Genomic DNA, 143697 nt, shown 5'->3' on the forward strand with positions numbered 1-143697 from the left:
GGGTTACAGTGAAAAAATGGGAAAACCCTCCGTTACAATCGCAGTCTGGGACGCCAGTCTTCTTGAACAACGGGGACTCGGGCGTCTGTGTTCACGCGCTGCTTGACTTTGGGCACTGTCTATAGCTGTACAGTGGGCATAATAAAGCCACGGCACAGAGCTGCTGTAAGGCAAAAATGATATGCATACGGAAGAGCAATAGAAATGGTTACTTTTTGTCTGGCTTGTTCATCCACGTGTTTATTTTTGTCGGAGATACTGGAAACGCACTGGAATTACAGAAAAATCCTAACACTTTTCTGGAAAACTGCAGGGGAAATGATAGGGAGTGGTGGCGGTGAGAGGTCAGGGTAAGAGGCAGCCAAGGTTGGAAGCAGCGCCCTCCCTCGTAAGGCAACCTCTCAGAAAGACGCCCGCCCGCCGACTCATTCACACCCGGGCCTCGACGCTCCGCGGGGCTCCCGGCCGGAGGGAAGGCGATGGGAACGAAGGATCCACGGCGCTGATTGGCTGCCTGTGAGCACGGGGCGGGATACACGGAGGCTCCCGAGGTTGCGCGAGCGGAAGGCCGCGGGCGCGCACTTCCGGTCTTTGTGGCTGGCCGCTTGGAGTCGGCGGCTTGCTCCCTGGCCGCTGCTGGGCTTCGTGGTGAGGGACGCGGGCCCCGAGCGGAGGGAGGGCGGGGATGGGGTGGGCCCGCCGCCCGGGCGGCGGGCGCAAGGTGAACGAGCCCTGCTCCCCGGCCTGTTCGTCCCGGGTCGCGACCCCTTGTCCGGGCGGCTTTTCTGAGCGTCCTGGGGACCAGAGGAGGCCACCTTAGGCCCTTGCTTTCCAGCAGAGAGGGCAGTTACTCCCCCACCCCGTGACTTCGCCAGTGCTGAAGTTGAACCGGGATACAAACATATACAGGCTAATGCGGCTGGGCTGGCTTAATAAACCTAAATGTTAGCCTAAATACTTCTAATCTCTAAAGTTACTTGTACTGTTCGGATCAAATTGTAATTGATTTGTCCTGCTGTTTCAAGGGCATACCCTCCTATGGATATTCACCCATCCCTAGAATCAGGTCATGTGTGACCTCTATCACAAAATTTAATACATAATTATCTGTTCCCGTATTTTTCTCTCAATGTTTTCTCTCGTATATTCTAAGTTTTAGAACGGAGATTGACATTTTTGCTGATTTTGTGTCTCCGTGACAATTGATATCTTTTTGAACACACAGTAAACGTTTTAACAAACACTTCTTGGTTAATTCCTCTGTAGATTCATTTACTCAACAAGCAAAAACCTTTGTATTCTTAAGCCTGGCTAACGACAGAGCCCATGGTAAGTGCCTCTGTGTTTGTTGAAGAAATGCATTGAAAACCAAATTTGATCAAATGGCAGTTACCAGAAAGTGTTTTTATTTAAATCAACTTCTGTTCAATATGATTTTTTAAAATGTTGTTACTACCGCAAATGAAAATATTATTTGCCATAGCTAGAGGGTAACTAAAAATAAAATTTTAAAAACCAGTATTATTAAATCCTAGGTAGATACAGTTACCCTTGGAAGTCTGAGGCTTAAAAAGGGAATTCTGCAAGTTTTACAGACAAAGATTTTTTTTCCTATACCATCAGGATTGAAAGAAAATTGAAAAGGAAATTTCTCAGTTTGTGATTCATGTTAATATTGCATTCTTTTGCTTCTAAAATAATTTCTTAGGGCATTAGTGGTAGAAATTCCACTATGGAAGACAAATGGGATGAGTGACTTTTAGTTTGTTGCTTGATTGTTTAGTTATAGTCTCAAACTTCTTCCCTTTCAATGTATTACTGGCATGACTGATATTTATTATAAATCTTAGAGTTTTGTTTTTTTTTTCCACTGCTAAGTTAACAGTGCTTTTGTATCTTTCAGGCAAGAAGAAATTACTCAAAGAAACTGTGAAGTACAGTACTCAGTTGTGCTGAGCTTTTGGCTAAGCTGTTCAAGCCAAAATGGCTGTGGAATCTAGAGCAGTTTCAACCCTGGTACCTCAGAATCCTCAGGAACAAGAACTAATACTAGTGAAAGTAGAAGAAAGCTTTTCCTGGGGTCAGAAGTTTAAGCAGAGTGCAAGTACCCGATCCTGCCAAGAATTGTTTCGCCAGCAATTCAGGAAGTTTTGCTACCAGGAGACACCTGGACCCCGGGAAGCTCTGGGCAGACTCCAGGAGCTTTGTTATCAGTGGCTCATGCCAGAGTTGCACACGAAGGAGCAGATCTTGGAACTGCTGGTGCTGGAGCAGTTCCTGAGCATCCTGCCTGAGGAGCTGCAGATCTGGGTTCAGCAACATAGCCCAACAAGCGGCGAGGAAGCTGTGACCCTATTGGAAGATTTGGAGAGGGAATTTGATGATCCAGGGCAGCAGGTGGGAACAGGGAGATGTGGTATGTTGTGGGAAGAGAAATTTACAGACTGATGCATGTAGCATCCTCATAGCAGTGGGATGAAAATTTGTCTCTACTGAACCATACCTTGAAGTGACTACTGTGCCCATACCTATCCCTGTCCTTAAATAGGTCTTTTTTTTTCCCCTGTTGCGCATCCCTGGGGATGTCATTGACCTCTTTCAGATTTTTACTAAGCATTTTCCCTAGGGAGTTTCTCACAAAATTAACCATGTTTTAACTGATTTCAGGGACCAGCAGTGCCATGGAAGGATCTGACATGTCTTGGAACATCCCAAGAGTTAACAAACATCCCACTCCAACCTTTAAAGACACAGCTGAAACCCTGGGAACCTTGCCTTTCCCCCAAAAGTGGTAAGAAAATAGAAACTCACCTGGGAACTATTATCAGGCGTCTGGTTTTGAGGATACAGAATTAATTGGATTTTACAAACATGCCACATGTGAGCCTCCCCTTTATTACTCTGGACCAGAGGTATTCACTTCAGCAGCTTTGTATTTACTAACCCTCAGGAAGTGCAGTCAGTCTTTCTTGTGTCAGTTTCCCTGGCATTTATTCATTTACTCCTTGGTTATATAACTTAATAGGGTGCTAATACATGTCTGCTACTGTGGTAGGCACTGGGTCTCTGCCTCAAGGAACTTTTACATCTAGATGGGGTGGACAAGTGAAAAGGCAATTGCAATATAGTATAGTAAATTCTAGAATAAAAGTGGGCTTTAGGTACTGTGGGGGGCACATATGAACACACCTAACCCAACCTTAGAGGTTCAAGGAGTACTTCTCAGAGGAGGAGACATCTGAGCTAAGATTTGAACAATGAGTAAGGAGAAAACTAGGTAAATAGGGTGGGAGTTTTTCCCATCCTAAAGGGAAAAACTTTTTCTACTCGCACACTTCTGACACTGGATGTGTGGGGGTTTTCCTTCACATTAAGCAACACTAATTCTGACACACCAGAATTAGGGCTGACCCCACAGGTTAAAGTTTCAGTCCCACAAGGCTGCCTCCCTTCCTCCCCGCCGCCACCTCCGCTTGTAATGAATCCCCAGGTTACTCACCCTTCTTTCCGATTTGGCTGCAATTCAGACATCACATGACCACCTCCTCGGGTTTCATAATTTGCGGTAATAGCTCACAGAACTCAGGGAAACACCTTGCTTACCATTACCAGTTTATTATAAAGGACACAGGTGAACAGCCATATGAAGAGGTACTTCAGGCAAGATCCAGAAGGGTCCTGAGCACAGGAGCTTCTGTCCCTGGGGAGTTAGAGGTTCACCACTGTCATGGCACTTGGATGCGTTCATCATCCTGGAAGCTCTCTGAACCGCTTTGTTTAAGGTTTTCATAGAAGTTTCATTACATAGGCATGGTTGATTAGATCATTGGCCATTGGTTAACTGAATGTCCAGCCCCTCTCCCTGGAGGTCAGGAGGCAGAGCTGAAAGTTCCAACCTTCTAATCATATAGTTGGTTCCTTTGGTAGCCAGCCCCTACCCTCCAGGAGTTACCTCACTAGCATAAACTATAGGGGCTTATTATGGGTAACAAAAGACACTCTTCTCACCTCTACCACTTAGGAAAGAAGTTGCAAGGGTTATTAAAGCTCTGTGCCAGGAGCTGAGGATGAAGACCAAATATATATTTCCTATATTATAATATCACACAAGCAAAGGCCACAAAGTCCTGAAGGTGGGAAAATACAACCCATTCTGGGAATTGCAGGTGATTCACTTTAACTTGAGAGAATTCATAGGGGAGAAATGGTGAGACATAATCAGAGAGAAAAAGGAGACCCAGGTTGTGAAAACTTGTGGGACATCTTAAGTACTTGGAAGGAGTGCACTGGAGCACAGTTGAAAGGTTTTGAACAAGGGAGTAGTTGATTGGATTTGTGTTTTAGAATCTAGCTGCAAAGTGGAGAATGGATTAGAGGAAGGCGAGAGTGGAGTCCTGTTAGAAACTGTTGTAATCTAAATGGCCACAGTGAATAAATTAAGATGTATTACAGTGAGAGATGGGGACAATCAAAGCTGTCTCTTGACCAGCATTTTAAGTTGCATTGCAGTAGCTGGTCATGGTTAAAAGTGGAGAATGTGGGAAAGGAGTTGAGGATGATACTCAGGTTTTAGTCTTGAACAGCTTGGTTAATGATGGTGCTATTCATGTAAATGTGAAAATATAAGGGAAAAAAATATACCTGATGATGTGTTTAGCCATTTGGGGGCTTGTGAGATATTCACAAGTAATATCCCAGTTAACACTGGATATGATAGTCTAGAGTTTAATAGGGAGAACTGGGATAGAACTGGGGACCTGGGGAGACATTAGCTTATAACATAAGTAGTGATGAAACCTGGGTGGTAGACAGTTCGTAGAGCAAGGACACATGAGAACCCAGAACAGCACCTGAAGGACCTTGTGTTTGAGTGATTGACCTTGAATCTAAGGAACAGCCCCCAGAAATCAGGCTAACATAACCGGAAGAGAAATGTCTCTAGAGGAAGGTGTGGTCCCAGTGTCAGTGCTACAGGGAAGCCAACTAAATAAGATCCAGAAAGTATTTACTGGATTATTCATCTATGACGTTGGTGACCTTGATGAGAGTAGCATGGTGGGGAGGGGGTGCACAGGTGAGGCAGAAACCAGATTGCAGAAGAGAGATGAGTAAGGCTAACTCTTTCAAGAAGCTTTACTCTGTGGGCACCTGGGTCGCTCAGTTGGCTGGGCATCCAACTCTTGATTTCGGCTCAGGTCATGATCTTGCAGTTCATGAGATTGAGCCCTGCATGGGGCTCTGCTCTGAACGTGGAGGCTGCCTGGGATTCTCTCTCTCCCTCTCCCACTGCCTCTCCCCTGCTCATGCGCATGTGTGTGCAAGTGCTCCCTCTCTTGCTGTCTCTGTCTTTTTAAATAAAAAGAAGCAGCATCAGCTTTACACCGAATGGAAGTGAGGTTGCATGAAGGATGTGTAGGCAAGGAGCTTGATTTGAAAAAGATGAGAGGGGCGCCTGGGTGGCTCAGTCGGTTAAGCGTCCGACTTCAGCTCAGGTCACGATCTCGCATTCTGTGAGTTCGAGCCCCACGTCGGGCTCTGGGCTGATGGCTCAGAGCCTGGAGCCTGCTTCCGATTCTGTGTCTCCCTCTCTCTCTGCCCCTCCCCCGCTCATGCTCTGTCTCTCTGTCTCAAAAATAAATAAAAAACGTTAAAAAAAATTTTTTTTTAAAAAAGAAAAAGATGAGAAATTTGGGCTTGTTTAAATGGTGATGAATGGGAGTCAGCAGATAAAGAGGTTGAAAATAATAGGAAAGGAATAGTAGGTAATTGATCAATTGAAGTTTCAGAGGAAGTAGGAAAGAATAAACTTCAAAGTGTAGATATAGGCGTTACTCGAAAGGAGGAGGGAGGGACCCTAGTATGGCCCGTTAAAGAAAGATATATGTGGACAGTGACCTCTTTTGTAAGGAGAAGCCTGTATTTCCTCTCACATGGAAAGTAGGTATTGAGAGTGACTGGAGAAATAAAACAGTCTGTTTTTTGCTATTATCATTTCAGATTGTGAGAACAGTGAAACAGCAACAAAGGAGGACATTTCAGGAGAAAAGTCACAAGGACTTCCCCAGGAACCTTCATCTGGAGGAATTAGTGAACCTGAAAGCAATTTAGAGTGGCAACAAGGAAATGCTACAGGGGAGAAGTTAAGAAGATCCCCTTCCCAAGGGGACAGCTTTAGTCAAGTAATCTTCACACACAAATCTCTGGGAAAGAGAGACCATCATGAGCCTCAAAGCAGCTTGATTCTAAGTACAAACTCTATAACTTATCAGAAAGTTCCTACAGAAGAGAGACCTTATAGATGTGATGTATGTGGGCACAGCTTCAAGCAGCATTCCTCTCTAACACAACATCAGAGAATCCATACTGGAGAAAAGCCCTATAAATGTAACCAGTGTGGAAAGGCTTTTAGTTTGAGGTCATATCTTATTATTCACCAGAGAATTCACAGTGGTGAGAAGGCATATGAATGTAGTGAATGTGGGAAAGCCTTCAATCAGAGCTCAGCCCTCATTAGACATCGCAAAATTCATACTGGTGAGAAAGCCTGTAAATGTAACGAATGTGGCAAAGCATTCAGTCAAAGTTCATATCTCATTATACATCAAAGAATTCACACTGGCGAGAAACCCTATGAGTGTAATGAGTGTGGGAAAACCTTTAGCCAAAGCTCAAAGCTTATTAGACACCAGCGAATTCATACAGGAGAGAGACCTTATGAATGTAATGAATGTGGAAAAGCTTTCAGGCAGAGTTCAGAACTGATAACCCATCAGAGAATACATAGTGGGGAGAAACCCTATGAATGTAATGAGTGTGGAAAAGCTTTCAGTCTGAGCTCAAACCTCATCAGACATCAGAGAATTCATAGTGGAGAGGAACCTTATCAGTGTAATGAATGTGGCAAAACTTTCAAAAGGAGCTCAGCCCTTGTTCAGCATCAGAGAATCCATTCTGGGGATGAAGCTTATATATGTAATGAATGTGGGAAGGCTTTCAGGCACAGATCAGTCCTCATGCGCCATCAGAGAGTCCACACTGTAAAGTAACTTGTGAATACAAGGAATGTTGTAAATATTTTGGTCAGATTTACATCTTTGTTAGTTGAAAGGGTTTACTTTGGAACAAGACTCCAGACTGGTAAACTACCAGATCTTGAGTCATTCTGACTTAAAGCAGCACTTCTCAATGCTACTGCAAATTGTCCTTTGAAAGCTTTTCCTGTGACTAATCAGAACAGCAGATGGAAGAATCACTGCTTCCAGCTTTTCTCTTACTATTAGGAATACTCAGGAGATAAGAAAAATGGGAATATAACATTGAAACCTCATTTTCCACGAGAATGTCACAAAGAGGGTACAGCAACCCAGGCTGTGTCACTGCACCTGATTGTCCACATACCAGGTTTGGGATATGGTGTGGACAGTATGAGGGACGTTTTGTCTCAGGAATACAAAAAATTTACTGACCAATTAAGAACAATGACAGGGCAGCAAGACAGATGGGGAAATAGTTCATCAGTGACTTACTGAGCCTGTGACAGCCCAGAGATGAGGTAGTGAAAGAATCCAAACTAATGTATCCAACAGCTATTTTTTGAGGGCCTGCTTTGTGCCAGGCACTAGGAATACAGTGGGAAAGAAGATAGTCTGTACAGTTTAATGGACAAGGAAGACAGGCAGTGATACGGTATAATCGCTGCTGTGGGGCATTAGGAGCACCTGACTCAACCTTGGATCAGGGAAAATTTCTGAGAAAAACGATGAAGGATGAGTAGAACTTAGCCAGGAAAGTAGGCAGGCAGGCCAGGGAACAATATGCCCAGTAGAGGGAACAATAGACGAAGGTCAGGAAGAATGTCTGGCATATCTGAGAAATGAAAAGGCTGTTTTGTGTGGAGCATTGCTGTTGAGTTCCTTTTGGGGTGGAGTCATGTCTGTTAAGCATGGATGTAGCCAGAACCTGGTGAGCAGTGCTGGTAGTAAAACAGGAGCCAGGGGAGAAGCTTCTGTTACTGGACAAAACCTGGAGTTCTTGGACCACAGGGTAGAGGGAGCTGTCTTGGGCTTGTGTGAGCTGGGGGAAAGGGTTAATAACTATAGTTTCCTGGCCTGTAGGTTAAGCTAGACCTTGGGGGTGGGTGGGGTCAGAAAGAGCCTAGCCTAGTGGTTAAGAGGTTAAGCATCTGTTAGGAGTCCTGAATCTTCCCTTTCCTAAACAGAGGACTCCTGGTTCTTAAGACTGTCAGAGCTGCTGTCTGCATCCTGCTAACTCCCAAGGCTCTGTCAGAAGCTGCTATGGCTACCACGTTTATTTCTGGGGCTACACCCCCACATTTCTAGTGTACTCCCTTGGCTCAGGTGCTAGAAAACGTCAGTCACCGAGTGACTGACCCCTCACCGGCACCTCACACATGTTCAGTTTTGTCTTATATTAGCAGTATTTCAGCCTTGTGAATTTTGTTAAGGACAATGGTAAAGGGAAGTAGACATAACAGTCATGGTCCATCCAGAGACCACCTCTGACAACCCATCAGGAAACGTATCCCTTGACTGGTGCTTCTCAGTGCAATGCAGAAAGGTGTCTAAGTTAGCAACAGAAAGTCATGGTCAGAATACCTAACAGGTAAGAGTTCTAACACACCTTACCAAAAACAGAAATCTGTGGGAATCTGGAATCCTGTGCATAAGAAAATAATTTTCACGAGGGTAAGTAGACAGCACTCCTCTTGGGGCATATGTAGATGAGCAGGTAATAACCAGGAAGAATGGCAGGTGGACTAAATGCCCATGCTTGGAGAGAGAATGTGAAGACAAAGGGATAGGATAACAAAGTAACATGGTAAAAGCTATTCATATTCAACTCTTAGGTTTCCTCTCAAGATGAGGACTCAAACAAACTGAAAAGGGTAGGATAATTATTAAGTAGGAATTGATAAAACATATTACAAAAGGGAGAGATTGTTTATAAAGAGAGTTCTTAACATTTATCAGTAAGAAACATAATAGGTACTTTGCTGAGGGCTTTGTATGTATGTATCTTTCTCCAACAGCTCATATCTTGCAGATGAGGAAGTGAAGGCTTAAGATCATGGGTTAGTCAGTATCCTATCGCTAAAAAGTGGTGAGGTCAGACTTTGAACCCAGGCAATAGGAATCCAGAACCTTTCTGTGGAGCCACTTACCTCTAGAATCTCCCCATGAAAAAGTCCCAGTAGAAAAGATTGTACTTAAGTAAGCAAATCACAAAAGAACAAATGCCAACGGATGACAAATGGTCAGCCTTGCAAGATGTGTGTTAAAGCAAGAGTTGAGATGGCACTTTTTTCCCCCTCATCAAATGAGAATTCAGGGAACCTGGGAGTTCAGTGCTGCTGGTGAGATGTGACTAGATACTGTCTCTGGCAATCAATACCAGAAGCCTTAAGCATTGCCTTGTGACTTTAAAATTCTACCTGTAAATGTATGCTTCAGAAAACATCATGAATGTATACAAAGTCTTAAAAGCTGTTAAAATGATGTTGATTGATGTCAAAAGAAATGGCAGCATATCTTGGGTAAAAATATGTACACTATGACTCCATGTAAAAATATATTTATGCATTAAAAATACTGGAAATAATCTCAGACTGCTATACCGGCTAGCTGGTGATAAAATTACAGATGATTTAATTTTTTTCTTGTGATTTTCTGTGTCTTCCAAACTCTTCTACAATAAATACTTTTAAACTTAGAAAAAAAAAAAGGTTAAAAGGAATGAAAGCCCAGGATAGTCAAGAAATACTAAGAAAAGTACATGCTTTCTGTGGCATCTGTGTCCCTCCCAAGTCCTGGGAGGTTAACTTGTTAACTCCCACATGATGTCCTCATTAAGTGACAGTGGCAGACACACCCATCTCACACTAGTGTACCAACAAAAGCCATCTGTAAATTATAAATCTCTGTTCAAATACAAGTTATTTGTATGAAGGTTATCTGTAGTTGAGAAAAGCAGTAACCGTGAAATGGAGCCTCTTGTTCACATTAGTGCTTCTTGAATTCTGCAGCCATGGGCAAGTCACCTCACAACTTGACCCTCGGTTTAAAGGAGCTGGGGTAGGGGTGCCTGGGTGGCTCAGTTGGTTAAGCGTCTAACTTTGGCTCAGGTCATGATGTCACAGTTTGTGAGTTCAAGCCCCGTATCAGGCTCTGTGCTGACAGCTCAGAGCCTGGAGCCTACTTCACATTCTGTGCCTCTCTGTCCCCACCCCCCCCCCCCCCCCCCGCTCACAATCTGTCTCCCTCCTTCAAAAAATAAACATTAATATATATATATATGTATGTATATATATATATATTTTTTAAAGGAAGTGGAGTAGATGATCTATAGTTAAAGCTTCAACATTCTGTGTTTATGAAAGAGGAGGCACCAATATAGATTTTCTTCTCCAGCCTTCCCAGAAAAGAGTAAATAAATTGTGCTCAGGGCCCTCTTATATATTTTGGCATAGAGGCTATCCAGGGGAGTAATGTTTACCTTAAATGGGTCTTGCAGATACACAGATTTTAAAAGATGTGCAATTTAGGCAAGATGCTTAGTTTCCTACCTTTCGCCTTCTCCCTCATTTCCATAGACTGCAATTAACTGTCCAGCTGAGGATTGGAAATTTAAGCAAATCTGACCTTGGTCTCTCCAAGCTCCCCCATGAATCTTTGTTTCTCTTGCCCCATTGAATGAATCCTCAAAGTAAGGGAGATTGCCGATTAGAATTATTTCCCATGCAGAAGAAACTGACCTGGAGAGCATTTCTGCTAAAAGAAAGGGTGAGCTCAATGGGCAGACCTCACTGATACCCACCCACCCACCCCTTGCTTTCTGATGGGTCAGACATTGCTACTCAGTAACCCTATCCTCAGCAGCTGTCTTGTTGGCTGGTGCTAATGATCACAAATCTAAAGGGTCATGGGGTTTTTCTGCACAGGTTTCTTCTCAGGACCTGCTGAGAGAGGAGGGGAAGCTCTGGGCAGTCTCCCAGACTCCTGTTCCTTAAGTGATTCTGGTGGACGCAATGTGTATGTGTGTTTAAAGAGGCTACTTGCTCTGGTTCCCAAAGTTTTTCAACCAGCTGTCCCCTAACTTTTGTGGCTTCACCTGCTGAAGTGCAGCCCCAGGGAATACCTATCAGTTTCCAGACACCTTTTGGCCCAGGAAAGAAGAGTTAAGAAGCCAATTCCTTGACTTCTTGCCACAACCCCCTCACCCAGCACACCTCCATTCATGTTACCATGCTCCCTATTCCAGAACAAATCATTTCAAAGCAGGGCTTAAAATTCAAATTTTATTACAATACATCTTGCATTACATTCTAACACTAAACAGTTTAAGTATATACTCAAAAGTATAAACGTTAAAATCAATTACTAAAAATGATTTACCAAGCAAGATTTTTACCAATACTAGAGTTGGGGGAAGACAACTAGAAAGTACTCCAAAATGTTAATGTTTCTGTAGGTGGTGGGATTGAAGGTGATTTCTACTTTCTCATTTTCTGTATTACCAACATTTATAATTAATTCACAACCCAGGGGAAAAAAACTATTAAATAAAATTAACATGAAATCATCTGATTGTCACCTATAGGAAAGGGCAACTTCATCCACTTTAAGGGTCTCTCTAGACTTCTGATTGACCTCATTCAATGACAATCCCCCAACCTGTGGACATAAAGACTGTCCCCCTCCCCCAACTTCACCTCCCCTATTACCCATAACAGATTTGATCACCAGTCTTCAGAAGTAACAGTATCTGGAAGGGAAATCAGGACATCTTAAAAGAGAAATCAAACTTTCTCTTACATAGGAATTGCCTTCAGCAATTAATGGTGGGTTAATTAAAACTGCCAAAATAAAAACAGAGAAGTAGAGTTTTGAGGAATCTAAGGGGGTAATTCAATAAGGATTCATTGCCTTCAAGTAACTTAGTATCTTCTAGCTGGTGATAAGGGGAGGGGACAGGAAATGAGGAATAGTAGACCTTGGGAAGGCAGACCTCTCACTCCTATGCTTCTGTGAGCTTCCCATTTCCTGAGCCCTAGGGGCACAGAACACCAACACTGTCCCTCTAGCCTCCAATATGTCTTCTTTCCGTGGTGTATACATACATGCCTTTTTCCATACGATGTGCCAAAGTCTACCATCACACTGACTGTTCTGAGTACCTCAAGGTCTCTTAGGTCACTCTGGGTCTGGGATAGGCTACCCAAATCTGTGATTATAAACAGAAAGAGAGAAATCAACACATGTCCTCTGAACCAGGGTCTACGAGAAGAAATTCCTGCTTGAAAGGAATCCTGATGAAGAGACCTCTATATAGATCCTCCCTCCATACCTTTGTATGTGCTATAACCTTTGCCTATAATGTTCTCTTCCCTCTTGCCTTGATCTGCCTAATTTGTACACGCCCTTTATTCCTCAACAGAGATTTCATCACCTCCAGGAAGCTTAAGTGACTCCTAAACCAGGTTAGGTGCCCCCCTTGTATTTTGACAGAATCCAAGATTTATCCTACCAAAGAACTTATCACACTTTACTGTAATTACCTGTTTAATAAATATATATGTATCCCATTAGCCCTTAACTCTGGGAGGGCAATGGCCATGTCTGCCCCTGATGGCTGGCACATAGCAGGTGCTCAATAAATAAACAAACCTCAACTGACCTCTGGAAGCACAGGGCTGAGGAGAGAACTGGCAAGGGGGCAGAATGAGCTATACACTGATTCAGGACAGAATTCAACATTTCACAACCTCACAATTCAACACCTCAGAGTACCGAATGACTCTCAGCACATGCCTCCAACTGCCAAATGCACGATGTTCTTGCTGGGCAGAGATCCTTGCCATTGAAAGCACCACCTTTCAGTCCATCATGTAAGAAGCTCTTTCAGGATCTCTGCCCCAATCTTGGCCTTACTGTGTAAGTGCTCATTCAACACGTCAACAACCATATTTGTGTGGATCTGCTCGTACAGTAAGTACTGACTCAGACAGGAAGGACAGAAACTCTGCTCTTAGGAAACGTCTAACTTTCGTGCAGTCTCACCCCAAAGCGAATCCCTAGTATGACACAAGTATACAACTCTTACCCAAGACTTAAACTCTGGTGTGAGTTCTCTGGTGCTGCATAAGGCCTGACCTATGCCTAAATGTTTTCCTACATTCATTACATTCGTAAGGCTTCTCCCCAGTATGGATTCTCTGGTGCTGCGTGAGGGCTGAGCTCTGATTGAAGGATTTTCCACATTCATTACATTCATAAGGTTTTTCTCCAGTATGAATTCTTTGATGTTCAATAAGGATAGAGCTTCTACCAAAAGCCTTACCACATTCAGTACATTCATAACCTTTGTCTCCAGTGTGAATTTTCTTATGCTGAATGAGGGCTGAGCTCCGGCTGAAGGCTTTCCCACATTCACCACATTCATAAGGCTTCTCTCCAGTGTGAATTCTCCGATGCCTAATGAGCTCTGAGCTGCCCCTGAAAGCTTTTCCACATTCACAGCATTCATAGGGTTTTTCACCACTATGAATTCTCTGATGTCTAACAAGGTCTGAACTCAAACTAAAAGCTTTACCACACTCTTTACACGCATAAGGCCTCTCCCCAGTATGAATTCTCTGATGTCTAATCAGCTTTGAGCTCTGGCAAAAGGCTTTCCCACAGTCCAAGCACTCGTAGACCTTTCCCCCAGCGTGAACTCTCTGTCGTGTTACAACATTTGAGTTCACACTCAGAGTCCTTTCACTTTCGTTACGTCCAAGGACACTCTCTTCTGTGGAGACTTTCTTGTTGAAGACCGCTAGACTAAGATGTCTTTCCTGAGAAGGGAGCTGACTCATTTTGTTCCTTGCAACTGTTCCTTTTGGCTTCTCAAAGATGTGCAGGCCTCCCAAAGCTTCTTCAACTATCTGTCCTGAAGGAGTTTCCCCAGGGAGTCTTCCTGGGGATATCATGGCTGCTGATGCTACACATTCAAAAATTTCTTGCTTTGTTGTTAATACTTCATCACCCACCAGCTTGCCATCTAAATATGTGAAGAGACAAATACTAGTGTCATTTGATCCCCATGTCAAAAGAAAGGAATCTATTATAACCAGAATAGAAAATAACCAAACAAAATAGGTATTTACCTATTAGGAGGAAAACTCTTAAGAACTAGCTTCCCAATCCAGAATTTTGAGAAGTGGCCTGGGGTAGTGAGAGGTGGCACCCTCAGAAAGCAAGGGGGACAAAAAAGAGTCAGCACTGGAGAGGGACGGTGAGCAGGGAAACACATCAGAGGAGACAGTGATACATAGGAGTAGCAGTGAGAAACCAGGAAGCTAGGAGACAATCCTGGGTTAGAAGAGAAGATGCATTTTTTTGGTAATGAGGGAAAGGAAAAGAGGTGATAGGGAGTGCTCCGGAAGAAGAGAGAGGTCTAAGACTCTTAAATAAATGGTGCTCCTAGAAAAACAGGAGAGCAGGATATACGATTAGGAAATGCATTCAGGGTTAGAACTGAGCAGAGGTAGATGAGCAGGAACTAGAATGCGTTAAGTTAATTGCAGGTTCTGGTAGGTTCTAAGTAGATCAAACGATTATAAGCAAATAGAATAAGACATACAGAGCATGAGAAAAGGAATACTCTAGGATCAGGTAGAAGTCTTGTATGTTCACTTTTTCATGTGTAAATGGTCAAAGGTACATGGAAACAAGAGACAGCTGTGATTTCCTGGAGCCAAACTTTCAGCTCTCACACAACAAGCCCCTCTCATTTTGAGATTTCTAGTAGCCCAGAAGGAGACTACTAGATAATGGCTGAGGCAACTTGAATTATTTTGAGGGTGAAAATCTAAAAAACTGCTCAGTTACTTTCATCCTCCCAAAAGTCCTCTAACCTCTGGGGTGCCTGGGTGGCTCAGTCGGTTAAGCATCCAACTTCGGCTCAGGTCAAGATTTCATGGATCGTGAGTTCGAGCCCTGCCTCAGGCTCGAGCCTGAGCCTGCTTCAAATTCTCTGTCTCCCTCTCTCTCTCTGCCCCTCCCTTGCTCTCTGTCTCTCTCTCTCAAAAATAAATAAACGCTTAAAAAGTAGACAAAGGACACAGAGAAAAAAATACAAATGGCCAATCAACAAATTAAATGATAATTCACTAATAAATAGCTATAAACCAAAAGTCTTCTAACCTTAAATACAGTTTACAGACCAGGAAACTAAGGCTCAGAGAGGCAACATAACCTATGTGAGGCCACAGAATTCATAATTTAAGAGCCAGATTCAAAGACGCTCAACATCAAGGCTTGCCGTTTTCCCCTAAGTCCCTTCTGCTATTTCCCTACCTGTTCAGTGTGGCCTATGTGGTCTAAAAGCCTTTTAACTAGGGATGTGGTCTTTAATTGCACATTGACAAACATGCTTTTAGCTTTCATGTTATGTAGATGATGCTCCACTGCCCACCCAGACCCGCTTTACTTATAGGGTGCCTCCTTGCCCAGCTGCTGTTGAGTGTTGGCTCCTAACCACCCAGTTGCCCTCTTCTCTGGAAAGTCGCCCTGGCTGATGAGAACCACCTGGCCCAGGATGTTATTTCCACCCTCACTGCCCCACACCCACCGCCTTAAGAAGGGACAGCTCAGCACTGCAGTTATGCTGGAGGAGGGGAGGGTACCCCAAACCCCCAGAGATTAAGCCAAGGCTAGGTTTTACCCAAGACCACATCATAACCCTGCTTCTCTCACTCCATTACAGATTTCTCCTGAAGAGCAAACCCTCCTTTAAATCACATGTACCCAAATCTCCACATCTCAGGCTCTTCTTCTGGCAAGACATACTGTTAGGCTTGTGAAGAACCTATGGAAAGATTACAACCAAGGTTGTAAGGTCATAAAGCTTCAACAGTAGAGTTTGAGATGGCAGGACACTGGAGAAGGAAGGGGCTTTTCTTCCTGGTGCTGTTGTGCTCTGTTTGTTCCTGCAGCACCTGCTCACCACCAATTAGTCCCAGAGGCGCCATCCCTCTGGGTGGCTTCCCAGCAAGTCTGGTGTCACGGCACCTCTCCACAAGGGTTCTCGGCACCCCAGAGGGTGGCTACCACAGCACACACACCCTCTCCCTGCACCTCATGAATGGCTTCCCTTGGTACCCTAAAGTGCAGCTTCCCAGAAAGTTCTGGCAGCACAGCACTTCATTGAACATGTCCATCCAGCCATCCAGTGGACCACAGCTGTGTCCTCTCCAATAAGATCTGGATCTCAGCTCTAACAGGGCAGGAGGAAGATGTGGTATTCTCTCACAGATTTGTTCCTTCCTTGGATGCTGTGCCTCAGCCCTAAAGATTCCCTATATGTGTTATTCCCGTATTATTTAGACTTTTTTTTTTTACCACTTAGTAATTAACCCCATTATAGTCAATAATTCTTTTTTTTAACTTTTTTAAGTTTATTTATTTATTTTGAGAGAGAGAGTGTGTGCAAAGGAGGGGCAGAGAGAGATAGAGAATCCCAAGCAGGCTCGACACTGTCAGCACAGAGCCCAATGTGGGGCTCGAACTCTCGGACAGTGAGATCATGACCAGAGCTGAAGTCAAGAGTTGGATGCTTAACCAATGAGCCACTCAGGCACCCCTATAGTCAATAATTCTTAACATTCAACTTTCCCTGTTCAAGCTACTATGTAGTTTCTATTACTGATACACTATTCATCTCCACCTTAGAGACTGCCTTGCCAGTGGATCATTAAAAAAAAAAAAAAAAAAAGAGTATATTGGTCTTTGAATGTTACGGGTGTTAGAGAATTTTATTAGAGACCTTAATTCTTCACCAAAAGTTAGAAATTATATTGGAATTTCAGATTCTAGGCAGAGCCAATGGAAGAATATTTCAAGGCACAGAGGGGACCTTTCTACTAGACTTAATGAAGCCACAAATGAATGTCATTAAGAAAATGCACTATGCCACAGATGATAGCCCCACCATCATCCTCAGCCCCAATGGACTGTGACTCCTCACCTCCCTCGTGGGAAGCCTGGGACTCTTGAGTCTCACTCTTGCACTGGTTCTCCAAGGGCTGGAGCTGTATACTCAGAGACTTCAGTGCTCCTATGGATGTCATTTCCTTCCAGATCATTCCTTGGCCATGAGCCGTGTCCTAGGAGTAATCAAGTACCAGCACTATGATTCTGAGGATACAGAAGAAAAAACAAAACAACAACCAAAAAAAACCCCTAGAACAAAGGGACAAGGCAGCTGGAGTCAGAAACTCATCCAGATGATTAGAAAGAAAACAACAGGACTAAAAGCCCTGGTGCCTTGGCCCCAGTAGACAAATAATAACCCAAAGACAAAAAGTTTGTAACTTTCTGATAGCCACGTCAAGGCCACTCATAACTTATGTAACTATTAACTTATAAAAGGTAAAACTAACAAACAAAAACACCTACTTCTTACCTGTTTCCTTGGTTCGTCAAGTTCTTTCTCCAGCTCCTCCAGCATAGTCACGGCTTGCTCTCCGTTCTCGGGCCGGTGCTCTCGCAGCCAGGCCTGCAGCTCCTCAGGCAGGATGGCCAGGAACTGCTCCAGCACCAGCAGCTCCAGGATCTGCTCCTTGGAGTTCACCTCGGGCCTCAGCCACTGATGGCAAAGCTCCCGGAGCCGGTTCAGAGCCTCCCGGGGCCCAGAGGAGTCAGAGTAACCAAAGTGCCTGAACTGCTGGCGGAAGGTCTCCAGGCCACAGGTGTCTCCCTGAAGGCCAAAGTCCTGCCCACAAACATAATTCTCTTCTTCAACCTTCACAACTATAAGTCCTTCTTGTTCTTTCGAAGCATGGTAGGCCAAGGCTGCAGTTTTTCCTGACATTCTTGGCAGAGACAGTTTGAAAATGCTGCTCAGTTGAGGCAGGGAGGGAATGAAAGTCTGTGTCTAAGAATTCTGATTCTTCAGGTAGCTCCTGAGATGGACAATGTGGAAAAAATGTGTTTAGAATACAAATACAGGATTTTGAAGACCAGTTGCCAGACAGCGTAGTAATGAAAAGTGACTATAAGGGAGTTTCCATATAAACAATACAGGGATGCCTGGCTGGTTCAGTTAGTAGAGCGTGCAACTCTTGATCTCAGGGTCATGAGTTGGAATACCATGTTGGACATGGAGCCTACTTAAAACATAAAAATAAAATAAATAATACAAATAAATAAACAATACATTAATGGTGATTCAGGATTTTTTCAAGACATGAAATAGAAAATTTAAGAATCACCAAAATCAACTCAGCCTTTGGAAATAATGCTAGGGTTAACATTGGGGATAATAGTCCTCTTAGATCATGGAAAGCAGGAAAAACACTGTGGTATATTATTACTTCTTAGAATAATAATCACCATTTTATTGAGTACTTACTAGATGCCAAACATTAGCTGGGTATTTAACATAAATTTATTTAATTTCCCTAATAATTCTATTAAGGACAATCATGTGCTCATTTCTAAATGAGGCTACTGAGAAGCATAAGCTGACCAAAAAGACAGGTAGCCCGTAAGCAAGAGAACCAGATTCTCCAACAAGAGTATTGAGCTCTATTAGCCGTGGGGTCTCCCCCAAAGAAGGGAATTTGCACTTAATAAACACCTACTGGGGCACCTGGGTGGGTCATTCGATTAAGCAATTAAGTGTCTGACTTCGGCTCAGGTCATGATCTCACAGTTTGTAGGGTTGAGCTGTGTTGACAGCTGTGCTGACAGCTCAGAACCTGGAGCCTGCTTCAGATTCTGTGTCTCCCTCTTCTCTCTGCCCCTCTCCTGCTCGTGCTCTGTCGGTCTCATTCTCTCTTAAAAATAAATAAACATTAAAAAATTAAAAAAAAAATAGGGGCACCTGGGTGGCTCAGTCGGTTAAGCTTCTGACTCTTGACTTTGGCTCAGGTCATGATCTCACAGTTCGTGAGTTCCAGCCCTGCATCAAGCTCTGAGCTGAAAGCACAGAGCCTGCTTGGGATTTCTCTCTCCCTCTCCCTCTGCCCACCCCCCTTCCCCCAGCTTGCGCTCTCTCTCTCTCTCTCTCTCAAAAAATAAATAAACATTTTTAAAAATCCACCTTTCATGGGCGGGGCACTTTACAGATACTATTTTATTGGGGTTTAACAATAATACTATGTGATAAGTATTATCATCCCCATTTTACTGATGAGGAAACAGATTTTTAAAAGTTAAGCAATTTAGGAGCGACTGGGTGGCTCAGTTGGTTGAGTATTCAACTCTTGATTTCGGCTTGGGTCATGATCCCAGGGTCTTGGGATCAAGCCCTGCATCAGGCTCCACACTGAGCACAGGGCCTGCTTAAGATTCTCTCTCTCTCTCTCTCTCTCTCTCTCTCCTTGTGCCCCTCTCCCCTGCTCTCTCTCTCTCTCCCTCTCTGTCAAATAAAATAAAGAAATAAAAGTTAAGTAATATGCCCAAGGCCCCAACCTGGTACATAGCAAAGTCAAGCTATGAACTTAGGATTGCCCAACTCTAAAGTACTTGTTTTTTCATTACAGATAGGGGTTAACCCAAGACAATCATGGTTGGTACTATTTAAGTGATTTAAAAAATGTTAGGAAAGGGCCATGGAGAATGGCCAGAGTGAACGTACAAACAAGGAAAAATTCTTGACTTTAAGTCACAGGTTCTAAGACAGTACAAAGAAAAGAGGAATGAATTCCTTCATCCATTATTTCGACAAATACTTGAGCTGTGTGCTAGGCAGTGTAGTGAACAGGATTCTCAGGAGTAAAAGGTGTGTCCTCAAAGACTCCATAGTGTGGGAGAGCAACAGGGAAACCAGGAAATACAGTGTGGAAAATCCAAGGATAGAGGGAAGCAGGCAAGGTAGCACAGAGAAAGACAACTAAGACCAGGAAGACCTGCCTGCCTGGGAGAGACATGTCAGCAGTCTGATAAGAGTAAGCCAGGTGAAAATGTAAAGTAAGGTCATTCAGGCAAAGACAACAGTCAGTAGAAGATATGGCCCACTGAGGAAACTGCAGGTGTTTTAGGAAGGCCAGACTAGTGGTTGTCTCCTCTGGCTCAGAATCAGCCATGGAGCATGGACCCCACAACAGACTTCCTGAGTCAGAATCTCTGTGGGTAAGGTTTCAATAAGTGCCCCCACTTATTGAAACAAAACAAAAACAAAACACAAAAACAAAAACAAAAACAAAAACATAGCCAGAAAGCCTGGGGCATAGTTAAGAAATAGTGAGAAAGGAGATACCTATGGTCTGACAGGTTGCATTGCAGAGTTTGAATTTGATCCCCACAGCCATGGGGATGGCTGGAGCAGTCTGTCTGCCCACTCGAGAAGGAGTACAGAGAAGAGACAGAAAGGGGTCTGTTGCCACCACTTGGGCAAGGAGGGCCCAAGCTATGGGAGCCAAAGGTAAAGACAGATTTGACAGGAATTAGACACACACTGGATAAGGGTTTGGAAGAGAAAGGAGTCAAGAACTTGGATTTTTGGCTGGTGCTGGTGACTGAAATGATGGTAGTATCATCATTTCTTGAGCTATTTATGACAAAATTCAGTCTGAGATACCTACAAAGCAGCGTTCCTAAACTGTGTTTTTTCCATATACACCTTAACAGAGAAACTCAGGAATATTTTTCCTGTTAATTTTTTTAGTATTTGAAAAATACTAAACACATTTGTTTAGTTCTTATCATGTGACGACTGACATTTAAAAAATCCCCTAGCAATGCATCATCAGATCTGTGCATCACTGTGTACATAGCATTTACCAAGGGTTGCATCCTTTACTTAATGACCAGTGGTCTAAGTCATGGATCTTGCCCCTTAATTTCAATATGTTTGTGATACTATTAAATTTCGGTTATAAATATTATGCTCCTCTACACAGAGTTCCATAGGTTAGCCCTTAAGTCTACCACTGTTTTCACTGTCTCCCAGGCATCTCTACTCTGGATCTCTCAGCTGAGCACCAGCCCTATTTATTCAGTTTCTCACTCCCATAATGCCTCTTGAATTTCTCAAAAGGACCTCAGACAGCACATTCATGACCAATTGATGATTCCTCCCACTCCAAATCTGCTCCTCTCCCAGTGGCCCCCTCTCAGGAAGTAGGAACATCCACCTGGCTGCACTTCTAGAAACCTGAAAGCATCCCTAACACCTCCTTCCCGTATTTAATGCAAATTAAGCCCTCTTGATTTTATTGCCTATCTCCAGAATCTGCCCCTCCCCATCTCTGCCACCACGATCTTCATGCCAACAACCATCCTCTCACACTATACAGTAACACACAGTATGCTTATACTGTAACCAGACAACCTTTTCAAATTGCAAATCTGATCCTGTTTCTCTGACCAGTTTTTTTAAAAAGCAAAAACAGAAACAAAAACAAAACCTTTAGCCAATCTCTTTGATTATACTCATCTCATTTACAGATGCCCGAGATGGACCCCCAGCCTGAGTCAGAACCTCCTACGTGGGCTTTATATTTGTAAAACATTCTGCAAGTAATTCAGATGTGCAGGCAGGGTTGGGTTAGTCAAGGAGGCATAAGAGATACAGTTAAAGAGAATTTTGATCCTTTCCCTCAGAGCACTTCTCTCATTTTGTCAATTTATATGCTTTAGTGGGACTATTGGGTTAATGCCTATCTTCTCCACGATTAAAACTGTAAGTTACATCAACATTTTTGCTCACCATTTTATCACTATCACTCAATCCAATGCACAGTACAGAATATGTATATGTATATATATCCATATATATTCATACATATCCATATATATTCATGTATATCCATATATATCTGTATATATTAATATATATTCATATATACGAATATATTTATATATATGAATATATATACATATATATGAATATATATACTCATATATATACTCATGTATATACTCATATATATATTCATATATATATATATATAAATGACTACTATTGTAAAAAAAAAAAAGTTTCAAAGAGGCAGTGGTCAACATTGTCAAATGCCCAACAAGGACTGAAAAATGTTTCCATGGCACTTCTCATAGTGCAGGGAGATGACAGCTCACAGGAAAAACACCAGCTTTGGAGTCAAGTGACACAACAGTTTGGAATCACAGCACAGCCTCTTACTAGTTGTGTGACAGCAGTCACCAACCAAACCTTTCTAAGATTCCATTTTCTCTCCTAAAAATGGAGTTAATAATACTTTCATTGCAGTGTTACTATAAGAATTGGAAGTAACAGACATCTAGAGTAGTGCTTGATGTATTAAGCGTATCTTTTTATTCTGGCGTTTTGACATCTGGGCCTTGCTTTCACTGGAAGGACTGTCCTTCCCAGAGCTCACAGATTCCTAGAGATAATAAACTCACCTACAGGGTGCTTTTCATATGCAAACCAACCCAGAGCCCACACCCCACCACCTCCTGTACTGGGATTTCTCATCCAGGGCCACCATTCCCCTGCCCTAATCACCCAGGGTCAGATGCCAGAAAATCAGGCACAAGCCCTATGCTTCAGAGCACACTGAAACTATTCAAACTAGCCAATCCCAAACCTGTTTACCCTGCCTCACCCATTCCTTCCCACAGAAACCACGATACAGGCTCCTGCCCACTTTCCCCTCACCTGGCCTCCTGACTGACCCTGTGATTTCACCATGTGTGACCATGTGGGGCGTGGCATGACCCCTCCTCTTGGAAACCATGAGTAACACACTATCTTTGCAATGGCAATCATCTCCAGATCTGTTGGCCTCACCATGTCTAAATAATAATAAAACTTAAATTTTAAAACACTTGGCCCATAGCAGGTTCTCAATGCATGGTAGATATGGCACAAGGGAAAGGCAAATTCCACATCACAAGGCGTGGGATATAGAATAGGTTTTATTGGGGAAACTTACCAGCTAGGGGGTCAGTAAAATGAGCACAGGTCCTGTGATTCTTCCATCATCCCACAAAAGGGAATTCTGGAGAGAGGTGCTGCTGTTTCAGGGAAGAGCTCCTTCTAACTTCTCAGTGTCAATGTTAAGAAAACAGCCTTGTCATTGGGGGCCATAGGTCCACTGTTTGGTTGACCTATGTTTATTAAGTGCCAGTGTTGACACAGTTGTCTAGGGAACCCCTATGGAGAGGGCTGGAAGCTTAGATAGGGCCCTTCCCTCTGGGAGGAGAGATCCTGGTCCAAGCTAGCTCTTAGTCCAAGCAACTCAAGGACCTCCAGGGCACTTTTGGACAAAACTGCTTGTTACAGCATGGCTGTTACTATAATGTATCTGCATTGTTTGCTTACTATATGGTAACAGAAAACACTGAATTTTTATTGTAGAATCAAGCACTGTCTACCTGTTCATTTCATCTTCACAGCCCTTTATGGTCTAGATTCTACTGTTTAACTGAACAGAAACTGATGTTACTTAATTTGTCTCAGGTCACATGGTTTGGAAGTGATGAAATCTGGACTGTTCTGAAACAAAACGGTCTGACTCCAGAGTCCATACTCTTAGATATGTACTCTGTTGAACTGCCTTTTCACATCTGCCTTCTCCACCAAACCAACGGCCCCTTCCAGGAGGTCTGTGTTTTCCCACACATTTCTTCAACAATACAGAATGCTTACTTTGTGCAGGCACTGCGCTAGGCACTGAGCAAAGAATTATAAATAAGACCGTGTCCTTGCCATTACAGAACTTAAAATTTTAGTAGGGAAGCAGACGTTAAACAGAAAGGACGCATAATTACGTGATAAGAATTACAAAGGGGAAAGTAGAAAGGGCTCTGAAGGTGACTGACAAAGAATCTATCTAACCTAGACTGGGGAAGTCAAGACGGTCAGCTGAGATCTGACTCAAGAGCGAGCTCTGGCCGCATGAGAAGTGGGAGGAAAGATTCCATCAGTTTATCTCCGACTCCTCAACCCGTGGCCTGGCACACGGCGGAGCACGGTAAGTGCTTCTGAAGTCAAAGGGCACTAGGGCGGGTGGATGGGCAGGCAAACGAACAAATGCGTGAAGAAATGGCCCGACTGACGGATGCGCGGACGGACGGAAGCGTCGAGGTGGGGCGGCCATCTGGTACGGCCGCAGGCTCTGCCTGTGTCACGGCCAGGCTGAGGCAAAGCGGCGGAGAGGGCAGAGGCCGGACGGGGGCGGTTTGGGAAGCACCCGGGGCCGCGCTGCCGGACCGCCTCACTCACCCTTCGCTCGGCGGGCTGCGGGACAGACCCCAAGGCGGGAGCAGAACGGCCTCGGGCGGCGCGCGCCGGAAGTGGGATTGGGCGCACCCCTCTAGGAAGCCGGGAGGACTGCATGTTTGCAGCTCGGTGGCGGGCGCGCCGCGCTGAGGCTTGGGAAGAGGGGTGCGAGGCCGGGAGGAGTGCGTCTCTGCGGGGGACCTGGTCCCCCACAGCCCCGCTTCAAAATGGTTGACAGGCGACGGAGAGAAGAAAAATACAGGAAGAGAGAGAGCTTTATCTCCAAGGATATAAAAGTAGAACCTTCCATCTGTACATTTAGGGAAGAGGAAGACGCGACCACATTCGTACACCACAAACGCCTGCCTTCAGTGCCAGTTCTGGACAGTTCGGGGTGGAGTGCGTGGGGACGGAGGGGAAGGGCTCAGCCCAGGCTTGGCGAGGGTGCAAAGCGGAGAATCGACCCTGCCGTCGTGGGCAAGGGCGTGCAGGGCCATCACGGAGCAGAAGAGTGAGAATAATTTTCTCATAGAAGGCGTTACTCAAGCTGAGTCTTGTCTAACGACTAAAATGTTGACTTAGAGGAGTGGCCAGAGGCAGAGTACCGCAATGGGAAGTTCAGGGCATGCTGGGGAATTAGCCCAGCATCTTAGTTGGCTGGAACCTAGGCTGAAGGATACAGTGGTGTCACGTTTCGAGAGTGCCACTCGGGAATTTGGAATGCATTTAGTAATCAGTGCAAGCCGTTTACACGTGACAAGGCCTGAATTATACTTTGGGGAGGTATCTTACGTAGTAGAGTGGATTAAAGGGCAAAACAGGTAAGAAAAAGAAAACAGACAGGCATTTGGAAACATGAACTTAGCAGGATTTGCTAGTATCTGAAAATATGATTGAAGATAGAGAAGGGGATGACATCGCCAAGGGAGATCTTACGGGAAAATAAACAGGGAATGATAAAATACCAGTGTGTGGGGGTGGGAAGAGCAAGAACATATAGAGAAGAGGAGCTTCTCAGAAGAGGAGAGCCCAGATGGTTCAAACATCATAAAAGTCAAGCGAGAGTTTCAGGAGAGAGAACAGGTTACTACCAGATGGGGCAGAGAGCTGGAGGAGGTGAGAATTCAGGTGATGTTGGTTTTCGTTTTTTTTTTTTAAGCAATGTGGTTTTTTTGTTTTTTTAACATTTTATTTATTTTTGAGAGACAGAGACAGAGCAGGAGCAGAGGAGGGTCAGAGAGAGAGGGAGACACAGAATCCAAACCAGGCTCCAGACTCAGAGCCTGTCAGCACAGAGCCGGATGTGGGGCTTTAACTCACAAACCATGAAATCATGACCTGAGCCTAAGTCGGGCGCTTAACCGACTGAGCCACCCAGGCACCCCAGGTGATGGTGTTATTAAGGGGAGGGGCAGAAGAAGGGCTGGAGAGAGATTACCTGTGGAATGTACTTGCCAGGGGTTAAGAAGTGTATGATAAGACACTGAAAATAGGTAATAGTTTCTTTGAGAAATGTGGTCGTGCACGAAGGGACAAGAAAGGACACTTGGTTGGACTAGACAACAAGATTGAAAGATGTCTGTTTTTTAAAGATACTAGAGATCTAATTTGTCGAAAAAGGGTAAAATGTGAGTAGGAAGAAAAATTGAAGATAGAAGAAAAGAGAGATACATAGCTGATGGGGAGAGAATGATACCAGATAGGTAGGTGGAGTTGTCTCAGAAAATAAGATGAAGCATTATAATAAAAAATGGTGCATTTTGGTCTTTGTTTTTTGATGCTCTGAATGCAGAACAGCCAAACAGTATTGGTTAGTAATGCTGATTTTATAAGTAAGTAAGTGTACATACAGTTTGTTGAATTTTCACAAACGGAACCTCCTCCTGTTCCAGCACTCAGCAAAGAAACAATATTATCCGTCTTCAGAAGTACCCCCTGTGCTCTCAAGTCCCCACCCTCCTCTAGCCCTGAAAGATAGCCACTACACTGAACTCTGAACATGATAGGTTGGTTTTGCCTCTTCTTCTACTGTATATAAATGGAATTCAATATGTACTTTTTAAAGTCAGTCTTCTTTCAACATTGTGAAATCCATTCATATTGTTCTGTGCAGATGTATGCCATACATTTTTATTTCTAATAATATCGTAGGATTATACCAATATCCATTCATTCTATTATTGATGAACATTATTGAAAGTGAGGTATTTAAATCTCTATATAATTTTTGCATGTTAAACCAACCTACTAGGTTGGTTTACACTGGTACACACTGAATCGCAGTGTATAATTCTTTTTTATGTATTAATGAAGTTAATTTGCTAATGTTTTATTGAGGACTTTGTGTCCATATTGTTAGAGATATTGGTCTGTTTTCTTTTCCAGATCACTTTCTTTTCCTGTGATATCTTTGTCTGCTTTGACATCAGAGTAATTACTGGCCCTCTCTATTTTCTGGGAGAGATTGTGAAAGACTGGTATTCTTTAAATGTTTGATAGAATTTACTGGACCTTTGCTTTTCTTTGTTAGAAAGTTTTTTACTATTAACTCAATTTATTTACTTTTCATACATTTATTCACATCTTCTATTTCTTTCTCAGTTTTAGTAATTTGTATATTTCAAGTAATTTGTCCATGACACTTATGTTGTGTAATATGTTGGCATGAAGTTATTCATAGTATTCCCTTATATTCTTTTAAATTATTACAGAGTTGGTAGTGATGTCCCCTCTTCTCTGCTTTTATTAATCTCTCTCTTTTTTTCTTGGTCAGTCTATTAAAGGTTTGTCAATTTTTGCTTATATTTTCAAAGAACAAAATTTTGGGTTCATTGATATTTCTTTATTATTTTTCTGTTTTCTATTTCAGTAATTACTACTCTAATCATTATTAATTCCTTCCTTCTGCTTTTTTGTTGTTAAGTTTACTGCCTATTTTCAAGTTTCTTAAGGTGGAAACTTAGATTATTGACATGAGATTTTCTTCTTACATAGGCATTTTATTTTAATTTTTTAAAATATTTATTTTTGAAAGAGAGAGAGAGACAGAACATGAGCCAGGGAGGGGCAGAGAGAGAGAGAGAGACACAGAATCCGAAACAGACTCCAGGCTCTGAGCTGTCAGCACAAAGCCAGACGCGTGGCTTGAACTCATGATCCTCAAAATCATAGCTTGAGCAGAAGTCAGACACTTAACCAACTGAGCCATCCAGGCATGCCAACCTAGGCATTTTAAAGCTATAAATTTTTCTCTACATGCTGCTTTGGATGCATCTCATAAAATTTTATATGTTGCATTTCACTTTCATTCAGTTAAAAAATATATATATATTTATATTTACATAAACATTTTAAAGAATGATATATATATATTTATATATTTATCTATATGGATAAATGTATATTTATCTATCTATATATTTTTTAGAGAATGAGAGAGCACACACACACATGTGAGATAGGGGCAGAAGGAGGGAGGGAGAGAGACAGACAGACCCAATCAGGCTCCACACTCAGCATGGAGCCCGTCTTTGGGACTCAGTCCCACAACCCTGAGATCATGACCTGAGCCAAAATCAACTGTTGAATGATCAACCAACTGAGCCACCCACTCAGGCGCCCTGAGTTTAAAATATTTTCTAATTTCCTTTGTGATTTCTTCTTTGAAGCACAGGTTATTTAGATATGGGCTATTTAATTTCCAAATATTTGTAGAGTTTCCAAATTACCCTGTTGCTTGTATGCCCCTTGCGACAATGGAAGCTTCATCAGCCCCTCTCATTTGAGGTGGCTCTGGTCTCTCAGCCCTCAGAAGTGGAACCCCTCACTGGGCACCCCATTTCCTGCATGTAGAATCCTAGAAATCTGACAGGCTTCCTTCATTTTGTCCTGTCTCTGTCTGATTCAGTCCAAGCTGGCAGTATTTCTGGTGATACAACATTCTCAAAAACCATGCTGGTCTTCTGTGGATATCAAGGGGATCCCACAGTTATATGCAGGGGTTCTCCACAGATCCTTTCTGGATAACCCCATTTCTGTTTCTGGTTTCTGTTGAGATAGTTGATTGGAACCATGAGTCACACACCCAGTCCTCTCCACCAAAAGTTTTCTAGCTACATTCATGGCTTTGTCTCCAGAGCAAGGATAGGCTGGGAAATTTTCTAAATTATCAAATACTGATTCCTTTTTTGCTTAACAGTTCCATTCTCAATTTATCTCTTTCCTCTCACATTTTACTATAATCAACAAGGAAAAACCAGAACACATCTTTCATACTTTGCTTGGAAAGCTCCTTGTCTAAAAATCCAAGTTCATCACTTACAAGTTCTATTTTCCACTCAACAGTAGAACATGATTCAGCCAAGTTTCTGCTAACTTTGCAATAAGTATCACCTTTTCTCCAGATTCCAATAATATTCTCTTCATTTTTGTCTGATACCTCATCAGGAGTGTATTGAATATTCAATATTTCTAGCAAAATTCTCTTCATGACAATATATGTATTCTCTAAGACGAAAGAACACTGCTCTACTATCCTTTTCCCTTCCTTCCAAGTCCTTGCCAGAGTCACCTTTAACATCCATATTTCTACCAACAATCTCTTCAAGGCAATGTAGGTCTTTTCTATCATGAGCCTGAAAACTCTTCCAGCTTCTAGTCATTACCCAACTCCAAAGCCACATCAACATTTTTAGGTATTTGTTAAAGCAGCACCTCACTTCTGGTGTAACAGAGTGGCTTAATACCACAGAACTTTATTTTCTCACAGTCTGGAGGTTGTAAATCCAAAATCAACGTGCTGGCAGGACCATGCTCCTTGTGAAGGTTCTAAGGTTCATGCCTATTTCCAAACTTCTGGCAGTTTCTGGCAGTCCTTGGTGCTCTTTGCCTTGTAGATGCATCACTTTAATGTCTGCCTTCACATTCACATGGTCTCTTCTCCCTTCTGTGAGTCTCCTGTGAGTCTGAACTTACCTTTTCTTATAAAGACTCCAGTTGGTGGATTAGGACACACCTTAATCCAGTATGATCTCATCTTAACTTGATTACATCTGCAAAGACCCTATTTATAAATAAAGTCACATTAACAGGTACTAGTGGGGGCGCCTGGGTGGCTCAGTTGTTAAGCGTCTGGCTTCGGCTCAGGTCGTGATCTCGTGGTTTGTGAGTTCAAGCCCCGCGTCGGGCTCTGTGCTGACAGCTCGGAGCCTGGAGCCTGCTTCGGATTCTGTGTCTCCCTCTCTCTCTGCCCCTCCTCCGTTCATGCTCTGTCTCTCAAAAATAAATAAACATTAAAAGAATTAAAAAAAAAAAACAACCAGGTACTAGTGGTTAGGATTTAAACATATCTTTGGAGATGGGGGAACACAATTCAACCCACAACAATGTTAAGTACAAACGAAGAGTCGTTCAAACTTCTGTGACTTGGTTTTTTAGTTGAAGACTTCAAACTGATGCCAGTGACCTCACTGACTGAAAAGAAATGATCTGATTTGAATTCAACTCTAGAGGTCTTGGGGAGTTTTGGTGTTTCTGGTACAAGCCTGTGCATCTCTGTCAAAGTGAACGTTGGAAACTGATTATATTGGCCATTATTTCACTTTCTGAATCTCAGTTTTCAGCATGGGTTCTGTTTTTAAAAAGTCACAGTCAATTGGAATGCATATTAACATTTCAAAGACATTGGATTGTCCATAATTTAGATATATAATTCACAAAACAAACAGGAGCAGTCTACTTGTTAATCTTTATTTGACAAAAAGGAAAGTCAATTTTTTTCATTTGGCTTCACAATTTGGATTTATTTCCCTTGTTTACCTGGACCTAGAGATTAATTTTTAGATTAAAATTAATTCTTTGTGAAGACTGATTATACAGTCTAAAGGAAATTAATTTCTCATACAATATAATACATGATAAGCAAAAGTTCACATGTAGGTCTTAATGTTCAACTTTCTGAAGAAGAGGTCTATAGTTTCTATCATATTCTCAAAGTAGTCATATTATCCAAAAAGGATTAAGAACCACTACTGTAGAACCTATGCCTAAATCAGACATATGTTAGTTTGGCCTAGTTTCCCGCAAGAAGAAATGTAATAAGAAACAGAAATCAGGTAGAATACTGGTGGGTGAGCTATCAGTTCTATTCTTGAGAATCTCATATCATTTCCCATGCCTGCATTATCACTCCTGATCTCTTTGGAAACCTTTGAATTCTTTTAACCTTACTGAGAGGAACCTCTTCAGTGTCAGCTGGTGTGGACCACAACTGGGTCTAGGGTTGTTCTGGCTGACTGATCAAACTGTTAGATTCCAAGCTGGCTTCTTAGCCTCAGAATGCATCTTTGGTAAGACTCCACAAGGCAACAAATCTAGCACAATCTGAAAAAAAAGTTTGATTTCCTTGGTTAAATGCTCACAAAGTCTATGTTCACATGATCATTTCCATGTAAAAAATTAACAAAACCCTTAACTTTGCACATAAGAATTAACCTCTGGTTAACCTCTTTCTCATTCTCTTTTACTAAAAACCTTTCAAAAGCAGTATGTCAACTATGGTATTCTCATATACTGCTGGTGGGAATGAAAAACAACTCAGCCACTCTGACAAACAGTGTAGCACTTTCTTAAAATGTTAAACATACAACTACCATGAAAGAAAAAAGTATATGTCCATGTAAAGTCTTGGACACCAATGTTTGTAGCACCTTTATTTGTAATAGTAAAAAACTGGAAATACCCAATTCCCATCAACTCATGAGTGGATAAATAAATGAGGGGATAAATAAATAACAATGGAATATTATTTAGCAACAAAAAGGAATGGACTACTAATACACACAGTAACATAGATCTCGTAATAATGCTCAGTGAAAGAAGTCTGACCAAAAAAAGAGTGCATTCTGTATAATTCCATTTAAATAAATCTCTAAAACATGCAAACTAATCTATAGTAACACAAAGCAGAACAATGGTTGGGAGCTGTGGGAAGAAAGGGAGGAGATACTAAAGTTAGAAGGAAACTTTTTGGGTTGCTGGTTGTGTTCACTATTTTGACTGTGGTGATGGTTTCACTACTGTATACATATGACAAAACTTATCAAATTGTCTACCCGAAATATTTGATGATTGTTATATGTCTGTTATATCACATAAAACTGGTTTTTTAAAAAAGTATCTACACTCCTTTCTTGGGAGGGCTGGACCTAAACAAGTTATTTACAGGGATATCAGGGCCTCAATTTGTACACCCCTAAGATTTCAGAGATCAGAAGAGGGTCTTGAGCTGGGACAGAAAGACCTCTACTTCTACCTCAACCATCATTTCAGCCAGCCACCACTTTCTCAAATCTGTACCTCTTCTTCCCAACATCTCAACCTAAATCACATGTCTCAATCCTTCTCCTAATCCCCCCTTAGTTCCCAAAATATTTCCAAGGACACAGCAATATTCTTTCCTATCATGATATGCGCCCCACCCCATCCCCCCAAATTTCAGGTCCTTCTTCTCACCCTGATCCTTTAGCCACAATGAGGACTGTACTGGCAAGAAAACTGTTTAGTTTCTAGTTCGTTTATTTCTACTCTAGTCTTTATTATATCCTTCCTTCTACTGGTTTTGATTTTGGTTTGTTCTTTTTTTAGTTCCTGTAGGTGTAAGATTAGGTTATTTGAGACTCTTCTTGCTTCTTGAAGTAGACTTGTATTGCTATAAACTTCCCTCTTAGAACAGCTTTTGCTTCATCCCAAAGATTTTTGGACTATTGTGTTTTCATTTTCATTTGTCTTCACATATTTTTAAATTTCGTCTTAAGTAAGCTGTTTAGAAACAGACCCTGTGGCCTTCCTTGATGGCAAAGTTTATGAAAATCCAGCTTCCCAGCAATTTGGGAATTGCTGAGCATTCATTATTTTTAGGGCAATGGTTCTCAAAGTGTGGTCCCAGAGCCAACAACAAAAGCACCTGAACCTGGGCTCCCACCCCAGACCTACTGAGTGGTAAACTCTGAGGGTGAGGTCCAATAAAAAGTATTTTGACAAGGCTTCCAAATTATTTGGAGGCATGCCACTGTTCTGCGGAAAAAAAAACAGAGAGGACAGGTAGAAAGTTAGAATGGAAGCACACCAGCAAATATGAAAGGAAGGTGGAGTGGGGATTCAAAAAGAATAAGATAATAAGAACTCATTATTATGTAGTCAGAAACCCACCCTGCCCCAGAGAGCTTTCCTGAAAGGTGTTTCGACATTCACGTCAAGAACCGGCAGATAGGCCAGTAAGGTACCTGTCGCTGGCTCACCAGATCGCTAGCTATAGCTCCGCTGAGGTCAGCCTCGCGGAGATTCACGGGTTAACTCTCGGCAAACACCATCCGACCCTCCGCCGTGGCCGCCGCCCCCTTGCGTGTGCTCACGTGCGAGGCTCCGCGCCATAGAGCTGAGCAATCCTCCCAGATTCCTAGAGCGGACGCGGCGATGGCGGGTTCGCAGCCTGTGAGGCTTGACAGTGACCTGGAGAACAAGTCAAGGTATGGGTGGTGTCAGGTCGCGGGGGCCGGGGATCTCGGGTGATCTCGCCTGCTGTGCTACTTTGCAGCGCCACCAGGGAGCCCTGTGTGTTTTCTTGAGTCCTTGGAGAGTCTAGGCCGCCGGGATCGCCCCCAGGCGCCGCTCCTGGGCTCGGTGGTTCCTTGGCCTAGTGTGCTTTGGGTATCCGGTCAGCGCCTCGGCCTTGAGTTCACCTGGATGAACACCAGAAACTTTGGGGGCAAGTGGAAATCAGGAAGGGGATGCATTCACGCAGATCAGACGAGCGTGCCAGGGAAAGAGAAACCTGCACGTGTGAGTGCTGGAAGAAGGGAAAGAGGGAAAGAAAAACATAATGATGAGGGATCAGTAGTCGGTTCGGTATGATAAAGGCACCCAATACAGTGTTAACCGCTGGAACAAAAGTTTTAATTCCCTCCCCTGCCTTATCTTTCCAGGATGCCCTTATTTCAGTAGCATTAACCTCCACTTATGTTGGAAGGTTTTTAGACTTGGAATGGAGTACACATATCCAAAGAATGCCTGACTCTAGGATGATGAGGGAGGAAACTTAGTGAGAAAAGCTCGTGGAGATTAAATGAGATTTTGTTTTCTCCCTCACGTCTTTTACATCTAGGGGATGTTTCTGGTGGTCTAGTCTCAGAAACTTTATCTCCAGTCTCCACCATGATTCCCTTCCAAACCCAGTGGTGCCCAGTTGCCTCCAGGCTTCAGACTCCTATGTGGACAAGAAAAGCTTACTAAGGAAATGGTAATTCTCCAGTTGCTCCCTGAGGTGGTAAGTGGCCCGTTGCAGCCCATGGAGATCCACTTCAATTATGAATCTCAAGAACACCGCCTTCTGTCAGGTGAGAAGCCGTGTGTTATATCTTTCTTAATGGTTTCAGGTGGTGGGGAGGGTTGTTACCGGGGCTGTGTTAGCTTTTTCAAGTGCTATTGGTGTTCTTCACTGCCTACCCCTCACGATATTAGGCAGTACTATCTCTTTAGTGCTGCAAGCACAGTCACATGGCTTTACTGTGAATTTTAGCAATCAAATTCTCATGGAATTCCCTCCTCTCCTTAAATCCCCAGAGTTAGCCATTTTCCCATTCTAACCACCTTATCACCAATCTATCAGTGTTTGATATTTTCCCTTTAAAATCTTCTATGGGGCGCCTGGGTGGTTCCGTCAGTTAAGCGTCCGACTTCAGCTCAGGTCATGATCTCCTGGCTTGTGAGTTCGAGCCCCAAACTGCTGCCAGCTCAGGGCCTGGAGCCTGCTTCCCATTGTGTGGCTCCCTCTCTCTCTGCCCCTCTCTGTCTCTTTCTGAAAAATAAATGAACACTATAAAAAATCTTTTCAAGTCATCCTTTTTATGTGTTGTAGTGGCATAGTTTAAAGTTTGGAAGTCTGATAGCCTGGATTCAAATACTAGCTTTGTCATCATTCTGTTTCCTCATTTTATAAGTATATAATAACTCATACTTTGGAGGTTATTTTGAGGATTGTGTCTACTACCACATAATAAAGAACCTCAAAACTTAGTGACCTAAAACATGAGACATTTTTTTAAATGTTTATTTATTTTTGAGAGAGAGCACATGCATGCGTGCGTGCACACATTCCCCCCCCACCCCCCCGACATGAGAGTGAGGGAGAGGCAGAGAGAGAGAGAGGGACAGAGAATCAGAAGCGGCCTCCGTGGTGATGGCACACAGCCCGAAGCGGGGTTTGAACTCACTAACCGGGAGATCATGACCTGAGCTGAAGTCAGACGCTTAACTGACTGAGCTACCCAGGGGCCCCAAAACATCAGACATTTTTAAACCATGTTTTCTTATGGTTCTGTAGGTCGTCAATTTAGGCGGGGTTCAGCTGGGCAGTTTTTCTCCTGGTTGTCTGGGATCACTCATGCAGTCATCTAGTGGCTCAGCTAGGGCCAGGGTCTGAGTTGGTATCAATCATATATGTCTGGCTATTAGTGTCAGGTATGGCTTGAGTCATGTATCTGCAGCAGGCTAGCCCAGACTTTTTCACAGGGCAGCCAGTCTCCCATACAGAGAGAGGGAAAGCCCTGGGATGCATAAGCACTTTTCTAACCTATTTTTGTGTTATACTGAAGTTATAATGACCAAAGCAAATCACATGACCAGTTCCAGAGTCATTGTGGAAGAGAACTGCGCAAGGGTATGGGCATTTGGAGCGTCTCATTTCCGCATCATATTTTGCTGCTGATTTTGGTCCTCCCGTTGCTGCTCTTTGGCCTGTGAAATTCACCTTCTATTGTCATTTTCTTTTACTCTAGATCTTCTGCCTCTTTATAGTTTTGAAGTATCTCTATTTTACTTTGTTTCTTCTGTGTTTAGTACTTGTCTTTCCTTAAGAATCTATTCTCAGGAAGCTAGCTCTCATTTTTCCTGAGAATCACTGCAGAATTGGTTCTACTTTCAGTTTTACATAAATTAATATACATATTGTATGTGTTTGTGACTTTTAGAGTGCTTTTTTTTTAATATAGAGTAATATAATTATATAAAGTGCATTTATAAAACATAGAAAGGCACAAAACAGAAAAATTAACCTACAACTCCAGCATCTAGAGGTAGTCACTGCTAACGTCAATGTATCTTTCAAATAATTTAACTATTCAACAAATACTTATTGATATATGTTTATTAATCAGATTATAGCTTATTAATTGTTACTAACCATATACTATGATTAGTTATTGAGGGGTTACTCTATGTGGGCACTATTATAAGTGCTGGGCATATAGCAGTGAACTGTAAAGGTAAGTCTTTGCCCTCAAGGAGCTTACATTCTGGTGAGAGAAACAATGAATGAATGAATGAATGAATGAAAGAAAGAAAGAAAGAAAAATAGAGTATAGATAGTGATAATGGTTATGAAGAAAACAAACCAGAATGTATCAGTCTGGATTCTAACGGGAAACAGGTGGTTTAAATGCAAATTCAGCAATTCAGTGTTTCATGAAGAGGATGGGCAGTATTATAGAAATTAACAAGGGATAGAGAACAGCCTTGGGATCAAAAAAAAAAAAAAAAAGAGGAGCAGTTGCTACCTTTAGGCCTAAAGCTACAAAGGGAGAGACTAATTAACCAGATCCTGGAGAGTATACTTGTAAGGTAGAGCTGCCAATAGGAGCCATGGCCTTTGCTCAAAGAAACACATTACTTCCAGCTCCTGGCCCAGCAAGAAGAGACTCTGGATGTAAAGTGAAGAGCTAAATCTCAGTTTCCCTGGGATTTAGCACTGAAAGTCCTATATCCCAAGAACCCCCTTTGTTGTGGACAACCAGGATAGCTGGTCATTCTACAACTCTCCTCCTACTTTGGGCCAACTCTAACTGCAAGCCAGAGGACACAGAACCCCAAGAGCTGCAGTGCATAAACTGGTATCAACCTCTTGGAGCACAGAGCAAAGTAAGCAGTAGATCTAGAGGGTCAAAAGGAGAATATCCCATTACAGTCCACCCCTTTTAATCTATAATATTTACTTTTGTTCCTTGTTTGGGTTATGTTCCCAACTTAGCAGAAAAACAGTCTCTTAAGCTACCGTTTCTTTGCAGGTTGACTTGTAATTAAATTATATTCCCATCAGGGGTGCCTGGGTGGCTCAGTTGGTTAAGCAGCCGACTTCAATTAGGTTATAATCTCATGGTTTGTGGGTTTGAGTCCATGCCGCGTTCTGTGCTGACAGCTCAGAGCCTGGAGCCTGCTTCAGATTTTGTGTCTCCCTCTCTCTCTCTCCCCTCCCCCTGTTCAAGCTCTGTCTCTCTCCCTCTTAAAAATAGTAAACATTAAAAAAATTGTTTTAATTATATTCTCATCTGAAACATAAAAAAAACTTTACTGCCACTGGTGCTTTTCATATTAAGTATTGAGGAAAAGGGAGGGAAAGGCATAATAACCTTAAAATAACTGCTACAGTTTTTGCTATTCACAAAGCCAAAACTGATAATCAAAACTATCTTCTTACATCACCCATTCCATATTGCCTCTACCCTCTGCCAGAATCTTAGTGGCAGAGTTCTTTACCTAGTTTAGTAACAGAAACCTGTTTTCCTGGATGATCTGAGTCCTTGATGATTCTGTCTCTTCCGTATTACTTCAGTGTACCATTGACTGGGCATTTTAGACATGAGAGAACTTGGAAGCACCTCCACTGAATCCCCTGACTCCTAGACCTATTGTTCCTTGCCCTTACTATGTAGCAGCAGCCAGTTCCCCAGTAGCAATTGGTATCTGTCATCCAGGCCAGTAGGGTGACACTTTCTCTCCCTGTTGGTTCAGCCGCATGAGGAGCCCAAAGTGGCCAGGAGGCAGTCTCAGATTCAAATTTAACAAAATCATGACTTTATTCCATGGTAGAAGTATTTCTTCTTTGAGAACCAGAACCCCAAGCCCATCAAACCCAAGATTAGGGGAATAGAAAGTGAAAATAATATAAGTGGGTTATTAGTTATATAGTAAGAAGAGACATTTATTACTACTCCTCTACCCTTAGCTCCTATACCCATATATTCTGGCCATGGAGAAGGCAACACTGTTTATTGTTCTCTGGTTTAAGGCATATATTGCATCCTGTATGACGGTACCCCAAACTTATCCGGGTGTTGTTGCCTGGCTGGTACTGTAACTGAGCCTTCCATAAATCATTCCACGATTACTAAACCCACTTACTTCTGGGTGATGGGACATGTGGTAAGACCCGTGAATTACACGTGTATGAGCTTATTGGTGTACTTCCTTCCCTGTGAAATGACTCATTTGGAGGCAATATTGTATAGAATTACCATGATAATAATACACATTCTCTTAAGTCAATGCTAATTTGTATCTGGGCTGTCTGTTTAGTCCTTTGAAAACAAATTGTTGCTCTCTTTGTGATAGAAGGGGTCAAGTGTGATGAATCTGCCCCCTAGTTGCTGGCTAGCTCCCCTCCAGGGACCTTATTAGGGGCTCAGTGTTGGACCCAGCAGATGGCTACCTGGGTGTATAGCTGTGATGATAGGCATATCAGCCTTGATAAGCAGACATCCATATTATTGAGCCCATGCATAGCCTCCATTCCTGCTGCCATGACCACTTTGTACATAAATCCATTGGGCAAGCATTAGTTAAAAAAAGGCTAATCGACATTCATAACATGAATCACTATGCCCATCTGATTAAGAGGCTTTTTACAGAGAATGCCCTTTGGTGAGTATTTACCCAGGGCACAAATATATTCATTATTTGCCCATTCTAGGAGATCTAGCCTCATAATTTTCTTCCAGAATCCTTATTTCTAGTCTTCCAATCTTATTCTTTGAGGTACCTAACTAATTATATAACCCATTAGTCACTATCCTTGAATCATTATAGGCATGTATCTTAGGCTATATTGCCTTCCATGAAAATGGACAACCAGGTGTATACCTGAAATTGTGCCTACTGGGAAGATTTGCCTTTACCAGTGTGTTTCAGGTCATTCCAGAGTCAGGGAATAAGTGAAAGATGCGTTTTCAGCTAGTGTCCACATGCTGGTCAGGCCCAACTATAAACCAATTCTGTACTTTTTCTTCCTCTGTTAACTGGTAAGAGGGAATTCCCATCAGGCCATGAATGTAGGCTAATGGAGAGGGGTAGTGGAGCAATAGGAAAAGGCACTGTGGCAACCCAGGTCACTAGCACATAGAATTTGTCTTCCAGACTTGGTTTTATACTGGAATGCTGATTTGTATGTCCAGTTTCATGATTTGATGGATCAAATAACTAGTTCACAATGGTCAGTTTGTAATAGTCATTTGGTGCTCCGTGTTCAAGCATTAAGTCTCTATTAGTGCCCAAGTGCAAGCCAGGGTCTGCCTTTCACTAAGGAAATTGTTTTTGACAGAAGAGAGTATGGCCTTACTTCACTATAGTTCTCTTCTAGAGGCTTGCAAGAGGCCTAATACAGCATGCCTGACTGCTGCAGACACTTCTTATACCATTGGTTATCCTGATAAATAAAGTCATGTGACAGGACAACTTGCATTGCAACCTGGACTTCTGCAGAGCCTTTTATTACTCTAGTCTCACTCGAAAATAACAACCTTACAAGTTACTCATATTAGTTATTTCAGCACATTCGACTGTGGTCTTTGTTGCCTCAAAAATGCAGGGCTTACCAAGTATTGTGCCTTTCTGAGGTGATAACAGTTGGTTAGAGACAGAAGTGAAGTAAAAGAACAAGCCCTATGAGGGCTTTCAGGCAGAGGGAATAATAGCAAATGCCAGGGACCTTTTGGTGTAGCAGGAACAGGGTCAGTTTGGAATAGACAGAAAATAGGAGTAGTTGTGGAATGAAATGAGAACAGAGAGAGAAAGGACGAGATGGAACTTTCAAGCCATAGTAAGGACATGGAATTTATTCCTAGTGTAAAAGGAAACCATTCGAGCAATTTATGCATGAAAATAACATATAAAGGTCACTCTGTTGTATGGACAATAGAAGAAAGGTATATTAGTGAGAAGAAAACAAATGTTTCAAGAAGAGAGTAATCAACTATGTCAAAAAAATAAGTAAGACTGAGAATTGGATTTGTCAAGATAGAGCTAGCTTTTAAGAATTCTAGTAAGTGCAGTTTTGATGGAGTTAAGGAGATAAAAGCCTGATTGCATGGGTTAAAAAGAGAATAGACTTGGGGCACCTGGGTGGCTCAGTTGGTTAAGCGTCCGACTTCAGCTCAGGTCATGATCTCATGGTTCATGGGTTCAAGCCCCGCATCAGGCTCTGCTGACAGCTCAGAGCGTGGAGCCTGCTTCAGATTCTGTGTCTCCCTCTCTGTCTCTGCCCCTCCCCAACTCCTGCTTTGTCTCTCTCAAAATTAAATAAACATTAAAAAAAAAGAGAGAGAATAGACTTAATATTGGTTAGAATATAGAGCAGTGTGAACTCATACACTCAACAATGAGACCCCAAAATTCTGATCCTAAGTTTATGTAACCTGGAGAAACACTTGAATATGTGCATCAAGATAAATGTACCAGCAGATTCATATCAGCATTGCTTGAAACAACAAAATGTCACTGTCCATTGAAGGAGAATGGGTAAATAAAATGTGGTATATGTCACACTATAGTAGTGAGCATGAATGGACTACAACTACACACATGAATATGGATGAATCTTCCAAACATAATGTTGAACAAAAAAAGCAAGTTACAGAATATATGTGATACAATTCCTTAAATGTATATAGTTCAAAACATGCTCTATTTGTCTTCTAGAGCTGCCATAACAAAGTGTCACAGACTGGGTGGCTTAAACACATTTATTTACTCACAGGTCTGTGCATTAACTTTGGTCATCTATGCTTTGCTTTCTTCTAGAAGATTTATAGTTTTAGATTTTCTATTTAGGTTTATATTACATTTCTAGTTAATTTTTGTGTATAGCATAAGGAAAGAGGGTTAATTTGTATTCTTGTTCAGTTCTAACACTTTTTGTTGAAACGAGACTGTTCTTTTACCATTGAATTGTCATGGCAACTTTGTTGAGAATCAGTTGTACATATATTTTTGGATCTATTTATGGACTCAGTCTTTTTTTTTTTTTATGTTTATTTATTTATTTATTTTTGAGGCGTGGAGGGGTTAAGAGAGAGGGGGACAGGGGATCCGAAATGGACTACATGCTGATAGCAGAGAGCCTGATGCCACTCAAACTCACAAACCATGAGATCATGATCTGAACTGAAGTCAGACACTTAACCAGCTGAGCCACCCAGGCACCACTATTAATGGACTCAGTCTTATATTAATAGATATGTCTGATCTTATGCACTGCTTTGATTACTGTAGCCTTATAATAAAGTTTGAAATCAGGTAGCATAACTTGTCCAATTTTGTTTTTCCTTTCCAAAATTGTTTAGATTCTTCTGGTCATGAAGTTTATAATCAGTTTGTCAGTTTCTACAAAAAAGCCTGCTGAGGTTTTGATTGGGGTTGCATTGAATCTATAGATCATTTGGGGAATGATTCCATCATCTTAACAATATTAAATCTATCTTTCCATAAGTGATGGCATATATTTCTGTTTATTAGGTCTTCTTTAACTTCTCTCAGCAATGTTTTGCAGTTTTCATTATAAAGATACCACACTTATTTTGTTGAATTCATTTTTAAATATTTCATTTTTGGTGCAGTTAAAAAATGTTTTTAGGGGCACCTGGGTGGCTCAGTTGGTTGAGTGTCTGACTCTTGATCTCAGGGTCATGAACCCAAGCATGTTGGACTCTGTGTTGGGTGCGAAGCCTACTTTAAAAAAAGTTGTTTTTTCTTTTGTTTTTAAAGAGAACACAAGCATTAAAACCACTTGTGTTTAATTTTTTTTTTTTACTGTTTATTTATTTTTGAGAGAGAGAGAGGGAGAGAGAGACACAACATGAGCATGGGGGGCAGAGAGAGAGGGAGACACAGAATCTGAAGCAGGCAGGCTCCAGTCTCTGAGCTGTCAGCACAAAGCCCAATGCAGGGCTTGAACTCCCAAACCGTGAGGTCATGACCTGAGCTGAAGTCGGACGCTCAACCAACTGAGCCACCCAGGCGCCACCTCCCCCCACCACTGCAAAGAAAAGGTTTTTAATTTTAGGCTCTAATTGTTCATATCTAATGTACTGAAATACAGTTGGGTTTTGTATATTGCTCCAATAAACTCATGTACAACATATAACTTTTTTGACACACTTTAGTATTTTCTGTACACATGATTGTGTAGTCTATAAATAAAGACAGTGTGACTTTTTTATTTGTATCTCTCAATTTTTCTTGTCTTGTTGCATTGGCTAGCAATATTGAATAGAGATTGTATAGTGTTGAGTGGTAAGAGAGGTCATCCTTATTTTGCTCCCTTGTTCCCAGGAGAAAAGCATTCAATGTTTAACCATTAAGTATAGTGTTAGCTGTTACTTTTTCTTTCCTTTGTATTGGAATTGTTAATTTACATATCACATAATTGATGTTTGGATTTAAATATACCATATTCTTGGGGCACCTGGGTATCTCAGTTAAGCATTCAGCTCTTGGTTTTAGCTCAGGTCATGATCTCACAGTTTGTGAATTTGAGCCCTGCATTGGGCTCTGCACTGGTGATATGGAGCCTGCTTGGGATTCTCTGTCTCCCTCTCTATCTCTGCCCCTCCCCTGCTTGCTCTCTGTCTCTCTCTCTGAAAAATAAATAAATAAACATTTTTTTAAAAAGGAAAAAATAAATATGTCATCTTATTTGTTTTTATTTATCCCATCTTTTGTTTCTTTTTTTTCTCCTTTTGCCTAATTTTACATTATCAGGTTTTTTTGTTTTTCCATTTTTTTCTCTATTAACTTACTGTTTATACATCCTTTTATTGTATTTAATTGTTACCTCATAGCAGCCTTTTTCAGATGTGATTCTGTGAGAATTAAGCACCAATGCTCTAGGGCATTCATTGTAATCAACGTACTGATGTTTCTCCTGCATATCTATTATGGTACTAGCTGTGAACTTTCTTTGGGAGAATTAAGAAAATGGTCATTCAAATTATTTTCTGTTTTATTCTCTTATGGAACCCTGGTTGAAATAGGCTGCCTTAAACCTATTACAACATATACGTTTGATTTATTACAGTTTATCTTAGTTTACTATTTCTAGGACAATCCAAAAATCTTATAATGTTTTAGTTTTATGGACTTTCCTCCTCTTGTGCTATTTTTGCCATGTATTTTAATTCTCTATATATTGTAAACCCCGTAAGAGGTTCATGTTGCTTAAGTCAGTCAGTACACATTTAGATTTACCCATAAACTTAACTTATTCCAATGCCCTTGCCTCTGGTAAAGGGAAGAAGCCTCTACTTGGAGACCTGAGATTTTTTACTTTCGCCCTTGAAATTAATCTGTGTCGTGTTTTCAGCTCTCTAGACCATTTGCAGTCTGACAACTGTGTGCCTTTTATAGTAAACCCCATTTAACAGTGGACTGATAGTCAAGAATTTCAGTGGAACTCCTGCCGTCACAGACATCTGATATTGTTAAGCCTAGGAATCGCCTCCTCAAAAATCAACTCAGAAGAGATTTTTGATCTTTTCCTGATTCACACACTGTACTTAGGAAGTCTGGTTACTGAATGTGGCTCTTTCTTAGCCACTTCCTTGTAATAATCAGGACAAAAGAGATGAGAGATTATAAAGACCTATTTTTGAAAATTTAAGATTCTGTCCTGACCATTCCTGGACTTCAATAGTTCCTTCTTTCCCCTAGTAGCAGCCTCTGATCTGCCTGGTCGGTGGTCCTCCCAGTGACAGCCAGGCTGCCACTGCCTCCTCCCCCTCTTCTTCCTTCCCCCTCTTCCTCCTTACCCCTCTCCCTCAAGTATTCTTTCACATTGTTTACCTTACTTAATGTTAATAAATTGCTTATGTATTAGCTTTCATTTAGTCAAACTGTCATAATTACTATGACTAGGTTTCAGTATTCCCAGATCTCCTGTGACAGACGTATACAGAACATATCTGGGTGAGACACTTCAATAAATGGTTATTATGGGCCATTACTTATTGATTCTTCCCAATTTCTCTTTCGGAGGGTCATTTTCAGTGTTTTGGAGCACTCCCCTCTTGTGACGGCATCTTATAGGTAAATACAAATCTGTTTCACCTCAAACTTTCTTACACTATGGAGAATACATTCCATTTGGATTTTTTATTGTTCTAGATGGTGAGACTAAGACCAAGATTGGAGAGGTGGCTTCAGAGGAGGAAATTACAACAAAAATTGAACCATTGCCTGAAGAGTCTGGCAACCCCAGAAATGATGTTCTCCAGGATTCTGAATGCAGAGGATTCTGTGAATTTGGAGATACATTAAATGAAAAGGATCAAAATCTCTTTAACAGAAGACAACATAACTGTGATGAATGTGGGCAAAGCTTTGCTTGGAGTGCAGGCCTTATTAGGCATCGAAGAACCCATTGGGAGAAACCCTATGAATGTGATAAGTGTGGAAAGGCCTTTAGTGTGAGCTCAGCTCTGGTTCTGCATCAGAGAATTCATACTGGGGAGAAACCCTATCCGTGTACTTGGTGTATTAAAAGTTTCAGTCGGAGCTCAGACCTTATTAAACATCAAAGGGTCCACACTGGTGAAAAACCTTATAAATGTGATGAATGTGGGAAAGCCTTCAGTCAGAGTTCTGATCTTATTATCCATCAGAGAATCCATACAGGAGAAAAACCCTATCAGTGCAGTCATTGTACTAAAAGCTTTAGCCAGCGCTCAGACCTGGTTAAGCATCAGAGAATCCATACTGGAGAGAAGCCTTACACGTGTAACCAGTGTAACAAACATTTTAGTCAGAGTTCTGATGTTATTAAACATCAAAGAATCCACACTGGAGAGAAACCATATAAATGTGATGTGTGTGGAAAAGCCTTCAGTCAGAGCTCAGATCTTATTCTGCATCAGAGAATCCACACTGGGGAGAAACCATATCCATGTAATCAGTGTAGCAAAAGTTTCAGCCAGAACTCAGACCTTATTAAACATCGAAGGATCCACACTGGAGAAAAACCCTATAAATGTAATGAGTGCGGTAAAGCTTTTAATCAGAGCTCAGTCCTTATTCTGCATCAGAGAATTCACACTGGGGAGAAACCCTATCCATGTAATCAGTGTAGCAAAACCTTCAGTAGACTTTCAGATCTTATGAATCACCAGCGAATTCACACAGGAGAGAAACCTTACCCATGTAGCCAGTGCAGTAAAATGTTTAGCCGAAGATCAGACCTTGTTAAACATCATAGAATTCATACAGGTGAAAAGCCCTATGAATGTGATGAGTGTGGGAAAACCTTTAGTCAGAGCTCAAATCTTATTCTACATCAGAGAATCCACACTGGAGAGAAACCCTATCCATGTAGTGATTGTTCTAAAAGTTTTAGTCGTCGTTCAGACCTTGTTAAACATCAAAGAATACACACTGGAGAGAAGCCGTACGGGTGTAACCAGTGCAGTAAAAGTTTTAGTCAAAGCTCAGACCTCACTAAACATCAGAGAGTGCACTCTGGGGAAAAGCCCTATCATTGTGATCATTGTGAGAAAGCCTTCAGTCAGAGTTCTGACCTTATTCTTCATCAGAGAATTCACACGGGAGAAAAACCGTACCCATGCCCACAGTGCAACAAAAGTTTCAGCCAGAACTCAGACCTCATCAAACATCAGAGAATCCACACTGGGGAGAAACCATATAAATGTCTTGAATGTGGAAAGGCTTTCAGTCAGGGCTCAGCTCTTATCCTACATCAGAGGATCCACACTGGGGAAAAACCATATTCATGTGACCAGTGTGGCAAAAGCTTTAGTCGGCGCTCTGATCTCATTAACCATCAAAAAATCCACGCTAGTGAAAAGCCATATAAATGCGATGCATGTGGGAAAGGCTTCAGCACATGCACTCAACTTACTGAACACCAGGGAATCCACACTGGGGAGAAACCCCACCGGTGTAGTCAGTGCAACAGAAGTTTTAGCCAGCTCTCTGATCTTATTGATCACGAGATAGTCCATTCTGGGGAAGACAGTCTAAATGTGATGAATGTGGGAAAACCTTTGGAGTATACGCCAACTTTACTCGGTACCAGAGACACTACACCAGAAAAAAATCTTAGGAATGCTATTGATGATTATGAAAAAGGTTTTAATCAATGCTCAACTCTTTTGCTACAGTAAGGGGGAAAAAAACCACTGGACAGAAAATAATTTTTACAATGAAAGTTTCACTGAGAGACATAACTAAATTTAAAAATTCTGAGGAGGAATCCTGTAATTGGGAAAAGCTTCAATGTGAACAAAAATGTTACTGAAGGTCAGCAACAATGGAAAGGAATTTCTGTCCGCTAAAATGTAAAAAACAAACAAACAAACAAAAAAAAAACCTTTAGTCTTTTATTCAAATACAGTCCACAAGGGAAGAGTTTTATCATTAAAGAAATGTGTAAGTATTAATGCAGAACCTTATCAGATATTGTAAAAATCAGTGTGATGGGGCGTGCAATCAGAACTCAGAAGTGTACTAGTGTTATAATCTCAAACCTTTAGAGAGCCCTAATTACCTATTGCATATCTGAGAAGTCACCTTAGAGAATGTAGGGAAAACTGAATTCCCTTCCGTATCTTAATTGGCATGTATTCTGATAATCAGCATGCCATTTATCTCCTGACAATGGAAGAGTCCTACCTTATGCTACTGTTAATCATCTGTCATTAAATTCCCTCTGTGTGAACATGCTATTCTATTCTGGTATTAAACTTATTAACTACATAACTCCAGTGCCCCATTTTCTCAGAAAATTTTCTTTGGCCTAGTTTTGGTTTTCCTAATGAATATGACTTTTCAAGTTCCTGCAGTATTCACAGCAAATATGGACTTGTTTTGCTTTCACTAATGTAGCCCATAAACTTGATTGGTTTGAAATCCTTCTTCACTACCATTTAATCACAGCTCCTAAATATGTGAAACAATTTTTTTAAAAAAGAGTTCCATATGTCAGAGTGTGAGGATTTCTCTTCCACTATGTGTATCTTGTCTCTATAGATTGAACAAAAATGAGAACTAAAGTAATATCCAGTATGACTAATTAGTATAGCGTATTCTGTCTAAAAATAAAAAGACATTGATTTTTTTTCAAGTGGCAACGTTTATCAGACTATTTTTTTAATGTTTATTTATTTTAAGAGAGTCTGAGAGCGGGCATGCAGGCAGGGTGTGGGTGGGGGCAGAGAGAGAGAATCCCAAGCAAGTTCCATACTCGGAACCAAGCCCCACGTGGGGCTTGATCCCATGAATCATAAGATGATGACCTGAGCCAAAATCAAGAGTGGGATGCTTAGCCAACTGAGCCACCCAGGTGCTCCTGTTTGTTGATTTCTGACATACATGTTGATAATAGGCTACACACACATACATATATATACATATATGTATGTATATATATATATGTATATATGCAAAGTTTTCAACAGAAAAATAGAAACTTTTTTAAAAATAAAAATCTCAAATTGTTTTTCTAGTATTAACCGCTTGTTAAAATTCCATTATTGTCCTTTACTTTGAATATTCCCCGAAATCACCCAGTTAATATTTCACTTTAACACATTGTTATTTACTACATGCAAGGTATTTTTCTTTCGGTTTTACTATACACGAAGAATATACTGTCCCAACAAAGCATAAGTGACAAAGCCTGATGTATACAGAAAACACATGGCTCAGTGTAATCATAAGGGTAGACAAGATGCTTATAAGAGCTCAGAGGAGGTAAGGTTCAATTATGATTAGAAAGAAAAGGTAAAGTTTATGGAGCCCTTGAAATTTGAGTTTTGAAGGATGGGAGTAGAAGCATAAAGGCAGAAGGAAGTAGTCAACAAAGTAGTCAACAACAAGAAGCAAGCAAGTATGTGAAATGATGTGATGTATGTAGTCATTCATTCATTCAATAAACATTCAGCATCATACTCTACTAAGTGCTGCTGAAGGGGTGAGAAAGAGTTCCTGCCCTTATGATCAACAGTTCATGAAAATAATTACTAAAACATGTACTTAAAAGAGTCAGAATGAGGGGCGCCTGGGCGGCTCAGTCAGTTAGGCGGCCGACTTCTGCTCAGGTCATGATCTCTCAGTCTGTGAGTTCAAGCCCCACGTCGGGCTATGTGCTGACCGCTCAGAGCCTGGAGCCTGTTTCAGATTCTGTGTCTCCGTCTCTCTGACCCTCCCCTGTTCATGCTCTGTCTCTCCCTGTCTCAAAAATAAATAAAAGGTTAAAAAAAAAAAAGAATGAAATGGAAATAAAAAACGAGGTAGGAGAAAAGACTTAAGGAATGTGATGCTAAACAAGCAGGCACTTCAACTTTTTGGCGTTTAGTATCATATGGAAAATAGAAAAGTACTAGTTATGGCTGGGTTAAGTTTCATATTTCTGCATTTTGTTCTCAAGGTACTGGAAAGCCATTGAGGTCTTTGAACGAAGAAATGACATGATCGTCTTACTGCCTTCAGAAGAATAAAAGGGGAAAGAAAGGGGCGCCTGGGTGGCTCAGTCAGTTAAGTGTACCACTCTTGATTTTGGCTCAGGTCATCTCATGGTCATGAGATAGAGCCCTACTTTGGGCTCTGCACTGAGCATGAGCCTGTTTAAGATTCTCTTCCTCTCCCTCTGCCCCACCTCTGCTCACTTGTGTTCACACACGCTCTCTCTCTCAAAAATATAAATAAATAAATAAATAAATAGGGAAGAACAGAAAGAAAACTATTTTGGAAGCCTGGAAATAAAAGCATGAGGGTCACTAGTAGAGGAGCTAAAAGGTATTCACATGATGATAAGTTGTGAAGTCAGTAGGAAAAAAGTGTACAATGAATTATCATCTGTTCCTTTTGGAATTAAAAAAATGAAGAAGAAAATAGGATGATGGAGTTTATATCTGAAGTGTACCCCCCTCTCCTGAGAGTAAATTTTAAGAGCTGTCTGCTTACTACACACTTCTACCTAGTGTCATGAGCTTAACACACACCCGCATGATATCTTCCTTCTGAATTCCCTGTTCTGGTGAACTGCACTGCTGAACACCTTGCCGTACAGATGAAATAACTGGTAGCCATCCTACGCTCCTCACTCTCCCCAGTTCTCTAAATCAACCTGCTCACTAGGTCTTAGAAATGAGTTATAAAAGTAACACTACTTATACAAATCTAATTTAAAAAAATCTGACAGTAACAAGCGTTGACAAGGATGTGGAAAAAACTGGAGCCTTCATGTTGCTGGTGGGGATATAAAATGGTGCAACCACTTGGAAGTTTGGCTGTTTGATTGCTGATGGGTATAGGGTATCTTTTTGGAGTGCTGGGAATGTTTTGGAATTAGTGCCAATTGCTGCATATTTTAGAATTTACTAAAAACCACTGGAGTCAACCCTTTAAAATAGTAAATTATATGGCAGGTGAATTATATGTCAATAAAAAATTAATATGCAAAAAAGCTACCGCGACCAAGAGAAAGAACATATGTTTAGAAATAAAATCACAAGTGATAAAGATATTGGAGTTACCAGACATGGACTTTAAAATGACTATAATTAATATACTCAACAAAATATTAATGAATAAATGTTACCAGAATTTATTAGATAGATTCTAATAGATTCTAATAAATCTATGAAAACTGTTTTATGGAAGTTCTACACCTGAAAAATATAACAACTGCAATTAAGAGCTCAATTGATAGGATTACCAGCAGATTGGATACTTTGAAGTGGAGATTGGTGAACTGAAAGATGTAAATAAACACCAAGGCAGAAGCAGGGAGGGGAAAAAGAAACAAAATGCAGAGGAGAGCATAGGCATCATACCTAATATTGTAAGAAGATCTAACATACAAATAATTTGAGCCTCAAAATGAGATAAGAGATGATGAGAAGAGGCTCTATTTAAAGAAAGAGTGATCGAGAATTTTCCAGTACTCATGAATATCAAGCCATAGATTAAAGGAGCACTACAAACACCGAGCAGAATAAATACAAAGAAAAATACACTTGAGGACATCATAGTACCTAACAAAACCAAAGGAAAAGAAAAAATATATATAAAAAAAGAAAAAAAAAACACATTATATTCAAATAAGCAACAAATAAGACTGAGGGCTAACTTCTCAACATAATGCCAGAAAATCATGTAATATCTTGGAAATATAACTTTTAAAAGCAAAGGCAATATGTATGGTGACATACAGTAGCTACACTTGTGGTGAACATAGTATAACATGTAGAGATGTTGACTCCTATGTTATACACCCGAAACTAGTGTGACATTGTATGTCAGCTATACTCAAAAAAATAAAATTAAATTAAAAAATTTTAAAGGCAACGTAAAGACATTTCCGGATAAACAAAAACAAGAGAATTCTGCCCATAGACTCAAACAAATACTAAAAGGAGTTCTTCAGGAAAAAGGGAAATGATTCCAGACTGAAAAACAAGTTTAAGAAGAAATGAAGAGCCACGGAAAGTGTAAATCTGAGGGCAAATCTAAATGAAGATGGGTTATAAGAAAATATAATAATGCCTCAAATCAGGACCTAAGTACGTTATCAGGGAAATGGTAGAAGTACTAATTTATAATGGATTCTAATAAAACAAGAATGCCTGTTGTAATATCTACAGTGAAAGAGGAGTATAGGGATACTTGGGTGGCTCAGTCAGTTAAGCTGCAGACTCTTGATATTGGCTCAGGTCATAATCTCACGGTCATGAGATCAGGCTCTCCGCTGAGTGTGGAGCCTGCTTGAGATTCTCTCTTTCCCTCTCTCTCTCTTTCAAAGTAAATAAATAAACTTAAAAAAAAGAATATAGTATACATGGATAATATAATTAACAAAATGACCTAATTGACATATAGATAACAGTGCAACCAACGACAGAAAACCTCTTTAAGGTATGCAGAGGGCATTTACCAAAACTTGCCATGTGCTTGCTTGTAAAGCAAGCCTCACCAAATTTCATCAGATTGAAATAATTTAGAGCAGTGCTGTGCAATAGAACTTTTTATGTTCTTGTCAGTATTGTTCACATTTTAAAATGTGGTTAATGTGCCTGATGAACTACATTTTATTTAATTCTAATTAATTTAAATAGCCACCTCTGGTTAGTGGCTACCACATTGGACAGCAAGACTTAGCATATGTTTTCAGACAACAATGAAATTAGCTAGAAATCAGTAACACACACACATACACACTAAAAAAATTCCCAAGTGTTTGGAAATTAAGACCGTTCAAATCACATATGATGGGGCACCTGGGTGACTCAGTTGGTTAATTTTCGATGATCTCGGCCGTTTGTGAGTTTGAGCTTCATGTCGGGAGCCCCACAGCAGGCTGGCAGTGCGAAGCCCGCCTGAGATTCCCTCTCTCTGCCTGTCCCCCACATGCATACACACTCTCTCTCAAAATAAATAAATGAACTTTAAAAAATAAATAAATCACCTATGAATAAAAGAAGCAAGCATAATGGAAATTTTAAAGGTATTTTTCTCAAGACAAAAATAGAAATTATGGAATACAACTAAAGCCCTGATTAAAGAGAAATTTATTTTAAAAACTAAAATTAAAAAAAAAATTATAACATTCAGTGCATGTGTTAGGAAAGAAGGGGCTGCAGTTCAATGATTTAAATATACATTGCAAGAAATTAAAAAAAGAATAGCAAGTAAATCTGAAGAAAGAATGTAGAGAGAAGTTCATACACTGCTGTTCTGGGTTCCCATTGTAACTTAAAGGGAAATTTGCACCATGTCCAGAACGTTTGATGTCCTGCAAATGAGGGAACAATGTCTTCTCAAATTCCTTGCAGCAGGAACCCGCTTAGGGGCAGCAACTTGACTTCTAAATGGAAAAGCACCTCTACAAAAGGAAATGTGATGGCATCTTTATCATAAATCTGAAGAGAACCTAGGAGAAGCTTCTGCTGGCCTCTCATGTCATTGTTGCCACTGAAATGCAACTGATGTCAGTGTCATGGCCTCCAGGAATACTGGCCAGCGAGTTGTGCTGAAGTTTGCTGCTGTCACTGGAGCCACCCCTGTAGCCGCGCACTGAAGAAAATGTTCTCAGACCCTTAGACTGAGCAGACAGGCAGGGCTGCCTCTGCCAGCGAAACAGCAGCAGCAGCCAACTGCACATGGTCTTTATTTTATGTTCATCAGGTATAAACATCAAAGAAGCGTGGGAGGAAAACACAAAGAGCCTCCAGACATCTGGTGTTTACGTGAAAGCATGTAGGGAAGATGTGCAGTTCCAAGGACTGCTAGGCAATTACAATGGGTCTGTCTCCTAACCGGCTCCTGGGAGATGGTGGGGCTCTGTTCTCATAGTGCTATCGCGTCCGACAGCCTTGAAACTGGAACATCGCTGACGTTTCAGCAATTACCCCATTCTCTTTCCCAGGCCTTACAATACACTCTCCAGAAATAACTCCACACACCCCTAATGCTGGCCCCTTTTCTCCCGGAAACTTCACTAACCAGATGCAGACAGCCTTGCAGGAGCCAGGACTTCTGGTGGTTACTCATCCCAGGGCTGACTACCAGCCTCTCACAGAGGTGTCTTATGTTGGCCTGCCTACCACTGCTGTGTGTCAACACGAACTCATCTGCTCTACATGGACATTGCCATCCCGGGCAGCGAGGAGGCTCACTCACTGGGTCTGGTGAGGTGGATGCTGGCCCACAGATGCTGGCCATGAAAAGGCCTGCTGAAAAGGCTATGACCACGAATGACTTTCAGGGTGAATGGACTGCTCCAGTTCCTGGAGTTACTGCTTCTCAACCTGAGCTCCCTGACTGCTCGGAAGGTAGGCAGGTGCCTCTGTGCCTATTCAGCAGATCCCTACTGAAGACCGGAGCGTGCAGCCTGCCATTGAAGACTGGTCTGCAGCTCCCACTGCTCAGGCCACTGAATGGCTAGGAATGACCACTGAGTGGTTTTAAGCTGTTCTTCCACAGACTGTTAAACAGAAAAGGGAAATATGGTTGGCAGAAAATAAACGGTTTCTTTGAAAACAAAACAAGAGTGAAAGGAAAGAGGGGCCCTTGGGGGGCTCAGTCGGTTAAGCGTCTGACTTCGGCTCAGGTCATGATCTCGCAGTCTGTGAGTTCAAGCCCCGCGTCGGGCTCTGTGCTGACAGCTCAGAGCCTGGAGCCTGCTTTGGATTCTGTGTCTCCCTCTCTCTGACCCTCCCCTGTTCATGCTGTCTCTCACTGTCTCAAAAATAAATAAAACGTTAAAAAAAATTGAAAAAAAAGAGTGAAAGAAATAGTAGATCGTGAATTAATGAAATAGAAAACAAATATTTCAGTTCAGTTTTTGAAAAGAATACAAGTGATAATCCCCCAGCAAAACTGGTCAAAAAAAAAAAAAAACGTACCGTTTGTCAGTGTAAGGAATGCCAAAGTGACCATTACTATAGATCTACAGCCATTACAAATATAACATAAAGGATGCCATTAATGACTTTATCAAAAATTCTGAAATTTTATCCAAAATTAACACAAGAAGAAATATAAAATCTGGATAGTTCTGGGTCTATTAAGGAAATTATCTGTAATTTAAAATTTGTCCCATAAATACTCCAAGCCAGATATCACAGTGGGGAATATTTCCAGACATTAAAGGAAGAAATAAACCAATCTTACACAAACTCTTCAGGTAATAGGAAAATATGGTACATTACCCAACTAATTTTATGGAAGCTGTGGATTATGCTCCTTACAGAGGAAGATTTTATTCCTGGAACAAGACCAGGAGGAGCCTGGCTTTCTCCAGGATTTTGACATACGCATCTTTCCACATCTTCCTAAGATATCCTCAGGCCCCTGATCACTCTAGCTTCAGGGAGCTACAGCTGAGCCTCCAGGGCATATTGAAAGGAATCTTCTTTCCAACGGTGGGGATCCAGTTCTATGACAGACTGAAACTATCTACAATATCTTACAATGCATATTTATCACATTACACTTCTCTAGACAAAGTGTTATTTGTTTATAAGTGTGGTTTTGGTTAGATATTTACATTGAATTTCATTTAGTCTGCTAACTCAATGATACAGGTAATTGCACGGGGCCAGTGAAATTCTCAGACCATCAGCTGGTCCAGAGGGCCCCATATGAAGTCCTATAGGAATGAGAACATTTCATGCCTATAAGCCATACTCTAGGGAAAAAAGTATCCATCTAAATTAGGGGCCAGCAAAGTACTACAAGAACGCCAGCCTGCCACCTGTTTTTGTAAAGTTTTAATGGAACCCAGCCATGCCTATTTGTTTGTGTATTATCCATGGCTGCTTTTTGCTATAATGGCAGAGTTGCATAGTCGCAACAGAAACTGTAGGGCCCCAAAGCTGAAAATATTTATTATCTGGCCCTTTACAGAAAACATTTGCTGACCCCTGACCTAAATGAGAATTTACTTTCTTTTTAACATTTTTTGATTTTTTTTTTTTTTGGCTGATTATAAATGTGCTGCTAGCTTATTGTAAAAAGAAAAAAATGGTAATATGTAAAAGAATAAAGATAGAAGTCACTGTCTCTGGAAACCTATTTTGCAAACCTAGAATTTCGGTGTATGCCATTCTACATATATATGTACTTTTTTTTCCAAAAATGATACCAATAATGATAAACTAAATATTGAGACATTTTAAACTAAATATGAACATTTTATATATCCATGAGCATAGCTCTACATCATTTTAAATTATGACTATAATGAATATTTATAATTGCTTTCTCAGTATCCCCTGTACCCTGCCCCTGCCTCAAGCTTTCTCAATAATAGCACCTACCCTGATTTTCCTTTAATAATTCTCCCTCCCCCTTTCTGGGCTATTAAATTTTCTTTAACTTTGACTTTTGACATAATTTCAAACTTCTAGAAAATTGCAAGAAGAGTACAAAGAATTCCTGTATACCCTTCACCCAGATTCCCCAAATGTCAACATTTTATTATAATTTCTTTATAATTCTCTATCTGCCTGTTTTGTTTATCCAGATATCTATCTATCTATCTATCTATCTATCTATGTAGTTTTTTTCTGAATAGTTTAAGAGTAAGTGGCACATGCAGTTCCCCTTTGACATTTAAATAGGGCAAAAAGGAAGGGGATTTTGAGCCAAAGTGATAATCGTCTGACTTAATGATCAGCAGCACTTAAATGATCTGGCTGCTATGCTGAGAACACAGTAAAATACAGCAAGCAGGGAAGCAGCAAGGCCCTTGGCCTGAGCAATAGGAAGGACAAAATCACCACTTTCTAAGATAAAGAAAACTATAAAAAGAACATGTTTGGGCACAAATTAAAGGTTTGATGTTAGGGCGTGTTAGATTTAAGATGCCTAATTAGTCATTGTACCAAACCCAGTTTAAAAACTGCCTCCCATTTGCAGAGTGGGTGTTCTGCTCTGATACTGATAACCCTCTAAGAAGATGGCCTGCACCTCCACCCCTGAGGCTGCAAGCCCACAAGACTGCAGGGACGGACTCCCACTCCTCCCGTGCTGTATTGTCTTAGAGTGTGGCTTCCTAGTGGTGGCTGCTGGAGAGGAGGAATTCATGCCCTTTGATAGAAACTGACCAGAGGGAGGGAGAGTCTGCAGAAAAGTCTTCTTCCTCCCCTACCCCATGGTGAGGTGCGATGAAGTAGTCTATAGCACTTGCGCTCTGAACAGAGTGAGACTAAGCAAACAGCTGTTCTGAAGCTGTGGACAGCTCAGTAACACCCACTTGTATTCTCCTGCCCTTCATCACCTCCCGTTTACCCTCACTTATCCTTTCCTGGGATTGCATCACCCCAATAAAGTATTAACAATAAGGTTTTTTATCTTAGGCTCTGTTTTCTTAGGAACCAAGACTAAAGCAGGCATCAAAGTGGCTATTCCTAGGATACATAAGGCCGCAGTTCAGAGAAGAGGTCTAGGCCGAGATACAGATTTTGCAGTCATAGATGGTATTTAAAGAGATGAGATCACCTAGGAAGAGAATGTAGGTAGAAAAGAAAAGGGATTTGAACACTGAGTCCTCAGGCACTCCAACATATAAAAGTCTAGAGACCCATGAGGAAATAGCACCGTTGAGACTGAGAAGAAATGCCCCACGAAGCAGAGAAAACCCAGGCATGTTGTTCTTGACGCCAAATGAAAATGTCAATTATGCAAAATACTGCGGCTGATGGCTCGAGTAATATAAGTCTAAGAAATGAGTATTGGAATCAGCAATGTGGAGGTTAGCAAACCTTACAAATATTTATGTGGATAAGAATTTGTATAACGGGGATACCTGCATGGTTCAGTCGGTTGAGTGTCACTCTTGATTTCAGCCCAGGTCGTGATTCCAGGGTGGTGGGATTGAGCACCCATTGGGGTTCTGCCCTGAGCATGAGGCTTGCTTAAGATTCTCTCTCTCTGCCTCTCTCCACCACTCGCTCGCTCTCTCAAAAAAAATTTTTTTTAATTATATACGGTAATGTCACACCTCTCATTCCTGATGTAATTTGTATTTTCTTTCTTTCCCCGTGCCCCTGCCCCCTCCATGAGTCTGGCTAGAAGTTTATTAATTTTATTAATCTTTTTTAAAAGTTAGATTTTGGTTTAAAAAGAATATAGAGGGGCACCTGGGTGACTCAGTCGGTTAAGTGTCTGACTTTGGCTTAGGTCGTGATCTCAGTTTGTGGGTTTGAGCCCCACGTCAGGCTCCTCATTGACAGTGAAAAGCCTGTTTGGGATTCTCTCTCTCTCTCTCTCTCTCTCTCTCCCCCTCTCTCTGCCCCACCTTGATTCTTTGCATTCTTTCTCAAAATAAATAAACATATATATGTGTGTGTGTGTGTGTGTGTGTGTGTGTGTGTGTGTTTTTCTCTTATTTTTCTATTTTATTGACTTGTAATCTAATCTTTGCTATTTCTTCTCTTTTCTTTGGGTTTTATTTGTTCTTATTTTGGTTTCTTAAGATTTAAGTTGAGGAAACTGAATTGACTTATTTTTCTAATGTGTTTTATAGCTATAAATTTCCCTATAAGAACTGCATCCCATAGATTATTTTTTCAAATATTTCTCTATCCCTCCTCTCTCTCACCTTTGAGGACTCAAATTACAATTACACATATCAGGGCACTTGAAGTTGTACCACAGCATGTTGATGCGCTATTCATTTTTTCTCAGTTTTTTTTTTTTTCCTGTTTTTCATTTTGGGTAGTTTCTATTGCTATGTCTTATATACTATACTTTTTTCCTTACTTTCTTGTTTTATCCAGTTAAACCCATCTGTGCATTTTTTTTTTTTTTTAATCTCAGACATTGTAGTTTTTGTCTCTAAGAAGCTTAGTTTGGTTGCTTTTTTAGAACTTGCATGTCTCGATGTGTCTCCACTAGCTTCTTGATCATATGGAATAGTTATAATTGTCTTAATGTGCTGGTCTACTAATTCTTTGTCATTTCTGGGCTGATTTGATTGATTTTTCTTATTATGGGTTGTATTTCCCTGCCCCTTTGCAGGATTTATAATTTTCGATTGGATGCCAGACATTATGCATTGTGCCTTGGTGGGTGCTGGATATTTTTTATGTATTGTTTTGTTCTGGAATGTATTTAAATTACTTGGATACAGTTTTATCCTCTCAGATCTTGTTGTTAAGTGTCTTGTAGGGAGTATGAGTGTAGGATTCATTTTTGTCCACTAAGGAAGCAGGACCCTTCCTACTGCTTGAGCCCAGTTTCTCAGCCTCAGCACTACTGATGTTTAGCACTGGGTAACTTATTGTTATGCATTATAGAATGTTTAGCAGCATCTCTAACCTCTACCTACTAGATGCCAGTAGAACCCATCTTCTCTGGTTGTAACAAACAAAAATGTCTCCAGATGTTGCCAAACGTCAGGTGGGGTGGGGTGGGAGGTGCAAAATTGCCTTTGAGCACACCACACTGACGCCTGTGATTGTTAGGTTTTCTACTCAGGTACCCTTTGTGAGTTCCACTGATTTTTCCCTCTAATCCTTTTGGATGGTTCTTCCCCACCTCAGGTAGTTTCCCTACACACACATGTGCTCATCAGTATTCAACTTGAGTAGATTTCCAGTGTTCTGTCTAGTTTTCTCCTCTCTGGTACATTGCCCTGCAAAAGCTAGCCACCTTGGCCTCCCAGGACGCCTTGCTCCATCTTCTCAACTTAGGGAGCCTGCCTGGCTCCGCTTGAGTTCTCCTTCCCCATGCTGTGGCCTAAAAACTCTCTCCAGGTAGTAAACTGAGACAACCCAAGTTTGCTTCATTTGTTTTCCATCTCTCAGGGATCCCCTCTCTCCCAGCCTTTGCAGTATAGATTTTGCAGCATTTGTTCAGGCAGGTTAGACCTGGGATCTTGGCCTAACAGATTTTGTGTGTTTGTGATTTAAAAACAAAACAAAGCATAATAGAAAAATCCAGGAGAGGAAAATCAAGAATGCAAGATGAAGATTGTTGGGAACATGCCTTGAATGAGTAAGTGTGAGAGGACAGCTTAGATCCAGTGGAAGATTCAGGCAGAAGCACAGAGGATCCAAAGTTAAGAGGAAAGAAGGCATTAACAAACCAAATTATAGACACTTTACTCTTTTCTAATTTGTTCTTCCTGTTGCAAATATTGGTGTAATAGGTATAGATGGGGACAGGTATAGAGAGATCATTTATATAGGTATATAGAGAACATTAAAATGTTAATAGGACTGTGGACTCATGGGTGACTTTTGGGGTGATTTTTATTTCTAACCACCAGAAAAAAAAACATTTTTAAGAATTTAAAAAAACAGGTAACTGGACACTTTGTTCTATTCTCAGGACCTTTGCCCCAAAATGGTTTCCCATCTTTCAAAGTCAAAGTCCTAGTCCTACCAATAGCTAACCAGGTCTTCCAGGATGTGGCCTCACTCTCCACCCTTACCCCATTTATTCCCTGGCTTCTTCACCTACTTGACCTCATTATTCGGCTTCAGTGACTCCACCCACTTGCCGTTTCTTGAACAAATCAGGGACTGCTCCCACATGAAGTTCTTTACACTTGCTGTTCCCATGTGTGGAACATCTGTCCTCCAGAATCTCTTGGCTTTTTGTATCATTCCTATCTCTCCTCGAATTTTTCTTTTCCAATTTATTTTCTCCATACTACTCATCACATGACATACAACATGGGTTTTGTTTTTCCCCTACTGCCATGTGTAGTTTCCACACATAGAAGCAATGGATATAAATTCTAACAACTAAGTTTTGGCCATCAGCAACTTCAAATCCCCAAGCCTGGCAATAAAATGAGGGCCCGAGAGAATGATGTTCGGGGGTGGCAGGGGATGATGGTCATAGGGAGGGGCTTCAAGAGTCATGTACAAGGGATGCTTGAGGGGAATGCCCCAAAGCAATGGGTGGAGGTGGGTACAGCATAGACTCGGCAGTGTAGTCCCCAGTCTGAGTCCCAGGTTAATAAATCTGTACAAAGGATGGAAAATAAATGCCAAAGACACAACTGTGTAAAAAGCTTTTCATCCACAAACATTCCCAACACCAATGTTTAGATACTGTTGGAATGTAAAATGTTATGTGTGGTATAGAGAGAGTGGAGTAACAAATGGCAGAAGTTGACAAAGGCCAAGTCATGGAAGGCCATGCTAATTTTATTAACCTATATAATGCATAAAGTGTTAAGTCTAGAATTTAGAATTACAAAGCTTTTCTACAAATCAATAAGAAAATACAAATAACCTATATTAATCAGGACAGAAACCCAATTCAGTTATTTTAAACAAGAAAGGGACTTTATTGGCTCACAAAACTTTAAAGTTCGGAGGTAGGGCAGGCTTTAGGCACAGCTGGATCTAGGGCCTCCAGAAAAATGACATCGGAACTTAGTTCTCATTCCTTTCTGCTAGCCTCTGAATTTCTCCTCAGACTCTCTCCACATGGTGTAAATTCAGGCTTACGGTCCTTAGTTCGTGGGATCCCTGTAGAGCCTTCTTTCCAAGAGTTCCAGCAGAAGTTCTGTTGAGAGCTCGCTTTAGCCTGGCTTGAGTTACATGCCCATTCTTTAATCACTGTGGCTAAGAAGCTGAAGGACTCAGGAAGGCCAGACCTGGTCATGTACTCATCTCAGCCACAGGGAATGGGTTCCCCACAATAAATAAGGATTCTGTTACCAGAGGATGGGGAAAGAGATGCTGAACAACAACAACAAAAGACCCAACAACATATATCCACACATAACCCAATAGAAAAGCTGTAATAGGTAAAGAATATGAACAAACAGTCCATGATAAAAATGGCCAATAAACTATGAAAATAACCTCATCCTCACCATTAATCAGGGAAATACAAAATGATTTTTTCTTCTTTTGCCCATCAGATAAAAAAAATTATTAAGTGTAGGTAAGGCTATGTGGGGAAATGAGCACTTTCCATACATTTGGTGAAAATAAAAAGTTATGAAGACCTTTGGAAAGGCTAAGATGGGTCTATCAGGAAGCACATCCTTTGACCCAATAATCCACCTCATACAACTCCGTCCGAAAGAAATTCACACACATGCACAAAAATGTATGAAGAAGATGTTTACTTTGGCAGTGTAATAGCAAGAGACAAAATAAGGGAATAGTTAAATAACGGGATTTTCATAGTACTGGATCCTATTCAAATCAACCATTAAAGAAATTTAAAGACCTAAGGATTTGTTTCTGACACACCTGCCCCCCCGCAAAAAAAAAAAAAAAAAAAAAGGCAAGCTGCAGAAAAATCATATACATGATCTTATTTATGTAAAAATAGCATTTATATGTGTATGTATACTCATATGGAAATGTATGGAAAGGGAACTAGATGGAGGTATATGAAACTAGACAGTGGAATGAGACTGGAAGCACTGGAAAAAAAGGGTCTCTCTTTGCTCTTCTAGTTGTGTATCATTTAAGTTTTATAAAATGAGATGGTAGTCATTTATTAACTAAAAAAAGAAAAATGGGCAAAGGCAGTTCACAATGGGAAATGCAAATGGCCAATAAACATAAAAAGATGCTCCCCCTTATTAACAAAAAGAAAAATTCTGCCCACCAGAATGCTAAAAGTATTTAAGGATTCGGGGTGGGTGGAAGTATAGGCAAACAGGCACTCAGCTGATGGAGTTGTAAATTGGTACCATCTTTTTGGTGGTATTTCCCAAAATGTTAGACGTGCACATTCTCTGACCCAAGAAATCTATTTCTAACTATTTATCCTACAGAAATATCCACACAGGCAGCAAAATACATGGGTAAGAATGTTAATAACTATGCCTTTAGCCATAATTAAAAAATTGGAAAGAACTTATTTTCCATCAGGAAGGGGTTGGTTAAACAAATTCCAGTATATTCATGCAGAGGAACGTATGTAGCCATAAAAAAGCAGGTCTACATCCTAGTGGGAGGGGAGGCAAGTTTCAGTGCAGTACGTGTAAGAATGGGGATAGGCACCTACCTCATACGGCTGCTGTGAGGGCTAAGAGTTAATCCATGGTAAAGCGCTTCCAACAGTGCCCGCACACAGCAACCACAAGTGTCAACTATCAACACGTTTGCTTAAATATGCTTAAATATGCCTAAGTCCGGAAGAATAGCAAACCAAGTAATTATTCCTTCTGAGTAGACTGTGAAAAGGAATGTCCTTTTTCATTTAACATTTCTGTACTGTAGAAAATGCAAATGAATATGTTTATTAATAAGCTTCCAAATTTGTTAACCATAAAAAAGCAGATTTATCAATCAAGGTTTAACAGCCATCACTCACTACACTGTGAAAAAATATATATTCCTGTAAGTTCACAGAACTACATTTGAGTTTTAACTCTAATTGGCCACATGCAAGTCACACAATCTATGAATCTCCCTTTCCTTGACTACAAATCTAAGTGAGAGAGGCATAGCGACTGACCCAATGCCTGGAGTGCAGATTCTTTCCACACAACCCTCCCTTCAATTCACATCAACGTGATAAACATACCGTTCAATGATCGAGTGAATACCAACTGGGTGTGGATGTGGGGAGTTTAACCTCCAAGAAAACCAGCAGGAAATTCAGCAATAATGAGCAAATGCTCAGTAGCCATTGGGCAGTTATCAGCGGCCTGCGTGCCGTTAACAATGACTGCTCTTTTAAGAACCAAACAGATGGCGCTGCTTGGCGACTGCCAGGTCACTTCATCAGAGGCTGGCCAGCCCCCAGAATTGCTAACCAGGATTATCTGTGTGGGTATACATTAATATCCGAAATAATGAATCACTGAATAGCCATCTTAAATCAAGTTGTCTAGTGGGGACGTGGACTAACAGAAGATGACGAGTACACAGACTGCTGCTTCCTTTTCCCTTACACCCTAATCCAGTCTTTTGGGGTCCAGCCCATTTTCCCCACAGAGCCTTGCCTTCGCCTCAGAATCCTTTCTAAACAACACACAGGGATCAGAGCTGGCAAGACAAACTTGTATTTGCCAAGTCTAACACTGCTTTTTCTAAGCTCTGACGTTATACCAAACATCTTTGGCATTTATGACAAATGTACGACAGGGAAGTTTCTTTATATATGCAAAAGAGGTAAGATCTAAAAAACAGGGTGAAATTCTAGCCACTGAGAGGATGCTCCCTTCTTACCTACTCTGATACAAGAATTCTGTCATCTCAGCAGAAGTATTAAAAATATGCCACCTCAAAACCTACTTGGAAAGAAGCCAGTTATAAATAAATAAATCAACTCAAGATCATTTTATCTTAGAGCGGAGGAGTTTATAGCTTTATTGGACATTGACTTGTTTCCTCTCAGCCACAAAGAGAAAAAGACCCAAACAAAAGTCCCTACATTTTCTTGTATAACTTAAAATACATTATATCATTACTACATATTTATACTTCAATAAATCTTAATCTATAAAGCACATTTCTTATAATTAATTGTTATCAGAAAATCTATAAACAAGCTCCATTCTGCCTCACTTTTCCACCAGCTGGCCTTGCATTTATTACTATGCTTTTTAACAGGCTCATGCAAATCTCACCTTCCATTTTTTAAATTTGATCCAAGCACCAGATGTAACCAAAATCTCTGGAACTATGAAATCTTTTTATTCACATGGGTCATTTTCCACACAATTAATGCCCACTATAAAAAAGCCTTTTCTCATATTCTATATTTTAACTTCCAGAGTTTTCCACTAAACAGTAAAACCACAGTACTTGGGATTCTCAGCCAAAGAGTATATAAGCCTACTACTACAATGTATTACTTTTATACATTTTTTAAAATGTGTTAAGACTTAAAATTAAAAAAAAAATAGTTCAATCAATTCTGATAGTTAATAAACTAGTTGTTAATAACCTATTATTTTTTAAATAGAACAATCCATTCAACTTAACATGTAAGTACAACCTCAATGCTACTAGAGATTGATTAGTTTTTTTAAAAGACCCACAAACCTCCAAACCATGATGGAGTATCTTGGACTCACCTCTGATTGCTGGAGAGCTGGCCAGCTCTCTGAGCTGAGTCTTCCTTTCCCCCAAAGACAACACCCTGGTAGGAGGACTATGGCTCCGGGAATCTCAGAGGTGACCTCCCCCAGGACTGCTCCGATGGAGGGAAACAGCTCACTCACATGAAACAGCTTTAGACCAAACCCCCGATGATTTACAGTGGAAGAAACATCTACCTACCCATGGTAGGGTTACAGTATCTAGCACAGTGCCTCGTCGGTAGAAAATGTTTAATAATAAATGCATGGCTGCTCTGTTAGCCTGCTGTGCAACCCTTTTGTACCAAAGGAATAAAACAGCCAACCTGATACTTCTTGCCCACCTGTCATGGACATTTCTGTCCTTCACCAAAAGAAAGGCAAAATAAATTAGATCTTCAAGTCTCTTTTGTTTTCTAAAAGCCAAGACAGACCATTACCCTTCCGTTTACATTTGCCCTTCAACACTGCTGTTCACTACAAATTCCTCCCTAGTGTTAAGATTTCTACTCTTGTAGTTTACAACTGCTTATTGTTCACTGTCCACTTTCTACCGATAACACAGAACATTCTCATTAGCAGGATGCCTTCAAATTACAGACAAGGTAAGTGTATTTTGAGTTTTCCTGCAGGCAGATAATTAAATGGAGATAAATTCTTGATATACTTCAATTCCTGGATCATGATATTTGTTTTATCTTCCCCAATCTAGGTGTCCCATTCACTTTTGATGTTTTATCACCATCACTTCTCATCTGAGTTTTAAGGCTCATTTTACTTTGAGGCTTTTGGTCATCCTTTATCTTCTATTTTCTGAATGCATATCCAAGTTAGGTAAAAGGAAGCAGAAGGGTACATTTTTAAAAAAGGGTTTAGGTTTTCAGATTTTATAATTCCTACGTTGCCTTTTAATGTAGAAGGGAATGTATCCTTGCAAAGACATTTCAATGATCAACACAGAAACAATGTCTGTCTAAAAAAGAAACTTTTAAGGGACAAAGAATCAGGTAGTTCATTATTTGGAAAAATAATAAGAATATAAACATCACATGGAAGATTTAGGCATTAACACCTGAATTAAGTTTAAAATTTCAGTTTCTAGGCAGGTATGATATCATTTCTTTCACGGTAAAATAAAATAATGGTGGGTGAAGATTTTCTACATTTCCCAGTGGATTTTCTAACCGTCTATATAGGGAAATAAAACTATTATGTATCATTTCATGTTTTTAATTTTGTCTTCATTTCTGAAGAAAAAGACCTGAGTGCTGATTTTTTTTTGTAATTTCTTAAACTTTCACAACATTCAGAAGTTTTTCTGCATTGTGTCTTCGCTGATGTCTAAAAAGATTTGAGCTCTGACTGTAAGATTTCCCACACTGAACGCATTCATAAGGTTTCTCCCCAGTATGGATTCTCTGATGATTAATCAGCCCAGAATTCTGGCTAAAGGCTTTTCCACATTCAAGACATTTGTAGGGTTTCTCTCCAGTATGGACTCTCTGGTGCTGCACGAGGATAGAACTTCTGCTGAACGCTTTCCCACATTCAACACATCCGTAGGGTTTCTCCCCGCTGTGGATTCTTTGATGGAGAATGAGGGCCGAGCCCTGACTGAAGTGTTTTCCACATTCATCACATATATGTTGTTTCTTTCGAGAGGGGTTTCTTTTTCTTTCAAATCTGCCCTTGGGGAAACAGGCTTCTCCATACTTAAAAATCTGAGGAACACCTATATTGAGAGTGCCCGGAACTTCGTGAGATTCTACCGCTGAAGGAATCTCCTGCTTTGGAGCTAGAGCTCCATTTTCAGTCCTACCATCATCATCTGAAATAGAGACAAAACGTAAATGTCACTCATTTCCTATTCTGGGAGGAAAGAGACCTGAAGAAAACTTTAGTAAATGTGAACTAAAAGTAAAGAGCTTGCATTCATCTATAAACAGCAACCTGAAAACCAGTGTTAAGGTTGCCTACTCCAAAGAAGGAAATTAAATGACTGATTCTGAGGCTAAGGGGGTAATGGCATGCTCCCATAATGAAGAACTAAAATGTTATATCTGAATAAAAGCAGTAACATAAGCAAGTGTGCTTTACAACACTCGTCAGAAAACAAAGGGCAGAAAGATGTGGCAGATTCTATATGATTGTTAGACAAAGTGCTGCAGCTAGGTCTGGATGAAATTTCATAAGAAATATAAAAATTGCCCATTGGGAAATCCTTGTAATATTCTTTTGCTTTGAGAAAAGAAGAAATTACACCGAATCATGATGGTATAAATAATATGCGATCTGTCAAAAAGTGACTATTTCTGAAATGAGCAAGATAAGGCAGGTTACAGCCAACACTACACTAAGAGCAGAACCCAGAAGATGTCCTAATAAGAGACTGAGGGTAATAGGAGCTGAGGGTATTCTGTTAACTCAGGACATGACACTTACATTTAACAGGCCCTTAGTAAATGAAAGTTTTCCTGTAAAATACCCTACTTGGTATTTGCCATGGTACTTAGTTAGGTGAGTTATTATTTTTAAGCCTCAGTTAGATAAGTCTAGTGAAACAAAAGCCTGAATTACCAACATGAGGTACTATCACCCACCCGCAGGACACAGTATATTTAAAGACTGTCCTGAAACTTCCAGCCTGTAAGAGTACAAACAGTTACTACAGGGTGAGCAGCAACAATTAGAAAATAAACAGGGAGCAAGTCTATAATAAATGATGAAGAAAGGGATAAAGTCAAGAGAGAAGACTAACAGAAAGACTGAAGGGTTGCAGGGGGTCAGGGAGGCCTGGAGACATGAACAACGGAGAAGCAAGTGTTAAAGTTATGTGGGGACAAATGGCACAGAAATAAGTTCCCAAGCGTCATAAAGACTAGACTGCTGAAATGAAGCTATTTACAAGCGAGGGAAAATTATTCTAAAATTCAGGCAGGGGAGAAATTTTCTACCCAAGAAAATGCCACCTCCAATGACCAAGGATAGTGGTTCTCAAATTTCATTCCAGACACAATGTCCCATGAAACATGTAAAACTAACGGTTTTCAGCAGACGTCAGCCCCACCCCATCAGTTCTGGTTCACGAGCACTGGGATCTCGCTCTCCCTCTCCCTCTCCTCTCTCTCCCTCTCGAGAGTCCCCTCAGATGGGAAGAAAACCTGATGAGACTCCATCTGTGGCACACACCAGCGTTACCTACAACTACCTCAAGGAAAGATTCCCAAAGCAATCTCAAAAACAAATATGAAAAAGAATCCAGCAGTTTTAGGAATATACTAGGTTGTATCAAAGTATACTAAGTATGTGGTGTCAACTGCCAATATACTGCAAAGACTAGTTTTAAGCGATTTATTGTAAATCTGAGCTCTCTATTTAATTCTTCTATACGTAAAGCATATTTTAGCTATGGAGCCTACTTTTGCATAAATACTTAGAAAAGGTGAAGAGTTTTACCCAAAATACATTTCTACAAAAGATGCTTCTTAGAAAAAAAAGACTCTAGGCAGGATGTTAGAGAAAAAAAAAATGGCTAAAAATTCAGGAAAGACTTCAGTGGTGGCTACAAAAAAAATAGGTAGATTTGAAGAGGCTTCATCTAAGCTTATTATACCAATAGGATTAGGCAGGAGATTGAAAGGATGTGAAACAGATGGCAAGTAAATAATACTGAAACAGAGGGACCTCATCTACAGGTGGGTGCTGGCTCAACATAAGGCAAATGCCAATCTGAAATGGGGAGATCTTCAAGAAAGAGGTAAAAGGGAAGAAAAGGATGATGATGTTAATGTCTAAGATTAAAAGACCTGAGGGTCCACAAATCAATTGTTGACTGTGTATACACAGTCTGTCTATGTGTACAAAATTAGGTTAAGGGGATTATTCCCTATCCCCTTTTGTCCAAAGAGTTCTGGACAAAAGGCCCACACTCTCTTTCACCCTCTAGCCCACTTGAAGTTTTGGTCCTCACCACAGTGCCTTAAGGAATGGAGCTCCCAGGATGCCCACTTGAGCTGGTTCTCCACAGCATCCAGCTCAGAATTTGGTAATCCCTGAGCTTCTTCTTGAGATACTATCTCCTCTACTAGAACTTCCCGTTTTCGTCGACGGAGAGAAACCTGGAAAAAATAAAGTCTGGCTCAGCTGAGAAGGAATCTGATGAGATTCAGAATTAAAAACACGTAAGAAAACCCATACAAAACATATAGTGTGGTGGTCTATATGACAAAGCATAGCCAGCGGGGAGCAGTGCAGGGGTGGGAGGAATACACACAATTCTAACTTAGTTGAGTGGAATGAACTCAGCAGCCCTGCCTACTGCTATGCCAGTGCTTCTGCCCCAGGAGAGTGACACAAGCAGACTCACCGGCTGTCCAGGGTCATCTAGCTCACTCTCTAAATCCTCCAGCACTGTCACTGCCTCCTCTCCGTTCTCCGGATGATGCTCTCGAACCCAGGTCTGCAGTTCCTTGGGCAGGATGGCAACAAACTGCTCCAGCACTACCAGCTCCAAGATTTGTTCTTTTGTGTGTGTCTCTGGCCTGAGCCATAGACGGCAAAGTTCTCGAAGCTGGCTCACAGCTTCACGGGGCCCAGGTGAATCCTGGTATCCAAACTGCCTGAATCGCTGTCTGAAAACCTCTGGATCAGGAAGATGGTTCCAGGGGATGCTCGATCCCTCTTCACCATCAGGATCCTCCTCCAACTTCACTCTCAGTATTTTTTCCTCTTCATCTGGAGTTGGGATTATAAGTATTGAATCTTCTTCCACGGACTGTGCAGACATCCTGATTTATAATACTTCAAGAAAAGTCAATCAAGGCAGGATACAGGCCTCAGGGAAATACCGCTTTCTTCACAGGCTCTCCTGAGGCACAAGGAAAAAAAAATACATCAACTACCAAATATCCTAAGAATCTGAACATGTGCTGATAAAGGAAGTAAAAGATATTTGTTTTTCTTACCAGATTAAAAATTCCAATCAATAACCTACACCAGAAGTTGGCAAACTATAGCTCACAGCCAAACGTGGCTTGTTGCCTATTTTTGTACAATGTTTGTACTAAGAATAGTTTTCACATTTTTACATGGTTGAAAAAAACCACAAGAATACTTCATGACATGTGAAAATAATACAAAATTAAAATGTTTGCATCCATAAATAATTCTATGTATTTGCTGACAGTTCACACTACAATGATAGAGTTGAACAGTTTCAACAAACACTACATAGTCTGAAAAACCTAATATTTACTACCTGGCCCTTTAGAAAAAGTTTGCCAAGCTGTGACCCACTAAATCAACAAACCTTATTTCGTTAATCAAAAGAATCCAAGTAAGAACCAGTCCAACTCAATGTTTTCTAAATGCATTTGACCCTGGAACACATTCTTTGCAACTCAGGACACCCGTAGGTCAACTCAAAAACAGGGACTGCTTTTCTGTTATCTGCTTAAAATTTTCTTAACAAAATACTTTTTAATGGTTAGGTTAAGAGTTCAGAAATATTTTTTAAGAACGCCCTGAACTCAAAATATATGTGAAAAAATATCCACTTGCTCAGTAACAGATCAATACTGAAAAAACTAACCACTAGATGCCACGCAATGCAAATATTCAGCCACTCACCACCCCCAGAACTACATTTAAATCTGTAATGACCGGCATTAATCACAGCAAACTCAGTGAATAAAAGGTACTCTCATAACATCTTAACTTCTTGCAGTGGCCCAGAGTCATCATCGCTCACTGGATGACTCACTGTTTCCCCAGCTTCTACCTTCAGGGAAATCTTGTGCTATTTCTGATCCTTTCCTTGTATTTGCACAGTCATGCCCATGCCATTGTTTACAACACATACTAGGAATGAACCACGCAGCTACTCAATGTATCTACTAAGGGCCAGAATCTGAAAACCAATGGTTTCAAAAAACTTCTTGTAACCCTCACAAGTCTAGTTATCACAAAAGACCTTATCACAGACAAGTAATGCAGACAGGTTTAATTAAGTACCCTGGAGTGTGGCGGCCTTCTAAATAGGGTTTAGCCAACAGATGAGTTGGTTCCTATTCCAGGATCCTACCTTATCAAAGGCTCAATCATTCTATAGAAAAGAAATTTATCTTCCTTTTACGTTCTCTTACTGCAGCCGGCCCTTGGGCCGTGAAGGAGGTACAAGGTGGGCAGGCCCGCGATCCCTAGTGTTTGGGCGGGGAGCCGAGTCCCAGGTGATCTCCTCGCCTCACTCCGGCAGAGTTCCGCTGCAAACCCCGCCCCGACGTCCCCCAGCCCCTCTTCGCCGCACTAGCAACGGCGGATTTCGGATGACGGAAGGCCACACTGCCCCAACAACGTCGCGGCCTCGGCGGATTTCGGATGACCGAAGGCCACACTGCCCCAACAACGTCGGGGTCACGGTACTTCCGCCCGCGTCCGGCGGAACTACAAGCCCCGACAGCCCCCGCGCAAGGCCCGCCCCCTCCCACCTCCGCCCAAAATGAGTCCCAGAACCCTCCGCGAGACGCCAGGCCTCGAAATAGAACAAAACCGGCCGAGGGGGGAGGGGGGAAAGGCGAGGGTCGCGGAGGACACAGGGGATGGAGGACTCTCCGATGGTACTGAAAGCCCAATCTGGCTTTCCATCTACTTCTACCAGCCCCCCAACTGCTGTATACGGAGACAGCGGCCTGTCCGCGCCTCCTGGCAAGCCGAGGAAGATCCCGCCAGGCTTCTTTTCTGTCTCCTACCAAAAGGACTGCAGCCCCTTAGCCCAGCGTCCCCCTCACGCCCTTCCCCCCATTCTCTCGCAAACCTCCGACTCGGGATCCGCAGCAGCTTCGCTGTCCAAAGCAGACGCAGAAACGCCGCTCACAAGCCGTTTCCCAGAAGCCCCCGGCACGGACTGCTTCCGGTCTGCGGGTCCCAGGAGGCGGGGAGAGGCGAAGCCCCGCGTTGCCATGGAGATGGGCTCCGGGCGGGGGAGGGGCGGTGCGACGACAATGACCGCTTTGAGACTGCGCTTGGCCTGGCGCCTCTCCTCGGATAGCCCAGAGTTCTGTGTTCCGTTTAAGAGACAAGGAAAAGAAAGGGAGAATTCTGCCATTAAGATAGTCTTTACGGATTCATAACCCCTGTCACAGGAGTTACTATCTCATGTGATCCTCGCAGTAGCCCTCTGAAAGGAGTAATAAAGGCTAGTATTTATGAATGCTTACTACGTTGTACCAGCCACATATATTGTCATTTTCACAACAACTGTATCATGGTAGGAACTTTTATTATCCCCATCTCACAGCTGAAATAGATAATTGAGGCACAAGTAAGTAACTTTCTACAGCTCATAACTAGTAAGGGGGAAACAAGATTTAGCTCCCACTACATGTTACACTACTTTATTTTGACAAAATTATCAGGGAAACGAGAGGAGACTCTTAATGAAGAGTTTTGGCAGTGATCTCAGTGAATTTGCAGAATTCATGGTCCTCTTCTGACTTCGGGCTTGACATTTTATACCACAAAACAGCTGCTGAAGGTATCATTTAGAAAGTAAATCAGGGGTATCTGGGTGGCTCAGTCGGTTAAGTGTCCGACTTAGGCTCAGATCATGATCCCTCGGTATGTGAGTTCCAGCCCTGCATCGGGGTCTGTGCTGACAGCTCAGAGCCTGGAGCCTGCTTCCGATTCTGCATCTCATTGTCTCTCTGCCCTTCCCCCACTTGTGCTCTGTCTCTGTCTCTCAAAAATAAATAAATGTTAAAAAAAAAAAAAAGTAAACCAGCCCACTTCATTTCTCTATTTCAAGACCTTCAATGGATCCCCACTGTCTTAAGTATGACATAAAAACTCCTTACATTGGCCTGCAAGACCCCTGTGGTCTGTTCCCTGCCTCCCCACTCTGACCTCAGTTCTTAGGTTCATTGTGACCCTAGATTCCTAGTCTCAGTGGAAGTCTCTCCACCCTTCATGGCACAGTAGAGTGATCTCATTTATTCATTCTTCTGTTTTTTTCTTTTTCTTTTTCTTTTTTTCTTTTTCTTTCTTTTTTTTTTTTTTGTGTGTGTCTGTAAGTTCCATAAAGGCAGGGACCTTGTTTGTCTTGTACACCACAGTATCCTCCCTAGTTCTAGGATGCTGACTGCCTGGTACATGGAGAACTCAATAAATATTTCTTGAATAAACGAATGAATTGTGGACTGGTCACGTTGCTGCTTTTGCCAGGTCACATGTCACGCATCAGAAACCACACAAAAGAGCCCTGTTGTTAAAGGTCTATGTTCAAAGCACAGGTCCAGCCTTCCAGAAGCATTGCAGGATTCTCAGGCTTCAGCTTTCTGCCTCATTCAAGCCTTCATAAAGGGCCCTCAGCCTCCACTGGCTTCGTGAATGAGAGAGCAAGTGAGCAAGCTGTTGATGGTATAGTACTGCTTTACACTCGGACTGGAACTTTGTCTCCCCAGCATGCCTAACTCTGGTGCCTCTTCTCTCCATTTAGGAGGCCACAGAAATCCAGCCATTTCACTTTCCTACTTGACTACTGCCACCAAGCTGCCTGGCTGCTCTTCCCAAACTTTTCTTCTTTTGTGACCCTAAAAGCTAGCTCAAGGCATTTTTTATCTATTTTATTTTGCTTTAAGAGTTTTTGCATCTAATTAATGTTAGAGAACAAAAAAGCTTAACAACATCGAACAGAAATAATTGGGGAAGTAGAAAGTGTTGCAAAATTGTATAAAACTCTTTGCCTGGGATTCGTTCTATTATTCCTAATTCTACGGGTAAATGGAAACCACAATGAGGTTTCCCTTTCTAATTTACTCTAATTTCTAAGCCTCTAATGTCAAAATCTCTAATTTTGAGGCCAGTGACCCATAACACCCACTTTGAAATACCATCCTTCTGAGCCCCATTATGTGGGCTCTTTCCTGAATGGTGGCCCCTGTTGCCATCTTAAAGATAAAGTCAAGATAGAGCATCACATTCCTCTGAGAAACCTGAGTGTAGGGAATAGCTCCATGCCAGCGCTGGACAACCAGCAACATAGGTCACGTAGGTGAGGCTTGAACTGCAGCTGATTTGAGTCTTGGCAGAACACCTTGTGATCCTCCCAGAAGGTGAGAGCATGAGAAGCTTGCAAGGAGCTGCAGTAAGGCCATTTGCCACTCAGGTATCTGTCTTCCAAGAAGGCTGTTGTGAGACAGGTCTTCATTGCTTCCTGGGTGGTGATGAGGCTTTCTGCCTCACCTGCCTGGAGTACAGCTGCAGACTATAAACAGCCTTAAATACAGCAGGGTTTTAGCTCCTCAGCAACAAGGTATCTCATATCTCATGTTGAAGTCATCTGACTCCTTTTGTTATCCTTTTGGTGTGAGACAAAAGCTTATGGGGAGTTGGTACCTCTTGGCTACTCTCGATTTCACTGTCTTTGTAAATACTGATCTGTCTAAACTTAAAGAAGGCTCATTGTTTCTCTACCAGCCAAATCTCTTGACCTTGTTTGAAAGCATCTCATTCATTAACTAATGGTAAAGAAACAAACACAAGAACCAGATAGATACTACCTGGGTTCTAGAGACCTGGACGTGACTACAATGAGGTCATGATTCGTTCCTTTAACATTACTGTCTTGTTTAGGATATAAGCAAGAAAACAAGTATTTATAAGGCAATGTACAAGTAATACAGTAGGGGAGCCTGGGTGGCTCAGTTGGTGAAGCGGCCAATTCCCGGTTTTGGCTCAGGTCATGGTCTCATATTTTGTGAGTTTGAGCCCCACATTGGGCTCTGCACTATCAGCATGGAGCCTGCTTGGGATTCTCCCTCTCTCTCTCTCTCTCTCTCTCTGCCTCCTCCCACTCTCTCTCTCTCTCTCTCTCATAATGAATAAATAAACATTTTTTTTAATGAAGTAGAACAGTGAAAGCAAAATATGGCAAGGGGAGGGACACCTACATGAGACAGTGTGCTGAAAGGGAAGGGAGGAGGCACACAAAGATGGAGGAAGCAAAGTAAGAGAAGTTTTCACATTGGAAAGAAATCCACGGACATTCAAATGTAGTGTTAATCAGATTTTGTTCAATAATAACCCTTTTTATGGGCACTTGGCTGGCTCAGTTGGTAGAGCATGCAACTCTTGATCTCAGGGTTTTGTCCCATATTGGGTACAGAGATTACTTAAATAAATCAACAACAACAACAAAAAAGATCTTTTCTAGGCTTTTCTCTAACACTTATTTTGAAGCTCTCAGTCCTTCCCTTCAGCTCAAAAGTATTTCCCTCTGGGCATTTATTTTTGTAATGTTTATTTATTTATTTTGAGACAGAGTGAGAAAGAGAGAATGTGAGTGGAAGAGGAGTAGAGAGAGGGAGAGAGAGAATCCTAAGCAGGGTCCATGCTGCCAGCAAAGAGCTGGACAGGGGCTCAATCCCATGGAACTGTGAGATTATGACCTGAGCCAAAATCAAGAGTTGGATGCTTAACTGACTAAGCCACCCAGGTGCCTCATTTTTAAAAAATGGTTATCCCTCTGGGCATTTAAAATACACTGGTTAGGGGTGCCTGGGTGTCTCAGTGGGTTAAATGTCTCACAGTTATGAGATTGAGTCCCCACTCCAGCTCCATGCTGGGCGTGGGGCCTGCTTAAGATTCTCTCTCTCCCTCTTCTTCTGCCCCTCTCTTGCCCACCCCCCCCCCTCAAAAATAAAATAAAATACACTGGCTAAAGATTGCATTTTAGCCAATAAGGGCACTGCACCAGGAGTCTTTTGATTGCAAGTGGCTAAAAGCCTATAGCGGGCATTGTTAACTTCTTACATACAGCACTCCCTATTACTTCTAATACACCCCATTTTTTTTGATTGGAGGGGGGCAACACTCTGCCCAGACATATGCAGTGACTGAATTAAGCCATCCATGACCATTCTATTTCTCTTTGCCAGATAGTCACTTCACCTCCCTGGCAGCTAGGAATGGCCATATGATTCAGTTCTGGTCAATGAGATGTAAGAGGAAGTAATTCGTGTTGCTCAAGTATCTAATTCATGTAAGTTATCAAATTTATTGGCATAAAGTTGTTCATAATATTTCTTTAATATTCTTTTAATATCTTTTGGACCATTAGTGATATCCCCTCTTTCATTCCTGAACTTGGTAATTTTGGGGTTGTTTTTCTTTATCAGTTGGCTTCCAGTTCATCAATTTTATTAATTCTTCAAAGAATCAACTTTTGGTGTTATTTGCTCAATTATTTGTTGTCTATTTCATGAAGTTCTTTTTGTTTTTTAAACATTTATTTATTTTTGAGAGACAGAGCATGAACGGGGGAGGGTCAGAGAGAGGGAGACACAGAATCCGAAACAGGCTCCAGGCTCTGAGCTGTCAGCACAGAGCCCGACGCGGGGCTCGAACTCACGGACCATGAGATCATGACCTGAGCTGAAGTCGGCCGCTTAACTGACTGAGCCACCAAGGTGCCCCATGAAGTTCTTTAAAAAAAAAAATTAATATACAGTAAAACTGACTCTTGTTGTGGCATATAGCTCTATGAGTTTACACATATGTATAGATTTGTGGAACTACCACCAAAATCATGATACAGAATAGTTCCATTATTCCATACAACTTCCTCAAGATGCACTCACAACTGTTCTACATCCCCAACCCAAACAACAACTAATTTATTATCCATCAAAAGTTTTGACTTTTCCAGAGTATAATATAAATGGACTTATAAAGTATGTCACCTTTTACATATCTTTCAGCATTATGCCTTTGAAATTCATCTGCTATTGCATGTCTCAGTAGTTTTTAATTGCTGAGTGTAGCTGAGTAATATTTTACTGTAGGTATTACAGTTTGCTTATCCATTCAACCATTGAAGGACTTTTGAGTTATTTCTGGATTTTGGCAATTATGAATAGAACTACTATAAATACTCATGGGTAGGCTTTTGTATGTACATAAGTTTCTATCTCTCCAGAGTAAATATCTGGAAAAGAGACTGCTGGATCATATGGTATTATGGACTGAATGTTTGTGCCCAGCCCCAAAATTCACATGTTGAAGCCCTAACCCCCAATGTGATGGTATTTGAAGATGGGTCCTTCAGGAAGTAAATGGGTTTAGATAAGGCTATGGGGGGGGGGGGTACTCATAATGGGATTAGTGCACTTATAAGAAGACATGGAGAGAGCTTGCTTCCTCTCTCTCTCTCTCTCCCCACCATGTGAGGGCACTATGAGAAAGTGGTCATCTGGAAGTCAGGAAAAGAGCCCTCACAGAGAACCAAATCAGCTGGCATCTTGATCTTGGACTTCCCAACCTCCAGAACTGTAAGAAATAAATTCCTGTTATTTATGCCACGCAGTCTATGGTATTTTGTTATAGCAGCTGAAGCTAATACATCTGACCTTTTTCTTTTTTTAGTTTCAATAAATTGAATTTTAACTTTTTTTTTTAAAAAGAAGCATTGAGCCAGAATCAACAATATATGACACATAAAATATGAATCTGGAAAATAAGCATTAAAAAATTATATACATAAAAATCATATATATGTATAATATGTATAATGTATTTTTTATATATGGCTTTTTCCCCCTCCCTAGAAAATCTACCTAGAGAATAATGTTGGTGACCAATATGTAAAATGTGCAACTGAAATTATGTTGACATCTATGTTTAAACATTGTAATGAATTAAAGGAGATCAATTAAGTTAAAGGAGATTCTCTGTCCCTAGAGAGAATGTATGAGTGTTTCACATGCTCCACATATTTACCAGCACTTGGTGTTATCTTTTGTTGTTGTTTAGCCATTCTAATATGTATATGGTCATATCTCATCATGGTTTTACTTTTTGCTTATTTATTTTTTTAAAGTAGGCTTCATGACCAGTGCTGAGCCCAAAGCAGGGCTTGAACTTATGACCATGAGATCAAGACCTGAACTGAGATCAAGAGTGGGACACTTAACTGACTGAGCCACCCTTGGATGCCGCTCTTCATAGTTTTAATTTGCATTTCCCTAAAGTTTAATAATGTGTAGAAACTTTTCATTTGCTTGTTTGCCATCCATAAATACTCTTCTGTGAAGTGTCTGTTCAAGTACCCCCACTCCTAATCCACCTCTTTTAAAACATTTTTTTTACTGATACATTTTTGAAGTTCTATATATATTCTAGATAAAAGTCTTTTGTCTTATCACTTGCAAATCTTCTCCCAGTCTGTAGCTTGAATTTTATTCTTAATAGTATGTTTTACAGAGAAAAATGTTAATTTGGAACTCCAATTCATCCATTGTTGTCTTTCACAGTGCTTTTGGTGTCATAACTAAGAATACATAACACCAGGACATGAAGAGTCTCTCATGTTTTCTTCTAAAAAGTTTTATATTTTTATATTTAATATTAGGTACATGATTTATTGTGCATTAATTTTTGTATAATGTATGAATTATAAGTTGGGGGTTTATGTGGGGAGAGGGTTTGCATATAGATGTTCAGTTATTCTATTTGATAAGAAGTTTGTTTCAATTGCCTTTGTATCTTTATAAAAAATCAATCAGCCATATTTTTGTGGGTCTATTTCCAAACTCTGTAGCCTATTATACTAATCTATGTTTCTCTTTGCTAATACCATAACCTTGATTATGATAGCTTTATCATAATTGTTAAAAATCTGGTAGCATGAATCCTCCAACTTTGTTTTTTTTTTCAAAATTATTTCAGATATTTAGCACTCCATATAACTTTTAGAATTAGTTGCTTATATATATCTACAAAAATATCCTACTGGAATTTCTATTACAATTACATTAAATCTATTGATCAACTTATGGACAATTGGCATGTTAATTATATTGAATCCATCAATCAATCAATACATGATATCTCACCATTCGTTTTGATCTTTGATTTAAAAAATTTTTATTTTTAATTAAAGTGTAGTTGACATACAATATATTAGTTTCAGGTGTATAACATAGCGATTCAACAATTATATACATGATGAAATGCTCACTCTGATAAATGTAGTTACCATCTAGTGTCATACAAACTTATTATGATAGTGTTGACTATATTTCCTATGCTTGATCTTCTTAGATTTTATTCATCAGCATTTTGTAGATTTCAGCATACAGATCCTTCCCATGTTTTGTTCAATTTATTACTGAGCACCAACTGGTTTTTTGAGCCATCTAAAATGATATGTTAAAATATCTAGTTGTACATGGCCAATATTTATAAATATATAGCTGACCGTTGACAACATGCATTTGAACTGTGTGGATCTGCTTACACGGGGATTAAAAATGAATAAATACAGCACAGTACTGTAAATGTATTTTCTCTTTCCTATGATTTTCTTAATACCATTTTTTCTCTAGCTTACTTTATTATAAGAATACAGTATATAATGTATAAATATGTGTTAGTTGACTACATTATAGGTAATTCTTGTAGTCAAAGGTAGGCTATTAGTAGTTACATTTTTGGAGAGCCAAAAATTATATATGGATTTTTTAAAAAAAATTTTAATGTTTATTTATTATTAAGATAGAGAGAGACAGAGCATGAGCGTGGGAGGGCCAGAGAGAGGGGGAGACACAGAATCTGAAGCAGGCTCCAGGCTCTGAGCTGTCAGCACAGAGCCTGACGCAGGGCTCAAACCCACAAACCGTGAGATCATGGCCTGAGCCAAAGTCGGATGCTTAACCAACTGAGCCACCCAGGCACCCCTATATGTGGATTTTTGACTGTGTAGGTGGTTTGGTGCCCCTAACCCCACATTGTTCAAGGATCAACTGCAATTGATTTTTGAGTATTGACTTTTATCCTACAACCTTAACAAACTCCTGTATTAGTCAAGGTTCTCCAGAGAAACAGAAATAGGATCAATTTATAACATATATATAAAGAGATTTATTAGAGGAATTGGCTCATGCAGTCATGGAGGCTGAGAAGTCCCACAGTCTGCTGTCTGCAAACTGGAGAACCAGGAAAGCTGGTGATATACTTCCGTCTGGTTGCTGTACTAGAGGCAGGAGAAGATGGATGTCTCAGTTGAAGCAAAGAGAGCAAATGTGCCCTTCCTTTGCCTTTTTAGTTCTGTTCAGACTCTCAAGGGATTGGATAATACCCACCCATAATTGGTGAGGGTTAACTTCTTTCCTCAGTCTACTGATACAAATGCTAATCTCATCTAGAGATACCCTTACAGACACACTCAGAAATAATGTTTTATCAGCTATCTGGGCATCCCTTCACCCAGTAAAGTTGACACATAAATTAACCATCACAATTCTATTAGAAGCTTTTTTAATAGATTCAGTGGAATTTTCTCTGTGGATAATCATATTATCTACAAATAGAGAAAGTTTATTTCTTAACTTCTAAACTGTATTACTCTTTTTCTTGCCTTATTGCTCTGACTAGGACTTCCAACACAATGCTGCGTAGGAATGGAAAGAGTGGACAAACTTTCTTTGTTCCCAGTCTTAGGGGGAAAGGGATTCAGTCTTTCATAACTAAGTATGATAATGACTATGTTTTTTGTTTTGTTTTGTTTGAGACTTTATATATTTTTAGAGCAGTTTTAGGTTTACAACCACATTGAGAAGGAGGTAGAGAGGTTTTCCATATACCCCCAACCTCCACACATGCACAGACTTCCCCATTGTCGACACCACTCACCAGAATGGTACATTTTTTTACCAAGGACGAACCTATATTGACACATCATAATCACTCAAAGTCCATGGTGTACCTTAGGGTTCACTCTTGGTATTGTACATTCTATGAGTCTGGACAAGTGTATAATGACATATCCATCATTATGATATCTATATACAGAGTATTTTAACTGCCCTAAAAATCCTCTGTACTTTGCCTATTTCATCTCCCCTACACCAGCAACTACTGATCTTTTTGTCTCCATAGTTTTGTCTTTTCCAGAAAATCCACTATATAGTGGAATCATATATATGTAATCTTTACAGATGGACTTCTTTTATTTAGTCATATGCACTTAAGGTTTCACCATGTGTCTTCATGGCTTAAGAGCTCATTTATTTTTAGCACTGAATAATATTCCATTGTCTGGGTGTACCACAGTTTATGCATCCATTCACCTACTGAAGGGACACCTTGGTTGCTTCCAAGTTTTGGCAATTATGAATAAAGCTGCTACAAACATCCATGTGCAGGTTTTTGTGTGGACATACATTTTCAGCCTCTTTGGATAAATACTGAGGAGCATGATTGCTGAATCATATGGTGAGAGTATGTTTGGTTTTGTAAGAAACTGCCAAAATGCCTTCCAAAGTATCTGTACCATTTTGTGTTCCCACCAACAATGACTGAGTTCCTGTTGCTCCATACCTTCACCAGCATTTGGTGTTGTTGGTGTTTCACATTTTGGCCATTCTAGTTGGTGTGTGGTGAACTCTAGGTTTTTAACAGATGCGCTTTATCAGTCTGGGGAAATTACCTTCTATTTGTAACATAAATGGATGCTGAATTTTCTCAAATACTTCTTCTGCATCAACTGATACGACAATGTGGTTTTTCTTTTTGAAATTTACTAATCTGGTGGATTACTTTAATTTTTGAATACAGGGTCAACCAGATAGTCCTGGGGTAAATCCCACTCATTCCAGGTGTTTTATTGTTTTTATACATTGCTGAATTCAATTTGATAACATATGTTGAGGATTTTTGTGCCCACATTCATTAAGGATTTTGTTTTTCAATCTGTTATTCTCCCTGTTGTTTACATTGGGTAATTTCTGCTGGTCTATTTCATCTGTCAGTTGCATTCTTCCGCTGACCTCATCCAGTGAATATTTTGGTTGTCTATTTTTTCAGCTGTGAAATTTCCATTTGGGTCTTCTTTATATCTTTGATTTCTTTCCTGATGTTTTCTATCTCTCCATTCATTCATTCTTTCTTCTTAAGCATGGTTATAACAACTAATTTAAAGTCTTTTTCTGACAATTGTAACATGTGTGTCATTTAGACAGTGGCATTTGATTTTCTTTTTCCTTGAAAATTGAGATATTCCTGGTTCTTCCTATGCCTAATAATTTTGCATTATATCCTGCACATTTTGATACTATGTTATCAGATTCTGGATATCTTTTAAACCCTAAACAGAAAGTTGATTTGTTTTAGCAGGCAGTTGCCTTAGGTAGAGTCAGGCCCCAAGTTCTGTGAGGACTGCCATTCCAAAGTCAGTTCAGTTTTCAGACATTTCCAGTCCTTTGTGCATGCTCCCCAGTGGCTGGTCTGGATCTGGGAAAGTAGTCTACCCTGGAGCTCAGTTCTCAGTGCTCTGCTATTGAGGGTCAGATCCATGCATGTGTAGTTTAGAGGCAAGTAGAGGTGTTCATCCATTACTTTTGGGGACTACACTTGATCTCTCTCCTCTTTGCAATAAACTCAACATTTCCTAGCTCTCTGAAGCCTCCCTTCATAGTCTTCCAGCTACAAAGCTAGGGTTTTCTGTTTCCTTGTTCTGCTATTTACTTCTCTCAACTGTATCTGCACCCTGGTTCAAGCAACGATAGGAAACAGAGAGAAAAAAGCCATTGGGATTGGCACCATACTCTTGGAACCAAAGCTCCTCAGATCAGAGAGAAGGACTCCCCTCCCTCTGAGTTTAAGATGACTTCCCTGTGACCCCTGTCCTTGCTGTGTTGCTGCTGCCATTATCATAGTATTGCTTGGAAGGCTACGATAGGAGAGAAGTCAAGAGAAGAAAAAGAGATATGGGTTTCCCCCATTGTTTCTGACCTTAGGAGCCCCTTTTCTTAGGCAAGACACAGAGCACTTCTCTTAGAGTTCTTCCTGTTCTCTCTCTGTGTGCACTTCTGGGTTTCAGGCTGCCTTTGAGTCTAGGCTGGGAGATACCAAAGTGAAATAAGGGTAAATTCAGTGCAGTTCAGGGGAACTTCAAATTCTCATCTTCTTCCCCAATCTGCTTGCTGTTATTTACTTTGAGGAGTCCTCAGGGAGCAGCTGCTTCATGCATTCTGTCCCAGATTCTGTGGGAATCTCTCTGTGGAGAGAGAGACAGAGTGGAATGTGCTTACTCTACCTTCTTTAGAACCGAGCTTCTATTCTTATTTTTTATCATTTTGTGCCTTCTACTTATTTGGCTTTAAATTCCTATATTTTTTTCCCCTAGATTCTTAAGGTAGATAATTAGGTCACTGAATTTAAACCTTTCTTATATTCTTTTTATTTTTTAATTTTTAATTTTTTTTTTATTTTAGAGAGAGAGTACACAAGTTGGGGTGAGGGGCAGAGGGAGAGGGAGAATCTTAAGCAGGCTCCATGCTAAGCATGGATGCAGGACTTGATCCTACAACCACAACCCTGGGATCATGACCTGACCCCAAATCAAGAGTGAGCCGCGCAGCTGACTGAACCACCCAGGCACCCCTTAAACCTTGATTATTTTCTAATGTAAGTATTTAAAGGAATGGTACCTCAGGACTTGAGTCCTGTTTCTAGGTAGTTTTCCTAGATCCTTCCTCCATGTGTCAGCTTCATCTGCCAACTATAGCAGCAATGCCTGCCATCATAGCCACAACAGCATCTGGAGATAGAAAGGTATCATCTCTTTTATATGTCTCTCTTTTAGAGAAAGCAAACTTTTCTGGAAACCATAAAACAGGTTTCCCCTAGAGTCTCATTGACCCAGATTAGGTGATATGCCCATTCCTAAATCAGAATTACTTGCAGGTAGAATAGGATTACCATGACTGGCTTAGATTAATAATTTGGGGTTGAATGAATATTGAGAAGTCAAACTGTATGATCACTTAGGTGACAAGACTGCTAATAGGTGATGAATAAAAGCAAAATTTAATGGATTAATCCAGTTCTAATGCAACCTACTGACCTGTCCAAATGGAGATATTCTACTTACAATCCTGACAACTCCTTCTGCCGTGTACTAGAGTCAGCCAAGTTGCATAGGAAAAGATAGCAGATGTTTACCTGCTGATCATTAGCTCAGACACTAGAGTTCCATGTGTTATATAAGCTGCCAACCAATGTCATTCTAGCCTTTAAATAAAAATAATCCTTCAGTCGTAGACAAGCTAGTTAATCTGAGCTAAATTAAAATTCAAGTAAGATTAAGAGACCCAAATGAGATACATACATTAGGTAAAACTTCAGGAATCAACAATTAATTTTGCATATAGCTTTATACAAGGAAATACTTTGAATTCAAGATGGAAATTACAACTAATTTTAATATTATTTACTAGCCATCCAGGATTTGTCTATATGGTCCATCCAAATCTTCTTCTAGGGCTGCTAGTGTAGTCTCATCCTTGCCTGTCCTCAATGTTAGTGGAAAAGAGAACATTATTTGGGCTTACATTCAGTCGTCCTTTCACCAAACACTTGTCTGGATTTTATCTCCCAGGTCCTCTGCCTTTCAACAACATTCATTCCATAGGGTTTTTACTTCTACTTTTGCTAGAATATGAACTTTATTAGGGCAGGAATTATATAAAAGTAATCTCCTCTTTGTTTCCCCCAATGCTTTTTTTTTTTAAATTGTGGTAAAATATACATAAAATTTACCATTTTAACCATTTTTAAGTGTACAATTCAGTGGCATTAAATACATTCATAATGTCATATAACAATCATACTACCCATTTCCAGAACTTTTTAATCAACTCACACAGAAATTCTGTACTATTAAACAACTCCTCATCCTCTTCCCCCAACACTGATAACCACTAGTCTATTTTGTCTCTATAAATTTGCCTGTTCTACACACCTCATATAAATGGAATCATACAATATTTCTTTTTTTGTGTTTGGTTTCCTTCACTTAGCATAAAAGGTTTTCAAGTTTCATTCATGTTGTAGCATTATCAAAGTTTCGTTGCTTTTTAAGGCTGAAAAATATCCATTATATACATATATCTCTCACATTTTGCTTATCCATTGATCAATTAATGAACACTTGGTTATTTCCACCTTTTGGCTACTGTAATACTGCTATGATCGGGGTGTTCAAGTATCCGTCTGAGTCCCTGCTTTCAGTTCTTCTGGATATATACCTAGGAGTGGAATTGCTCGATCATATGGTTATTCTATGTTCAGCTTTCTGAAGAGCTATAAAACTGTTTTCCACAGTGACTGCACCATTTCACATTACCATCAGCAATGCACAAGTGTTCTGATTTCTCCACATTCTTGCCAACATTTGTTACTTTTTGTATTTTTAATCAAAGCCACCTAAATGGGTATGAGGATATCTCATTGTAGTTTTCATTTGCATTTCCCTAACGATTAGTGATGTTGAACATCTTTTCCTGTACTTATTGGCCATTTGTGTATCTTCTTTGGAGAAATATCTATTCATGTCCTTTGCCCATTTTTGAAATGGATTGTTTGGGATTTTTGTTGTTGTTGTTGAGTTGCAGGGGTTCTTTATATATTCTGGATATTGATCCCTTATCAGATATATAATTTGCAAATGTTTTCATTCTACAAGTAATTAAGTGCCTGTTATGGGTCAGGTACTGTGCCAGATGCCTCTGGAACACCAGTGAATGAGTCAGTTCATTCTTTCAAGAAACATAAAATAGCAGGGTCAACACAGAAGCAGATATAAGTGTCCATTTGGTGGGGTAAAAAGTTATCACAATTCTTCTCAAATATGCAAAGGAAAATGGAGCTAATTTCTTATAACTGATGTTTTTACTTCTTGAATCTCCACCCCATTGGGTGGGTGGTGGTGGTAGTGGAAGAATTTAATTATTCATTTCATTTTAAGTTCAACTCCCTAACATGGCTATTCCTTGCTCTGCCCTTTTCTGCCATCTGGATACCTGGGAAGGGGGTTTCACTCACACTAGGTGAGGTAGTGCTATAGATTAGGTCTCAGTTGGGCTTGCTGTCCTTTTCTAGTCTCCAGTCTTCACAGTTGGTCTGCTGTTGTGCTTGCTCATCAAATTTATAGCAACCAATGATCTGTTCTTTTGACTAGGCAGGAAGCCAGTATCCCTTCCTTTGTGATTTGTCCCCACATCAGTTTTAACCACCCTGTAAGGTATGGCTGAGACTCCCAGCTGATTCTGGGCCCACTGGGTCCTGCAGCTCTTAGCTATAAGATCCACAAAGTTTGTGCAACAGTCCCAACTCTCCAGGTGGTGCAATCAGCTCTTTTCCAAGGTCCCCATTGGGCATGGAGAACTGCTATAGGTCTTCTATGTGAGATGTTAGCTGGTAGAGGCCCTTTGCCTAGCACTACAATGCCATTTTTACAATAGTTCAGTGTTGGAAAAGAGGAAGTCTCTTCAGCAGTTGCTCTCCCAACGCAATCAATAGGAAGGGGGTGCAGTCCTCTCCCCTTTCAATCCCCTTTGGCATTTCTGCAGGGATTGGCTGCAGAGATGAAGGGACACCTGTGTCTGATCTCTTTGCCTCATCATTACCAGGGGCAAGAGGGCTTTTCATTTATCTCATGTCTTCTTTCTTCCCAAAGTATCATTCCTCCTCCTCCTCTTCTTTGGGGCCATATTTGCAGCTTGATATTTTAAAAATATTTTGGGTAATAAATACCAGTAAGAACAGACTGCTATGTAACAAATAGAAGGGTGTGGTAGTGGTCCCAGCCTACTCTCAGAGTGTTAGGGTAGGCTTCCTGGAAGAAGCCTAAGCTAAAATCTGAATACATAGGAGTTAAGTGCAGAAGATGTTAAGAGTTCAAAAGGAGCACATGCAAAGGCTGGAGGCAGGAGAACTTCTGAAAATTCAGAATATCTTTGGCATAGAGTATGAAGGCAATGGCAAGAGATAAAACTGAAGAGGTAAGCTGTGGTCAGATCATGAAGAGTCTCAAAAACTTTTAGGAGCTAACTGTATATTAAAAGCAATGGGAAGCGTATGTTTTGAGCAAGGAAGTGACATGATCAAGCATATGTTTTTGAAAGATCATTTTGGTTGAAAGAAATGGAAGCATATGAAGTCAAAGCTAAGTCACTTTGCTCCCCCTCACTCAGGGATTAGCTACCATCTCAAATTTTGTGGACGCACCAGAAAAGTATAGAGTTGGAGGGTCAGTCACATCACCATCTTTAAATATTGAAGAGATGCATTCTCAAGGAAGGCAAAGGATGAAGAAATAGAAGAGGGGATAGGTAATTACTAACAGCAGCCAAGGTCCTTCAGAGGTGAGAAGGAATGATGAGGGGCCAGCGAGACCCCTCTTCTTTAATTCTGAAGATGGGAAATAATGGGTGAAGTGTAGATAGGTTGGCAAATTTGATGGCAGAAAGTTTTTTTAAGTTATTTTTTCCCCCTGTAATGCAGGAGGCAAAATCATAGCCATCTGCCCATGAAGAAGGTGACCAAGGAGTATAGCAAACATTGTTGGCTGACCCATTGTCATTCCTAATCCCCACCTGTCCTGCTGCTTCCCCTCTAGAGGTTGAAAACCCATGCTTTCTGAAACACATTTGCAAAAAGGAAACATAGCAGAATTTTGCTGGGGATTCTTGGAAAGCTTTTACTTTTCCTAGTAAAGGAGATGGCCATTGCTGGAGCTCCACTTCCTTTTTCTTCCTGACTTGATCCTGGATGTTATTCCTGAAGCTCTCTTGCCTGATAAAATAAACATGAGGGAATGACCAAAGGGCAGAGACCACATCCAGACCAGTTGTTGTTCAGCTGCTGATTGACAGCCAGCATCAACTAACCTCCAGCTTTCTGGTTACAAAACCTTATTTGTTTAAACCATCAAAGGTGGATTTTGCATCCAGAATCATCCCTGATACAGGTAAGCTTAAGGACAATGATAAACGTGTGATCTGGTTTCATGTAAAGAGAGAACATAGGCTTATAGCTAACATTAAAGGCCAAGATGAAGTTAAATTCTTAAAAATACCGATTTCATTTGGGAGTATTCAGCATCTGTGGGAATTAATCTAATAGGGGTGCTAATATCGTGCTAATTTTAAAAATCAAGGTTAGCCAAAATCATATTAATTCTCCATTTAAATAAACTAGCCCCTTCCACTCATTAGGTGACTTTTTTAAAAATGGTTTTAATGTTTATTTCTATCTGAAGAAGAGAGATACAGAGCATGAGTGGGGTGGGGCAGAGAGAGAGGGAGACACAGAATCCAAAGCAGGCTCCAGGCTCCAAGTTGTCAGCACAGAGCCAGACGTGGGGTTTGAACTCACAAACCATGAGATCATGACCTGAGCCAAAGTCAGACACCCAACCGACTGAGCCACCCAGGCACCCCTAAGTAAGTGACTTTTATAAGTGCAAGATCACTCAGTACACAGCAACAGCCTTAAAAGTTTCGTCATGAACTTAGATGATATGACTCATACCACCTTCTTGTGGAGAAATTCAGATTACTCACAATGCAGGGAATACAACCTTTTAAGGTTTATGGCAGCACCAAGTGAAGACAACTTCCCTCAGAACAGTTGATTAAGATTCTGTCATTTTATTCACATAGTAACAACAAACTCTTTCAATAATTAAGCAATAATTCACAATACATATTTCTGAGGCATTTGCTGCTTCAATAGATGGCTTGTTCCTTTAATTATGAACAGAATGAGCCCAAATACTCCTACACTTTTAATAACTGAAAATATACAAAACCCTATATTCCTATTAACTACAGCTACAAAGTATAATCACTATCAGAAAATTCTGTAATTACAATTGACATTCACCTCTCTCCTTACCAATCTTATGTTATTAATATTCTAAGTAGAGCATAGTAATCCCATATTTGTGTCTGGAGTTACTCTAAGCACTACATATGGTTGGATTTTCTGATAATGCAGTGTTTATACTTCACAAGAAACCCGCTCAGACAAAGAAGTTTACTATGAGTCCCCTCTTCCCTTCTCCTGAAGACTTTCATTTCTGATGTTTGCTTTCCATATTGGGTAACTGTGGCACCACAAAAAACATTATAATGCATGTATTCTTGTAATAGTTTTATCAAGAATCTCTAGAAAAGGAAACGTTATGTTGTACACTGTCAGAATAATTTTAATAACATACAAGTCAGTCATTTTATTTTTAAACAAGAAATCTAATTGATTTAACTATGGGTAAAACTCAGTGGAATCTTTAAATTGAAATTTGGTAATGTCTTCTTTTGTACCGGAGCATCAAAACCCAGGGTCTCATGTCCTGACAACCTGTCTACAAACAAGCCTTACTAAGCATGCATAAGACCCTGAAAAGGTTGTCTTGTGATGCCTGAAACATATTCACAGCTGATTTATGCCAGAAAGGGGGCCATGAAGAACAGTGAAGGATAGTGGTCAGTTGTTAAGGGTTTCCTTTTCCTTTTCCATGTAAGCTGTGGTACTTCTCCATCACACGCCACACTTGCTAATATTTGTATTATATGTCTTAATTGGACAGTATTTTCATCTCCCTTTTTTCATTTTAAGATGACCATGAACCTTATATGAGCACCCACAGATAGCCCTATTTATTAGAATGTTCCTTATGCAGAATGTTCCTAAGACATGTAGAGCCATCTTAATGTTTTCACGGATTTATTTCCAAATTACATTGTAAAGGAGATTATTTATTTCCTACATAGGAAACTACTTAGTATCATCAATAGTATATAGGCTTTTGTGAATTTCCATAAGAGATTAAGTGCCTTTACTCATCTGCCTTCTAACAATGAACCTGGACATTTCAGCCTAGGTCTGAAGATATCAATTCTTTTGAGTCTCCTCAATCCTATTCTCGTATTTTGAATCTGGTAAAACAAATGGTAAAAAGTTTTAAAATGCTCTAATCTTTGGTCTGAGAACTCCAATGCTCAAGTTATGGAATAGAAGAAAACACTTATCTTGATACTGATTCCTTCTCAACAGGGAAAATATGTTTGTCTAAAAAGAAATATACTAGTTTATTACTTGTGTTAGTAATGGAAATAGAACATGTTTGGGAATATCTTTTCAAGCAAGAGCTGCCCTGGGGATGGAAATTTGAATTCAGCTTTAGAATCTCAAACATCTGGATTGACACTGCACTGATAAGCAGAAAAGCAAACAATGATGATAGAAGATATTCTACATTCTCTCCTGTAGCTCTTGTGACTTTTGAAAGCAAACCAGTGCCCACTAAAAACTACTGAAATACTGAAAGAGTGTGTGTGCTTTCTGTCTTATCCTGCTGACAAAGCTCTGAGCAAATGCTTTGATTCCCTTACAACACTGATGGGACTTTTTCTTTAGTGTGTCTTTTCCTATGTCTGAGAAGATTTGAGCTTTGACTAAAGGCTTTCCCACATTCATGACACTTGTAGGGTTTTTCCCCAGTGTGAGTTCTTCGATGCTGAATCAGGACTGCACTTCGGCTGAAAGCCTTTGCACACACATCACATGCATAAGGTTTCTCTCCGCTGTGGATTCTATGATGTAGGATAAGGGCTGAGCTCTGACTGAAGACTTTGCCACATTCATCACACTTATGTTGTTTTTTTCCAGAAGGGTTTCTCTGTTTTCTTTCAAACCCACTATCTTGTTCACAAGCTCTTCTATACGTGAAACTCTGGGAAGCATTCATATGAAGGGTGTCAGAAATATTGTAAGGCAGTTCTATGGTTGGAGGAGTCTTTTGCCTCGAAGCTGAATTCACATTGATAGTTTTGCTCTCTTTAGCTGAAATAATATAGAGAAAAGCAATTTCACTCATTCTCTGTTCAGAAAGAAAGGTAAATTGAATGATCCAAATGAAATACATATGGATTATTTATTAGCCAGCATGTTTGTAAAATAGCATCACAGTGTGGAAGATGAGGATGCTAAGACAGAACACATTGAGAACATCATAAAGCAAGAGGGAAAGCTTTACATACTGAGGAGACAGTCAACTATAAAGATGAAAAGCACCATGCAAAAAGTAGAATGGTGAGTAGAGGTAAAAAGATATATCAGAGACTGAAGAAAATCTGGAAGAAAAGAGACTACAAGATAAGGAATAATGGGAGAAGCAGAGAAACAAGCAGAAGAGGAGACAAATGTGGCAGTGGGTAGTAATAGACAAGACTTAGTGTGAGGGTCAACAGAGAAAAGTTTAATAATGAGGAATGAAATGAGGAAAGCCAAGGGTCAAAAATGAATATAGAAAATAAGCTCAAAAAATAAAAATTAGGGGGAAAAGGGGGGAGAATTACAGACTGAGATAACAGACACCTCAAACAAATCAAGGGTAGCACAAAGCACCCATTTATGAAAAACCTCTACTCTTGTATGTATTTTATAGTACTAGTTGAATGGCATTATTACTGGTTTAAATAGAAATCATTTTGTAAATGGTAAGGATTGTCTCAAATTCACTTCTGATACCTCAAACTCTAAAGTGACCTCAATGTCAAAATCCAAGGATGTCCACACTTGTCACCTTCAGTTAACACAGTACTGGAAGTCCTAACCACAGCAATTAGACAACATAAAGTAATACAAGGCATCCAAATTGGTAAGGAAGTAAAACTCTCACTATATGCAGATGACACGATACTATATCCAGAAAACTCTAAAGACTCCACCAAAAAACTACTACAAGTGGTAAATTGAGTAATGTTGCAGGATACAAAATCAATGTACAGAAAGCAAAAAACGAAATTAAGAAAACAATCCCACTTACAATTGCACCAAAAACAATAAAATATCTAAAAATAAACTTAAAGAGGTGAAAGACCTATCCTCTGAAAACTATAAAACATTTGATGAAAGAAATTCAAGATTATGCAAAGAACTGGAAAGATACTCAGTGATCATGGGTTGGAAGAACAAATATTGTTAAAATGTCTATACTACCTAAAGCGATCTACAGATTTAATGCAATCCCTATGAAAATACCAACAGAACTAGAACAAATAATTCTAAAATTTGTATGGAACCATGAAACACCTTTAATAGCCAGAACAATCTTGAAAAACAAAACAAAACAAAACAAAACAAAACAAAACTGGAGGTATCACAATTCCAAAGTTCAAGTTATATTACAAAGTGACAGGAAAACAGTATGGTACTGGCATAAAAGAATGAAGCTGGACCACTTTATTACACCACACACAAAAATAAATTTGAATTAGATTAAAGACCTAAGTGTGAGACCCACAACCATAAAATTTTGAAGAGAACAAAGGCAGTAATCTGACATCAGCAATAGCAACATTTTTCTAGAAATATCTCCTGAAGCAAGGGAAATAAAAGCAAAAATAAACTGTTGAGGCTACATCAAAATGAAAAGTTTCTGCACAGCAAAGGAAACAATCAACAAAACTAAAAGACAACCTACTGAATGGGGGATAATACTTGCAAATGACATACCCAATAAAGGGTTAGTATCCAAAATATATAACAAACTGATTCAACTCAATACCCAAAAAACAAATAATCCAATTGAAAAATTGTCTTTTGCCCAGAAGACATAAACAGACATTTCTCCAAAGAAGATATACAGATGGCCAACACACATGTGAAAAGATGCTTAACATCACTCATCATCAGGGAGATGCAAATCAAAACTACAATGAGGTATCTCACCTCACACCTGCCAGAATGGCTAAAATCAAAAACACAAGAAACAAGCGTTGGTGAAGATGTGGAGACAAAGAAACCCTCTTGCACTGTTGGTGGGAATTCAAATTGGTTCAGCCACTGTAGAAAATAGTATGGAGGTTCCTTAAAAAGTTAAAAGTAGAACTAGCCTATTATCCAGCAAATGTACTAGTGAGTATGTACTCAAAGAATACGAAAACACTAATTCAAAGTATACATGCACCCCTATGTTTAAAGTAGCATTATTTACAATAGCCCAAGTATCCATCAATAGATGAGTGGATAAGGAAGATGTATACACACACACACACACACAATAAAATTATTCAGCCAAAAAAGAAATCTTCCCATTTGCAACAACATGGATGGAGCTAGACAGTATAATATAAAGCGAAATAAGTCAGTCAGAGAAAGACATGATTTCACTCATATGTGGAATTAAAAACAAAACAAATTAGCAGGGTGGGGAGGAAGGAGAAAGAGAGAAAGAGAGAAAGAGAAAGAGAGAAAAAGAGAAAAAGAGAGAGAGAGAGAGAGAGAGAGGGGCAAACCAAGAAACAAACTCTTAACTATAGAGAACTGATGGTTACCAGAGGGGAGGAGGGTGGGGGAATGGGAGAAAAAGGGGATGGGGATTAAGGAGTGTACTTATCATGATGAAAGATAAATAAAAAACAAAACAAAACAAAAAATGTAGAAAAGGCCTCTGTGAGGACATTCAGAGGTAGAACATAGTCCTTGCCAACTCTGAGATCCTAAAACCTGGCTTTAAGGCTAATTACTTTTGTAGTCACTGCCACAAAAAGCCGCTGAAGCAGGGATGGTTCCCTCTTGATCCTGATGGAGTGTGAACAGACTTTCATTTTTCTCTTAGTTAAGCCAAGACAACTGCTAGACTGGAGGTATTAAGTCCCCGGCACAAGCCTCTTGGGAGCAGGTACTTATCCAGTAAGAGAAATATTTTCTAAATCTCTACATTTCTGTATTTTATTTTTCCTATATTTTCTTATTAAAATTCTCTTGGAAAAACTCTAACTTAGCTGATCAAACCCCATAGAATAAGGAAGCAGTGCTGGGGGGAGAAGGGTAGATACTCCCAGTTGGGGTTTCCCTTTTCATTTCTGACTCCCATTTTATCCAGCATGATCATCTAGAAGGAAGGTCTCTGCTTAGATGTCACTCATCAAAGAGGGCTTCTCCACCACTTTATTTAATAAGACTCTGTCCCCACTTTATTTGATAATACTTATCCCCCTCATTTTGCTTTGGTTTTTCTTTCCATAGCACTTATTTTTTTAGTATCTGCAATGGAAAAGCTATGCTAGCCATTTTGAAGCACTTTTGTAAAAAGTGATGCAAAGAATTCTTCTCAAAGCTAGAACAAACAATCCTAAAATTTATATGGAACCACAAAAGACCCCAATAGCCAAAGTAATGTTGAAAAAGAAAACCAAAGCGGGAGGCATCACGATCCCGGACGTTAGCCTCTACTACAAAGCTATAATCATCAAGACAGTATGGTATTGGCACAAAAACGAACACACAGACTACTGGAATAGAATACAGAACCCAGAGATGGACCCACAAATGTATGGGCAACTAATCTTTGACAAAGCAGGAAAGAGTATCCAATGGAAAAAAGACAGTCTGTTTAACAAATGGTGCTGGGAGAACTGGACAGCAACATAAAGAAGAATGAAACTGGACCACTTTCTTACACCACACACAAAAATAAACTCAAAATGGATTAAAGACCTAAATGTGAGCCAGGAAACCATCAAGACCCTAGAGGAGAAAACAGGCAACAACCTCTTTGACCTCAGCCACAGCAACTTCTTACTTGACACGTTTCTGAAGGCAAGGGAAATAAAAGCAAAAATGAACTAGTGGGACCTCAACAAGATAAAATGCTTCTGCACTGCAAAGGAAACAATCAACAAAACTAAAAGGCAACCAACAGAATGGAAGAAGATATTTGCAAATGACATATCGAATAAAGGGTTAGTATCCAAAATCTAGAAAGAACTTACCGAAACCAACACAAGAAAAACAAATAACCCAGTGAAGAAATGGGAAGAAGACATGAACGGACACTTTTCCAAAGAAGACATCCAGATGGCTAACAGACACATGAAAAGATGCTCAACATCGCTCGTCAGGGAAAAACAAATCAAAACCACATTGAGATATTACCTCACACTGGTGAGAGTGACTAAAATTAACAACTCAAGGAACAAAAGATGTTGGTGAGGATGTGGAGAAATGGGAACCCTCTTGCACTGTTGGTGGAAATGTAAACTGGTGCAGCCACTCTGGAAAACAGTGTGGAGGTTCCTCAAAAAATTCAAAACAGAACTACCCTATGACCCAGCAACAGCACGACTAAGAATTATCCAAAGGAGGGGCGCCTGGGTGGCTCAGTCGGTTGAGCGTCCGACTTCGGCTCAGGTCATGTCAGCTGTGCTGACAGCTCAGAGCCTGGAGCCTGTTTCAGATTCTGTGTCTCCCTCTTTCTCTGACCCTCCCCTGTTCATGCTCTCTCTCTGTCTCAAAAATAAATAAACATTAAAAAAAAATTAAAAAAAAATTATCCAAAGGAAAAAAAAATAAAAATAAAAATAAAAATAAAGGAATTATCGAAAGGATACAGCAGTGCTGATTCATAGGGGCACATGTACCCCAATGTTTACAGCAGCACTTTCAACAATAGCCAAATTATGGAAATAACCCAAATGTCCATCAACTGATGAATGGATGAAGAAGATGTGGCTTATATATACAATGGAATACTACTTGGCAATGAGAAAGAATGAAACCCTGCCATTTGCAGCAACGGGGATGGAACTGGAGGGTATTACGCTAAATGAAATAAGTCAGTCAGAGAAAGACAGATATCTTATGTTTCACTCATGTGGAACTTGAGAAACTTAACAGAAGACCATGGGAGAAGGGAAGGGGAAAAATAGTTTCAAACAGAGAGGGAGGCAAACCCATTAAGAGACTCTTAAATGCAAAGAACAAATGGAGGATTGATGGGGGGGGGGGGCAGGGGGGAAAGGGGAAATGGGTGATGGGCATTAAGGAAGGCACTTGTTGGGATGAGCACTGTAAGTGATGAATCGCAGGAATCAACCTCCAAAACCAAAAGCACACTGTATACACTGTACGTTAGCTAACTTGAAAACAAATTATATTAAAAAAATAATAAAATAGAAAATTACTTCTGTTAACAAATACCAAAAAAAAAAAAAAGGGGGTGCAAGGAGCAACAGAGGCCAGTTTAGCATGTGAGGAAAAATATTCAAATTCGAGTCACCACAGGAGGGCAAAGTCATCTTAGCAGCAATAGGCGATTATAGTACTAGATGTCACCAGTAACCAAACAAGAAGAAACAGAATATGATGAGGTAGACTAGGTATGATATGATGAGGTAGACTGTGACTTTATGGTCCCTTAGAAGGGCCCTTAGGAGCTGCCTGAAGGTAAAACATCTGAGAACAGGTCAGGTTGGTGCCCTTGTGGACCAACAGTGCTTGCTCCTGCTTCAGTTAGAGTAGCTGTGTTTTCATCTGTTTTACTTGCTGGGACTCCATGTAAAATTTCATTTGAGAAAAGGGTCATGCTTCTTTTTCATTTTAATGTTTATGAGGTGGGAGAGAGGGGGATGGAGAGAGACAGAGAGAGAAAGAGAGAAGAGAGCACGCGGGGGAGGGGCAGAGAGAGAGAGAAACAGAGGATCCAAAGCGGGCTCTGCGCTGACAGCAACAAGCCTGATGCGGAGCTCGAACTCACAAATTGTGAGATTATGACCTGAGCCAAAGTCAGATGCTCAACCAACTGAGCCACCCAGGAGCCCCAAAAAGGGTCATGATTCTTAAAGAAAGGTTTGAAAATCCCATGGAGATGATGTCAAGGATTTAAAAATCTGAAAGGTATTACAAGACTCTATGGGTAAGAAACAAGAACAAAATACTGAGAGTGATCATGGTGGAAGTTCCCACGTGAAGAAGAGGCAGGAGGGGAGATCTGAGACCTCTTACAGAGAGCAGCTGAGATGTGTGTGGTCAGGTGAGAGGCCACGTTTACCTCCCACCATGAACTGAATCCTGCCCCTCACCTTTTTGTCTTGAGTGAAACTCCCGTGATGTTAATGGCAGCTGCTTCTTAATGGGCTTGATCTGGCTATTTGGTGATTCCCGATGAATTTCCCAAGGTGACAACTTCTCTGCAAGCATGTCCTCATTTTGTCCAAAAAACACCTGAAAGCAGTTAGGTATACCTGAGGCTGAAGAAGAGACCCACGTTGGGACTTTGAAATAAAATAAGAGAGAAGAAACTATGTAGAAATATCCTGGGATGCAGGAAAAGGGAGGAAGAAAGCACAGCCGTGTTCAGTTTTCTGGCACAGCTGGGAGTACATTCACCACCCAACATGTTTAGCGTGTTCAGTGGGAGTACAATTTGAGAGCTCTACCCCAATAATGGCCCAGAGCTTCTAACCCAGCCTGGTTGCTCATCCGTGCCTGATGCCTTTTTACCTGCTCAGTTGGCCCATCAAGCTCTTTCTCCAGCTCCTCCAGCATAGTCACGGCTTGCTCTCCGTTCTCGGGCCGGTGCTCTCGCAGCCAGGCCTGCAGCTCCTCAGGCAGGATGGCCAGGAACTGCTCCAGCACCAGCAGCTCCAGGATCTGCTCCTTGGAGTTCACCTCGGGCCTCAGCCACTGATGGCAAAGCTCCCGGAGCCGGTTCAGAGCCTCCCGGGGCCCAGGCGACTCCTGGTAGCCAAAGTGCCTGAACCGCTGGTGGAAGGTCTCTGGGCTGCAGGAGGTGCTCCAGGGGAGGCTGGAGTCCAGATCACAGATCTGCTCTTCCTCTTCCATCTTCACTATCACAATGCTGTCAGACTCCTCTGAAGGTTGTGGATGGAGTGAGGACTTTCTCAATTTTGCAGACATTTGGACTGGAAATAAATAAGTAGGCTTTAATCTTCAGGGAGGTGAGCTTTCCTTAAGGACACTCCTTAAATACGATTAAACAAACAGGTGGAAACAAGACACAGACACGTTTCTTAGAAATACAACACTGGGGGCACCTGGTGGCTCAGTAGGTTAAGCCTCTGATTCTTGATTTCAGCTTAGGTCATGATTTCAGGTTCGGTTTGTGAGATCAAGGCCTGCAGAGTTGGCTTGGGATTCCCTCTCTCCCTCCCTCTCTCTCTGCCCCTCCCCCATGCATGCTCAAAATAAACAAACTTTTTTTTTTAATTTAAAAACAAAGAAACATAACACTGTTACAGAAAGTACTGCCCTTAATCTTAACATAAACCATGCTTTCAAAGAATACTTCCTTAAGAGAATTGAAGAGCTAAGATGGCATTAATTCATATGCATGAGTAATTCCCAATTTATTCTGAAAATCTTGCACATAAGGCTGACTAAATATCACAATAAGAGATCAGCCAGGATTGTGCAGGAGCTCCTGGAGAACAGAAATAAGGGAAGCTTGAGAAAAATTATGACTCTGGGGCACGCTCAAACAGCCAATTAATTTTTTCTAGCCTGTTGCAAAGAGCATTAAGAAATAGTCTCATCAGAGAAGTATTCATGTGGATTTCTTTTCAACACTTACTATTAAACAGTATTAAATAAAACATTAAGTTTAATACTATTGAACAGCATTAAAACAATACTATTTTGACATTAAAGGAACTATTTAAAAGAAAAAGTAATTGTACATTCCCTAATCTTAATGTGCTTCTATTTTTTCATATTCACTTCTACTTCCCATCCATAACATCTGCATTATTTGCCTATCTCTTTAGTGTAGAATATTTAGGTTTTTCTAAGTTTGACTACCATAAATAATTATGGGAGGCACATTTTCAGGAATATATTTTTCTCCTTTCAAATTATTCAAGGATATCCCAAGGACTTGGCTTGCTGGGGTCAAAGGAGAGTGGCAAATGTCTTGTTAGGTACTATCAAAGGAATTACTGAAACGATTGTTCACCAATTCACAATGTCAACAGCAACTCAGTGATGTAATTTCTCCAGGTATCATGAGCTTGTCAGCAGGAAGGGGGTGGAAAGACACTTCTAGCACTATATCCATCACTGATCACTGATGGCTGATTACAAAATCTTATAGGTGACCCGATTTTTCTTTTTTATGCAGTTGACCTGAACAAGACCCGTGGCTTCTTAAAACTCTAGCAGGTGAGAGACAACGTTACCAAGTAAATAGAAGAACGTTATATACACTGCTATGCAGCAAATGATAACAGCTGACACAGAGTATTAACCATGTGCCGAGCACTGTTCTCAGCACCTTATAGAGAAACTCCTTTAAACCTTCTCAAAAGTCCTGCACGCTTACTTCCATGCCTGCCTTGTAGATGAGGAACCTGCCAAGCTCAAGTAGAGTGACCACGGGCAAAGGGGCAGGGATGGGGCCCGATTCCGGGCCATCCACTTACCCACAGTGCTGCGTGGTCAAGAGGCCGGGGGCAGGGGTCCGGGTGCCGAGAAGGAGCAGCAGACCCAGATGATCCTGCGCCGGGGGAGAATCTAGGGTCGAGACCTGGGCGGCGGGAAAGGTTGAGGCCATGAGTTCGGACGCCGTCTGGGAGCGTTACATTGAGGGACTCTAAACTAAAAGCCTCTGGAAGTCACGGAGAGAGTGGCGGCCGGCACGCATTCTGCCTCTTCAGCACCTGCAGCCGCGTGCCACCTCCACAGCTGCTCTCGGCGCTACACAGGAGACTGGGAGACCGAACCGCCAACACACGCGCGGGCCTGTGACCAACGGGCTCCCTCCCTGGAGGGGAGGCTTCGCCGAGAGCCCGGAAAGCGGGGTGCTACGGCGGAGGACCGACGCTCACCCCAGCCATCCCTCCTCCAGCGGGGCCGAGTCGCCGCAGGTTGGCGCCGGAGGGTCTCCGGACGCGTAGCCCACCTGCCCCACCCCGCCCACGCCTCTCCCGAGCGGGGCCCCGGCCCCGCGAGACCGCGGGCCGCGCGCGGGCGTTGAGGACGCTGCGCGGAGGCCAGGTGAGCGCGCGCCGGCGGGGAGCCGAGAGGGTTCGGCTGTGGCGGCAGGCGCCGCGGGGCTGCACCGGGAGGACGAGGGGAGGGGGGTCCCGGCGCGCGGCTAGGGGGCCTAGAGGTGCAGGACCGGCTGAGGGCCGAGGGAAACGCCGGAGGGTGACAGGAGCGGGCGTGAAGAGGGGTTGTGCGGAGGGACGGGTTGGGAGGGCGGCCTCAGGGTGTCGTCGAGGTCCGCGCCACCTCCTCCCAAACCCCGGGTGAGGACGCCTCTCCATGCAGCCTAGGGGTTCAGAGGGGGCCTCGGCTCTCACCTCCCGACGGGGAAGAGCGACCCCGCGTTTTCCGGAAGATGCCGGGAAAGCGCCCGGTCGGAAGCTGCTTCCGGTCCTCGCGGCTGCGTTGGGAGCCGGCCCGGGTTGAGGGAGCGGTTGCCATGGAGACGAGTCGCCGCCGCAGGAGGCTTTTGGTGAGGCGACTTCCGAGTTAGCGGAAGGGGATAACCCCGACGGTTGGGAATGCGACTGCTCCGCATTCCGGTTCACAAAACCCGGGGTGGTTGTTTTTCAGAGTGCTTCTACTTGGGTTATTCCATTTACTTCTTCATTAACCCGGTAAAGTTATTCCCACTTAACAAGAAATAAGTCCAAAGGTTTCGTCACTTGCCCAAGATCACAGAGAGGAAAGACTCCTTAGCTTTCTGCCTTTCAGTTCAACCTGCCTCTAATACCATCCGCGCTACTGGGGTTGGTTGTACTCCAAGTAGTACTGTTTTAAGGAAAAGATTTGACGCCACCCCCGCCCCCACCCCACTCTTTCACGGGAGAACCTAATGGCCCTTAAAAAGGTGACAACCCACCTACACACATATTTTGGCACCAATATATACGTATATATTTCCTCAGATAACCTTTTAAGTAAATTTAAAAATGTGAGGCCACAACCCCACATATTGGCTTCCTCTTCCACCTACTTTCCATAGGGACTCCTGGAAAATGTAGTTGTAGAGGGAAGTAGGGAATTAGGGAGAGAACAGAGACGCTTGAAAACCACTTGGTAATAAACAACAATAAGAAAAAAAAAAAACACACCTTTTGGTATGACCTCTCCCCTCCCCACCCCCTCCCGCGCCAAGTATGCCCTTACCAGAGTCCGAAATGATGAGAGAAAAGGCTGCTTTATTCCAACTGTACCAGACCTAAGGGTTAGGGGAGAAACTTGTCGCTTAGTTAATCTACAATGACATTAAATTTGAAGAAATTCTTGCACCAATAGGGGACTTTCACAGGATAAGATTATTTGTTGAGGCAGCTACTAATACAAATAGCAAGACAGTCCAAAAGTGCGGAAGGGAATGTGTTCACTCTGATGGTGGGTAGGTTAAGTTAGTCAAGGCAATGAGGCATCCGAAACAGGAGCAGTCAATTTCTGACAGTGGTGTGAAGTCATAGAAGGTAGTTTAAGGAGAAAATGGACAGTAATTGAAGGCTGCAAAGAGAATAAGGAACTATTCTTGGGTTTGAATTCTACCAAATATCCAGATCATCCCAGAAGATGAAGCTAAGAAAAAAGTAAAACAGTGTTTATAAAAAGTTTCATAGGTAAGGGGAGCCTGGGTGGCTCAGTTGGTTAAGCCTTATACTTCAGCTCAGGTCATGGTGTCATGGTTGGTGAGTTGCAGCATCTCATGGTTGGTGAGTTGTGGGGTTGGTGAGAGCCCCGCATCTGGCTCTCTGCACTCAGGCTTTCTGCTGTCAGTGCAGAGCCTGCTTCGGATAGAGTGGAAAGTTAGCAGAAATAAGGTCCTAGTAGAAAGATCATCTGCTAAGTACCAGATGGGTGATACTCACTGAGAATTCAAACGTCAGACACAGATTTTTGCTCTTTAGGAGCTGATAGGCTAATAAAGAAGAATGGTATATAGATTGACTATTCTAAACAACATGGTAGCTGTTCTGATGGAGCTGACTACAGGATACTATAAAAACACAAAGAAGGTGTTGGGGGGGAGGGTGGAGAGAGTGGGATTGGAGTTGTTGGGGAAAGGTGAGTGCCATGTAGTCGAAACTGAGGGACCAGTGAAATTTTATATTTGCTGGGATTGAAGGATGGCAGGCCATGAGTGGCTAAGGATGAGGATGAAGAAATAAGAAGTTTCGAAAGATGTGGCAGGCCAGGTAAAAGGCTTTGAACTAAAATTTTAATCAGGGTCTTCTGAAGTAAAGTCTGCCTGAGTAGTAAAGAAACTTCAGGTTTCTGAAGTAAAGTCTGCCTGAGATTCTTAGCATAAACCATTTTACCAAACATTCTGAAGATGCTCAGACAACCCGAAGATAATATTCACTTTCCCAGTATGCATTCCTTGATGATCAATAAGGACTGGGTTCTAACTCCCATTCCCCAGTGAATGATCTGCTGCTGAATAAAGTTTGAGCTTTAAGTAAAGATTTTTCGAGAAAATGTCCCCAAACTGAAAGACGAGTATTCACAGATTAAAAGGGCCAGCCCTTTGCATGCACCACACAAGGGATGAATACCTGTATCATTCTGGAATTTCTTAAAATACAGGACAAATTTGAGATCCTAAAAGCTTCCAGAATCTAAGGAGCTGCAAGCTAAAATTTGAAAAACAAGATGATTATTAGACTTCTCAGTCTAGAAGATAATGAACAATGCCATCAAAATCTTGAGGAAAATTAATTTCCAAATTAAACACAGCTGAATCATATTCAAAGTAGGAATAAGGACATTTTCAGACATGCTAAGTGTTAAAAAAAAAAAAAAAGTTCCCTCCCATGCATCCCTTCTCAGGAGGCTACTGGAAGTCTGCCCTAAAGAGAGAGTAATCCAAGTAAGACAACACGGATAGGGGATTCAACATAGTAGGTAATGAGGGAAATTCTTGAGAGGGTGATAAAGGAGATCCCAGGAGACAGATTTGGAGTTAAGAAGTAGAGGGATGGAGTGCTCAAGGCACATTCCTCAATGGGGGAATAATAGTGCAGATAGAGTACTGGGTATGTTTGTTATATTCCAATGCTGAGAGATTGATACTTCAAGTTGAAAGTTAGTGATTCTGGCAGGATAAGTGATTGATAGAAGACGAAGCAAAGGGCAGAAGCAGCACTCATTTATCATTAAGTTCAGGCAAACAGAATGGTGTGCAAGAAATTTAGGGTACATTAGAAGGCTTAGCTATGGATAATGCTTACCTAGTCATTATAATATGAACACTGAAATTTGATCTAACCAAGTATATTGGGAGGTTTGGGGGAAAGGGAGGAATGATAATTCTGTGTATGAGGGAAGTGTGGCTGCATAAGAGAGCTAAATCCTTATATTTCATAATATGAACTTAATAATATGTAAAAGTGAAATATGAAAAGAAATAGCTGTCTTAAATTATTTAGAACGTGTAAGTAAATCCCCACAGAAACAGCTATAAGAGTGGAAAGGGGATGTAGTCCTGCAAAGCAGGACTTAGTGGTGGAGGGGAGAGGGGACTGCTCTTGTCCATTCTAGGTCTTCTAGACCAATTTGAATTTTTAATTACATATACTATAACATCAATTATAGAGAATAAACTATAATTGCACCTCCCCTTCCCTTTAAGCCTTTTTTATTAAGTTTATTTATTTTTGAGAGCGAGAGAGCAAGTGAGCAGGGGAGGGGCAGAGAGAAAGGGACAGAGAGAATCCCAAGCAGGCTCCACACTGTCATCACAGAGCCTGATGGCAGGTCTCTAACAAATGAACTGTGAGATGAGGACCTGAACCAAAACCAAGAGTCGGACACTTAATCAGATGCTTAACCGATTGAGCCACCTAGGTGCCCCAGAAGGTTATTTATTTTTGAGAGAGAGAATGAGCAGGGGAGGGGCAGAGAGAGAGGGGGACAGAGGATCCAAACAGGCTCTGAGCTGACAGCGGAGAGCCTGATGTGGGGCTCGAACTCACAAACCATGAGATCATAAGCTGAGCCAAAGTCAGACACTTAACCAACTGAACCACCCAGGTGCCCTCCCTTTAACCCTTGTATAAAGAAGCTTCCACCCTTATCCATTCACTGTCTTCCCTACTGCCATATATGATTAACTTACTTTCATCCTTCTCAGCATTTCACATTATTTACAACAGTACTTCTTCCCCTTTGAATTTTGTCCTTCATTAGTCCTCTGTCCTTCTAAACACAGTGGTTCTTCTTGTTCTGCAATCCCACATACAATTAGTGTTCTTGTTCTGTCTTTGGTTCCTGTAGTTTTCATGTTATAGGCTCTCTTTGGGCCAGCTCATGTACTTCCACCTATAAGCCTTTAATTACCAACCCTGAACTAACGAGTACCAATTTATATCTTGAGACCGATCCTCTTCTTGAGCCTCCTCCCCATAGAGGTGACTTTATGAAACATGACTACTTGTTTGTTTCACAGGCACCTTAAACTAAATGTGAGTTCTTCTTCACTTCCTCTACACTCGCCTCTTTTTCCTCCTTTTCTCCTGGACTAGTACCACGATCCCCCCAGTAGAAATCTGGGATCTTCCAAGATGTGTCTGTTTCACTCATGTACATGTCAGACAGGATCTGTGTCCCATTCATCCTTGTGTTCTCTGTGTCATTTGTTCCCTTTAACATAATTAGCATATTGATCTCTAGTTAATGTATGCTCCATAAATATGTGGATAAAAAGAGGATCAAACTGATAAAAGGGGCAGTTTCTGAAAATTAACAAAGACTGTTCAGATAGATTTAAAGGCTTAGTAGGTACCAGGAGGACATAATCTGCAAGAAGGAGAGCCCATTGGATCAGAGAGCTGCTGCAGGTAGATACGTTGCAATAAAAGCATAATGGCTCATGACATTTTAATATGAAGAGATAGAGATAATAAATTTCATGCAGTACTGAAAATCCATATCTGGTGTAACAGTAAAGCCTAATAAGAAGAGAGATCTATGGTAGAATTTCAGAGTCTGCTATATAACCTTGGGTGTTTAGCACGCTGCCCATATAGAATCTTGATTCTCACCTTTCTTCCAGGGCATAGGGCTTCAAATATTCATTTGTGAGTTGGTTCTCCCCAGACTGGAACTAAACATTTGGTGATAACCTGATTTGGTGCTGCATTAGTCTCCCAGGGCTGCCATAACAAATTACCATGAACTTGGTGGCTTCAAATAATAATTTATTATTATCTCATGGTTCTGGAGATTAGAAGTCTGAAATCAAGGTGTTGGCAGGTCCATGCTCCCTCGGAAAGCTCTACAGAAGATTTCTTCTTTACTTCTTTCCAACTTCTCACGGGTGCCAGCAATACTGCATTGTTTCAATCTCTGCCTCTGTCATCACATGGACTTCTCTAAGTGTGGCTCCATGTTTCATCTCCTTTTAAAAAGCCACAATTGGGGCGCCTGGGTGGCGCAGTCGGTTAAGCGTCCGACTTCAGCTCAGGTCACGATCTCACGGTCCGTGAGTTCGAGCCCCGCGTCGGGCTCTGGGCTGATGGCTCAGAGCCTGGAGCCTGTTTCCGATTCTGTGTCTCCCTCTCTCTCTGCCCCTCCCCCATTCATGCTCTGTCTCTCTCTGTCTCAAAAATAAATAAAAACGTTAAAAAAAAATTTAAAAAGCCACCAATCGTTGGATTTAGGGCCCACCCTCATCCAGTCTGACCTCATCTTAACTAATTGCATCTGCCCCCAAAATGTACTTTTCTAAAGAAGGTCACATTCTGAGTTTCCAGGTGGACATGAATTTTGGGAGGACACTATTCACCCCATTACAATGCCTTTGATAGCTAGCAGTTTATTGAAATTCATCCTTTGCTGTCTGTAAACATGAAATGGACCTTTTAAATATTTTTCCTTTGCCAACAAGCATAATGTTATGAATTGTCAGTGGGAGGCTCTGGAGAGACTTTGCAGGGGAAAGGAGCTTCCCTTCCTGGTTCCAGTGTGCTGACTGTACAGACCCAGCATGTAGCTCTCCTGGATCCAGCAGGAGATTGCCCTGGCAGCAATTTTCTCCTGCACCCTCATGGGCAGTTTCATAGCAGAGTGCCTCTAGTGAGATAACCTCCAGTAAATGACTTTTGCTTGCACTCTGGAGAAAAGACTTCCAGCAAGTTCCATTACCCTGGAACAATAGAGACATATCTGCTATGTGGTGAGCCATGGCCATGCAGTGTAGAGGAGACTTCTAATAATCAGGCTGATACTCCATGGATATAAATCAGTCTTTTAACCTAGTAACCCTGTGCTTGCTCGGTGAGCCGTAAAGCGGCCACAATGGCAGGGATGGAAGCTATGCATGGGGTTCAAAAATGTGGACTTCCCCTACCCAGTGCTGACCTGTCTAACATTACTGCTGAGTACTTAATCTGTCAACAGAAGAGACCAACAGGAGGCCCCCTCATATGGTACCACTTCCCGTGAGGACCAACCAGCCACCTGGTGGCAGACTGATTACACTGGGCCTCTTTTTTTCATAGAGGAGGCAGAGAGACATCCTCACTGAATATACATGTTTTCTGAATATGGATTTGCCTTCCCTTAACATAATACTTCAGCCAGGCGTACCATCTGTGTACTTGCGGAAGTATTTATGGAATGCTTTATCCATCGTCTTGGTATTCTGCACAGCATTGCCTCTTATCTAGGAGCTCATTCCACAGCAAAGGAAATACGGCATGGGGCTTATGCTTATGGAATCATCTGGTTTTACTCACATATTCCATCACCTAGGAGCAGATGGCCTAATTTAAAGTTGGAATGGCTCATTGAAGCCTCAGTGGTGGTGCCAATTGGGAGACAATACCCCAAAACAATGTGATTCTGTCTCACAGAATACAGTAGATGCTTTGAATCAGCAACTGTTATATAGTGTTTTCTCTCTCATAGCCAGAACACATGGATCTGGGCATCAAGGGGTAGAAGTGGGACTCGCTGCCCTCGCTGTTAAACTCAATAATCCATTTGCAGAATTATTCTTGCTGCCCCAGAAACCTTGAGCAATGTCGTTATGGAAGTCAGTCTCCAAGGGAGGAATACTTCCACTAGCAGACACAATGGTTCAATTGAATTGGAAAGTGAGAATGCCTCCTGGACATTTTAGACTTCTTAGGCCATTGAACCAACTGGAAAAAAAAAGTCACTCTAAGTGAGGTGCGTAAACTTGAGTTGCTGTACAATGCAGATAAGAAGGACTATGAAGCCAAAAGAGTTGCCTGGAGGTGCCTACGAATGAAGGTTTGGATCACTCCAGCTGAATTTCTGGCTGAGGATGGGGGAAATGTGGACTGGGTAGCGGAAGAAGGAAGATGGAGATATCATTGACAGCCTCACAGCAAATCACGGAAACTGTGACAGTAATAGCTTTGTATATTTCCTATTTGTTTATTATATATGTTGTTTACTTTATGTGCCAACCATTTTCTTCTATTTCCTTCCCATTGCTATTTTATGTATGTATAGGGGAAAGCTAACTTCACAATTTATTCATTAGGTAACAGAATTTGAGGAGTGGGACGCTGCCAGAATTTGAGGAGTAATTAAGATTATCAGTGATGGATACATTGACTGTCGGGACTGTGCTCTCCATATTTTGAGGAAAAGGTAAGAACTTTACCTTTACAACTACTAGATAGTTGTATTTTGTCACAAGAAAAATTGGAATTGTGTTATTGATGTACAAAAGTTCAAACATGTATGGAAGGGTGCACATGGAAGCTGAATAGCGAGAGGGCTAGCCTCATTTGTATCACTGCTTTTGCTTGAGCTGTTCTTTCAAATTTGAGACATGACTTATTTTCACCATGAAGTTTCTTCCAATTACCTTACCCTATAGTGATTTTCCCCTCTCACGTCCCTGAAGAACTTGACTACATCACACATTTAGCACCTAATTATACTCTGAATGTAATTTTCATCTAATTATTTGATGTATTATACTGCCTTTCCACCAGTTCCAGCCCTCTAGATCCTGGGCTCTTTTAGGACTGTGTCTGTCTCTCTCTTTTTTTTTTCATTATCCATGAAAAACACACGTATGAATATGCACTCAATGATTACCTCTTAATTAAATAGCTGTCCTTCCTCACTTGCTGCACTGGTTAATGTGCTTCTTGCTCCAAATTCAGTTTCAATTAATATTGTGTTTCCCAACCTCATTTGACTGAAGAGTACTTTTTAAGTTTATTTGTTTTTGAGAGAGACAGAGACAGTGTGAGCAGGGAAGAGACAGAGAGAGAGGGAGAGAGAGAGAATCCCAAGCAGGCTTCACGCTGTCAGCACAGAGACTAATGTGGGGCTCGAACTCACGAAACCATGAGATCATGACCTGAGCCGAAACCAAGAGTCAGAAGCTTAACTGACTAAGCCACCTAGGTGCCCCAACTAGAGGGTACTTTTGACATTAATATGCAATTTCTCAAAACCACTTGGGAATTAAACAAAATTTCATCCTGGGTGGCCCAGTCCGTTGAGTGTCTGACTTTGGCTCAGGTCATGATCTCATGGTTTGTGAATTTGAGCCCCACTTCAGATCTTCTGTTGCCCCTCTCTGCCCCTCCCCCACTTGCACTTTCTCAAAAATAAATACGCATTAAAATTTTTTCATCAGTTTTTGTTTGACATGTAGCAATGACTTATGTAAAATATTTTATCATTACATATTTTATCATTACATTCTTTAAAAAATATACTCTATAGCATTTGTAATTTGACTTTTTCCCATTACTTAAAAATAATTATGTAAAAAGAATTAAAATGACATACTATAGTTCTTCAAAAAATTAAAAATACTGTATGATCCAGTAATTCCACTTCCGTGTATAATCTTAGAAGAATTGAAAACAGAGTCCTAAAGAGATATTTGTACACCCATGGTCATAGCAGCATTATTTACAATAACTGGAAGGTGAAAGCCAAACAAGTGTTTACTGAGAGATGAAGGGATAAACAAAGTGGCATTTGACATGGAATGGAATATCATTCTGACACATGCTGTGACATGAATGAATCTTGAGGCTATTATGCTAAGTGAAATAGGTCAGTCACAAAAAGACAAACACTATGTAATTCCACGTATGTGATTGGAATCAACAGAGTAGTGAAATTCATAGAGATAGAAAATAGAATGGAGGTTGCCAGGGGAGGGGGAATAGGGAGCTGTTGTTTAATGGGTACAGTTTCAATTTTGCAAGATGGAAAGAATTGTGGAGATTGTTTGCACAACAACATGAGTATCAACTGTACACTGAATGGTTAAGATGGCAAATTTTATGTTATGCATATATTACCATAATTTTTAAAAATCCAACAGTGTATAAAATGAAATTTTTAGAGAATATTATTTAGAAACCAGTAAAAGAATACTGACAGAAATTAAAGATAACCTAAATAAATGGAGTGATATCCTGTGTTCATGGGTTAGAAGACCTGATATTGTGAAATGACAATTTTTTCTAAAATTATCTGTAGATTCATTGCAATCCCAGTAAAAATTGCAGCTCTTTTTCTGGAAATTAAAAAACTGATACTAAGGTTTGTATGGAAATGCAAAGAGTTAAGAGGAGCCAAAACACTCTTAAGGGAGAGGAATGAGGTGGTAGGGTTTGCCCTGTTGGCTCCCAAGTTGCATTAAAAGTGTGCAGTAACTAAAACAGTGTAGTATTATTGTAGGGATAGTAAACATATCAGTGGAAGAGATTAAAGGTTCCAGGAATAGATTCCCACATACATGGTTATTTGATGGTTGACATGAACAGCGCTGCGAAATAGTGGGTGAAAGATGGTCTTTTATAAATGCTGTTGACTCAATAAAGTATCTATATAGAAAAAGTAGATAAAAATTTAATCCTTACCTTACACCATATACAAAAATAATTTCCAAGTCAATTGTAGACCTAATTGTGAAAAGCAAAACAATAAAGATTTTGGGATGCAATATAGGAAAGCATCTTCAAGGTATTAGAATAGGGAGTGATTTTAAAAACAGGACACTAAAAGCACTAGTCCCAAAGGGAAAAATTATAAACTGGACTTATAAAAATTCTGAACTTCTATTCATCAAAAGACCAAAAAGGCAAGACCAAAAAGGATGATTATTGCTGTACAAAAAATGAGAGGGTAAATAATCTCATTTGAGCGGTAACACTGAAGATCGCTCCGATAATTTTTTTTCCTTCCTTCCTTCTTTCCTTTCTTTTTAAGGAAGCTCTGTGCCTAACATAGGGCTTGTAGTCATGATTGTGAGAGCACAAGTCACATGCTCCACCAACTGAGCCAACCAGGTGCGCTGCTCTAATGATTTTTAAAAGTAGTATTGTTGGAGGTTCCAGATTAAAAAAAAAAAAAAATTGAAAGGACCTTACTACAGTGTCAGTAGAGAGTTTGAGCATTAGTTTTGATAAGTACTTAGAAAACTAGCAAATAGAAAATGAAGCAACATTATGATTTTGCAGGAGCAAAAATGCACAAGGATGTTACCAGAAAGACCATATAATTATACAATACTTCCTGGTTCATCTTCAAACAGTATTTATGAAATCAAAATCATAATACGGTAAAGATGATTCATTAATATTGTATTGTAACTCTATTTAGATATAATGTAGTTATGTTTAAATATAGAGTAATAGTACGTTAAAGTTAAACATAGAATAACATATTTATATTTAAATATATTTTTATTCATTAGCTCTGTATTGTAACTATTTAGAAAAGGAGGAGGTGATAGAGAAAGAAGTAAATCCGTCTTCCCAAGTGGTGATATAGTGTTCTTTGCTCTCTTCTCCACAAGAGGGCACAAGGTGAATAAGATTTTCAACTCCATTGTTTCATTGGTGGCTTTTGGCTGTTACCAGCCAAGCACCATGTACTTCCGTTTTGGTATTGTGTTCATACTGCTATTGTTAATATCTAAACAACCGTCTTTGAGTCCTGGGCGCTGTTAAAGGGATGTTCAGGCAAATAAGGCATGATTCAAAGCATTCACAATCTGATGGGGTCACAGAGGGGAAAAGAACAGTACATTTGGAGGACATGCTAAGGGCCCAAGGAGTCCCACAGACCATGAGTTGGGGATGCTTCTCTGAAGAGGCTGGAATGGTGGGGTGGGGGTGGGGCAATGTCAGTGATGCATTTGGATGAGGCAGTGGGGATGGGATAGCCTGCACATGGAGAGATCACCTGGGAGCACTGAGGGCCGTGGGAATGCAGGAAATAGTACACTAGAAGACTTGGGGGGGTGGGGCTGAATGGTTTCACCACCATGACTCTGCCTGCAAACTCTGGGCAGAGTCAGGTCTGTTCTCCCTTCTGTGCCCCTTGCAGCCTGCTATGTTCCCTCAAGGCCCCATGACTTCCACACGCATACCCCCATGGCTGTCTTTGGGTGTACTTCACCCTCTCACAGAGGCCATTTCCTTGTCCAGGGCCCTTTCCTCTTAGAGACTGGAGCTTTCCTTCAGGCCTCTCCTGCTCATCTGAAGGTTTGCTCAGATGAGGTTTGCTCATCTAAGGTTAACTTATGCAGGACCTCTAAGCTCTTGTGACCTCTGACATGGTTGTTGTTCTTCTTAGCCTGTTTCCTTCCTTGAGACTCCCTCGTCTCTTACTCTCTCCTCTCCCACCACCGGCATTGTCCTCCTTCTTTCCCCATGGTATGACATCTGTCACCTGGTTAGCTCACCCCTCTCAAGGCCTGGAAACAGGCTGACTCCCAGGATCCACGGGGTTCTCTTGAATATGGCTGACACTGTTTCCACATCTCCATTTTTCCTTTTGTGGCCTCTGCATGCCCTACTTTTGGGATCTCAATTGAATTCAAGCAATGGCTCTGCTCTTGAACTCTGGACTTGAGAAGTAGAAAAGGCATGTAACTACCCTTTCAGGTGTTCCTAGGAGAGGATTTTTAACTGAGTTTGTCTCCTGTGCAGTATAATGGTGTCATGGAAATCACACCAAACCAGGGATCATAATGCACAGGCTGTCCTCCTGGTGCTGTCCTTCCTGGCCAGGGCACCTGGGGCAAGTGAATTTACCTCTCGGAGTCTCAGTTTCCTAGCCTGTAAAATGAAGGCAATGGTGAGACAACGGTAATTACCTCATAGGAATGTCCTGAGAAATAAATGAGGTAATAAATGAAGTAGTATTTCCTAAGTGTCTACCCTAAAAAATGTAGCTGTTATTATTACTACTATTATTTCTTCCTCTGTGAAAGTCAAGGGAAGACTGAATGATCTCCAAGAGGCTCCTTCTAAGTTGGTCAAATATGACTTGCCATATGTGCTGATCATGTTTTATAACTCAGTCCTTATAGCTTCTCTGATCTCCTTTCCTTCTCTGGCAGCTCCCACCTCATCCCAGTCCTTAGAACACCTCTGTGAGCATCTCTTTGTGCTAAATTTCTCTCTGTTTGAAAGAGTGAGTTGTTTCAGTGCTAAGTGCAGTGGCTTTACCATCTGGGGAGTCAGCCCCAGGCACCTGGGGCACACAGACCAAACCGGAGGAGTCACTACCATTTCTGCTCACATTTGAGTTTCTAGGTATGAAAATGGGCCAAAAGATGCCATATTGGTTGCCGTGACAAACCACCTGTTGTATACAAATGTTTTTGTTTCTATCCTGGAGCAAAATCTCATACAGCCTGCAACGGGGGCAGCTTTTCTGGGCCTGAGGAAGGGCTGAACCTTCAGTGATGTGTTAAACTGATCCGGTTGCCCAGTCCTCTTTAGGACATGTCTGGTTTTTGGCTTTTGCTGACTTCCTGCTGCCGAAGAACAGCAGCCGTGAGCAACAATAGCAGCCACGAGTAAACTGGTTGTTCACTGCACGTGCAGTCAAGCATGGCAGGATTTGAAAGTGGATTTAGAGTTGGCCCAGTTCAGGCTGAACGATGGGTGCTGCTTTCCCAAGTGATGGTCAAGACTACTTACAAAGGAGGTTTCCAAAAATTGGTTCTGTGATGCCAGCTAACCTCTTTTTTTTTTTTTCAATATATGAAATTTATTGTCAAATTAGTTTCCATACAACACCCAGTGCTCATCACCAGCTAACCTCTTATCTCTGGCCTAGAAAAGAGGTTTAAGAGCTGCTGGTGGTGCTGGCCTCAGCCTATGCTGTGGAAGAAGGAATCAGGGGGGCTGCATGGGAGGGGCCTGTGCTCCCACAGTTTGTAGGAGCACAGGGAATATGGATTTTCTAAGGACCAGGCTTGGGTCACTCAAGTGAGAAAGCTGGCATGGGATTATTTGATATCCCAACCAAGAAGGCTGCCTGACGAGCAGGACCCCACAGCAGAGTAAGGTCGGACACTCCATCAGACACATAAAGGTTGAGGAACGGGTCTTGAGTGACTGGCCGGGAAAAGATCCCCAGACACTGTGGAATCTCTGAAAACCCCACAAAATTACCTCAGGGAGGAAAGTGCTTGTTTCATGGGGACAGCTGACGACAGATCATCAATGGAATTCCAAGTCGTGTGAGAGCTTTCCTGCCCTACTTTCGCCTCCACCCTGGGTGGGGTCAAAAACCAAGGCAAAGGGTGGAGTGAAAGTCATGAAAGAGGTTGGAGAGAAAAGAAGAATCTATCAGGATTTTCCCCTACAGGTGACCTGGAAGAGGAGGTAAAACCCAGCCCAAACATGAAGTTTAAAGTTTATTATTATTATTATTATTATTATTATTATTATTATTACCACACTTTAATGATTCTGCAGTGACTAGAGAACCTTTGGTTACTCTTGGGAGTTTCCCAAGTGTCTCTCCACAGGGCACGGAAGAACCAACCCCACCATAGGGGAAAAGAGTGATACTCTCTGACCCCCATCTCCATGAAGCCTGTTTGCTCCACAGAAAGGCCAGGCTGGCATTGGATGCCAGAGTTAGGAGTCCATGGAGTGGCCATAAGGAGTGGCAGCAGCTCTGGGCTTTATTCTCTTGTCAGATCCTGCCCCCAAGAGTGTTCCTGCCCTACTCCTAGGAGCAGAGGGCTTTCACTTCTCCCAGAAGCAGTGGATCTCACCCAGAAAAGCTTCAAATGAGATGGGGGAGTAAAGGATAAGGGGGAAGATGTGAAATAGGCTGTTCAGAGGAAGGGGATGTGAACTTGTCTAAGGAGTATGGTGAGCTTGGCTGGCAGGACTGGTGCTCATTTGAGATCTGTGGAAGAACTTTCCCGGCTGTGACACCACTGTCTCTGTTACCTGCTCCTCAGGTCTGATGGCTGAATGGTTCTGGTTAACCTGCACTGGGGTAGAGAAAAGCTACAAGGTGATGAAGGATAGCAGAAGGCAAGTGGTGATGTGCTAGACCACAGATTGTCCAAGCCAGATGAGGAAGAAAATGAAACGTTGACCCTGCACTCTATGTCCTGTGGGTCCAAGTATTGGAGCTGGGATTTTGCAGAGTGGGAACCACAGGAGATGATGGCTTTTGAAGGTGGTACATTCACTTGTGAAAATAAGATGTGGGGTTAAGCTGTGGGCATTGATAGCGAGCTGTTCTGGAGGGAGTGGATGGTTGTGGAGATAATGAAGGACTGAGAAGCCAGAGTGTGGTGTTTCATCCATGGTATGGAAGGACAGCAGAAGGGTGGAGAGGACTGGGTCAGTCCGTCAGGGGCTAAAGTCAGTGCATAATAAGATGAGTAGAAATCAGCCACAAGGAGAGTCATATGTGATAAAGTCTTCAGGGCATGAGCCTTTAGGGAGCTCCACTGCAAGGGAGGGGAAATAGATTGGAAACAGATCTGGATGGTTGGAGTGACTGGAAGTCTGCAGTTTTATCCAGCTAATAAGCTCTAGTCCTTTCACCACACACACACACACACACACAGAGGCTCAGCTGAGCTGACCGGGGTCTAGAACAAACTGACCTTACCCTCTACCCCCATCACTGATGCCCTCCAAGGGCTCTTAAGACAGGACGTGCTGCAGAGGGAGTGAGGCAGGTATGGCCTGGCACGGTTTCCCTCAACCCTTCTGCCCTCCATCCTTCATTTGAGGTAGACAATTATTTGCCTGGTGCAGGGGCTGGCAAAGTGCCACATCAGTGCTCTCCAAGTGGCTCTTCATAGCTGATGGGTGGCTGAGGCTGGCAATTAGACATAATCATGTTTGATAGGTCCTGGTGTTTGAACCAGCAGCCATAGAAGGATAATGTCCTCCATCATTTCTCTGTATGACATACACATGTATAAAGCAAGCTGGAACAAATGCATCTGAATGGCTCATTCCCCCCAGGGAGGGGAGTTTCAACATATAAATCATACTTCTCTTAGAACTTTGAGACAATGAAGCCTTATTCAGTGCTCTAGCTTGATATACTGCTCTGTGCTTGCCTGAAATATCAGATGTTATAATTTGTCTGTGGGAATGCATTGCCTTGCATATTTTACATTTCCCCTATTCTGGATCCACAGTGATACTGACTTGTCGGTGTTTAGGTGCCACACCTGGAAGCAGCAGCCATGTCATTAACATCCCCATTCTCTTCCAACTAACCTAATTCTCTTCCCTAGCAATCTGCTCAGGGTCTAGTCCAAGGCCTGGCACACACCCCCAGTCTACAGAGTCTTCATTCTTCACTCCCATCCCTCCATCAAGTTTGAGGTCCTCAAAGCCACAGGAGCCCACGAGTTCTACTGGAAGAAGAGAAGGGGCTGGGACAAAGCCTCCAGGACCATCACCAAAACCGAGAAGGAACACAAAGAGGGGCAGAAAGCGAGTGGAGGGGTGAAAGAGAAGCGGGGGAAGAGAGGGTATGGGTCTGCAGTGTCAGACACTGTCCATGTAAGCAGGACAAGACCTAAAGGGCAATTGCAGGAGCTGGTGAGAGATGCTCAGGGAGGCTTGGGGTGGGGTAGAGAAGCCAGATCACAATCAGGCTAGGTGTGAAGAAACAGAAGAGGCAAGTGCAGACAGTTCTTTCAACAACTCTGGCTGAGAAAGCGTGGGGAGAAACGGGGCAATAAGTGCAGGGAAGGTGTCTTTATGATGGGTGAGGTTTGAGCAGTGACGAAAAGCCTGCTTTATGTTTAAATTCTCCTTGGTTGTAGCATGTTAAGGCCAAGGTGGTAATGAGTCAGTCATTGGGAGGGACGCTGACGGAGTTCCACCTCTGATAAGACTGTTATCGCACCTGATGACATGTGTATCATAGGGCCAGTGGTTTTTAGCGAAAGTCCCACTCTAGGATCGTCTGGGCTGGCGAGTGTCCAGTATCTGATTATTTGCAAGCGCTACAGGTGGATGGCAAAAAAAAAAAAAAAAAAGTATAAATAAATAACAAGGAAAGAGGAGAAAATAACTCAGAAAAATCTTCATATAACTGAAAATTACTTCTTTTTAAAATTTTTTTAAAAGTTTATTCATCTTGTGAGAGAGAAAGCACGGGAGGAGCAGGGAGAGAGAAAGACAGAGAATCCCAAGCAGCGTGGAGCCCAATGCGGAGCTCAAATCCATGAACAATGAGATAGTGACCTGAGTAGAAATCAAGAGTCCGATGCTCAACCAACTGAGCCACCCAGGCACCCCTCTTTTGTTTTAATTTTAATAGGTTTGATTTTTAATTTTTTACAATATATTATAAATATCTATCCTTATAAATAGCAAGTGCTCAATAAAATTATTTTAAAAGGCTGCTTTATGTATTCTGTACTATAAATATATCATAATTTATTTAACAAACCTCTATTATCATACATTTAGTTTGTGTTTTATTTTGTTATCAATATATATCTCTACATCTATTCCCATATCTGTTTTTAAACTTTTTTTAATGAAAAATTACTGGCAAACACAAAAGTAGAGAGTAGGGTGGCAAGTTACCACTTATCCATCATCCAATTTCAATAATTATCAAAATATTGACTTTTTAAAAAATGTTTATTTCTTTTTGAGAGAGAGAGCGAGCAGGGGAGGAGCAGACAGAGGAGTACAGAGGACCTATAGTGGGCCCTGCACTGTCTACAGCGAGCCTAACGCGGGGCTTGAACTCAACGAACCATGAGATCGTGACCTGAGCCAAAGTCGGATGCTCAACTGACTGAGCCACCCAAGCACCCCAAAAATTACTTCTAAAAGTCTACCAACCCCAAAAGTTAACTATATTGGATTTAAAAACAAGTATCAACCCCCCCAGAGCTCTGAAGAGGCTTGCGTAGAGCCCAAGTGTTCTATGGATATCCTAGGGGAATGATCCCAATTTTAGGAGATAGGCAAGCTATAGTTTGAGTGTATCTGATGACTAGAGCTAGTCATAAACACATAAACACATGAATCAGTCCCGGGGAAAAAGAGGGTGTGGAGGTTGGCACTTGCTGGTCATAGGCAAAAGAGGTTAACTTGGAAAAATGGGTCTATTTTATTGCACTATAAGTTATCAGAGAATGATTTCAGGATGGTGAATGTCTTGGTAAAAATGTGATCAAATGACATCATGCCTCAAAAAACAAACAAACAAACAAAAAAACTAAAATTAAGGGGCACCAGGGTGGTTCAGTTGGTTAAGTGTCCAACACATGATGTCAGCTCAGGTCATGATCTCATGGTTCATGAGATCAAGCCCTGCATCAGTCTGTGCACTGACCTTGCAGAGTTGGCTTGGGATTCTCTCTCTCTCTCTCTCTCTCTCTCTCTCTCTGCCCCTTCCCTGATCTCTCTCTCTTAAAATAAATTTTTTAAAAAGGCACAACTAAAATTTAATTAATTAATTAAAATTAAAATTGAATAGAATGAGTAACTGATAAACTGAAGCACATAAATTGTGTTTTAAAAGGGCAGAATTCTGCCCCTCACCAAGGTGGAGTAACAAGAGACTGCATTTGTCCAAAAGCCAAAAAAAAGAACAGCCAAAAAAAGAACAATGAACAAACTATACAAAACAATTATTTTGAAGAGATTGGACCTCAGGCGACCAATGACAACGTTCCCTGAGATAAGGGAAACATAACTATTCTAAGCTTATTTGAGAGTTTTCAGGTGACAGTACAGAGAAGGGGACCCAAGCAAAGTAAGACCCAGCTACATGCTGCCTCCAAGAAACCTACTTAATATAAAGACATAAACAGAGGCAGAAAGCAAATTGGTAGTTTCCAGGGGGGGGGGAACTAGGAGAAGTTGGAAGTGACTACTTAACAGGTACAGGGTTTTCTTTGGGGGTGATGAAAATATTTGAGAACTAAATAGAGGTAGTGATAACACAACATTGTGAGTGTACTAAATGCCACTGAATTGCACACTTTAACGTGGTTATCTTGATGTTATGTGGATTTTACCTGGAAAACAAAACAAAACAAAACTGACCAGGCACACAAGAGAACAAAACAATATAAATGATAATCAGCAGAAACCAGACACCCATAGGAGATCTAGAGAATGAAGTGATAAAACTCAGACTTTAAGATAATTGTGCTTGCTGCATTCATTGAGAGATGAAAGATGTGATAGTACTTTGATAGAGAAATATAAACTATAAAAAAGAAACTGAAGGGAAATTCTAGAATGGTATGTACAATAATCAAAATTAATAACTCAGTGGATGATGGGTTTAATAGCAGAATAGACAGCTGAAGAGAAAACTAATAAATAGATGGATTAGAAGACAATATTCAGAATACAGTATTGAGAGATGAAACAATGAAAAAAAAACAAATAAAGATAAGAGACAAGGAAGTTGCAGAATAGAATCCTGTAAGAAGAGGAGAGGATGATTGGGACAGAAGTTTTTTAAGAGTTAATGGTTAAGAATTTTTAAAAATTGATTCAAGATATTGAGCCATACATTTATTTATAGTTGACTTCCAAGCAGAACAGTGGAATCTGGAAGACAATGAATGATTATATTCAAAATGCTGAAGGGAAATATCAGCCAATAAATGGTGTAGACATCAAGTGCTCTAGCAGTTCATAAGTGGGACACTAACTTAGGACAAGAGAGATCTGAAAGAATCACAAGAGATGGGTAGAGATTGAACAGGCCACTGAAGAGGCATTAGCAAGGGATGTTTTCTAGGCAGGTGGTTAGGAAATCTCAAGGACTCCTGGTAGAACAGTGAGTCAGTCTGGGTGAAGCTGAGCTCCCATTACTAGGGATGGGATGGAAATTGAGAATGGAAAGGGTCGGTAAGAGCAAGATGGTGAATGATCTCATTCTACAAGTGATAGGAAATAGTGAAGGTGTTTTTGTGGCATTCTGCCTTGTTTCTTGGTAGCATGCTACTGCTAAAAGTCTTTTCCACATTTCCCTGATACTACCCATTATGTATAAATCATACTGTCTCTTGCTACTTTACTATGAGTGAAATGAAATTTAGATAAGTACCAGCTTCAACCTGCAGTGTATTTTCATTCCCTTGAGAGAAAATATTATTTATTACCATTTTTAGAGAATTCAATTGCAAAGAATCTTATTTCCTCTTTGATTTGTTCCTCTGGAGCTAGAGTAGGATAGTAAAGTAGGGAGTGAAGGGAAAATAAAGCTCCCCTTCAAAGTTGTTTCCATATGACTGACTTTTTGAATTACTGTCTCTCTTTCTAAGCACCATACTTTCAGTCCTAACCTTTCTCTTTTTGTCTTCATAAGGGCAGAGATACTCCTTATAAACCTATACTGTCTTAACCAATCAATGTAAGCCCTATTTTGCTCTGTGTTTTCCTCACCTCTGGGTGCCACTCCCATTTGTCCCCCTCCTCCAGAGTCCAACTCTGATATGATACCATATGACCTAGCAATCCCACTTCTGGGTATATATCCTAAGGAATTAAAATCAAGATCTTGTAGAGGTATCTGCACTCCCATGTTCACTGCTGCACTATTCACAATAGCCAAGATATGGGAACAACCAAAGTGTCCATCACCACATGAATGGTTAAAGAAGATATGATAGATATGGGTATAGGTATAGGAATATGTACAGATATATCCACAATAGAATGTTATTCAGCTGTGAAGAAGAAGGAAATTCTGCCATTTGTGACAACGTGGATCAATCTTGAGAACATGCTCAGTGAAAAAAATCAGAGAAAGACAAATACTGTATGATATCACTTATATGTAGAATCTAAAAATGTCAAACTCAGAGAAAGAGTAGAGTGTTAGTTACCAGTGGTGGTTGGAGGGTGGGGGAAGTGGGGAGGTACTGGATAAAATACAAATTTCCAGTTATAAGATTAACAATTTGGGGATCTAATAAACTGCATGGTGATTATAGCTGTTAACACTGTATCATACACTTGAATGTTGCTAAGAGAGCGGATCTTCAATGTGCTCACACACAAAAATGTTATCTATGTGATGGATGAAGGTGGTAGAGTATGGTGGTAATCATTTTTGTGACATGTAACTATATCAAATCAACACATTGTAAACCTTAAACTTAGGCAATATTGTCAATTTATCACAATAAAGCTGGAGGGAAAAAAAGATCCCTCAACTTTAATTTACAGCCCTTTTGCTGATTTTAAATCTCCACTATACATTTGGTATAGTGAGTGCTCTGCTTCTAGTTGCTGTTTGCAGTGTATAACTTTCCAAGCAGGGTCTACACAGAGGGCTTGCAGGGTCACAGATACATCTGATAATGTCATTAGATAGTGTCAGATTGCTCTTGAGAATGGTTGCACCAGTCTTTTCCTCTCACCATCAAAGTATGAAGGTTTCATTTCCTGCAAGCTTGCAAACGTTTGACATTATCCAGCTTTCAAATTTCAGCCCATCAAATGAGTATAAAGTGATGCCTCATTCTTTCATTACTGTGGTAGAGCATATACTTATTAGTCATTCGTATACTTATTAGCCATTTGGGTTTGCCTTATTTATATCCTTTGCCAGTTTTCTAATGAGTACCCTATCTTTTTTTTGTGTTCTGCAAGATTTCCATGTATAGAGTAGTGCTGTCTAGTGGAACTTTATGAGATGATGGGAATGTGGTCTACTTGTGCTGTCCAACGTGGTAGGCACTAGCCATGTATGGCTACTGAGTTCTTGAAATGTGACTAGTGTAACCAAGGAACTGGATGTTCAATTTTACTTAATTTTAATATAAATGTAACTAGGCTCACATTGTCTGGCTTCTTTCACTCAGCATAATAGTTTTGAGGTTCATCCATATTGTAGCATGAATCAGTAGTAGTCTGTTCCTTTTTATTGCTGAGTAGTATTCCACTTGGGGATAGACCACAATTTATTTATCCATTCACCCACTGGTGGACATTTGTTTTCAGTTTGGGGATATTACAAATAAAGCTGCTATGAACATTTGTGTAAAAGTTTAATTTGCCTTACTTTTGTAGTTGCTTAAGTTGAGAGCTGACAGAATTGATTTGAGACCTTTCTTCTTTTCTAACACAGGTGTTTGGTGCTGCTATATACTCCTGTAGCAGGATCCCTCAAATTATAATGTCATGCTTTCATTTTTATTATCTTCAAAATACTTTATAATTTTTTGTTTGATTTCTTTTGGATTCATGGGTTAATTAGAAGTGTGTTATTCAGTTATTAAATATGTGAGGTTTTCAGAGATACTTGTTATTGATTCTAACGTAATTGCTAAGTTATAGGCAACATGTAGTTGGGTCTTGCTTTTTATCCACACAATCTGAGCATTTCCATTTTATGTGATTATTGGTGTGGTTATGTTTATTTGTCATCTTGATATTTGTTTTCTGTTTGTCTAATTTGTTTTGTTCCTTTTCCCTTTCTCTGCTTTATTGGTATTGATTGAGGACTTTTTATGATTCCATCTTATCTCATTTGTTGCCTTACTAACTATAATTGTTATATTATTTTCACGCTTGCTTTAGGGTCTATAGTATACATCTTCAAAAATTTTTTTAATGTGTATTTATTTTTGAGAGAGAAAGAGAGAAACAGAATGTGAGCAGGGGAGGGACAGAGAGAGACACACACACAGAATCCAAAACAGGATCCAGGCTCCCAGCTGTCAGCACAGAGCCTGATGCGGGGCTCGAACCCACGGACCATGAGATCATGACCTGAGCCAAAGCCAGATGCTTAACCAATTGAGTCATCCAGGTGCCCCTATATATACATCTTTAATGTATCAAGTGCTGTTATACTACTTCATGTGTATTATAAGAACCTTAAAACATTATACTTCCATCTTTCCCCTCTAGGCATTTGTGCTATTGTGGTCTTATATTTTACTTCTAAACCTCACAATATATGGTTCTTATTTTTGCTTAAGCAGTCAATTATAATGTGACTTTAAAAAGTTTAAAGTTCTTTATATTTACCCATGCAGCTACTGTTTCTGATGTTCTCCCTTCTTTTGAGTAAATTCAGTTCTCTATCTAATATTGTCCTTCTGCCTGAAGGACTTCCTTAAACGTTTCTTCAGAACAGGTCACTGATGATGGACTTTTTTCAGTTTCTGTTTGTCTGAAAAAGGCTTTATTTTGCCTCCTTTTTTGAGAGGCATTTCTGTTGAGTGAAGAATTTGAGGTTGATAGATTTCCCCTGTTGCCAAACTGTCTTCTAGCATCATTTTTTTCCCAATTATACATCTGCTGTCTTTCTTTTTTTCTATGTAACGTGCCTTTTATTTTCCCCTCCAACTACTTTTAAGATTTTCCTTTTATCATTTGAAAATTTGAAAAATTTGCTTATTATATATACCTTGGTATAATTTCTTCTTCCCCTTCTTCCTCTACTTCTTCCTCTTCCTCTTCTTCCTCTTCTTCTTCCTCCCCATCTTTCTCTTCTTTTTTGTGCCTGGGTTCTATTAAGTTTCTTACAACTGTAGATCTATAATTTTCATCAAATTTAGGAAATTTTTGGCCATCATTTTTTACAGATTTTTTTTTCTTTCCATCCCCTTTATTCTCTCTTCTTCAGGAGCTCCAGTTGTGTGTACAGTTGACCACTTGTCATTATTCCACAGTTCATTGATGCTCTATTCATTTATTTTACTCTTGTTCTCTTGGTGTCTTATTTTGGATAGTTTGTATCTTCAACTTCATGAATGTTTTCTTCTCTAATATCTAGTAGTTCATTTAGGGTTTATATTATACATCTTTAACTTATTACAATCTACCTTCAAGTGATATATCACTTCACTTATAGTATTGGAAACTTACAATACTTCACTTACATTTCTCCCCTCCTAGAATTTATATCATCCATATTATACATTTGTTATAAACACCACAATGCAATGTTATTACTTGTTTTAAGCCCTCAATTGTTTTTAAAGGGACTTAAATAATAAGAAAAAATATACTTACCTATGTAGTTACCATTTCTGGTGCTTTTCATTTCTTTGTGTAGATCCAGATTTATTTCTGTCTTCATTTTGTATTGCAGTTTTGATGATGATGAAGAATTCTTTCAGTTTTTGCATGTCTGAAAACGTCTTTATTTTGCCTTTATTTTTTAAAAGATATTTTCATTGGGTGTACAATTTAAGGTAGACAGTTTCTGCTTTCAGTACTTAAAAAAATTTTTTTTAATCTTTATTTATTTTTGAGAGAGACAGACAGACAGAGCATGAGTGGGGGAGGGGCAGAGAGAGAGGGAGACACAGAATCCAAAGCAGGCTCTAGGCTCTGAGCTGTCAGCACAGAGCCTGACATGGGGCTCAAACTCACGGACCAGGAGATTATGACCTGAGCTGAAGTCGGATGCTGAACCGACTGAGCCACCAGGTGCCTCCCTGCTCTCAGTGCTTTTAAGGTATTGCTCCATATCTTCTTGCTTACATTGTTTCCAGGGAGAAGTCTTGTTCTTACCTTTGTCTCTCTGTACACAGCACCTCCCCAACCTCTTGCCCAACTGCCTTTAAGATTTTCTCATCACTGTTTTTAAAAATTATTTTGTGACTTGGTATAGTTTTCTTCGTTTCTTAGGCTTGGGATTCATTGAATTCCCTGGGTCTTTGTAGTTAGTGTTTGCAAAATATTAGGAAAAATTTTAGCCATGAAATCAAATATTTTTGACCTCCCATTCTTCTCTTCTGTGAAGACTACCTTTATATATATGTTAGGCTGCATGAAGTTGTCCTGCATTCACTGGTGCTCTTTTTTTTTTCTTTTTCTTTTCTTTTCTTCTGCTAAGTCTATCTGCCATTAATACCATCCAGTGCATTTTCATTTCAGACATGTTGTTTTTCATTTCTAGAAGTTTGATTCAAGTACTTTTTAATATATGTCTCATATTTCTATTTAAAATTTTGAACATATAGTATACAGTTTTTTATAGAATACAGTTATAATAATTGTTTTAATGACTTTGCTTTATCCTAACAGCTGTGACAGCTGTTGGTTGGTTGGTTGGTTGGTTGGTTGGTTGGTTGGTTGGTTTCGACTGACTGATTATTGTTTTTATTGCGAATTGTATTTTCCTGCTTCTTTTCATTGCCTGGTGACCTTTGTTTTAATACCAGACATTGTGAATTTTACCTTGTTGAGTTCTGGGTGTTCTGTTAATATTCTTAAATTTTGTTCTGGGAGGTAGTTAAGTTTCTTAGAAAAAGCCTGATCTTTTCAAGTCTTTTTTATGATTCTAGTGGGTCCAGAGTGGTGCTTAGTCTAGGGCTAATTACTTCCCATTACTGAGGCATGGCTTTTCTGGGTATTCTACTCAGTTGTCTGTGAATTATGAGTTTTTCCAGTCTGGCTGGTGGGAATAGGCACTGTTCCCAGCTTGCTGTCAGTGCCAGCCACTGTTCTCCAGGCGTCTCAGATAGGTTTGTTCCCTTAGTCTTAAGTAGCTCCTCTCCTCCTGTGCTGGAAAATACTTTTCTGCTAAATTCTCAAGGGTAACCCTCTCAGGTCTCTGGGATTCTTGCTCTGTCCTAAGCACTTTAGCCACCTTGGTCTCCCTCTGACTCTCAGCTGTGACTCCTTTTCTCAGGGAGACTGCCAGTCTCTGCTTGGGTTCCCTCTCCCCATGCTGCAGCCTAAAAATTCTTAGGGCAGTAAGCTGGACAACGAGAGCTCATGTTGTTTTGTTCTTGTCTCTCAGGTTAATGTTTATTGTTGCCTGATGTCCAGTATCTTTAAACCTGTTGTTTCATATATTATGTCTTGGTTTGTTTGTTTATTTGAGGCAGGAGTGTAAAATCCTGTTTTACATTCCTGTTCATCTGCCTTGAGTGAAAGCAAATGTCCTTTCCTTTATTTCTTAATTTGAGATTCTAAATAGTCTCCATAAATGTCATGGCTGTTCTTGAATTATTTCTTTGACAGTTTTCTTCCTTCTATGTCCTCTGTTCTCTCTGAAATTTTTGTTATTTGGATGTTAAATCTCCTGGACTAATCCCCTAATATCTATGTCTTTTTTAATTGAAGTGTAGTTAACATACAATATTATTTTAGTTTCAAGTATACAACATAGTGACATGACAATTACACGCATTATAAAATGCTCACCATGATGGGTAGTTACCATCTGGCACCATACAAAGTTATTACAGTATTAATTGACTTTTATTCCCTATGCTGTACTTTTTATCCCTGTGACTTATTTATTTTATAATGGGAGGTTTGTGCCTCTTAATCCCCTTCACCTATTTTACCCACTCCCCACCCCTGCCAGTTTGTTCTCTGTTTATGAGTCTGTTTCTGTTTTTGTTTGTTTTGTTTTGTAGATTCCACATATAAGTGAAATCATGTTATTTGTTTTTCTCTGTTTGACTTATTTCACTTAGCATAATACCTTCTAGGTCCTTCTATGTTGTCATGAATGGCAAGATTTTTCCTTTTTATGGCCGAGTAATATTCCATTGTATATATATGCCACAACTTCTTTATCCATACATCTATTAATGGACATATAGTTTACTTATGTATCTTGGATATTGTAAATAATGCTGCAACGATCATGGGAGTACATATGTCTCTTTGAATTGGTGTTTTTGTTTCCTTTGGATAAATACCCATAAGTGAGGGGTGCCTGGCTGGCTCAGTCAGTAGAACATGCGACTCTTGATCTCGGGGTCATGAGTTTCAGCCCCACATTGGGTATAGAGGTTACTTACATAAGTAAATAAATAAATCTTAAAAAAAAATACCCATAAGTGGAATTGCTGCATTGTATTTCTATTTTCTATTTTTTGAGGAACTTCCATACTCTTTTCCATAGTGGCTGCCCCAGTTTACATTTCCATAGACAGTGCACAAGGGTTCCTTCCACATACTTGTCAACACTTGTTATTTCTTGTCTTTGTAATACTAGCCATTATAACTGATGTCAGTTGATATCTCATTGTAGTTTTTATTTTTATAGTTGATACATAATGTTACATTAATTTCAGTTGTACAACATAGAGATTTGACAAGTCTACATTATGCTACATCAACTACACGTGTAGCTACCATCTATCACCATACAGTGCTATTACAATACCATTGATTGTGTTCTCTTTGCTGTACCTTTTCTCCCTGTGACTGATTCATTCCGTAACTGGAGGCCTGTATCTCCCCTTCCCCCTCACTCATTTTGCCCATCCCCTACCCCCTAGCTACCATCAGCTCTTCATATTTATGGGTCTGTTTCTGCTGTTTGTTCCTTTGTTTTTTAGATTGCACATGTAAGTGAAATAATATAGTATTTCTCTTTCTCTGTCTGACTTACTTCACTTAGCATAATACCCTCTAGGCCCATCCATGTTGTCTCAACTGGAAGGATTTCATCCTTTTTTTATGGCTGGGTGATATTCCTCTGTGTGTGTGTGTGTGTGTGTGTGTGTGTGTGTGTGTGTGTATCACATCTTATTTATGAATGGTCGTCTATCGATGGACACTTAGGTTGCCTCCATATCTTGGCTATTGTAAATAATGCTATGATAAACATGTGGGTGTATATGTCTTTTCGAGTTAGTGTTTTCATTTTCTTTGGATAAATACCCAGTAGTGTAATTGCTGGATTGGATGATAGTTCTATTTTTAACTTTGTGAAGACCCTTCATACTCTTCCATAATAACTACACCAGTTTGCATTCCTCCCAATAGTACACAAAGCTGCCTTTTTCACCACATCCTTGCCAACACTTGTTTCTTGTGTTTTTGATTTTAGCCATTATGACGGGTGTAAGGTAATATCTTATTGTAGTTTTGATTTGCATTTCCCTGATCATTAGTTGTGGTAAGCATCTTTTCTTGTGTCTGTTGGCCATCTATATGTCTTTTTTGGAAAATGTCTATTCAGGTCCTCTTCCCATTTTTTAATCATATTGTTTGGTTTTTTTTGGTGTTGTCTTATATTAGTTCTTTATATATTCCAGATATTAATTCCTTATTGGATATATCATTTGCAAATATCTTCTTCCATTTAGTAGGTTGCCTTTTTGTTTTTCTGGTTTTCTTTGCTGTATAAAAAGCCTTTTAGTTTAATGTAGTCCCAATTGTTTATTTTTGCTTTTGTTTCCCTTACCTGAAGAGAAAGATCCAGAAAAATGTTGCTAAGACCAATGTCTAAGGTTTACTGCCTATGTTGTCTTTTAGGAGTTTTATGGTTTCAAGTCTTACATTTAGGTCTTTGATCCATTTTGAGTTTATTTTTGGGTATAGCGTAGGAAAGTTATTCAGTTTCATTTTTTTTGCATGTAGCTGTTCAGTTTGCCCATTATATCCCATTTATTTCCCATTTATTTCCAATTTATTGAAGAGACTGTCTTTTTCCCATTGTGTATTCTTGCCCCCTTTGACATAGATTAATTGGGTTTATTTCTGGGCTATTTTGTTCCACTGATATATGTGTCTATCTTTGTTTCAGCACCAAACTATTTTGATTACAGTAGCTTTGTAGTGTAGTTAGAAATCACTATTTTCTATTCTTTGTGTCTCCTACTTTCTGTGTGTCTTTGTATCTTTCTGTGTATCTAAGTATCTGTCTCTTACTCTGCTTTCTTGGAGACTTCCTCAACTTTATCTTTTAAACCTTCCACTGAATTTTAAATTTGTGCTACCATATTTTAAATTTCCAAGATAAATTTTTTGAATGATTTCTTTTTTATAGATCCCTATTCTTATTTAATGGATGTAATATCTATCTAGCATATTGATTATATTAAAAAATTTTTTTTAATGTTTATTTAATTTTGAGAGAGACAGAGACAGAATGTGAGTGGGTTAGGAGCAGAGAGAGAGGGAGACACAGAATCTGATGCAGGCTCCAGGCTCCGAGCTGTGAGCACAGAGCCTGACATGGGGCTCAAACTCATGAGCTGTGAGATCATGACCTGAGCCGAAATCGGTCGCTCAACTGACTGAGCCACCCAGGTGCCCCATATTAATTGTATTTTTAAATATTTTCTTTTGCTGTCTGTATTGTCTTTGTTTCCAGATTTCATTTCCTTAACTGCTTATTTGATTTCCAGATTTCATGTTAAAGGCTTTATTCTATTTTTAGGTGATTTCTGTTTTCTCATTCATATTTAAGACGTGACATTTAAAGAAAATTGGAAGCTCTTGCCTATTTACACAATAGCAAACTTCATATTTACATAATAGTAAACTTTACCAAATTATGTAGTCACTCTTATATCCCTTATTCCAAAGTGCCTTCCTGTACTGATTTCTGTTTTTGCTAGAATTCTTACTCCAAGATTTCTCTCAAAAAGAGTTTTTTCTCTGGTAAACTCTGTGAACCTGTGCCTGAGGTTATCTTTATTTCATTTTTTGTCTGTTTGTTTGTTTTAGATAGAGAGAGAGGGAGAGAGAGAGAGCACACATGAGTGGGGGAGAGGGGCAGAGGGAGAGAGAGAATCTCAAGCAGACTCCATGCTCAGCACTAAGCCTCTCACTGGGCTAGAGCCCATGACCCTGGGATCATGACCTGAGCCAAAATCAAGAGTCAGATGCTCAACCGACTGAGCCACCCCAGTGCCCCCATTCTCACATTTAAATAATAATATAGCTGGATAAAAAAATTGTAGTTCAAAGCTCTTTTTCTGCAATACTTTCAAAAGCACCATGTCTATTCATTAAAAACAAACAAACAAACACCATTCCATGACCCTTCATATCAGTAGTTGCTGTTGACAAGTCTGATATGTGTCCAATTCTGGGCTGCATATAGGTTCTCTGTTTCACATGGAGTGCTATCTTTTCCTCTTTTGCAAATATCCTTAATGAAACCAGGACACCAGATCACTCTCTAGAGAAGGGTGATGACTGTATGTAATTAAACCCTACATGCAGCTGAGGCTGTAATTCTCATCACAAGATCTGAAGAGCCAGCTACTCAGCACCCCACGTAATAGATTCTGGAAATGTCCCGCCACAGAATCATGGAAAATGGAAACTCTTTTATCAGTTCATTCTTGGAGAACTTATTATGAAGTATTAGAGTCTCAGTGGCAAAGCCAGTGCCCACTCTGGGTCCAGGTATATCTGGGTTCTGTCTAGTTGGAATAAAGATGTGTGCCTTTGTATGCCTCTCTAAGGCTTCCACTCAGTTCTGCTTGCAGGAATGTTTGGCTTGGTACAGGAGGAGCACCAGCACAGTTGGGTCTTAGCGGCGAGATAATGTGCTTGCAGTGTCTCTAGAACACGGTGATTCTGGCAGGAGTCTTTAGGAAAGAAGTGCTGACATAACACTATGCTGGACAGTGTGCAAATATATGTATATATGTGTGTGTATACAAGCTCATTTTTCAGATGAAAAGATATGGTTCAGCCAAGATTTCTTTCTGTCTGAGGTAAATGTGAAGTTTTGCTTACCAAGCTCAGAGATTCCCATTCTTTTTTTTAATGTTCATTTTTGAGAGAGAGAGAGAAAGAAAGATAGACAGCATGAGTGGGGGAGGGGCAGAGAGAGAGGGATACACAGAATCCAAAGCAGGCTCCAGGCTCTGAGCTGTCAGCACAGAGCCTGACACAGAGCCCAAACTCACAAGCTGTGAGATCATCTCAGGTGGCCCTAAGATTTCCATTCTTTATGAGATCTCCCAGGAAACCCACCCCACCCCTGCTACCCCCAGTATATCTATTTATTCAAAAGATGGAGCATACATATGGTTTTAGCTCAGTTTCCCCTATCTATAGGAAAGCTTTCTGCTGGTTAAGGTATTGGGAGTAGTTGTCTTACTAGGCAAAATATTTTGTAGGAGAGGCAGTGGTAGGCAGAATAATGTCTCCCCCAACCAGAGATGTCCATATTGTAATCCCTGAGGCCTATGAATATGTTGCATTAGATGGCAAGAAGAATTTTGCAAGTAAAATTAAGGTCTTGAGATGGTGAGGTTATTCTGGGGACTGAATTCTGCCAGTTATTCAAATGAGTACGAAATGGATTCTTCCCTAGCACCTCTAAAAAAGAAAGCAGCCTGCTGATACCTTGATTTTAGCCCAGTAAGACCCATATGTAGGGCTTCTGACCTCCAGAACCATAAGGTATTTGTGTTTTTATAAGTCATGAAGTTGTGGTAATTTGTTATGGTAGCAGTACAGAACTACTACAGAGCCTTGCATAAATGTCAAAGAAGAATCAAAAAATTGAGATGAATATAAATCCTGTGGGAAGGTGATCCTGATGTATAAAATCTTGTGCGTTGTTGTGTTCCCAGATACTGATCATGAGGAGTAGGAATATACCCCTACTTCATAGATACTAAAGTGTGAAAACAATTGGATTTTAGAACTAATTAAATTACACTTGTTGATTAATTTAGAATTGATTAGATTCTTTATAAGCTTGAGGGCCAAATCAAAACCTGAAGAAAGGAGGCAGAAGGCTTCCAGAAATGACTTGAGAGATGCCGGGCGCTAGGGATGAACTGTCTACCTGCCCCCATGACTACCGTGGCCCTGCTGTCCCTCCTCTGTCAGAGCCCTCAACACCTTTTCACGCAGAGAAAGATGGTAACCCTGTATCCATTGTGTGCATTAGTTTTAATATCTTCTCTTCTTGTTTAAGAAGATGTAAAAATCGAGAGCCCAGAGCCACAGCTGGCTTCTGTAGCATAGGTGAAGTTAATAATGAGAATCTCATGAACTAAACTATAAGTAAAAACAATGGAAAAACTCCTCACCTTACTTAGAATAAAATATCTACCCATGAAGGGGGACATTTTAAATTTTGTTTCCTCTACAAAGTTTATTTCAAGTTTATATTATGGAAATATTCAAACATGCACAAAAAGTAAGAGAATAACATAATGAACTCTCATGTACCCATCATCTAGCTTCAACAGTTATCAACAATTGTCTGATTTCATGTGTCCTCACAATTTGGTTTTTGCGTATGAATATTTTAAAGCAAATCTCAGCACCATGTAATTTCACCTATAAATATTTAAGTGTGCATTTCCCTCAGATGGGGATATTATTTTTAAAAAGATTGGGGCACCTGGGTGGCTCAGTTGGTTGATTGTCCAACTCTTGATTTTGCCTCAGGTCATGATCTCACAGTTCCTGAAGTTGAGCCCCAAGTCGGGCTCTGTGCTGGCAGTACAGAGTCTGCTTGGGATTCTCTCTGTCCCCCTCTCTCTCTGCCCTCCCGCCCCCACAAATAAATAAATAAACTTAAAAAAATTATTCCTGGGGTTCTGGGTGGCTCAGTTGATTTTAAGCATCTGGCTCTGATCTCAGCTCAGGTCTTAATCTCAGGGTCATGAGTTCAAGCCCACTCAAAAAAAGAGAGAGATTATTCCTATGGGACCATAATACCTAACAAAATTAAGAATGATTTTAACTGGACTATTAGCCATGAGGCTACAAGGTGGAATTAGAGAAGAAAGGCTAGCAGTGAGGTATTCACCTCTGTCTTGGCTTCCTATTGCTGCTGGAACAAATAACTGCAAATTTGATGGCTTAAAATGGCACAGTTTTATCACCTTGAAGTTTGGGGGATTAGAAGTCCAAATCAGTGTCAATGGGCTAAAATAAAGGGGTTCTGGAGGTGAGTCTCTTTCCTCGCCTTTTCCAGTTTCTAGAGGCTGCCTGCATTCCCTGGCTCGTAGCCCCTTCCTCTGTATTGAAAGCGAGAAATGGTGCATGACTCTGACCATTTTTGGGGTTGCATCTCTCTCTAAGTCTCTTTTGTTTCTCTCTTCCACTTTTAAGGAATCTGGAGATGACATTAGCCTACCAAAATAATCCAGGATAATCTCCTTATTGTGCTGTCATATACAATGTATGGTACAAGTATCTTCATTTGCAGCCTTAATTCTGTGTTGCCAAGTAACCTAACATAATCACAGGTTCCAGGGATTGGGATGTGGACATCTTTAGGAGGCTATTGTTTGACCTCTACAAGCCCCCTTCTTATTAAAAAAATTTTTTTAATTTATTTGTTTTTGAGAGACAGAGCATGAGTGGGGGAGGGGCAGAGAAAGGGAGACACAGAATTCAAAGCAGGCTCCGAGCTGTCAGCACAGAGCCCAACGTGGGGCTCGAACTCATGAACTGTGATATCATGACCTGAGCCGAAGTCAGATGCTTAACTGACTGAGTCACCCCAGGCGCCCCTACAAGCCCCTTATTAATTCTCCATGGCCTTAGGTATATGGTTGGGGGCAGGAGCCAGGAAAAGCAAAATAATAACAGTATCTGGAAAACCATGAGAGAAGGAATTAAAATCCTGCATAAATAAGAAGCTTCAGGGGAAAATCTTCCAGTATACTCCCTATCAGAAGGAAAAGAGATACAAAAGCCTCTTGAGAAAGATGCAAGAAAAACTGTGAAACTCTTTGGCATGATTTGCCAACCTAGGGTATATTCAGTGTTGGTCTGGAGTAGAAGGGTGGTTGTAAGGCCCTTCATTTTTCCTCTCTAAATAGGGATTTGATTGTGATAGGAAAAGTCACTGTGGACCTTTTTTAAATTACAGGAATGTAAACCAATGATGACGATAAGCCTTTGTCCATTAATGAAGTGCCTAGCACTTATTGCCCATGTGCCTTTGTCAGGAAGGCCCAGGGATCCAGAGAGAGAACAGCTGTCAGGATGAGAGCAGGGACCCCAGCATCCCTCCTCTGTGAGTCAGCTTACAAAGAGTCCACTTTGACTTGGATGTGAATCCCTCTGGTCTGAACAAGAACACAAGCCAAAAAAAAAAAAAAAAAATGTTGTTGAACAAGGTGTTTTATGATTTCATTTTATCTCATCTTTTGAACCATTAGGAAATGTCAGACTTGGTTTGACTTGGTTTACCTCCAAATCTTTTTTGCCGTATGTCAGCTGATTGCCAGAAATTGTTGACACACACATGCTCATACAGTGATCTACACTTGCTGCTTGCTGTTCATTTGCTAAAACCTCTTGATCGTGAGATTAATTCCCAAATACTAACACTGGCATTTTTCACTCATATATTTTCTGTATTCTGAAACTGTATTATTGATGTGGGGGAACTCTCATGTTTAGGTTTGTTAAGTAAACTAAGTAAGTGCTTTGCTATTTGTATTTCTTGTTGTGTGTGTGTGCGCGCGCGCGCACTTTTTACTTATATATGTGCATAAAGAAACCAACTAGCCAAATAAACAAACATACTACTTCCACACTAACATGACTTATTAAGACTTGTTGAATTATACTGAATTTGAGTAAAACATTTGAGTGCAGGGCACATGGAGCAAGCAAAACATTGGAGCACACTCGCTACCATTTTATCTGAATTTTAGTTTAAAACAAATTTCTGGTTACAATATGGATCACACTTCTTACATTTACTTGCTTTGCTTCAAAAGAAAGCCTAGCCCTGCCTTTGTCCCATGCAGGCCATGTGCAACAAGCCACAAACCATCTGTGGGGCCAGTGTCAGAGGACAGGCATAGGACCTCAGATACTCAACAGGTCCTCTCTCAGGAATGTGGGAACAGGGACCCAGGAGCAGGGACCCTCTTGGAGGCTGCGTGGGCACCTCAACACTTATTCTCAGGATTGATTTTGCCAGGGTTCCCTTCCAGCTCTGCCAAGAATGTCTTTGAGACATAGACTGATGTTAAGAAAGTGAGTAGGAAACAGCTAAAATGGGGTTTAACTCTAGGGGTTTCACAGTGCTGGTTATACTGTTTGACTGTATTTCAAGCCCTTCTCAGGACTTGTGATTATTCCTGAATCTGATAACTAGAGAGGTTGGAGAAGCCCTCTGGCCAGCTAGAAGGGACAAAAGGAAGCCCTATGCCTCTGCACTCTGCTGTCATTCATCACAAAAAGTCTTGTTTCTCCTATTTTTTGTAGGGGAAAGCGTTGGCAAAATTTAGAAGAGCTGTCTCTTTATTTCAAAAGGAAAATAGAAGGAGGGAGGAAAAGAAGAGAAAAGAAAGGATCAGTTTATATTTGTTTGGGGAAAACTTTAGGTCTGTAACAACAACAAACATCAGTTGTGGTGGGTAGCCTCAGCCCTGCTGAAGGAAATCCAGACCACATTAAAATCCAGGGAATTTGAAATGGCGGCGTTTGTGGTGGCTTGCAAATTTCCATTGGTGATTACTTTAAAGCCAAAGAATTATAATTAAAATAGAAATGGATCCAATTATATCTGCCTTCTGTCTGAAAGGATGTAGCTTGTAATGAAAATCACATGTCTAAACTTCATCTCCTTCTATTTCTAAGCAAGTTGTCCCATGAGAGAAATTCCTTCTTTTCAGCAAAGCTCAATAAACCACACTTCTCCCTCCTCCTTGGCTACTGTGGTTTTGCACTGATTTTTAAAAATCCCAGCAAATAGAGCTCAATCATGGTAAATGCTCTCATTTCTCTGTCCTTTCTTCTCTTTATAGGACATGCCAGGGTAACATGACATATCTTTTTGTTTCAAAGAGACAATGATAACTAGAGAGGAGTTAGGAGAATAGGAGTGCTATCTTAACCAACCAAGATGTACCCTATTGTGGTAACAGACTAGGTAACTTAGGCCATTGCTGCCTGGGATATTGTTAGGCTATGAGGAGGCAGCTAGGTGACCCAGGGATAGTGAGGAGCTTGCTAGGTGGCCAGGGGAGGTCTTCCTTAGGGAGAATTTTACCCACTGGGTGAGTGAGGCTTAGATAATATGGTGGTCATCAATGTGTTTTGAAAATGGCAGAGCTTGTACTGGAGCAGAATGCCATGGTCACCAGGCATAAATAGATTACATAATAGTATTGTTCTTATCATTACTACAACAGCTCATGATAAATTTGGTTTGTGTACTTCAAATCCATTCAAGCACAGCAGGGTAGCCCAACACTTTCCTCCTTCCAGGATGCCCTAGAAGCAAAAACAAAGACAAGTCTTTGTGGAGACATATGTTTTCATGTGCTTATTAATCATTTGAATATCTTCTTTGGTGAAATATCTATTAAAATCTTTTGTTCATTTTTTTTCAAGTTTATTTATTTTGTGGGGCGCCTGGGTGGAGAAGTTGATTGAGCATCTGACTCTTGAGTTCGGTCAGCTCAGGTCATGATCTCACAGTTTGTGGGTTCCAGCCCCGCATCAGGCTTTGCATTGACGGTGTAGAGCCTGCTTGGAATCCTCTCTCTCTTTCTCTCTGCTCCTCCCCAGCTTGCACTCTTGCTCTCTCAAAATAAATAAATAAACTTAAATTTTTTAAACTTTATTTTTAACTTATTTTTAATTTTTTTACATTTATTTATTTTTGAGAGACAGAGTGAGACAGAGTGTGAGCGGGGGAGAGGCAGAGAGAGAAGGAGACACAGAATCTGAAGCAGTCTCCAGGCTCTGAGCAAGAGCCTGACATGTTCAGCACAGAGCCTGACATGGGGCTCTAACCCACTAACCATGAGATTATGACCTGAGCCAAAATCGGACACTTAACCAACTGAGCCACCCAGGTGCCTCAAAAGTATATTTGTTTTGAAAGAGAGAGCATGCAAGCAGGGGGAAAGGCAGAGAGAATGTGGAGAGGGAGAGAGACAATCCCAAGCAGGCTCTGCGCTGTCAGTGCAGGGCCTGACATAGGGCTCAAACTCGAGAACTGTGAGATCATAACCTGAGCCAAAATCAAGAGTTGGACACTTAACCAACTGAGCCACCCAGGCACCCCTGTTTTGTCCGTTTTTTAATTGAGTTGTTTGACTTCTTACTGAATTATAAGAGTTCTTCATATATTGAAGATACAAATCTTCTATCAGACATCAATTTGCAAATATTTTCTTAGAGATTGTTGTCTTTTTATTTTCTTTTTTTTTTTTAATTTTTTTTTCAACGTTTATTTATTTTTGGGACAGAGGGAGACAGAGCATGAACGGGGGAGGGGCAGAGAGAGAGGGAGACACAGAATCGGAAACAGGCTCCAGGCTCTGAGCCATCAGCCCAGAGCCTGACACGGGGCTCGAACTCCCGGACCGCGAGATCGTGACCTGGCTGAAGTCGGACGCTTAACCGACTGCACCACCCAGGCGCCCCTCTTTTTATTTTCTTAATGGTATCTTTTTAAGAGAAATTTTTTTAAATTTTGATGAAGTCCAGTGTATTACTTCTTTTGGTATCATACTGTGCTTTTTTTGGTGCAGTATTGAAAAGGACTCTTTCCCTAACCCAATGGTCACAAGGACTTTCTATAATATTTTCTTCTAGAAGTCTTAATACTTCTTACTTTTACTTTTAAGCCTATAATTCATTTGGGCTTAAATTTTATATGTCTTGTGAGGTAAGGGTCCTAGTTCATGTTTTTGCATAAGTGTATCTAACTGTTCCAGCAAGTTATTGAAGACCAATTTTTTTCTCAACTGAACTACCATGGCACCTTTGTTGAAAATCAATTGACTATAAACATAAAGGTTTATTTCTGAACTCTTAATTCTGTTCCAGTGATCCACATGTCTTTAAAAAATTTTTTTTAATGTTTATTTATTTTTGAGAGAGAGAGAGAGAGAGAGAGAGAGAGAGAGAGAGAGAGACAGTGTGAGCAGGGAAGAGGCAGAGAGAGAGAGGGACCCAGAATCCAAAGCAGGCTCCAGGCTCCAGGCTCCAAGCTGTCATTACAGAGCCTGCAGAGCCTGATGCAGGGTGTGAGATCCTGAACCTGAGCCGAAGTTGGACACTTAACCAACTGAGCCACCCAGGTGCCCCTATATGTCTACCTTTGTGCCATTCCCATATTGTCTTGACTACTGAGGTTTTGTTGTAAGTTTTGAAATCAGGTAGTGTGAGCCCTCCAACTTTGCTCTTCTTTACAAAAAAATTGTTTTGGCTAGTCCAGGTCTTTTGCATTTTCATATATGTTTTAGGACTGACTTATCAATTTCTACAAGAAATTCTACCAGAATTTTGATGGGAATTCTGTTGGTCAATTTGTGGAAAACTGCCATCTTAATAATATTGTTTCTTTCGATCTATTTTGAAGATGGAATATATCTCAATTTATATAGATCTTTAATTATTCTTGCAATGTTTGGTACTTTGTAGTATATAAGTCTTGAACTTTTAAAGTTAAAAATTTACTCCTCTAAGTATTTTATTCCTTTGGATGCTATTGTGAACAGGTTTTCTTCATTTTGTTTTTGGACTGTTCATTAGTATACAGGAAAAATTGGTATTTTGTATATTAATCTTTTGTCCTGAGATATTCTACATACTGATTATGCTGTCTTGAATAAAACCAGTTTTTCTTTTTCTTTTCCAATTTGTGTATAATACATTCAGTTAATCTTTCTTGTTTTGTTGTACTGGTGAGAACCTCCAGTATTGTGTTGCATAAGAGTGGTGAGAGCTGATACCCTTTTGATTTGAACCTTTTTGTGTCTTTGAATTGAAAGTGTGTATCTTATAGACAGCATATAGTTGAATTTGCTTTTTTATCTACTCTGACAACCTCTGACTTTTGACTGGGATATTTATTCTATTTACATTTAATGTAATTACTGAAATGATTGGATTTATATGTGTCATTTTGCTATTTTCTATATGCCTCATGTCTTTTTTTGTTTGTCTATTTCTTTATTTCATTCTTTTGTGTTAAATTTTGAACAGTACTTTAATTCCTTGGTTGAGTTTTAAACTATATTTTTTAGTTATTGCCTTAGTAGTTGTTCTAGGAATTACAATATGCATTTTAGCATATTACAACCTACTTCAGTTTAGTACTAACTTAATCCAGTAAATTATAGCAGTTTTTTTCCAATATAGCTTCCTTTTTTCTCTACCCCACCTTCACCTTTGTGCTGTTAGTGTCATATATATTAACGTATCTATATATGTTGTAGACCCTAAAATACACTTGCTCTATATAATTTTATGTCATTTAAAGAAATAGTAAAAGAGAAAATGTACATTCATTAAGTCTTTTATAATTACTTATATTTTTACCATTTCTGGCATTAATTTCTTCATTTCTTTTGTGATTCATGTTACCAATTGAAGTAATTTTCTTTCATCTTGAAGGACTTCCTTTAGTATTTTTTATAAGGCATGTCTCTTAGTCTCACCTTACATCAGTCTTTGTTTATCTAAGACTATCTTTATTTCACTTTGACTTTTGAAAGATAATTTTGCTGGTTATAGAATTCTTGGCTGACAGTTGTTTCTTTCAGCACTTTGAATGTGGCATTCTACTACTTTCTGGCCTCCATTTTTTTCTGATGAAATTTATACTCATTATTTGTATTTTTGTTCCCCTATATATGATTAGTTTTTCTCTTGCTGTTTTCAAGGTTTCCTCTTTGTTTTTTGCTTTCTAGAATTTGATATGACTAAGTGAAGATCTCTTTGTTTTTCCTAATTGGTTATCCTTAGGTTTTTTTGGATCTATAGGTTAAAGCTTTCATAAAATTTGAGAGATTTTCAACAATTATTTCTTCAAATTTTTTTCCTGCTCTTTTTCTGTCTCCTCTTATTCTGGGATTCCCCTTAGGCAGTTGGCATGCTTGATACTGTTCCACAGGTCTCTGGGAACTTGATTTTTTTTTTTTTCAATTATTTTTCTCTTTGTTCTTCAGGTTATATTTCTATTGACCCTTCTTTGAATCCACGGATTCCTTCTTCTGATATCTCAAATCTACTGCTGATTGCATAATAAAGTTGTCATTTTGTTATTGTACTTTTTAGCCTTAGGATTTCCATTTAGCCCTTTTAAAAATTATTTTATTTTGTTTTTTTTACATTCCTACTTGTTGAATCACTTTAATAATATTTTCTTCAAATTATTTAAACATGGTTTCCTTTAGTTTTTTAAAACATACTTGAAATAGCAGCTTTGAAGTCTTTGTCTGTTAAATCCAACATTTGGGCTACTCAAAGACAGTTTCCATTGGCTTTTTCTCCCAAGTATGGGTAAGACTTTTTTTTGCATGCTTGATACATTTTTGTTGAAAATTGGATATTTTAGATAATAGATCATAACCAATCTAGATTCTATTTTCTTTTTATTCTCTGAGATTCTTAGTTGTTACTGCCTTTTGTTGATTTTTAACCTGCTTTGACCTGATCTGTTTGACACACACACACACACACACACACACACACACACACACACACACACCGGTGTGCATCTAGTGATGATTCTGCCCAGTTGTTTTTTTTCTAATTCTTATTTGTATTTTTTATTTTGGGGGCCTAGCTTCTTTTGGGTCACCTTTGTGTTTGCATAGCTTACTGGTCACTCACTGATTGGTCAAAGGTTGTGCACAAACACGGTACTCTCTTGATGGATCTGTGTTTGAATTAGGAGACATATTCAATTTTGGCAATTTCAACTCTACTTCAGGTCTTACTTTAATGCCAGGCCCTCTCAGGTCTCCATGGTGCATGTACATAGGCTCCCAGAAGGCCAGAGTTATGTGGAATGTTTAATGGCTATCTCATTTCTAAGATCTCCTATTCAGTTTCTGGGTAGTCTTATATTGCTCATTCTGACCAGGATAGCACCTTCACCGTAGGAGATCTGCAGGCTTCTCCCATTTCCTGCTAGCTGTGAGTTGCTACTCTTTACTCCAAAGCTAGTGAGGGCCTGTCCTGCCCTGGCAGAACAACCAGGCTTATTGGGCTGGGATGAAGGGCGGAGGCAGTCCCAGCCAAGAATGCCACCTATCCCTAATGCTTTTACCTGAATCTCCACAGTGTTTCATGATTATGTTTTTCAATTTGTTGTTTGCCTCTGGTCAGTTTTCAGAGCCCTGAAATGATTGCTTGTTTTTTTGTTTGTTTACAATGATGTCCACTTTTATAGTTGTTTTCAGGGAGGAGGATTTGTTGATTTTTTTGCTCCTTTATAGCTTGAAATCCCACCTAAATACAATATATTTCTAAAATGTGTTTTATTATTTTAAAGCATAACATGTCATTTTAGCTGTGAATGAGTACTAATAAGTAAAAGTAAATCTAGAAAAACTGGATTGCTTCTTTACTTTTGGCTAAGATCAAGTATAGAAAAACTACAGCTCACAATAATGTGACTTTGACATTTTATGATCAGAAACAGAAAAGCTTTCCAAAAGGCATTTTGAAATAATTCCTAAGATTTCAAGTCTTTGATTTGAAAAATCTGTTTATCTGAATAGCAATAGTCTTGTATTTTTACAGCAGAAAATTATTTCAAGCTTTTAATTTAGCAACAAGCATACAAATGAACTAGAGTCTAAATTCAAGAATTCCAAATTTATTCCTGACCATGGTTGTTAGTGAGGCGTAATATATATATATATTTCTATGGTGTCCTACAAGGGGTTGAGGGAATGTGGGGGTCATGATTTGTATATTTGCCCTCCTATTTTAAATGGATTCAGCTGAATTGTCTGTGGCACCAGGAGAAAGTAGAAGTACGCCCATGGACCAGGACTGTGGCCATTTCAGGCGCCCAGCCAGACCACCTCCACTGGGTCCTTTCCAGTTCACTCCTCCTTTTCAGCCCATTCCTCTTGCCCTAGCTCTGATGAGGACCTAGGAAGGGGGGGCTTCAGGACCTAGAAGACATCTAGCCCTGGTCTTAGAGGCCACATGGCCACCAGGGGAGACTGAGACATCCCAGGACTCTGGAAGCAGGTCAAAGAGCCATTCCTGCCTGAGGAGGATAAGACATCTGGAAAGGAAGGCTTTCCCCCCTGGAATCACTACACACTTGTCTCTGGTGAAGTTTGAAGCCACTGACCTTTTCGTTCTATTTGAAGCTCTCCTTTCTGCAAGTTCTTGTTTCCATCACTGACCAACCCATCTTTCCTTAAGTCTCAGTCTCTCCTAAAGAAGAGCTCTAGGGTTCATCGTTGTCTCTCCAGGTCTAGGAGCTGCGTATGGATGGTTCCCAGTTCTTAAACCTTTCACCTCCATTTTAATTCCATATGCCTCCTGCCCTGCCCAGACCTATGAGACTCTACATTTCCCACATAATTTCCCTGCTGAGGATCAGATGGCTCCCTGCTGCCTACTCGAGCCAGTCTAGGTCCTGCTGGCTGCTGAGTCTTCTGTGATCTAGCCTAGTTTGTGCTTACCTACCCCCACTGATGTCCCATCTGGACAGCGTGATGGCCATGGGGTGCAAGACAGGGAGAAGACCAGTTATTCAGGCCAGCACAACTGTTAAGTGACTGCACTGCTAACAAAAATTCCCTTGTGTCAGGAGCATAAAATACTTTTTACGTGAAATCAATAACAGAAACACTTTGAGTAAAGCATGTTTTTACTTGATTAAGAAAAATTTTTTAATGTTTATTTATTTATTGTGAGAGAGGGTGGGGCGGGCAGACAGAGAAGGAGAGAGAGAATCCCAAGCAGGTCCTGCACTGTAAGTGTAGAGCCTGAGGCAGGGCTTGAACCCACAAACCATGAGATAATGACTTGAGCAGACATCAAGAGTCAGATGCTCAACTGACTGCACCCAGGCAACCCAAGCATTTTTTGAAATGTTTTTATTTATGAGAGAGAGCATGAGCAAGGGAGGAGCAGAAAGAGAGGGAGACAGAGGATCTGAAATGGGCTCCACACTGACAGCAGAGAGCCCTATGTGGGGCTTGAACTCACAAACCACGAGATCATGACCTGAGCTGAAGTTGGACACTTAATCAACTGAGCCACCCAGGCACACGCCCACCCCCGCAAAACATGTTTTTAAAAATATTAGTGGGAGTGATTCAGAGCAAGCAGATTCAGCATGTGAATATGAGCTCAGAACAGTTTCTCTGATGTGAGATCTGTGACTCCATCCGACAGCTGCCCAGTACTTCCTAACCATTCTTTCTTTCTTGGCACAGTATTCCTTGTGGGTTGACTGTGCCTTCCCAATGGATATGTTGGAGTCCTAACCTCAAGTACCTCAGAATATGACCTTATTTGGAAATAGGGCCATTGCAGATGTAATTAGGATGAGGTCATTAGGGTGGGCCCTGAGCCGCTATGACCGGTGTCCTTATAAGAAGAGGGATGATGATGTGAGGACACACATGCAGGGAGAACACCATGTGAAGACACAGGAACACACAGACACAGAGGGAAGATGGCCATGTGAAGATGGAAGTGGACATTGGAGTGACACTGCCACAACCCCACAACCCATCAACACCTGGGGTTAATGGAATCTAGAAGAACCAAGGAAGGATCCACCCCTGGAGACTTTGGAGAAAAGAGGCCCAGCAGATAGCTTGATCCTTTGAGTATAAGAGCTATGCCAGCTTTACCTCCACTGTACCTGTGGTACCGACACCAGTCCCCAACACATAGCAAGTCCTTAAAACGTCCTGCAGAATGCATTCCTACTTGAGAGTCTCAGTGACACGCATGTAAACACCCTGGACACCATCGAGGGCATTTTTATTTTTATTGTACTAAACCACTGGGCTTCCAGATCTGCTTCCCATGGGCCCCAAGTTTTTAAAAAAAATTTTTAATGTTTATTTATTTTTGAGAGAGACAGAGACAACAGTGGGGGAAGGGCAGAGAGAGAGGGAAACACAGAATCCAAAGCAGGCTCCAGGCTCTGAGCTGTCAGCACAGAACCTGACACGGAGCTCAAACTCATGAACCACAAGATCATGACCTGAGCTGAAGTTGGACACTTAACCAACCAAGCCACCCAGGAGCCCCCCATGGGCCCCAAGTTTTAATGATAAGTTGTACCCTAAGGTCCCTGTCCTTGGAGGTTCCTCATCTTCACCTTTCTGACCCTCATCCTTAACCATGCTATATTCCCTCCATGGGTCACCAGTGTAGACTCAGGGCTTTGGGGGCCAGTGCTTCTTCAAGAAGCTCCTGCATGCCTGACCAAACATTTAAGTGCACACACATTCAGGAAGGACACAGACGGGGCCTGCCAAGGCAGAGGAGACACTTAGGGTCATCCAGGGTGCTTGTAGTGGCCTCCTTACTGTCTCCTGGCTTCTGTCCAAGCCCCCACAGTCTATTCTCCACTCAACAGCCAAAGGGGTGTGTTAAAATTGAAGTTGGCCCATGTCACTCTGCTACCCAGAATGACCCATAACTCCCCTGACTACCAAGAGTGAAAGCCCAGGACTTTACTGTGCCCACCAGGGCCTTTGGGATCTGGTCCCAGCTACCCCTGTCATTTATTTCCTATGCCCTCCTATTCACTCACCTTGTCCCTTGGTGCCCTTCGAGAATGCCAAATGCACTTCTACAGTAGGGCTTCTGCCAGAGACACTGTCTACTCAGATAAATGCATGTCTGTCTCCACCATCTCTTTCAAATCTTAGTTCCAATGTCACCTTCTGAGTGGGCCCACCTGGGCCACCCTATTTTTGGAGTAATTAAACTTTTTATTGTGAGGCAACTGTAAGATTCATATGTAGCTTCAAGAAATAAAGCAGATCTTCTGTGCCCATTACCTCAGTTTCCTGTAGCAGTAATATCTTGCAAACCTATAGTACAGTAGCACAACCAGGACATTGCACTGATACAGTCCAGATACAAAATATCTCTGTCCCCACAAGGATCACTCATACAACCCTTTTATAGCCACACACACTTCCCTCTGTCCCCGTCCCCCTGGCAACCACTCATCGGTGGTCCATTTCTGTAATTCTGTAATTTCATGAATGTTGTATAAATGGAATCATATAGTATGTAATCCTTTGGGATAGACTTTTTTTTTTTTTAACTCAGAATAATTCTCTGGAGATTTCTCCAGGTTGCGAATGTATCAATAGTTCATTCCTTTTCATTGCTGAGTAGTAAGTATTCCACCGAAAGGAGGCGCCAGTTTGTTGATCATTCACATGACAAAGGACATCTGCGTTGTTTCTAGTTTGGGGCTATTACAGATAGAGCTGCTTTGGAAATTCATGTATAGGTTTTGGTGAGAACACAAGTTTTCATTTCTCTAAGGTAAACACCCAAGAGTACAATACTAGGTCACTTATTGCTGCATGTTTAATATTATAAGAAACCCAGGCCATTCTATTTTGAATGATCAACTCCTCCCACACACCCAGAAACACCCACCATTTTTTACCCCTGCTCTACTTTGATATCAATTTCCCACAGCATTTCACCTTCTAATACACTATATGATGAGCTTATTTATTTATGACGTGTACTGTGTTTCATCTGTCTTCTCCATCCACCCTCACTGTCATTCTGGCCCAGAGCAGAGGTAAGAAGCACTGATGTAGGCACTCGGCTTGATATCGGGCCTCTGGCCAGCGTCCTCCATCAGGGGAACATTTGCTGGGATTGTGGGCACACACGGGCCAGCGTGCCCGTGAACTGTGTAATGTGGTGGTAGTGGTGAGACAGAGCCCGTGCATGAATTCCCCAGATGAAGCAGTGCACTAGGTTCACAACCAAGTCACGTCGAGCTTAAAAGCCAAATGAGTGCTACCCCAAACAAAGGTTTAACTCCGAAACTGTGATCTATGACCTGAATGTGCGTGCAGACTCCCTGCCCCCAGCAGTGCTGCCAGCTGCCTACCGGTAGTACCAGCGGAGGGACTCATTCTGCACAGGAACAGAGAGGATTCTAGCTAGAAACACTCAGCCCCAGAGGCAGGAGAATCAAGACAGGACCATATTTCATGCGGAAAAGTGAAAACCAAATAAACAAAGCTGCCTGTCATGGCAACGGGCCAGCTCAGCTGTGTAAGTGAACAGCAAAAACATTCCTCTGCTCTGTGGAAGCCCCTGGAAGAAATCCAGAACCTTGTGTACTTAGCCTGACTGGGGGTGGGGGAGTTGTTGTTATTATTATCACTACCATAAATTCATCTATTCCTTAATACACCAGTTTCTTTCATTTTGAACACTTCCTTGACGTTTGTACCATTTAGTGAATACTGGAACAAATGATTAAATAATTTTGTAAAATAATGCTTTGGCTTGACTTTAAGTGGCAATGTTTATAGTGTTCCCATTAACACCAGATGATGTCAGCCTGACTGTTATTCTGCTTTTTCAAAAACACATGGAGCTGAAAAAAACCTTCCCAAACAATCCAAAATGAGTCAAGGCTCTAAAAGCCTTTTCTCCATAAACACCCTCCTCTGTGATTTGACCCTGGCAGCAAAACCCATGAGGATGTTGAGAGCGCAGTGGCTCTGAACTGGGAACTCACATGTCCCGTCATCGGAGCATCATCTAGAGAGATGACGGGCATCACTGTGTACAGTGACCTCCCAGCCTGGCTCTATGGGATCTGACCTCTCTGTGCTTTGATTCCTGTGACTCCTGGTTCCCCCTTTTCTTCCTGACCCTTTTTTCTCCTCCACTTTGTCCTTCCTTTTCTTCCCTCTTCTCCCCCACCCTAAGCTAAACTAAGGTAACTAAGTATTCCAACTAGACCCCAACCCCAAAGCATCAGCGTCCATATGGAGATATAGCTGTAGCCTTGATGCCATAAGCTGCCAACGTCACCCAGGAAGCACAGCTCCCCAGACCAAAGGCCGTCTGCCCTGGATGACTAGAAGGAGGGGATGGTGTGTAGGCCCGGGGAGTGGCCTATGCCAAGGGGCAGTTCTCAGTGCTCCTCTCCAAGCAGAGACCCACTCCGTACAAGCCCCATATGGACCTTGTCCAGGCTGCCTGTACTTCCTCAGTGCCCCAGAGGACTATGGGAACAATAGGAGACAGAACGCTGTGAGTGTTCTGGGGTAGAGGGTGGGGTCTGAAGAAGGAGTTTTCATTGCAGACTTCAACATGATCTCTGGGGAAGATTATTTTTTTCTTTTTTTTTTAAGTTTTTATTTATTTTTGAGACAGAGAGAGACAGAGAATGAGCAGGGGAGGGGCAGAGAGAGAGAGGGAGACACAGAATCTGAAGCAAGCTCCAGGCTCTGAGCTGTCAGCACAGAGCCTGATGCGGGGCTTGAACTCACAGACTGTAAGATCATGACCTGAGCTGAAGTCGGATGCTTAACCGACTGAGCCACCCAGGCGCCCCTCTGG

The 143697-nt window shown here is 40.8% G+C and overlaps 5 protein-coding genes across 17 annotated transcripts; 2 read left to right on the forward strand and 3 right to left on the reverse strand.

Annotated features, from left to right (window-relative positions):
* The first annotated feature begins 520 nt into the window (after positions 1–520).
* ZNF397 (zinc finger protein 397) lies at positions 521–9668 on the forward strand. 2 transcript variants are annotated; one of them, XM_015082317.3, is made up of 5 exons: positions 568–648; positions 1267–1329; positions 1904–2397; positions 2668–2791; positions 5998–9668. In XM_015082317.3, the coding sequence occupies exons 3-5, from the start codon at positions 1984–1986 to the stop codon at positions 7044–7046; spliced, it is 1587 nt and encodes a 528-aa protein (XP_014937803.1). In that variant the 5' UTR covers positions 568–648; positions 1267–1329; positions 1904–1983; the 3' UTR covers positions 7047–9668. The 2 variants fall into 2 exon arrangements, with proteins under 2 accessions (XP_026924577.1, XP_014937803.1); XM_027068776.2 differs by lacking the exon at positions 1267–1329 and having other exon boundaries at positions 521–648.
* Positions 9669–11295: 1627 nt separating this feature from the next.
* LOC106984118 (zinc finger and SCAN domain-containing protein 30) lies at positions 11296–24329 on the reverse strand. 4 transcript variants are annotated; one of them, XM_053206627.1, is made up of 5 exons: positions 22645–22782; positions 18713–18838; positions 17464–17962; positions 17026–17164; positions 11296–14058 (listed from the first exon to the last, which is right to left on the reverse strand). In XM_053206627.1, exons 3-5 carry the CDS (start codon positions 17869–17871, stop codon positions 13127–13129), a joined length of 1479 nt encoding a protein of 492 aa, XP_053062602.1. In that variant the 5' UTR covers positions 17872–17962; positions 18713–18838; positions 22645–22782; the 3' UTR covers positions 11296–13126. The 4 variants fall into 4 exon arrangements, with proteins under 4 accessions (XP_053062602.1, XP_053062600.1, XP_053062599.1 ...); XM_053206625.1 differs by lacking the exons at positions 18713–18838; positions 22645–22782 and adding an exon at positions 24214–24329; XM_053206624.1 differs by lacking the exons at positions 18713–18838; positions 22645–22782 and adding an exon at positions 22937–23057 and having other exon boundaries at positions 17464–17976.
* On the forward strand, positions 23476–45675 carry LOC113592398 (zinc finger protein 271). 4 transcript variants are annotated; one of them, XM_053206623.1, is made up of 3 exons: positions 23476–23592; positions 23831–23962; positions 43474–45675. In XM_053206623.1, the coding sequence occupies exons 2-3, from the start codon at positions 23887–23889 to the stop codon at positions 45483–45485; spliced, it is 2088 nt and encodes a 695-aa protein (XP_053062598.1). In that variant the 5' UTR covers positions 23476–23592; positions 23831–23886; the 3' UTR covers positions 45486–45675. The 4 variants fall into 4 exon arrangements, with proteins under 4 accessions (XP_053062598.1, XP_053062597.1, XP_014937802.1 ...); XM_053206622.1 differs by lacking the exon at positions 23476–23592 and adding an exon at positions 33371–33602 and having other exon boundaries at positions 23832–23962; XM_015082316.3 differs by lacking the exons at positions 23476–23592; positions 23831–23962 and adding exons at positions 32594–32735; positions 33371–33602.
* A 13292-nt stretch (positions 45676–58967) lies between these two features.
* ZNF24 (zinc finger protein 24) lies at positions 58968–69800 on the reverse strand. 2 transcript variants are annotated; one of them, XM_015082321.3, is made up of 4 exons: positions 69651–69800; positions 67206–67706; positions 66810–66957; positions 58968–64667 (listed from the first exon to the last, which is right to left on the reverse strand). In XM_015082321.3, exons 2-4 carry the CDS (start codon positions 67623–67625, stop codon positions 64129–64131), a joined length of 1107 nt encoding a protein of 368 aa, XP_014937807.1. In that variant the 5' UTR covers positions 67626–67706; positions 69651–69800; the 3' UTR covers positions 58968–64128. The 2 variants fall into 2 exon arrangements, with proteins under 2 accessions (XP_014937807.1, XP_014937808.1); XM_015082322.3 differs by lacking the exon at positions 69651–69800 and adding an exon at positions 68922–69252.
* A 9943-nt stretch (positions 69801–79743) lies between these two features.
* Positions 79744–97930, reverse strand: ZNF396 (zinc finger protein 396). Of its 5 annotated transcripts, XM_053206630.1 has the most exons (5): positions 97786–97918; positions 96904–97007; positions 94967–95388; positions 94546–94687; positions 86303–88522 (listed from the first exon to the last, which is right to left on the reverse strand). In XM_053206630.1, exons 3-5 carry the CDS (start codon positions 95381–95383, stop codon positions 88068–88070), a joined length of 1014 nt encoding a protein of 337 aa, XP_053062605.1. In that variant the 5' UTR covers positions 95384–95388; positions 96904–97007; positions 97786–97918; the 3' UTR covers positions 86303–88067. The 5 variants fall into 5 exon arrangements, with proteins under 5 accessions (XP_053062607.1, XP_053062606.1, XP_053062605.1 ...); XM_053206632.1 differs by lacking the exons at positions 86303–88522; positions 96904–97007 and adding an exon at positions 79744–81431 and having other exon boundaries at positions 97786–97930; XM_053206631.1 differs by lacking the exons at positions 86303–88522; positions 96904–97007 and adding an exon at positions 85360–85468 and having other exon boundaries at positions 97786–97930.
* Positions 97931–143697: the final 45767 nt, after the last annotated feature.

This window comes from Acinonyx jubatus, chromosome D3 (assembly GCF_027475565.1).
Source record: "Acinonyx jubatus isolate Ajub_Pintada_27869175 chromosome D3, VMU_Ajub_asm_v1.0, whole genome shotgun sequence".
Classification (NCBI taxonomy): Eukaryota; Metazoa; Chordata; class Mammalia; order Carnivora; family Felidae; genus Acinonyx; species Acinonyx jubatus.

Bases quoted from the DNA above. Each gene is read 5' to 3' on its own strand.
- ZNF397 (XM_027068776.2), top strand. From the start codon at position 1,984: ATGGCTGTGGAATCTAGAGCAGTTTCAACCCTGGTACCTCAGAATCCT. The intron at 2,398-2,667 runs GTGGGAACAGGG...AACTGATTTCAG, and splicing joins TTGATGATCCAGGGCAGCAG to GGACCAGCAGTGCCATGGAA. The intron at 2,792-5,997 runs GTAAGAAAATAG...TTATCATTTCAG, and splicing joins TTGCCTTTCCCCCAAAAGTG to ATTGTGAGAACAGTGAAACA.
- LOC106984118 (XM_053206625.1), bottom strand. From the start codon at position 17,871: ATGTCAGGAAAAACTGCAGCCTTGGCCTACCATGCTTCGAAAGAACAA. The intron at 17,165-17,463 runs GTAAGAAGTAGG...GATTACTCCTAG, and splicing joins TTGACGAACCAAGGAAACAG to GACACGGCTCATGGCCAAGG. The intron at 14,059-17,025 runs GTGAGGAGTCAC...TCACATATTTAG, and splicing joins CCAGGCTTCCCACGAGGGAG to ATGGCAAGCTGGTGGGTGAT.
- LOC113592398 (XM_053206622.1), top strand. From the start codon at position 33,503: ATGGTAATTCTCCAGTTGCTCCCTGAGGTGGTAAGTGGCCCGTTGCAG. The intron at 33,603-43,473 runs GTGAGAAGCCGT...TTATTGTTCTAG, and splicing joins AGAACACCGCCTTCTGTCAG to ATGGTGAGACTAAGACCAAG.
- ZNF24 (XM_015082321.3), bottom strand. From the start codon at position 67,625: ATGTCTGCACAGTCCGTGGAAGAAGATTCAATACTTATAATCCCAACT. The intron at 66,958-67,205 runs GTGAGTCTGCTT...TATTTTTTCCAG, and splicing joins TAGATGACCCTGGACAGCCG to GTTTCTCTCCGTCGACGAAA. The intron at 64,668-66,809 runs GTGAGGACCAAA...TCTCTATTTCAG, and splicing joins CCATTCCTTAAGGCACTGTG to ATGATGATGGTAGGACTGAA.
- ZNF396 (XM_053206628.1), bottom strand. From the start codon at position 97,909: ATGGCAACCGCTCCCTCAACCCGGGCCGGCTCCCAACGCAGCCGCGAG. The intron at 94,688-94,966 runs GTAAAAAGGCAT...AACTGCTTTCAG, and splicing joins TTGATGGGCCAACTGAGCAG to GTGTTTTTTGGACAAAATGA. The intron at 88,523-94,545 runs GTGAGGGGCAGG...ATATTATTTCAG, and splicing joins GTTTCACTCAAGACAAAAAG to CTAAAGAGAGCAAAACTATC.